The sequence below is a fragment of the Neomonachus schauinslandi genome, chromosome 13 (assembly GCF_002201575.2).
Source record: "Neomonachus schauinslandi chromosome 13, ASM220157v2, whole genome shotgun sequence".
Lineage (NCBI taxonomy): Eukaryota > Metazoa > Chordata > Mammalia > Carnivora > Phocidae > Neomonachus > Neomonachus schauinslandi.
Genome location: NC_058415.1, coordinates 6871517 through 6978656, shown reverse-complemented (window position 1 = coordinate 6978656; position 107140 = coordinate 6871517). Strand labels below are relative to the sequence as shown.

Below are 107140 nucleotides of genomic sequence, written 5' to 3'. Positions count from 1 at the left end.
GATAGATAGATAGATAGATAGATAGATAGATAGATAGATAGATAGATGGATAGATAGATAGAGGAAGGAAGGAAGGAAGGAAGACCCATCCTGGTCCTTCACCACAGATAGTTTGAAAAGCACTGACCTAGAACCTGCTTGAAAATCATCACCTTTAAAGTGATGGGACACCTAATAGAGGACCTGAAAAGCACAGTAATGTTATATGTAAAATTGAACTGTTCTCTTGGGAAAATCCATGTCCACACTAACAGTCTTCCTAATATTTTCTGTCCCACTGGAGATTTACAAAGGCAGAAGGAAGTAATAACATTTCTTAATTACCTATTGTGTGGAGCCCTATATGTACAGTTCTCAGGTTACCAAATATATGTCACCAAACACAGAAGACATCTTCCCTTAGGAACAATTTTACTCATGGTGGGGAAATCTTACTTAGTCTTTAAAGGTTGACTTAATCTAAGAAGTAGCTGAACTGTACAATATTCTATACTAATCTGATTTCTGGGTCTCTGAAACAGAAACTAAGGTGACAGAGTAAGGAGAGGAATGAGAGAAAAATGTTAAACTATGCTAAACTTTTCTTTGAGACGCTCTGGTCTTCCTTTCCTTCCCTTCTCCCTCTGCATGCCTTCCCAGGCAACCCTCTTTCCTTTTATGCTCCCCTAGTCTCCCAAAATAAACTACTCATCAAAACTATTTCATTCCCTCCCCTTCATTATAGGTAACCTCAGGTATTAAGGAAATAAACTGATTGGATTAATTTATACTCAGGTGTGGATGACTAATGACCTCTTAATCCTCCTGGAGGCATCTGTCTTTTTAACTTATTTTAACTCAGATAAATATACTTATTTTCCTTATTTTTAAATCAAATAAACTTCAGAGGGGAAGTGCAAGAAAATGAAAAGAAAATACTTGGGAAAATAGGTAAAATTACGCTAGGTCAAAGAGGCAAGATGACTTCGGTCTGAGTCACCTTCTCCCATAAACTTCCTGATTTTCACCCCTTTTTTGATTTTTTTTTTTTACATAAAAATTTTCAAGTTTTTTCATAGTGACCCTCAACACTAAGAACAGGGGTAGTCATTGGCAGAAAGGAATCATTTGTACATGAGGTATAAGTTAGGGAGAGTTTCCATGAATGAGAACTGAGGGAAGAAATATACAAATATTTGGAAGAGAAAATATTTGAAACATCATAGATATTGAAAGTGGAAAGACACCTTGCAGATGATCTAACCCAGTGTATTCCTAAGTGTGGGACATAAAATGTCTTTAGGTGGTAGGCTTGCAAATCATGAAAATGAAATGGAATCACATAGTAAAGAAATCACTGATTTTTCAATTATTTTTCAGGTCTTCTATTTTAACAAGGATAACAATTCAGCTGGGGTAGCCCTTAACAGTCCTCTCACTGTTGCTTATTTTAATAAGAAGAGGAGGCCTAGGGCTAAGAGTCTTCAATAGGCAATGGTATCTTTGTAGCATTCAATAAAATTGTTTTGTTTTCATTTTTTTTTATTTTTATCAAGATCTTGGAAAAGTGGTATTGATTTTCAATTTGTAATAATGATACTAAGTTTCTTTTAAAATACATTCATTTAGGAAAAATAAAATGAGCTCAAAGAAAATCTTAGGTAAATAGTGTAAGTGGTACATAAATATGGAAAAGAATTACGAAGGCGGTATATAGAACATTAAGCCAGGAAAACACTAATCTAACCTAATGAACTTCGTACTTGAATTTAAAACTGATGAGAGAGATATGCATACAAGTGGGGGGAGAAAACCCCACCAGAAATGGTGTTAAGGTAAAACACAAACCTGTCGCTTGTAGGTAGTTAATTCCTCTGAATACACCCATTTGCACAAACTGTAAAGGGATGTGGCCACAAGGTTAGAGCTTACAAGCTTCAGTGACACATGTCTTAGGAACCTCTGTGTATATCTGCACACTCAACCTACAGCATTACCAGAATCAGGATTTTTTCACCTCTTCCTCCTATGAGACAATCCTTGGGGATTTCCTACCATTTATAGATCTTTCAGCACATCTTTTTGTTTGTGACCAGAAAGAGGATAATCCTATAAAAATAATACATGAAATTTACATATAGCATTGTATATATTTTTAGTCTAAATAATGATAATAAACAACAATTCAGCATGATCTGGATTAATTCAGATGTCGTCAATAACTATGGGCATGCAGTATGCATTTCCTCTGAGTCAGTATGTGAGAATTTTAACCATTAAGGTGAAATAGCTTTGGTTGAGCTCAACAAATGTTTATTAAACACCAAAATATATTCCAGGAACTGTGCTATGTGTTGAGGAATCATGATCAAAAAGAGATTCCAGTCCCTGCCTTCAAGGCATCCACAGTTGTACAAATTAAATATGAGCCATACTATATTTATGAAATTTGTCATAGTTAATATAAACAGTTTTACCTGGAATTACTTTACTTAATGCAGAAACATTTTGATGTAAGACATTATTGCTATCTCCATTTTATAGACAAGGAAACTTATGCTTAGTCAAGTTGACTTGCCCAAGGTCATTATTAGCAATATTAGTAAGCAACAGAGAAAAGTCTTCAACCCGGGAATCCTGCCTCCAAATCAGTGCTTTTCCTGCAATACCAGCATTCAAAATTATTCCTCTTACATTTCTGCTTCTGGCTGTAATGAAGTAACATGTGGTCTTGCTGAGAACAACTTGAAAAGCCCGAAAAAATACAAAAATTAAATCTATTTGAAGGCATTTAGTCTATTTGACATCATTAGAAAATTGCCTTAGCAACCACGATTTTAGAGTACAAGATGACAGAGGTGAGGGAACCTCAAAAATGAGGCCTACCAAACAGAAAAACAATGCAGAAAATAAATGAACCCAAAAACTGGTTCTGGGGGAGTGGAGGATGTTAAAATTCACAAGCTCCAACTCAGACTGATCCAGAAAAATATGAAGAGAAGACAAATTACAAGTATCAGGAATGAAAGAGAGGACATCACTACAGGCCCCAAATATATTAAGGCTATAAGGGTATATTATGAACAACTTTATGCCAATTAATTTGACAACTGAGATGAGATGGACACATTCACTGAAAGACACAAATTATAAAATTGACACAAGAAGAAATAGAAAACTTGAACAACCCAGTATCAATCAAAGTAACTTAATTCACAGTTAACAACTTCCAAAAAGAAACTCCAGGCCCAGAACATTTCATTTGTGAATTCTATCCGACATCTAAGGAAGAAAATTACCAAACCTACACATACTTTTTCAGAAAATAGACAAGGGAGAAACACCAAATCATTTTATAAGGTCAGTATTATTCTGATTCCAAAACCAGACAAAGACATTAAAATTAAACAGAATTATAGAACATTATCTCTCACGACATAGATGTAAAACTTAACAAAATATTGGCAAGTTTAATCCAATAATATATATCTGGCATATTGGATAACATATATTCAATAAGCATAATGCATCATGATCAATGGGGTTTTTCCTGGGGATGCAGATTGGCATAGCATTCAAGTCCCAATCAGTAGAGAGAAATCACACAGTAACTAAAACAGAGAAAGTTTGATATGAAGAACTACTGATTCCACGGGTGCCTGGGTGGCTCAGTTGGTTAAGCGTCCAACTCTTGGTTATGACTCAGGTCATGATCCCAGGGTCCATGAGATTGAGCCCTGCATCTGCATGAGATCTCATGCACGTGCATGAGATCGAGCCCTCCACACTCAACATGGAGTCTGCTTGAGATTCTCTGACTCTCCCTCTCCCTCTGCCCCTCTCCCCGCTCATGCACACTCATGTATGCTCTCTCTCACTAAAATTGGAAATGTCTTTGTCTCACTTACAGTTTTATTTACTAAAATTAGTAAATAAATAAAATAAATAAAATCTTAAAAAAAAAAAGAACTACTGATTCCAACAGAGGAGTAAATCTAAAGACATAAAGACAATGCTACAGAATACACTAGCCCTGAGGAAAGTATCCAAGGATGAACAAACGTAGAAGAGGGCCCTCATCCCAAAGCTGGGATGCATACCTAGTTGGAATGATGTGGTTATAGTCCATTGGATGGTGAAAAGGTCCTCTGGCTTGCCCAAGTAATCACTTGTCCATAGTTACCAGACAAGAAAGAAACGCCCTTCCAAGGTTTGGGTGGGCCAAAGCTGGTGTGTGGGCATGAAGAAAAAGTCAGGCACCAGGAGCCCAGTCAGAAGCAGAGCAGCGCAAGGCCGGGGGCGTGAAGTGTCTGCACTGGGCCAGAGCAGGGACTGAGATAAGCACAAATGCATTCTTCAAAATTGTAAGTGAGAAAAAGACATTTCCAGACAAAGAAAAAGATAACTGATGGCCATAAGACCAACATTACAAGAACTACTAAAGGGAATTCTTCAGGAAAAAGAAAAATAATCCCAAACAGAAATACAGAATTTAGGAAGGAATTAAGAGCACCAGAAAAGGTAAATATATAAGTAAACCTAACTGAATGTTGACTGTATGAAGAAAACGCTAATATTACCACTACTAATTCTGTCTTGTAGAGTTTTATACTTGTGTAAAATTAAAATGCATGATGGGGGTGCCTGGGTGGCTCAGTCGTTAAGCGTCTGCCTTCGGCTCAGGTCATGATCCCAGGGTCCTGGGAGCGAGCCCTGCATAGGGCTCCCTGCTCAGCAGGAAGCCTGCTTTTCCCTCTCCCACTCCCCCTGCTTGTGTTCCCTCTCTTGCTGTGTCTCTCTCTGTCAAATAATAAAATCTTTTTTAAAAATAATAAAATAAATAAAATGCATGACGAAATAAACATCAAAGGTAGAGTTCATCTGTTCCAAGGTCCTGTCATCATGTGGAAGTACCAATTTATATTAGACACTAATAATTCAAGAATGAATGTAGTAATAATCTCCAGAAATAAAGAATGTATAACAAACAAGTTGATTGGAACGATGAAAAAAATATTTAAGTCAAAAAGAAGCAAGTAATAAAAGAAAAAAAGGAGCATAAAGCAGGTGCAACAAATACTAAGTTGATAGAATTCAAAATATATTAGTAACTGAATTAAGCACAAATGAATACTCAACGTAAGAACTAAGGTTTTCAGACTGAAAATAAAATCAAACCCAAATGTTTCCTACTTTCAAAAGACACACTTTAAATAATAAGGACATAGAAGTTTTAAAAATTAGGAAAATTATGTATCATGAAGACACTTAGAAAAGGAGACCAGGGCGCCTGGGTGGCTCAGTTGGTTAAGCGACTGCCTTCGGCTCAGGTCATGATCTTGGGGTCCTGGGATCGAGTTCCGCATCGGGCTCCCTGCTCGGCAGGGAGTCTGCTTCTCCCTCTGACCCTCCCCCTCTCATGCTCTCTCTCTCTGTCTCATTCTCTCTCTCAAATAAATAAAAATAAAATCTTTAAAAAAAAAAAAAAGAAAAGGAGACCAGTATTAGCAAGACTTTTACATATAAACCATTACTAAAGATTAAGCGTAATATTTCATAAAAGAAAAGTGTTCTCTTCACCTTTCTGTAATAGTCTGTAAGGCTGAGCATATTTAAGGACTCTCTAGCCTGGCATCCTCTAAAAATTTCTCAATCCCTGCATACTCCTTTTAACAATGCTAAACTTGTCAACTATCCAGAATTATTCCTAAATCTGTACAGCCAGTTTTTCTGTGAGCTGCTTTAAAATCATGTCTTACATAAAGTTGACTTCCAATAGATTGAACAAATCTGGATATACATAAGAAACTCACCAATATCAGATGACAGGTGGACACACCACTGTAGGCTGTGGAAAATAAGTTGTAGACTCAGGTCACTGAGCGACAGCACCACTACCCCCTCACCCAGCTTCCCAGGGATCAGCCCAGAGCCAAGCTCTATGGAGGATCATAGGAGCCCCTCCACAGTACTGATCTGCCCAGTGACCATGGATCTATCAGCTATCACAAACCCTGGGGAATACCTCAATATTCCACATGGAACCCAACTAGCAATGGGCAGTCTGGACTGGTGAGTGACATCAGTTATGGTGGAAGGGATTTGTACATAAAATGTGTTTCCTTACAAAAAAAAAGTATAGAAAATTATATATCATGAAAACAGTAATTAAAATAAAGGTGGCATAACTATACTAGTATTAGAAAAGAAGACGACTTTCAGATAGTAAGCATTACTAAGGGTTAAGAGTGATACTTCATAAAATTAAGTGTCAATACATCAAAAAATGATCTATTCTAAAGCTGTATGTATCTAATAATACAACTCTCACATAGAGAGAGCAAACACTGACAGCACTAAAGAATAGACAAATCTAATTACAATAGATTTTAACTTACATCTCTTTAACTACATAAAGAATAAGGAAGAGGGGCGCCTGGGTGGCTCAGTCGTTAAGCGTCTGCCTTCGGCTTGGGTCATGGTCCCAGGGTCCTGGGATCGAGCCCCGCATCGGGCTCCCTGCTCAGCGGGAAGCCTGCTTCTCCCTCTCCCACTCCCCCTGCTTGTGTTCCCTCTCTTGCTGTGTCTCTCTGTCAAATAAATAAATAAAATCTTTAAAAAAAAAAAGAATAAGGAAGAAAAAATCTGTAAATATATAGAAGATCTAGATAATCTGATTAAGAAACTCAGTATAATTAACATATATAAAACACAGAACCAAACAATGGCAGAATACTTATGATTTTCAAGGCATAAGGAACATTTACTAAAATTAAGTACACAGTAGGCCATAAAGTATGTATCAACAAATTTCAAATATTAAAATCATTCAGAATGCTTTATGAATTCAGTGGAATTGAGCTAGAAAATAACAAAACAGATTAGCTAGTGAATTCCTCCAAACTTTTAAAGGGGAAAAAAAAAAAGAACAAATATTACATAAATTCCTATAGAGAAAGAAAAAGAATGCATAATTTTTAGCTAAATCCTGAAGCCCACAAAACCTTTATACCCTAATCTAACAAGGGCTTTGTAAGAGAGTGAAGTATTATGCTAGTATATGGCTCATGGAACTAGAAGCAAAATTTATTTTTAAAATTAGCAGGGGTGCCTGGATGGCTCAGTGGGTTAAGCACTGACTCCTGGTTTAGGCTCAGGTCCTGATCTCAGGGCTGAGAAATGGAGCCCTTCATAGGCTCCACACTCATCGCAGAGACTGCTTGAGATTCTGTCCCCTCCTCCCTCTCCCTCCTCCTCTGTTTCTCCCCCTCTCCTGCTCTGCTCATGCTCTCTCTCTAAAATAAATAAATAAATAAAATCTTGAAAATATAAAATAAAATTAGCAAATTTAATCCAGAAAGAAAACATAAAAAGGATAATACATCATGATCAAGTTGGGCTTATTCCAGGAATGCAAATATTTAACATTCAATTATAATTACCATAATTCACCACGTTGACAGAAAAAGAGGGAAAAATCATATAATTATCTCTATAGACACAAAAAAAGCACAGTTGATATAATTCAACACCTGTTTATTAAGAAAACTCTTAGCTAACTAGAAGGAACTCTCATAACCTGATAAGGAATAGGGCACATTTTATTTAAGGTGAATTATTGAAAGCTTTCCTCCTAAGACTGGGAAGAAGACACGATGTCTATTATCACCACATCCATTCAATGTTCTAACCAGGACAAGAAAAGGAAGGGAACAGAAGGGATAAAAAGGGAAGGACTAAAATTGTCATTGTTTACAAATAACATATTTGTATATCTAAAAAATCAAAAATAATATATAGACACTTACTAGAATTGAAAAATGAATTTAGCAAGATTGCTGGAAAGAAAATTAATATAACAAAAATCAATTGTGGGGGCACCTGAGTGGCTCAGTCGGTTAAGCATCTGCCTTCGGCTCAGGTCATGACCCCAGGGTCCTAGGATTGAGTCCCGCATTGGGCTCCCTGCTGAGCAGGAAGCCTGCTTCTCCCTCTGCCGCTCCCCCTGCTTGTGCTCTCTCTTTCTCTCTCTCTCTCTCTCAAATAAATAAATTTAAAAATCTTTTAAAAATCAATTCCCGGGGGCACCTGGGTGGCTCAGTCGTTAAGCGTCTGCCTTCGGCTCAGGTCATGATCCCAGGGTCCTAGGATCGAGCCCCGCATCGGGCTCCCTGCTCGGCCGGAAGCCTGCTTCTCCCTCCTCCCCTCCCCCTGCTTGTGTTCCCTCTCTCGCTGTCTCTCTCTCCGTCAAATAAATAAACAAAATCTTTTAAAAAAATAAAAAATAAAAATAAAAATAAATTGTGTTTTCTAGATATCATTAATAAACAATTGGAAAATAAAAAATTTTAAAGATATCACTTACAATCATAAAAACCTAATGTTTTTGTGAAACATCTTGTGAAAGATGCACAAGACTGCTACACATAAAATTATAACCTTTTAAAAAAAGACTAAGGAAGACCTAAATAATGAAGGCATATACCAGGTTCATGTATTAAAAGACTCAAAATCCATAAACCTGGTATATCATGAAGATGTCAACTCTCCCCAAAACTGATCTACAAACAAGACCCCAGGAAATTTTTCATGTACATTCACAAACTATCTAAACTTTGAAAATCCAAAGGATCATGAATAGGCAAGATCATTCTGTTTTTTTTCCTTAACGAGAAAAAGAGGCTGTGTATCAAGTATCCAAGCTAATTATAAAGCTACAGTAATTTAGACGGAGTGGGGATTGGTGGAAAGATAGACAAATAGACAAATGGAACAAAATAGAGAATCCAGAAACAGATCCACACATACACACATACAAAAGGGACAGTGCTGTGAACTGGAGAAAGGATGATAGTCTCAATCAATTGTGCAGGATTTCCTGGATATCCATACAGAGAAAAGCGGATCTTGACCTCTACCTCACACCATTCAAAGTAATGCATTCCAGGAAGACTTTAGATCAAATGAGAGAAGTAAAACAACAAAGCTTTAAGAACAGAACATATAATATCTTCATGCTCTTGGGGTACACACGTATTTCCTCAACAAAATTGGTATTCACCAAACTTAACAGAAAATTTTGCTAAACCCGATTACGTTAAAATTTTAGAATTCAGGAAATCAGAAGAAATCATTAAGGGAGGGAAAAAAGCAAGCCACAGTGAGAAAAGATACTTGAAATACATCTATCCAGCAAAGGATTCATATCAAGCAAAGAATACAATGCATAACCTGATAGAAGAGTGAGCGAAGACTTGAACAGACACTTCATGAAAGAGGAGATATTCAAATTCCCATGAAATATATGGAAAGGTGCTCCTTCTTGTTAGCCATTGCAAAAATGGACAGTAAAGCCACAATCACATGCCCACCAGAATGGCCAAAACTAAAATTTTTAAAAATCTAACAATACCATCACAGATCACTGTCCCAGGGAAACATAATCCGGCACTTCCAAATTTGTACACAAAGAGGTTTACTGGGCAATGCTCTTGAAAACACCTATAAGGTGTGAAGGAAGTAGGACTGGGCAGAGGGAGAAATCCTGTAATACAGGCCTCAATTAGTCTTGCAAGAAACTCTCAAGTTGGGATGGCCCTTGGAAATTGTCTCCACTCCACCATCACCACCATTACTACCTCCTCTTCCACCAGCACCACCAAGCACTATCACCACCCCACAGACCATTATATGGTCTACTCCCAGCCGAAGGCACATGACTTTGGATGTGGAATCACTCTTTGCCTGAGGGAAATTCACAGAAGCAGCCTCAGTAGAGAGCTCTCAACCACCAACACTACCAGCAGTGAAGTGAATGAGCACTTTGGTCCCAAAGAAGAGTCCAGGTGCAATATTCCTTATATCAAGTATTGGTAAGGATGAGGAACAAATGAACTCTCACACAGGGCTGATGGGAGCATAGTTTGGTGCAGTCCCTTTGGAAACGATCTGGAAACATCTAATAAAGCTGAACAAATGCATACCCCATGAGGCAGCACTTCCATAATGAGCTATATGCCCAACACATACATATTGTACCAAAAGACAGGCACAAAAATGTTCACAGCAGCATTATTTATAATAGTCAAAAACCGGACATAACCCAATGTCTGTCAACAACATAATGGATAAATAATTGTGACACAGTCATGCAAAGAAACCGACTGCTGTAACGAGACAGCATGGATGAATTTCACAAACGTCATGTGGATTGAAAGAAGCCCGACCCAATAAAGCTTGAGGTGTGATTTTATAATTACAAAGTTCAAAGACAGGGAAAATGAATATATGTTAATAGTAGGTAGGATGATAGCTGTGTACTTAAAGAGTCATTCTCGTGATATGCCCAGAACAGAGGAAACTGGACCCAACTTAAGTGGATGTCTCCAATTCCAGGTCCTGAAAGCTACCAGTAATTTGTACGTGGCATTCCCCCAGCCGAGATAAAATATTTACATTCCATCTTCCCTAGGCTTCCCTTTATATTTAACCAGAGGAAAGAAGGAATAATAGAACAGAGGGAGGAAGAGAATGAGAGAGGGAGGGACATGTATATAACACTGTACGTTTTAGTCTTTCATATGTATTGTTTCTTTGTTTCTTCCAATAAAACTGCAGATATCAGTAACTTCATTTTACACCTTAAAAATATTTTTTAAGCTGTAAGAGAAACAAAAAAGAAATGCGAAATACAGACTTTGCCCATATGAATTTATAATTGCATATAATCATTAGTGGATTAGGAACTGGGAGGCTGACATACACATAAAACACCAAAACAATGATACCAGAAACTATGTGTATCTAAAATGAACACTGGAGTTCAGAGAAGAGAGGGAGATAAGACATAGTCAAAGGCAGCTTTTTGAAGGGGCTGAGCTTAAAAGATTTCATTAGATAGAGGGGGTGCAGACTGCTAGTTGCCTAGCCAATATTTTCCATTTCTTACTTAGTAAATTAAAAGAGAAAAAAAACTGATTTTATTGGAGGCAGCAATCTGCACAATTGTCCCCATTTTCCAGCTTTTCTCACAACTAGATATGACCAGGTAGCCAAGTGTGTACAGCAAATTGTAAGCAGAGGGCTAGATGGGGCCTTTCCGCACTTCCTTCCTCCTGCTGTCTGGCATATGGACATGATACCCAGCACTCCATCAGCCACTTCGTACCATGGGGCTAAGATAGCAGAGCAGAGAGGAAGGAGCATGGAACACCAACGACCATGGAGCTCCAACATAAGCACCAGGCTGCCTATCTTTGAACTTGTCTTCTGAGAGAAAAACAGATGATCTCTAGCTTAGGCATAGAGAACTTTCTATTCAGGTATTAAAATGAGGTGTGGATTTAATGGTGTGATGGTTCATACTGGCTCACAAGAGCCGATTGTTTAACTTTCAGGAATATCTGTGAGCTGGCTGTTAAACATTTCCATTTATTTTAAAGATTTATTTATTTTATTTTATTTATTTATTTACTTATTTGAGAGAGAGAGAGCATGAGGTGGGGGGGTGCAGAGGGAGAGGGAGAAGGAGAAGCGGACTCCCTGCTGAGCCCAAAGCCCAATGTGGGTCTCAATCCCAGGACCCTGGGATCATAACCTGACCTGAAGGCAGACGCTTAACCAACTGAGCCAGCCAGGTGCCCCTAAACACTTCCATTTTTTAAAAGTAAAATTAGGGGCACCTGGCTGGCTCAGTCAGAGCGTCCAACTCTTGGTTTTGGCTCAGGTCATGAGTCGTGAGATCCAGCCCCAACCAGGGCTCTGCACTCAGCATGGAGTCTGCTTAAGACTCTCTCTCTCCCTCTCCCTCTGCCCCTCCCCCCACTCGCGCTCTCTCCCTCTCGCTCTCTCTCTCAAAACTAAATAAAATGAAATTATACAGATGTAAAGCTAAAGAAATTATATCAAAAACAAAGGTAATAAATACTCAAAAACTCACTATTTCATAATTATTTTTATGGCCTTTTACTATTAACTATGCCCTTGAGGTTATTTACATCTGTTCCATCTGTATGGTAGAAGTATTTCATAATACTGTTACTATACATCTCTTCCTAACTCTACATTCCATGATTTCATGTTGGTAGCTGGAAATTGGCCAGGATGGAAGTCCTTCACCATGGAATTCAGCAAATGTTAAAAATCAATGCTTTGGGCGCCTGGGTGGCTCAGTTGGTTAAGCGACTGCCTTCGGCTCAGGTCATGATCCTGGAGTCCCGGGATCGAGTCCCGCGTCGGGCTCCCTGCTCAGCAGGGGGTCTGCTTCTCCCTCTGCCCTCTTCCCTCTCGTGCTGTCTCTCATTCTCTCTCTCTCTCAAATAAATAAATAAAAAATAAAAAATAAATCAATGCTGCTTCTTTTTTCTTTTTCTTTTGCTTTCTCTTTTCTTTTTTTTTCCTGAAGAGCTTGCTGGTAAACACTTGCCAGCATACTGCTGAGTGAGGTCAATGCTATCCCTTGTGATATTAATTGTAATAGCAAAATACTGGAACCAAACCAAATGTCTATCAGTAGGAAGCTTGTTAAAAAAAACTATGGGTCTATCCACACAATATAGTATTCTGTAGCAGTTCAAAGAAATGAGGAAGACTTCTTCGTACCCATAGCTACACAAAGGAATATTGAACAGAAAAAGGAATGAGCAAGAGCTCTGTATCAGAGTACTGAGTGAGCACCAGGATAAATGAAAAAAGTGAGGCATAGAACAGGGCTTGGAAAATGTTACCTTTGTGTTATAAAGGGCGGGAGAATAGAAATATAAATATTCTGTTTATGTTTTCTAAAAAGAACCAACTGAAGGACAAACCGCACAATAGATAGCTATGAAGTATTACATATGGTGAGAGGGAGAGGAAATGAAGAGTAGTGAGAATTCTCCGTGCTGTTTTAGTTTTGACTGAACTATGTAAATGTTTTACATGCTTTAAATCAAATTGATAGCATAACCACACAGGGAAAATAATTACTTCAAGTGACCACTGAACACAGTAATTTGACTGTATATGCCTTGAGGGATATATTCTGGGGCCAAAAGAACCACAAAGAAATCTTAAGCTGTATTCAGTGGTCTTACAATTAGACGTAATTTTTATATATGTATATATATAAATATATATATATATTTTAAGATTTTATTTATTTATCTCTTTGACAAACAAAGAGACAGCGAGAGAGAGAATACAAGCAGGGGGAGTGGGAGAGGGAGAAGCAGGCTTCCCGCTGAGCAGGGAGCCCAATGTGGGGTTTGATCCCAGGACCCTGGGATCATGACCTGAGCCGAAGGCAGACGCTTAACAACTGAGACACCCAGGCACCCCTATATATTTTTTTTTTGAGAGAGGTGGGCGGGGAGAGAGAATCTCAAGCAGGCTCCATGCTCAGCACAGAGCCCCATGTGGGGTTCCGTCTCACAACCCTGAGATCATGACTTGAGCTGAAATCAAGAGTTGGACGTTTAACCAACTGAGCCACCCAGGCACCCCTGTTGATATATTACTATTACGTGTATATTATAGAATTAGGAAATAAATACTTGAATTAAGGTCTTTAAGAACCAAGATTTTCAAAGTAAAGAAAAAAGTGATATGAGTAAAATCAAAGAAATTTAATCAAAACTCTGCAGTGTTAAATTTGAATGGACTCACACATATTGGGATGGCTACTATTAAAGAGAAAAGAACCAGTGTTGGTGAGGATGTGGAGAAACTGGAACCCTCATGCTTTGCTGGTGGGAATGTAAAATGGTGCAGCCACTGTGGAAAACAGTATGGCAGTTCCTCAAAGTATTACACATAGAGGGACGCCTGGGTGGCTCAGTCGGTTAAGCATCTGCCTTCAGCTCAGGTCACGTTCCCAGGGTCCTGGATCAAGCTCCAGGTAGGGCTCCCTACTCAGCAGGGAGCCTGCTTCTCCCTCTGCCTGCCACTCTTCCTGCTGTGCTTTCTCTCTGTCTCTCTGACAAATAAATAAATAAAATCTTTAAAAAATATTACACAGAGAATTACCACATAGAATTCCACTTCGGTATATACACAAAAGAATTGAAAGCAGGGACTCAAACAGATACTGATACATCCATTTTCACAGCCTCATTATTCACAACCCAGGTGTTCATCAGTGGATGAATGGATAAACAAATGGATATTATTCAGCTGTGAAAAAGAAGGAATTCTGACTCATGTCAACACAGATGACCCGTGAGGACGTTATGCTAAGTGAAACAAACCAGTCACAAAAGCACAAATATCCATAGATACAGAACATAGAAAGGGGGTTGCTGGGAGCTGGAGGTAAAAGGGAGTGGGAAGTTAGCATTTAATGGGTAGAGTTTCAGTTTAGGAAGATGAAAAAGCCCTGGGGATGGATGGTGGTAATGGTTGCAGAACATTGTAAATGCACTTAATGCCACAAAACTATACATTTAAAAATGGTTAAAACTGGTAAAATGTATTATGGATATTTTACCATAAGAAAATTTGAACAGGAAACATTAGTATGAACTCATTGTTTGTCCCTTTCTATGAACTATGTATTTCTGAGTGCTGTCCACTAAAATGCCTAGAAATATTGACAACCTGGTAGTGATGAGCATCCCCATCACCAAGACTATAGTTTCTAAATACTATTCTCCACAATAAGGAACCCAGAGCCTTTGGAGAAATGGCTGATTCCAGGGCAAGAAATGTATAAGAGGGTCCTGGGACATCTTGTTGACCCAGAAAATAAGAACACTATTTGAAGACAAACGGTTTGGCCAAAAGACATGGGAGCCAAAATGAAGGGACTCCCGTTAGCTAACGATGGGACAATTTGAGCAAGGGAAAGAATCATGATTGTAACTGATGTGCACATTGATTTATATGTTTTGGATGGATTTATGTGTTTCAAAATAACACTAATAAAAGTATTCATAATAACACTAGTAAACATAATAACACTAATACAGTGTCCATCAGTGTTCAACAGTAGTATTCATAATAATACTAATAAAAAAACAAGGAAACAAATCATCAGTCACCATTGGAGGTTGCTCATGCACCAATTCATGATTGAGAAAACCAATAAAGGGAAAAAGTTGATCGTGGATCCTGTCTTTTTTGTACAAATTCTATTTCAGGGTATCCAAATAGCTGATGAGGAAAAAATTCTTTTTATAGAAGAATCCCAGCAAATATATTCAGAGGAATGATAGAATTAGAACAAATTAAATAAAATGATCTTAAGCAACCATCACTAACAGATGCCAAAACCATATTCAAAAAGTTGATGGTGAATTTATCCCAGATGAATCAGGCTGACATCAGAATCCACTGTTCGTTCAATCTTGGCACTGCTAACTATCAAACCTCTAGATCTAACCACCAGCTTAGAGGAAACAGTGGGGGAGGGAAACAAATTAATTACCACCATGAAAAAGCAATCAGCCAAATCCAGTATGTGGGGAATCTTGTAGGACAAATGACCCAGTCCCTTCAAAAAACAAATGAGATTGGGGGGGGGGGTGTCTGTTGTAGAATAAAAGAGACTTTAAAACATAAACAACCCAATGTAATGTGTGGACTCGTTTGGATCCTAGTGTCCAGAACATTGTCCCTGGTTGCAACTTGCCTTGCGGGCCTTCATGGTTAAAACCTGCAGTTGAGAAGATATATTCTGCTTTTTCTCTTGGCTTCATTAGAGCTGAGGACATCTAGAATAGCCTCAGTCTGACTCAGCTACTGATAGTAATAAACAACTGAGTCTCTGCATCAGGCCAGTTCACACGGAACCCCCTCCCCCCAAAACTCTGAGAGTCGCCTTGTCCTGCAAAGCCCATCCCGTGGCTCTCCGTTCAGCATTCCTGCCACGAGGAGCCACGGGCGGCTGGGAAGTGAAATCTCAGATCCTCTCACTGCCTGACGACACTTCTGCCACATGTGTGTTGATGTGGTTGCACCTCAGGTTGGTAAGGGACAGCCTGGGAGGCAGCCCCCTAATGGGTGGTCAGAGACAGAGCTGTCACCCTCTTTTCTCTAACATATACCGCCTTCCTGGACAAAGCCTGGAGAGAGAAAACAGGACCAGCCTCTCTTTTACTCTCCCTTTGGTCTTCCCAACCCTTGACCAGAAAGTGCTAAGTCCTTCATCGGATTCCCTGTGTCTTCACCTCCTACTGCAAGAGTGATGCCTATAGGTAATGGGGTGGCTTTCCTCCACTACAGAGAATTCTATGAGATGGATTTTTCCTGCTGGGATTTTGATATTCTAATGAGGAGGTGAAGGAATATGAAACATTCTTTCTCAGGATAATAGCCTTTCCTGCTACATAATCTTACATTTCATGTAGAAGTGGAATGTTAGTACATTTTGTTCTTTAAATTCCTTCTGTAACAAACCCTAATCTTCCAAGCATATGAACACCTTGGCCTAACAGAGCAAAGAACACGAGCTCACACATTAATAACATTCAGATTACCGGGCGCCTGGGTGGCTCAGTCGGTTAAGCATCCGCCTTCAGTTCAGGTCATGAGCCCAACGTCCTGGGATAGAGCCCTGTATTGGGCTCCCTGCTCAGCGGGGGTCTGCTTCTCCCTCTGCTGTTCCCCCTTGCTTGTGCTCTTTCTCTGTGTCAAATAAATAAGTCTTTAAAAAAAAAAAGAAAGAAAGAAACATTCAGATTACCACCCTTACACACACACACACACACACACACACACACTTCATTGTAATTACAATATGCATATTTTAAGTTTTATATTTTCAGGTATACAAATAATAAATGACTACAGCCTCATAAAAAGAACAACTCACCCACTGTTTTATAACTTACTTTTGCCATTTCAAAACATAGTTGTGTGTCCTTACCATTTTCCCATGTAATTCAACATTCTGCTGAAATACGCTTTCCAATACCTGAACAGTGTTCATTGTCCAGTGTATCTTTACATACTTAACCAATCTTTAGCCAATCCACTTTATTAGACAGTGAAATTGTTTCCAACTGAACTGGAATGGACAGCCCTCCCCCCACCACCGGTTTTTTTGTTTGTTTGTTTGGAATAAAGTTGTAGAGGTAGAATGATTGAGCTAAAGAATACAAAAACTTTTGATGAAAGATGTTACAAATTGCCTAACTAGCCTCAGAGAAGTCATAGCATTTTTTAGGTCTACCAGGAGTTTGTGACGCTGCCCATTTCCACATACTTTCTCTAAGTTTACCAATTTATAATGTTAAAATTACACATTTTAAAATACTTTATCTTAAAATATCTTTGTTTAATTGGTAAACAAATACTGGTTTAAGTTTTCATTTCCTTGAGTACCTGTGAGATTGAAAATGTGTTCATGTTTCAAATACATATCGGCCATTTGTATTTATTACTTCACATGGTATCTTCAGATGAGGAAATGAGGTTCAGAGAGGTCAAATGAATCTCTCAAGGACAAGCTTCTATGAAGCAGATAACTATATATATAGTGTATATACATACACTATATATATATTCTAAGATGAAATAGAATTGTTCTTCAGTTTGTCAAAGCAAGCAATAAAGCCTGTGGGCAAAGTTCTGTTGAATTCAGAGTTCAAGGACATCTAAATAATATATAAGTCTCTTCTGGCCAAATCATCTTTATAAAATATTGCTTGGAAAATTATTGTGAAGATTTAATGAATTATAGTTCTTTTACCTTTTAAATTATAATTGCGAGATGAATTAAATAAGGAAGAGATTGCTAAAAAGAGTGAATATGCTGACAGCATCCTTCTTACCATCCATCGGTCATGGATGACTGCACAGCCGTAGATGCTGAAGGAGACTCTGGTACCCCATGACCTCCTTCTCCCCATTACCACAGCATGAGGACAAAGCAACCAACTGCATATGTTTTATGATGGTAGAATGCAACCAGCATACTATTTCTGGAGGTGATCAGAAGCTGATGCCTTACTTTTTGTCTCTGAATGCCTTTCATTTCTGTCCCAAGTAATATATAAGCCCACGCTGTCACCTGATGATGTAACCTTGTATGGCAAAGTCAAAGTCTCTTTTCTTTAATAACAAGAGTGTCCATGAGTCAATAATTGAGGACAAAGAAAAGAAAGAAACAATAACAGTAAAAGAAATACCAGAGTTGCTTAAATGTTAAAAAAAAAAAAAAAGCACACTGGCAAAATGTAATATATTAAGAAATGGCCGAAGATATCAGCAGGGTGAAGGAGTTTGAGGGGTCTGGAAAAAAGGAGATGTTAACACCTATTGGAGGGGGAAAACCCTAACAATTCTTTCTACTTGGCTTTAAGGTCTTACTCTGGGAGAGTGAAGTTTTTGTTCCAAGACCTAGTGGTCAAGTTCCCCTCGGGGAGAGCTTACAAGGGAAATGCCTCTTAACTTTCGTTCAATTTGAGATCATTTGCATCCATGACTATCATAGGCAATGAAAATTAAAAAAATAAAACTGAAATCCTAGGTCTCCCATCTCCCCCCGCAAAGTGATGCTTCCTGTACCCATAAGTAATGCTTATCTCAGGCAAAGAAATCATAGAATGTAGGCAGCTTCCACGTGAGCACAGCACTTCAAGACACCCTAATGTCCCCTGGATTCGGACAGATGGACTCCTGAAGATCTTACATAAAGTAACTCAAGTAATTTCCCCGTAACAATTCTGTATTTGTTCCTCATAGAAGAGGCGCTGGTTTCATGCACAGAGTTGGTGCATTCACCTTGAGCCAGACCACCTAGCTCACCTTGATGGTCCTCTTACCAACAGAGGGAACTGAAGGAAGTTACTTACCTTCTGTGTGCCCCAGATTCTTCAGCTGTAAGAGGAAGATGATGATGACACACAATATCTCATCTGATTCTTCCAACAGTCCCATGAGGTATAACAACAGTCCCTACCGCATTCAGTTGTTGGGAGGATCAAAGGAGGTAATGTGTGCAAAGTGGTTAGAAAGCTTCCTGGCACATGGCAGGTGCATTATGTCTGCTTATTAATTATTTTTTATTGCCAGCTAAAGTGGAACTGCCATGGAGCAATCGCATAAATGCAGTTTATAATTCCCTTGGCCCACCTGCTTTGAACTTTTGAGATTCTTGACTCATATAATTTAGGAGATTTTTATTATTTCAAAATTAGTGTATACATGCTGGCTTTATTCATCTTTTTATATTGCACCATTTTAAAATTGCATGATTTAAATAAGCTTAAAGCAAGTATGTACTCTATGAGCGTTAGGTGTGAAAATGCGGTAGATTTAGATAATGGCAACTTTAAAGGGTAATTACTCTTGATAAATATGCAAGGGTTCCTGTGGGTCTGACGTAGTTCAGGGGACATTCCTGACAGGCAGGCCACAGGAGAGAGGGAGTAAAAGATGCTTGCTCACGTTAATTCCAAGTAAAACTAGCCAGAGTGCTTGCTGTGTGCCAGGCACTGTCTTTTAAAAACACTGTATTCAATTCTTACAATACCCCCGTGAGATAAACAATATTAACGCCTCCATTTTACAGATGTGGAAACTGAGACACACACACACACAAAAAACTTAAGTAACTTGCCCAAAGTTACCCAGCCAGTAAGTGGTGGTACTGGGATTTAAACCTAAATATCCTACCCACAAAACCCAGGTGTAGTTGTTCTATTATACCCCAAAAAGTTGTGATGTACAAAGTTCTCCTTAGTTCTTCCACTTTTTTCTCTCTTTAGGGTCTGTTTCTCACTTAAATACAGCCCTACCCACAACTGTAATGGGCATGAGGATGCTTACGGGAAACACTTGGGAAAATACAGAAAGAAAGCAGAAAGATTCGAACATGCTATATCACCCAAAGACGACCGTGGTTAAAAATTTGGCGTATTTCCTTCCAGACTTTTTTTTCTAAGTATATGATTTTGTTTTCTATGTTTGCTTTACACAGTTGTGACCAAATTATATACACAATTTAATCTTCCTTTTTTCCCCTCATAATATTATAACATATGCTATCTCATGCAATTAAAAATTTTATAAACTTCCTTCCTAAAAGCTGCATAATGCACTACTGCGTGACAGTTTCATAATATATTTGCCTTCCTTTTATGTTGGACACCTGAGTATTTCCAGCTTTTTGTGTGTGTGTGTGGGATGGCTATCTCTATCTCCTCTTTCTCGGTAGTTTCCCTCCTGACATTTCCTCAGATCCTGCTCAGGTACAGAGTGACATTGATACCCCTCTATCCTTCCTTCTCTCAAAATTTAGTTTCTGGAAAGGAGCTGACAAGGTCATTCATACTAAAGTGTACGTGGTTCATAAAGCTGAATTATAATCTTTTCAAGAAGGTTTGCATCAATTTCAGCCAAAGGAATGAAGCTCTAATTGTGGGGTTTTAGTCATCAGATAATCCAGTTGGGGAGTTCCCCCACCCTCCCCATTCACGGAGTAGCCTCCACAATAGCAAAAAGAGGTGCAGAGCTTACTTAATGTTAGGAAAGCTGACATCAAGGCCGCCTAGAGCTGGGGAGGTGGTGATGTGGAAAGGAAAGGAAAGAGTTTGTCTAAGTGACGGTGAAATAACGGGGTAGAAGAATGGAAGAGAACTCGAAAGGTCACTTAGCCTCGCGGAATATATTTGGCACCACTTACCTAGTTTCTCCAACTCCTCTGTTTGCCTTTCCAGTGCATTTGGCCTTAAGGATGGGCCCGCCCACCATCACCCAACACTGCTCCGCCGGGCGCTCAGACCTCATTACTCTGCCAAGTCTCCCAGTTTGGTGCCTCACCTCCCGCTACTCCGAGAGAAGAGTTAATAATACGGGCGGGGCCGGGGGGGGGCGGGGATTAGAGGTGAGAGCTCACAAAGTCCTGTTCTGCTCCCCGCACCCCAGCACTCTCTCTTCCCTTCCCGCTAGGGGCTTCAAGTTTTCTAGACGGCTGGCAAAGCCGAAGCTACGGCGGGGAGCAAAGGGCACCCACGACAGAGCTGTTTCCCTCACCTCTCCCCACTGGCAAGGGCTTCGCGGTGCCCAGGGGCTGGCGTGGAGAAAGCGGAGGGGAGGGGGTGTGCAGGGAGAGGTCCAAACCATAGTGGCTCTGCCCACCTGGGCTAGCCGAGGAAAACCTAAATCCGAAAAGCTGGGCAGGCAAGACGGAGGGAAAAAAAAAAGCAGGGAGTCCAGGTGAAGGCTGGGCTGGCGCGGGGCTGCGGGCTCCCCGGCACCCCGCGCGCACCGCGCACGCCCCCACCCGCCCGCGCGGCCGTCCGCCCCTCCCTCCTTCCTTGCTGGTTGGCCCGGGCGCCGCAGAGCGGGGCGGCGGCAGGAGGAGCCGGGCGCGCCCAGCGCGCACTGCTGGCGAGGTGGCCCGGGCGGCAGGCGCGGCGCGCGGTCTCAGGTGGCGGCGGCGGCGGCTGTGACAGCGGCGGTGACAGCGACAGCGGCGGCCGCAGCCGCCGGCGCGCACCCTCTCCCCCGCGCGCCCGCCTCCCGCCCCCACTGCGCCGCGGAGCCTCCGCCGGTCCCCGCGCGCACGGCAGAGCTCCGCGCACAATAGCGGCGGCCGCGGCGGCGGCGGCTCCGGGCGCCCGCCATGGGGAAGCCGGCGAGGAAGGGATGCGACTGCAAGCGCTTCCTGAAGAACAACTGGCTGCTGCTGTCCACCGTGGCCGCGGTGGTGCTAGGTGAGCGGCGTGGCGGGTGGGCGAGGCGCGCGCCCTCACGCGCTCCCGGCGCCCAGGCCGCGTGCGGGGCTGGCGGGTGGAGGGTGGGCGAGGCGCCGCGGGTGCACCTCGGCGCCCCCGTCGGCCTCGGAGCCACGCGGGGGCTTCTCCGCGAGGGTGCCGGTGTCTGCGTGCGAAGAACAAAGCTCCTCGGGGACTCCCATTTGGGTGCTCCACGAGCTGCGGGCTCCTGCTTTACTCAAAATGATCAAAGGGGCTTGGAAGGGGAAAGGGAAGCTCTCGGTCCTTCCCGTTGGGAAGCAAACATGGTTTATTATTAGGTTTTCAATCCTATGTGCTCCCCCCATTTTTTCCGGAACCGTGCTGCCGGGACGGGGATCGAGTGCGGATTACGGTCCTCGGTCCTCGGTCCTTGGTCGGACTGGAAGAGGCACCTTAGCCTCAGGGATGGCCGGGCCCCCCAGGGAAGGGAGATAGAGGGTGTTGCCACTCACCCTGGGCCAAATTCTTGCCCAAACTCAGGGGTGTGCAGTTTTGGCCTGCAGGAGGTCACTGGGGGAAAGAGAGCTAAGAGAACTCACGTTTCTTCCTTTTCCACCCTGGTAATCTGCCAAAATAGCCTCCTTGAGCTTCGTTGCTCTCCACATTGTTTTTCTGAAAATAATTTTTAAGTCCTATTTGCGTGTTTTTAAACAAGGGTGTATTTAAATGATTCACTCCTGACAGATTACTGTTCTAAGCAGATGTCTGAGCCATTGCTCAGAGGTATGGAGTTGTTCCTATTTAGATTATGAATTTCTGCCAATTTGTCTGTCTTAAAAGTTAGGCTCTGGGATGCACCCCTTTGGGGTTGGAGTCTCTCTCCTTTCCTCTGTGAGCTCACACAGGTGGGGATACCCAGCAGGTGAGATTCCTTTCAAGTCCCCACCTTCGCTTTGGAAACGGGATCTGGGTTTGCTGAAAAGGGGATGGGGTGGCAGCCTCCGGACCTCATGCACCTTCTCCAGGGATGCTTCTGACTCTCAGAATATTTGGCATTGCCTACTCCCACGCTTGATGCCCTACCCCCCAAAAACCTATGGAAGTTAACGGAATCCTCAGAGTCAGATTTGCTTCTCCAGAACCTTGTGCAAAATAAAGTCAGGTTTCTAGTAAAGAAATAACATCTTGGAATTGCTTTTGCAGAGGCCGTTTGTGGGAGGAAAGAAGTAGAGAAGCAAGTCTTTCTTATCTGCTTAACTCCGTTTCCCCCAAGGGCCAAGTGGCTTAGGGGTCTTTAGGGAAGGTTTATCCTGCCCCCACTACATTTAAATAATACACCACAGAGAGAGTGATTTGATTTCCCTGCATCCAAACAGATGAGATGGCCTTGTTTGTTTTCCCTAGTGATAAGAGTCCAGAATTGTTAGACCCTTTTTAAGGATGGTTACTGGGTAACTCAGGGCCAGCATTTCCCTCCCAATTCCTGGTGAAAGTGAAATAATGCTGCATTTTTAGCTTTAGAGTTCTCCTATTAACCAAGTGTTGCATACCGCACTTCACTGTACCCATTCACTGGAGGCTGGTTTGGGAAGCATTTTGAGCAGTTGTTCCCTGGCCTTTGGAACCTGTTGAAAAATACAGCTTCAGGGTCAAGAGGAATTACATGCCCATTTTGCAGATCTGGCCTTTGGCAGCAGGGCAGTTTCCAACAGTTTTTAATCTGGGTGAAGCACAGGAGCTTGATTCAGACACTCTTCTCAAGAAAGAGAAACCACCATATAAAAATGTCAAGTGCCCCCACTGAAGTCTTTCTGGACATTTGCTCCTCCAGGAGCAACACAGGGCTATCCTGAGGGTTTCCGCTCCTGGTCCGAAAAGTGTCAAGCCTGAGCCATCCCCAGTGTGCTCATCACAGGCACAGGTGCACAGATATCTGGGGAGCATCCTGGCTTGTTTGAGAAAGAACAAGGGGTGCAGGGAGTGGGGGGAGGCAGGAGGCCAGGAGGGGACAGAGCAGTGGGAGAGTGTGGGCTCCTCTAAGGACTTTGACTTTTACTGGGAGATGGGAAACCACTGGAAGGTTCTGAGCAGAGCAGCGTGGTCTGGTTGTATTTTAATCAGCTCCCCTGGCCGCTGTTTTGACCACAGACTGGGGGAGGCAGGGGGTGGAAGCAGAGCCAGGTTGAGGAGGCTGTGGTGCGCTTAACCTGCGATGCATTTGACTTCTTAAACTGTAATCTCATTTCCATCGTGCCTAGTGAAATATCAGGAAATGCTTATGAAAAAAGGCGATGAAAATGTTGCGCAGCTATGTAGTAGGCGTTGCCTATATATGTATATATAAATGCCCACCTAGGGATGAGGGAACTGAGACTCCATGTCACGGTCACTCAGATGAAAACTGGTCCTCCTGTTCCTTTCCTTCCCCTCCTTTGGGCGGCTTCTCTCTGTCTTGCTCCCCAGCTCCCTGTCATACCTGGTCCTCGCCAACCCTCCTGGGAATCACAGTGCCATACTGGGGTGGCGTACTTTGGTCTGTATTGTTCTTTTCTCCCCTGAGACTGGAAAGGGGCAGAAACATGCCTCCAGGACTCTGCGAATCCCCGTGTGGGCCTTTGGAGGAATCCTGCTCCAGTGAGACTTGGCAGATTCATCGGCCAGGCTGGCCTCCACTCTGGGCTCAGACCCACTCTTATGCCTCTGTTCATGAGGCTGCCCAGCTCTTCCTTCCATCTTCAAAGTCTGCCTTTCCTACCTTCTAACAGAGGGGCTGGGCATGACTGCGGCGGAGGGTATGATTGAGGGACATGGAAAAACCAAATGAGCAAGGCTGCTGAAGAGGCAGAGGCAGCTCCCGGAGGGCCTGGAATGCCATGCTGATGAGTTCGGACAAGGTCTGAGGGTTAGGTTGGCAAGGACACTGTCAGAGCTGTGCTTGGAAAAGATTACTGAAGCAGGTGCATGTGGCAAATGGATCCTGGGAGGGTGGTCTTGCAGGTAGGCAGACAGGGAGAGCTAGGGGCCTCGGCTGCACAGCTGCAGGGGAAGTGGAAAAGAAGTGACAGTTAACTCGAGGGGCTCAGCAGGTTAAACTGATGGGGTATGGCCGGATTTGGTCCTCTAGGGGAAGGAAGTAGCCATCTCTAACAGGAGAGGGCGTCTAGAAGCGGCACAGACTTGGAAAAGAACTATTGTGCACTCCCACTCTGCAGAAGCAATATCTACTTGTATGCATTACTCTGCAGTTAGAATATATTCTCTTTTTTTTTTGCCTCCCCCACCAATCCATGAGCCTCCCTGAACCCACAGCATCTGTCACAATGCATGGTGGGCTCAATACATTTGTTGATTTGTTGGTGAGACATTTATGACCCAGAGAGTAAGACATTTTCCTTGTTTATTGAGTGAATAAATGAGCCCTAACCTTAGCTTGAACTCCATTTCCTCCATAAATTCTCTTCTGCCTACTTCAGCATTCTCTAATCTGCAACGGTAACCCAGATTAACACTTAGTCTACATATATATATCAAGCACGGTCATCTTTTCTTCCTTAGAACTAGATTACAGACCCCTTGAGGGCCAAAGCACCCTATTACTCCTGGCAGATCCTGGAAAATGAAATGAGACCTTAGAGTAATGAGACTGACTCTTCAGAGCTCTTTAAGAGAGTGTATCTGATATTTAAACTCTCTGGGCCTTTGTTTTCTTATCAGAAAGAAGAGGAATTTGGATGAGCTGGAAGAGAAAGGATTTCATTCACGTGCTACCTCCCCTTTATAGATAGTGGACTGTTTGGTGGAATATGTTTGTTGAGAAAGAATTGGAAACAGAAGTTCTGGAATTGATTACTGATGTCTGCCAAGGGCTTAGGAGCAGAGAGTATGGGCATGTGTCCTCCATACTTGTTGACCCTGGGTTAGAAAATCTCTGTGGTTCCTTCTAGCTTTAATCCTTTCGCTCAGTGATTGTATCATCATCGTTCCTCAGTTTATCGCTAGAAGCTCTTCCATAGGACAGTAAGCAAGTGATAAAGGTCATTATGGGAGGATGAAATGATCTTGATGTTGAGTCACTTGTAAACCCTCTGTGACTTGAGTTTAATAATGTAAATTGTAAAAATAAGTAAATAAATAAGTAATGTAATTTGTGTATGGAACTGTTACCAGGGCAGTGTTCCATGTCAACATTAGATTATTTAGGAATATGAGGTCTAATAAACTTATGTTGTTCCTGTATATGTATACATATGTTGCATGTATCTGCTTAATTAAGTACTTTAGAGAAGAGGTCCTTTAACTGGCTTGGCCCAAGTTCCACGTATTAAAGAATTAGGAAAAGAATTTTGGGCTTTGAATGTCCATGCCTGATGCTTTCATTTTTGAAACCAAATCAGAACCAAGCAGACTTGCGGACTCACTAAAGAGATTCTGATTTTTGGTTGCCTCTGCATGGTATATATACCTCAAGTCTATCAAACCAAAACCCCACACAAAGCTATATGAACAGGAAATTGTAAAATGAATCATTCAAAAATTATCACAAGTGTTGGACTCTGCCCCATACCTTATGTTGTATACACATTCTTAATGCCATCTGTTGGGAGGACTTTGAAGGTCAATCGCTAAAGTACAGAGAAGGGCAAAAGAAGGTATGTGGGGGTGTGTGTGTGTGTGTGTATGAGTCTGTGTCTGTCTTTCAGTTTAATAGTCAGAAAAGAGAAGATTAGGGGCACCTGGGTGGCGCAGTTAGTTAAGCATCTGACTCTCGATTTCAGCTCAGGTCATGATTTCAGGGTCCTGGGATCGAGCCCCACATAGGACCTGCGTTGGGCTTCACACTCAGCAGAGAGTCTGCTTGAGATTCTCTCTCTCCCTCTCCCTCTCCCCACTTGGTGCACGTACTGTCTCTCTCTCTCTCTCTCTCTCTCTCTCAAATAAATAAATCTTATAAAAAGAGAGGGACAAGATTGTTCATAGATAGTCAATATCTTGTTAGATGTCGCTTAATGTGAGACATTGGTTTTTTTAGTGCAAAGAAAAAAAAAACCCAAATCCTGTAGAATCAAAGTTATCCACCTGTCAAAAATTTGAGCAGCAAGCATAAGCAATAAAGGAAACCTCAAATGAAGACACTCGATGTAGAAAATTACCATGTGCCAGATCAGGATATGGTAGAGCTCACAAAGTAGCTCAGATGGCTAAAACCCTGGCTAGGTCAGACAAGGGGTACAAACCTGGGATGAGGAATTCGCTCTTGGAGAGCATATGCCTGCTCGTGTGAGCGCTTGCTTGTTAAGAGAGAAAGCTTTCCACATTAATTACTTGTGAGAAATTGTGATTACCTGACACAGAGCTGAGCCTCCAAGTAACTGTCCTGTGGGGAGTCAGCGACACCCTGGCCTGGTGACAGGGAAGCCCGGTTCACCGGAAGAGCTGCAGATCTCCCCCGAGTCGGTGCTGGAGACCCGGAGTCACGTATGCTGTGAGGACTGGAGCACTCTCGAAGAAAATGAATTCATTTTTGATGACATCAAACACCCCTGCAGCATTGTTTAAGGTAGCAAGTGTTTTCAGTGGCCTTTCCTATTTAGAATGTTAAACATGCATCTAATAGCAGAGAATATTGGAGACAGTGACTATTAAGCCAATAATTCACTTTGGAGCTATAGTTTGGCTCAGTGGATAGATTTAGAAGGAGCTAATTCATTATACTTGCTGAGGAAACAGCCCAAATTGCAACAAAGAGCGCTCTGTTGTAATTAGTACACTCCACAGTAACACCTCTGTTGATGGAAAGAAAGTGTTCCAGTGGCTCACTCGTTGCCAGAAATGTTACTACCCTGCGTTTGAAAAATATCTGCCAACTGCCTGCTGTTCCATTACCAGAGATAGAATATTTCCTTTCCAGCAAATACTCCTGCACTTTCCGGGATGGGAGGACCTTGTCCCAGCCCACAGACGCTTCACACTGTGTGTTCCGGGCTGTTCCTTTCCCGGCCCCGGTCGTGTGAGTTCTGGGCAGCAGCACCCCCTCAGCCAGGACAAGGAGGATGCTGTGCCTCGTTCTCCAGCACAAGACCCAGAGGCAGCACTGAGGAGATGAGACCCTCCCACCGGTTCCTCACGTGCAGCCTGAGGTCTTTGTTACCCAGGCCCTTCTTGGTCTCGTGGTCCCTAACTGTGTCCACAGATGGGACAACTATCACAGCATATTTTCATGTGTCCAGGAAGGGTCCTGACATGAGCATCATGTGACTCTGTGAGGTCTGCATGTTGATGCAAAGGGGTGGCCTTTGGGGCCGGAACTTCCATTCAGAAATGACCAGAGAGGGTCCACTCTGTGTGTTTATTCTTATAACTGCCCTGAGACAATTACTTGGGTTCAGTGCCCTTGGGTTTTTAAAGCTACATTTACTTACTCAACTAAGAAGGAAACCCTTCGGGAAGAGAGCTCAAGTGAGATTATATAATCAAATTATCTTTTTACCACTGTTCTGTTGCTCGAGAGTTATCTGGTTACTTATAATTCAGTAAAGAATTAAGTCTACAACAACAAAAAATGCATCGTCACCAGAAATACCTAACCACAGAAAGCCTAATCTCCAAGCCTCTTCCCACTTCTGGACGATAAACTGATTTTGCTCAGTTTCTGTGGGCATTTCATATACTTCATTGTCTTCTGATTCCATTAACCACTTTACAGGTCTCATACAAGATTCCCCAGATTATGGGACAGTGAGGAAGACACATTTTCTACTTTGAAAAGTTATTTCTCTTGTAGTTCACCAAGCCTAGGATTTGCTAACGTTTGTTGAGGGCTTACTGTGAGTTTTATGCACGTTTATTTCCCATTTGACCCTGAGTACAATGAGGTAGGAAGTTTGCCCTTCTGCGCAGATGAGGAGAAGGAAACATAAAAGGCTGAAGTCCCATGGCTGAGGTCCCAGTCAAAGCTGGGATTTGTACCCAGGACTGTCTGACCCCAAAACTGAGGTTCTTAACCATTAAGCAAGTCTCCTTCCTTCCTAACAGACCTTGATACACCTAAAGCATAGTTCAAATGATTCTTGTAGACTCAGTCTTGTACAGTGACTAAATAAAGCCTATTCTCCACCTTCTCACTCCATCCCTTGCCTGTCTCTTGGTGCCATTTTATCCTGTCCTTAACGTGGGGAGGTCCCCAGTGGTTAGCCTTCCCCCATGCTCCCCCTTGTAAGCCCTCTATTTGAATGGGTATTCTGGTCGAGCTTGTCTAGTGGTTGCTTTCCTGGAGTATGTTGTACTTTGCTGCCCTAATGCTTTTGCTCATTGTTTCACCCACTGTTATCCTACTCATCCTTGAAGATGGATCACCTAATTCCCACTCTTGCTGTATAGACTTCTCTGGCTGGTCAGATGAACTGCCTTCTCTGTGCTCTCGTCACCGTCCACTTACATCTGCACGTTACACTGCATTTGCACCACCTCCCCAAACTCTGCCCTGTGGCAGACATCACTAATCGATGACTGCAGTCTTAACCACGGAGCTCAGTTATGGCCTCAAAATCCCCAAAACTATCCTCCAGGCAACCACTGTCAATCAAAGGGAATTGGCGTGTAAGAGGAAAGGTGTTGTCTCTCTGATTGGAAAGATCTGTTCATTTAGCAATCAGTTAAGAGCTCGGCTCAAAAGGAGCAAATATTAATGTTCCTGGCAGAAGACGCAGGGTGAAAGTCCGTGTTTCTTCCCAGTGTGTTAGAGCTGGTGCACGGGTAGATACCACTAACAGTAGCCCAAGTGTGGTAAATGTTGCAAGAAAGCTACATCTTGCCTTGGGCCTTCAAAGAAGACAGTTGAGAAAGAGTTCCTGGAGAAGGCCAGGAATGGCCTTGAGCAGGTGTGGTAGGATTCCTGGGCTGGATGATTGGAAATATTACAAGAGCCCAGGTTGAGGTAACGATAGGAGGACAAAGGCCCATATTCTGTCTTACGTCCCGTTTTGGTATCATGTGCAGCTACTATGCAGTCTGTGCGTTGCCGTGTTTTCACAACTTCTCTGTCTCACCTCAGTTTCCTGAGGATAGAAAAAAATGCTGTCTGATTTGGGTCTGTCATACTCATGGCATCTAGCACTGCAGCTGCTTTGTAGAAGATGCCCCCAAAATCTTTTTTCACTGGTTACAAAACCTTCCTCGTTAAAGAAGAGGTAAACCATTGGTGAACCTCTCCCATTAGTCCCCGGGCTAACCACTTAGTTGTATCGTTTTGTTTTGTTTTTTTTTAAAGATTTTATTTATTTATTTGACAGAGAGATAGAGAGCACAAGTAGGCAGAGTGGCAGGCAGAGGGGGAGGAAGAAGCAGGCTCTCCGCTGAGCAGGGAGCCCCACGTGGGGCTTGATGCCGGGACCCCAGGATCGTGACCTGAGCAGCCGCTTAACTGACTGAGCCACCCAGGCGCCCCACGTTTTGTTTCTTTTTTTTCTTTTTAAGATTTTATTTATCTATTTGAGAGAGAGAGCACAGAGGGAGAGGGAAAAACACTCCCCACTGAGCAGGGAGCCTGATGTGGGACTCGATCCAGGACCCTGAGATCACGACCTGAGCCGAAGGCAGACGCTTAGCCCACTTAACACCCACGTTCTCCTGTTGTATGGGTTTTTGAGTGAAGACCCTGGGGAACTCTTATCAAACTGGAGTCATCCCAAATGTACTTTACGTCTACTTTGGGGATCCCACAAGAAGAGCAAGCCTGGCCAACAACAGTTCTGAAGCCATTTTAGTGTGAGCTCCACATGGCCTCAAAGCTCCCAGACTGGAGGGCATCTCCCCACTCCGAGGAAGGCGTGACCTTCTCAGGAAACCAGCACCAGAACCACGCTGATCTCCAGAGAATTCTATGGACTGATTAGAGAAGATCCATCTGGTCTCCTGAATTTGGGCCATGGCATAAAGCTGAATCAGCCTTGAATGATAGAGATTTTTTGAATGTGGTAATTAGCAATTCCTATGTCTGTTTGTGAATTTATTTCTAGGTTTCTGCCCCCCCCCCCCCCAACACACACACACATCTTTTTACATCGTTGTCCAAATTCTGCCCATTTCTTTCCCTGTCTGGAGATTATTTCTCTGATAAAGAATTAATTAGCCTGTCTGTGCTGCCTGTTCCAGGAGACCTTGAGCTTGAACTGCTTGGATAAACACTAGATTTGGTCATTAAAGAGTCTGAAGATGGGTTTTTACTTTTTTATTGGCAAAAGTTAATTGTCAACCAGGAGACGTAACAGGTCGGCTCCGTTTCTGCTTCCTCTTCATCGATTCCTTTCTTACATCTGGAGAATTTGCTGAGGTTGTGTCACCTGGAGGAGCTTCTGAGTTCCCTGGAGGGATGGAGATGGAGATGTTGCCAAATCAGAAGCCACAGACCCTGAGAAACAAAGTTTACATCTACTACTGCTTAAATGGGAACGATTGAATAAAGTTTGGTTGCTTTTTTAACCTCACAGGTAACCGTAGAACACAGGACTTACAGATTCTAAGATCTAGAACTCTAAATTTCCCTGGACTTTGGGGCTCATCCCAGAGCTTCCATAGGCTTTGTGAATCCTGCTCAGTGCTCTGGGCTCGGAAAGGGTTAGTGAATCACAGCAGGTGGGTTTGCAGCTGTGGCTTTTTACTTAGATTTTCTCTTTCTCCCCCTTTACAGCCTTCTGCCACTCCCCAGGCAACATCTGTTGTCCGTGTGGGCAACACCGAGAAGGGGAGCTGAAGAGCCTCGCAAACATTAAACATTCCAAGGTTCCAAAAGTAAACAAAACCCTTAAGTATTAATGTGAAAAGATTACACTCACCATGTTTGATTTTGGAGGGATCTCTGGTGGTCATCTTAAATGCATTTATGGTTATTTCTAGAACTTCTGTTTAATCCATTGTTCTCAAACAAGCTAATCCATGGACAGGGACTTTATAAACCTGGGAAGTGTCTTATAAACGTTTCTTATTGTTGGGGGAGGTGCAAATGGGGAAATTTGGATCCTGGGTACAATGGTATGCATTGTATACGTCATCTTTGTGTGTTTTTCTGGGGCCCTCCTCTCATCCTGTGTGAAAAGGCATCTGGGCTCCTTTTAGTGGCTCTCTGGTAAATTTAACATTCTAAACAGGACTGTTCTTTCACAAATAATAATCAAACAAGTTGGCTCTCTCTTTGCCTTTTTTCTTCCGGTGAGGATTAAGAGAAGTATCCAGGGTATTTACAGACAGATTCTTGACCCAACCTTTCAACCCTGGAGACCACTTTCATTTTAATTTTTAAAAATACCATAAAATTCTTCAAATACATCTTAACTCACTTGAAGATAAGAGTAAATATTTCTGTGGTCCTTGTGGGGGTGGGGAAGGTTAGTTCAGAGTTACAGCTCCGCAGAAGTTGAGGCAGGTACGTAAACAGTCGGTAGCCAGGTGGCGTAGTTGGGAATCATTAGAGACCCCCTTAGCCTTCTGGGTGCAAGGTTCCTCAGACTGGGAATTCCAGGCTTGGGACAGGTCTAGAAAATCGAATGTAGCTGGCTGCCTTCTTTCTGCCAGAGGCCCATCTCTTTCTCTGCTCTCAAATTGCTCCTGACTAAAACCAGCTTGGGGGGAGATGGTCGGATTTTGTTTACTCATAGGGAGAAGGCTTCCTGAGATTGTGTAATGAACCCAGAAGGAGTTTATGACAGTCGTTAAACTGGTTATGATAGGTAGTGTTTCCAGACATCTAGTGTTAAAGCTGAGGAAAAGGTGTGTCCTCCAACCAGAGGATCCCAGGGCCTCTCCAAACCGTACGCAAGTGTGGGTAAGGGGACTTACAGTTCCTTCAGTGACTTGGAGGCCAAATATTTGCCCAGGTACCAAGGAGGGGAGAGAATAGAGTGAAACCACAAGGTAGAGGAAGGTCTTTCAGAGGCATGCATAGAACAAGCTGAGAGGTGGCATCGTCCATGAGATTATCAGATACGGTAGGAAATGGGAGATTTTAGAACCCACAAGTCAAGTCATAGATACATATCTCAGAAATAGCCCAACCACACAAGTGTGGGACTGACACATCTTTGAGGGAGAGAGAGTCTGCTTGCTCCTGGATTGAAAGGTTCACTCACAACTGGCCTCTAAGCCAGTCAATGCTTCCTGTCGAGGTTAGAGTCCTATGGGGTAGTCCTACAACCGAGCTCATCCTCATGTGACCCCAAGGGGCTCTTTGGACTCCAGAGGCCCCAGAAGCCTGGGAGAAGTCCAGAGGCTTAAGAACCAGGCTCCCAACTTCTCATGGATACATTACCATAGCCATTGTCAAAGGGAGACAATCCCACGAGTCAGGAGACACTGGAGAGGCCGTATTTATGATGCCCCTCTGGGTTGGATGGTCCTGGAACAATGTTGTAGAATTCACGCCCACATTCCTGTGGCCCAGTTTTCACGCTCAGCCAGTGACATCCTCTCTCCGCGGTTTTCCTCTTGCCTTTTGTAATTAGGTGTGTTGAGTAAAGAGTAGAAAATGCAGTGACCTCCTGGGCCCACACAATGCATGGCAATTACGCATCCCGGGTTCAGTTCGGTGCAGCAGATAGCAATCAAGTAGCTGTGGAGGGTCAGGCTTGGTTCCCCGGGGCAGGGGGAGTGCAGACGTGAGCATGCAGCGGTTGTGCATCAGGAGCTCGAGATGAGGGGATGGGCCGAGACAGAGGTCTGAGAGGGGGTAACAGATGCACATGAAGCTCAGCAGGGCCAAAGAATAGACTCAGTCCGCCTGGGGAGAGAGCCCAGGAAATGCTTTTTGGAGGACGTGACATTTTAGCTAGGTTTTTAGGGGTGAGTAGGAGTTCACTAGGCAAAGAGAGTGACAAAAGGGTTTTTTGTTTTTTTTTTTAGAAGGGCATCTATACAAAAAAGGGCACAAAAGCAAGGAGCATCTTTAAGAAATAGCAAGGAGTTTGTTGAGACTGTATATGATGAGACAGGGTGGCGAGGACATGCAGTCCTGTATCAGTTAGGGACCTGTCCGAAAACACAGGGCCCACTCACTCAAAAGTGTTTAACCGGGGCGCCTGGGTGGCTCAGTTAAGCGTCTGCCTTCAGCTCAGGTCTTGATCCCCAGGTCCTGAGATGGAGCCCCTCATAGTGCTCCTTGCTCAGCGGGGAGCCTGCTTCTCCCTCTGCCTGCCGCTCCCCCTGCTTGGGCGTGCACGTGCTCTCTCTCTCTGACAAATAAGTAAATAAAATCTTTTTAAAAAAAATCTTAAAGAAAAAAGACACCCCGGGCTAATAACTGTGGCAGCTCTTAGCTCCCCTATACCTAGACGGGCAGGGGGAGAGGGCGGTGTCAGCATAGTCCAGGGAGGGTTGGGGCCCCGTGACGGGACCTGCGTGGCCACAGGAACACAGCTCCTCTGAGAACCATGGCAAGGCAGGGAGGGAGTACAGGTGATAAGTACCCCAAGCTCGCGCGCTCTCTCTGTTTCTCTCTCTCTCTCTCTCTCTTTGAGATCTACAGCTAGTGCCTCTCCTTCGCTAAACTCAACTGAAGCCAGAGGACAAGGAACCCTTGGTTACACACTTCGTAGAGATCAGCCTCCTGGGACATAGAGCAGGGCAAGAAAGGACAAGTTCAGTCTGAAAGGCAAGTAGAGAAGAACCAGCACAGAGCCATATGGCATTGAGTGCTAGGTGGTTTTCCGAGGACACTATTATACAGAACAAGTGTTGAAAAGATAACCAGGTCCGTGAATGATGCAGAGAAGTAGGTTGATGACGTCTGGCGATACGGTGCTGCTTATGGGCATTATAGGAAGGGAGCCTCTATAACTGTTACCAGCATGACCATTCGCCGGCCTTGCCTCGCCCCACAGACCCATCCCCTTGGCCTCCACATCAACCAGCCTTTTCTCCATGCAAAGAGGGCAAATGCGGTTGATGGTGGAAGCAGCCAGAATACCAGGGACCTTTTCTCCCCACCTATAATTTAGGACTCTTCAATTTGGAAGTGACAGAAAATCCAGGTCAAACAGGCTGAAGCCAGGGGGGCGGGGGTGAGGCGTAGAATTTATGGCCCAGATAATTTAAGAGCTCAGAAATAGTAATGGCTTCAGGTACAGCTGGATGCAGGGATTCAAACAACACCACCCCAGCCCCTTCTGTGTTTACGTACAGTTTCTGCACGCCTGGGTTGTTGTTTTCACCCTCGGGCAAGACTCCCATTGGTGGTGAGATAGCGGCCAGCACCGCTGCGGGTTTCTGTGTCCCTGTTGCACACCCAGCAGGAGAGAGAAAGTTTCTCATCCTGTAGTTCCAACAAGACTCGTGTGCCGGCCGGAGCCTCAGGCAGCCCTAACTGGGTCATGTGGGCCCATTCCTCAATCAGTCCTGGGACGAAGGGAATGTGGTTGTCTGGTTGCCGGGGCCGGAGTCACTCCCTCATCCCACACCATTTCCCCGGCTCTGAGCTGGGCAGAGGTGCCGCTGCCCTGGGCGGATGGGGAGCTGGGAGGTATGCTGGCAACAGCCGGGACAGTGGGTCTCTCTCAGGTGGCAGTTACAACAAATGCCCTGCCTTTTACCTTTTGTGTTCCTACACTCTTTCCTGAGTGCAATTAGTACCTGATCATAGGCCAAGTTTTATTGAATTCATAGTGTTACAGAAACGTTTGAAGGTGTTTAGATATTCACCATCTGCCTTGAAATGGATTAATTTTAGACAGAAACCACTTTAAGATCTGAGAGAGGGAAAGAACAATTAAGCAAGGATGACAATTGAATGTTTGCCTTAAACTCTTAAGAATTCTATTTTTGGGGCGCCTGGGTGGCTCAGTTGGTTGAGCGACTGCCTTCGGCTCAGGTCATGATCCTGGAGCCCCGGGATCGAGTCCCGCATCGGGCTCCCTGCTCGGCGGGGAGTCTGCTTCTCCCTCTGCCCCTCCCCCCTCTCATGTGCTCTCTCTCTCTCATTCTCTCTCTGTCAAATAATAAATAAAATCTTTATAAAAAAATAACAAATAAATAAAGTTTCATTGGGCGCCTGGGTGGCTCAGTCGGTTAAGCGACTGCCTTCGGCTCAGGTCATGATCCTGGAGTCCCTGGATCGAGTCCCACATCGGGCTCCCTGCTCAGCAGGGAGTCTGCTTTGCCCTCTGACCCTATCCCCTCTCATGTGTTCTCTCTCATTCTCTGTCTCTCAAATAAATAAATAAAATCTTAAAAAAAAAAAAGAATTCTATTTTTGAAGAGTTTACAGCTAATATCGTATTTAATGATGAAAGTCTGAGTGCTTTCCCCCTAACATCAGGAAGAAGGCAAGAAAGTTCATTCTTACCACTTGTATTCAGTATCTCACCGGGCGCTGAACCAGTCCCATGGAGCAAGAAAAAAAAATAAAAGGCACAGATTGAGAAGAAAGAAAACTGCCCCTAGTCACAGATGACATGATTTTCTACCTACGAAATCCCAAGGAATCTGCAAAATAACTCCTAAAACTGATAAGTGATTTAGCACATTTGCAAGATACAAAGTTAACACACAAAAATCGTTTTTTTCTGTGTACTAACAATGTATAGCTGGAAATAGAAATTTTAAAACTATTATTTATAATAGCTCCAAAATTACAAGATTAAGTGTGTATCTGACAAAATATATGTAGAATCTGTAGGCTGGAAATTATAAAACACTGACAAGAATTTATAGACCTAAGTAAATGGAGAGACACACCTGTTCATGGATTAGAAGGTTCATCACAATAATCATGTGTGTTCCCCCCAAGCTGATTTATAAATTTAATGTAATTTTTTTTGAGATTTTATTTATTTAGAGAGAGAGCGAGCCTGAGCAGGGGGGAGAGGGAGTGGGAGAAGCAGACTCCCCTGCTGAGCAGGGAGCCCGACTCGGGGCTCCATCCCAGGACCCCAGGATCATGACCCGAGCTGAAGGCAGATGCTTAACCGACTGAGCCACTCAGGCACTCCAGATTTAATGTAATTCTGATCAAAATCCCAGCAGTATTTTTGTAGATCCATCAGAGAAGATAATTCTAAGCTCTATGTGGAAAAGCTAAAGGAACTAGGAACTCCTAAAACAATTTTAAAAAGAAGAAGGAAATAAATAAAAAGAAGAAATAAAAAGAAGAAGGCAGTTGGAAAAATCACATTATCCTATTTTAAGACAGTGATCAAGGCCCTGTAGTATTGGTGAAGGGACAGACACATATCAATGAAACAGAATAGAGATCCTGGAAATAGACCCATGCAGAAATGCCCGATGGATTTTTGACAAGTGCAAATGCCATTTGAAGAAGAAATGATAGTCTTTTCAACAAGTGGAGCAACTGGGCAGCCATATGCCAAAATTAAAAATGAACATCCATCTAAACATCACATTTTTTGAAGGTTTATTTATTTATTAGAGAGAGAGAGTGCATGAGTGGTGGTGAGGGGAGCAGGGGGAGAAGGGGCAGAGGGAGAGGAAGAAGCAGAGTCCCCGCTGAGCAGGGAGCCCCACGTGGGGCTCCGTCCCAGGACCCTGAGATCAGGACCTGAGCCGCTCCACCAACTGAGCCACCCAGGTGCCCCTAAACATCACATTTTATACAAAGATTAACTCAGAGTCTATTATAGATTTAAAAGAAAAGGGGACAAATATAAAACTTTTAGAAAAAAAAGAAAAATCTCGGTGACCTAGAGTTAGATAAGACTTCTCAGATATCCAAAGCACAGGTCATAAAAGAAAAAAAAAATTGATAAGTTGGACTTTATAAAAAATAAAAGCTTTTGTTTTATGGAAGATAACCTTTAAGAAAATGAACACGTGTCAAATCATCAAGTTGTACATCTTAAGTTATATGCAATTTTTAATTGTCAGTTATACCTCAACAAAGCTGGAAAATAAGTATTGAACAGTCTACAGACTAGGAGGAAATGGTTGCACATCACCTATCCAACAGATTTGAACTTGCATCCAGGATATATAAAGAATTTTCAAAACTCAAAATAGTAAGAAAGCAACTCAACTTTAAAAATGGGCAAAAGAGCACTGGGTGGGGCGCCTGGGTGGCTCAGTCGGTTGAGCGACTGCCTTCGGCTCAGGTCATGATCCCGGGGTCCTGGGATCGAGTCCCGCGTCGGGCTCCCTGCTCTGCGGGTAGCCTGCTTCTCCCTCTCCCACTCCCCCTGCTTGTGTTCCCTCTCTCGCTGTGTCTCTCTCTGTCAAATAAATAAATAAAATCTTTAAAAAAAAAAAAAAAAGAGCACTGGGTGTTATACGCAAACAATGAATCATGGAACACTACATCAAAAACTAATGATGTACTACTGTATGGTGACTAACATAATAAAAAAAATAAAAAATAAAAATAAATGGGCAAAAGCTTTGAGCAGAACTTCACCAGAGAGGGTACATGGATGGCAAATAAACACACCAAGAGCTGTTCAGCACTATTAGCCTTTGGGGAAATGCAAATTAAAACCATGATGGGATGCCATTCCATACATATTACAACGGCTAAAATGCAAAATACAACATCCAGTGCTGCTGAGTGAACGAAGCCGCTGGTACTCATACATTGCTGGTGGGACTCGGAAAAACCATTTGGTGGTCTCTTAATAAAAGTTAAACATACTCTTACCATATGACCCAGCAATCCCTCTTCTGGGTAGAAACCTAGAAGAAAAACTTACATTCACGCAAAGACTGGTACATAAATGTTTATAGCAGCTCTAATCATAGTCACCCCAAACGGGAAACAACCCACATATTCTTTGGGGAGGGAATGGATAAACACACTAGTGTGATCTATTGGGCAAAAAAAAGGAACATACTATTGATATGCACAAAACTGGGATGAATCTCGAAGGCCTTATGCTCAGTGAAAGAAGCCAGTCTCAGAAGGCTACCTCAAGTATGATTCTATTTATATGACCCTCTCAAAAAGACAAAACCATAGTGTGTAGAACAAATTAGTGGCGGCCAGACATTGGGGGGGGCTGTCTTTAAAGGTATCACTTGAGGGAGTTCTTTGGGGTGATGGAACTGTTCTATGATCCACAGCCTAATCTTGATTATGGTTGTAAGAATTTTCGCACAGGGGCGTCTGGGTGGCTCAGTTGTTGAGCGTCTGCCTTCGGCTCAGATCATGATCCCGGGGTCCTGGGATCGAGCCCCGCATCGGGCTCCCTGCTCGGCAGGAAGCCTGCTTCTCCCTCTCCCACTCCCCCTGCTTGTGTTCCCTCTCTCGCTGTCTCTCTCTCTGTCAAATAAATAAATAAAATCTTTAAAAAAAAAAAAAAGAATTTTCGCACATGTTCAAAATCATAGGACTAAACACTAAAAAAGTGTTACCATATGATAAATACACTTAAGTACACACACAGACCTCAAGACTCAGGTTGGTGCAGACCAGTCCAGTGTTTGCAAAAGGAGGTCTGTGTTTAATGGTGAGGAATTTCTGCTTTCTGGTGTGTGATTCCTGTGAAGAGCAAAGCCTCCCGTGGCCTGATGCTGCCCTCGTTCCCACCAGGGCTATCTGATCTCATTGTTCTGAGTGCTATAGGGCATGGACAGAAAGGGAACTTCTTAACTCTATCTTCAGGGCAAGCCAGGGCCGGCTGCTCATTTGGCCCGGGGACACACATGTCACATGGATCGCAGAGGAGGTTGGGAAGGCTTGGCAAACACCCTTGAGCTATGTTTTGAAATTTCCAATGTGGGGGCGCCTGGGGGACTCAGTCAGTTAAGCGTCTGCCTTGGGCTCAGGTCATGATCCCAGGGTCGTGGGATGGAGCCCTGCGTCGGGCTCCCTGCTCAGCGGGGAGTCAGCTTCTCTCTCTCCCTCCACCCCTTCCCCAACTCATGCTCTCTCGCTCTCTTCTCTCAAATAAATAAATCTTTTAAAAAATAAATAAATGAAATTTCCAAAATGGCAAACAGGTGAAGTGAGAAAGCAGAGGCAGGAAGGAGACAAGCCTTGGAGACGGGGCCACAGGGCAGAACTGAAATGCTGGGGCTGGGGCTGGGCTCTCCCCCATTCACCGTGGGAGAGTGATCCTCTTCATGAAGAAGAGGGTAGAAGACAAACTCCTCGGGAAACACCAACACCAGTGTGAAAGGAGGTGTCCAGAGGTGGGGGAGATGGAGGCCCACTCATCCTGGCTGGATTCCTCCACACATCCATCTGGTTTTGCCCTAGGACGGTGTAGTCTGAGAATTCTTTCTTGGCACCCCAGCATCCTCTTGGCAGAGTTTCCTTCCCAGCCAGACTGGACCCTTGTTTGGCCACATCAAGCATCCCCTCCAGCCAGATTGCTGATTGTCACAATCCCCTATCCTCCCCCTTGAGGCCGGGCAGTCATGCAGGGAGCGTGGGGTTCTGATTGCTTCTGTCCTCTCTGTTTCCAGCGTGGCACAAGGAATCAGACCCTCCGCACCCCTCCCAGTCACGTGTCTTCCCTCAAGTAAAACAGTACTTGGCAAGTCATTAGGGAAGGTCCTTCCCTCCATCCACCTCAGAGTCTCCTTCTGAATTCCAGCCACGTCCCTGTAATTGGCCTTCAGCTCCAGACCCGTTTAGAGAACCACACTGGCCCAAGGGCCAGCCCGGCTCCTCTCCTGTGCATTGCCACCAGGAAAGAGGAAGTGACCTGCAGCTCCATGAAAGGACCAGGCTCCAGATCAGGTCTGTGTGACTTCAGAGCTGAGCGCTTCACCCCCCACATGCCTTCCGAAGATGCAGGCGTGACTCTTCCCTCAACGGCCCGAACATGTAGACCGTTGAATACAGTACACTCCAGCTGATTCCCCCCAGACGAGCCCGAGGCTGGTGGGTTGAGTTTGCGTGAGCAGGTTAAAATAAGAGGAGGCTAACAGCGGGGACATGGCAGAGTCAGGTGGCTTCCCTCGACCTCTTCTCCATGGGAAACAAATGAATTAACAATGTGATTCACACTCCCCCTCCACCCACGCTCTGAAGTGAACCACCCTTCCCATCTTGCCAAATCTTCCCCTGCCCAAACCGTGGATGTGGGATTCTCACTCTCCTCTTGTCTTTGCTGTCTTTTTCCCTGACCCCTTGGTTTTGGGGTGTTTCTCCCACTGTCCTTCCTCCTCAGAGGCAACCCCTGCCTGTTGAATTCCTGTTCTCAAAGATGCATCTGAACTTCTGCCTTTCTTAATCCAGCCTCATCCTTATCTCAGGGTAGCCTTACACTCCGACAGCTTTGGGGAGGCTCCCCTGCAGAGTAGCAAGGTCTCTTGTCTATGATCCCTGGGCACGTCGCACCTGCCTGCTGGGAGGTGCGTTCTCAGGGGCAGGGGCGGCACCCCCTTGTTGGCCTCACCCCGCTGCACTGCCCATGGTGCCCACAGATGTCACTCAGCACTTGCAGGACTCGCTCAGGGCTGCATGAGGTCCTGGTGATCATTTCCCAGTCGCCGTGGTATTTGCTGTCCTGTGAGCATGGTGGCTCTCCTCCATCGGATCTGTCCTGCTCCCAGACCATCTTCCGTGGGAACACTGGGAGGAGAGTCCTCATCAGTCTCAATGCACAACTTAATATCTAACTTATGGCATCTCAAGAAGACATTGGCTTGTGGAGGTATTTGGTGTGACCTCAAGGAGTTTAACAATTGTCTTTAAGCTTCACATTTAAAAATGAAGTGCTTTCACACCAAGACTCAGATTCTTAATTTCTCTTTTAAAAATGCCGGAGATGAGGCCACCATAGACCCTCATTTCCATGTGACAGCGCTTGGCTGGAGTTGTGGGGGCCACCACAGACCCCGGGGCGTGCTTCTCACTACCGCTCTGACCCCCTGGCCTTGGACGGTTGCAATCCTTGGTGTAAACTGAAAAATCATTAGCATCTATTTAAACGCCCTGTTTAAGAATGGTTCCTCGTTTTCAGTTTAGGACAGGTGACCAAGTTGCTGTTATTTCCCGAAGGGGTAGAAAGGTTCTTCTGTTTTATGTGTATTTTCAACGTCTGTGCCCTCCGTCTGCAGACATCTTTCAGTTGTCTGGAATCTGTGGCCCCAGCCCAGCTCCAGTGCCGACCGCTTGTCCATGCGGCCACTGCAGCTTCTTAGACATTTTGGAGGAGCTCTTAGCCCCGTTTTGTCTGTCCATCAGGGAGGAGGGACAGGTCAGATCACTGCTTCCGCAGTCACCTTTCCACAGTCGTCCCTCCCCTCCCCAAGGGGAAAGGTCGATGTGACAGGGAAGGCCCACCTTCCCTGAAGGGAGAAGAAAGAGGAAGAGAATTTTCTTCATTTTACACTTCATCGCATTGAATCCCTCCCCTAAGACCCTGAGTCAGGTATCATTCCTTCTAGACTGATGCTAGAACTAAGGCACCGAGAGGCTGTTGTTGACCCTCTGTCCCAAGGCAAGGACATAAATAGTGAGCAGAGCTTGGGCAACTTCGTGTCTAACTTACGGCGTGTCCCCCGTGTCCGTCTGCCTTAGGGTCTTCAACCCCGTCCCACCAGGTTTCTAAGACTGGTGTTTGTGGAAGTGTTTACTAGTTGGAAGACACTTAAGAGCGAAGCTAAAATCAACAAAACTTGAGCGTCTGCCAGCTCTAAATAGAAGCTTCTGTTCAGCTCTGCCCCGGGATTGGGTGGCTAGGCCTCCCCCCTCAATATCTCTGTACGTGGATGGTCTTCGAGGAAATAGGACCAAGTCAGATAAGATAAATGCATTGTAAAGTAAGAATACATGTCCTTGGTTTTAGATCAACGTGCTTCCTGCATACATTTTCTCACTTGGTTCTCACAACATTTTTCAGGTACCTTCTTTGAAGTTTTTAGGTGAAGCAACCCCCCCCAAAAAGGCACGACAGCTACATATGTGGTAGAAATGGCAAGTCCAGATTCCTGACTCTTCGTTCTGTTACGTGCTCCTGCTTGGTTTTTCCTTTATTTCTACAGGGTAGAAGTTAATTCTGAAAGCTCTGTTCTGGATACTTTTTGCTGTTGCTGTTATCACCTGTTGTTCATCCTTGCTCACACTTCCTGAGCCTTCTGCCAGGGGCGGGGCTGAGTTCTCCGCATTCCTTAGCCCTCCCCACCCTCACCACAGTGCTGGGAAATGCCAACTGTCCATTCTTCCTCTTCGATAAGGATACTGCATTGTCATAAGGGGTTTATGTAGGTGGCTTCCTCGGGTCCCACAGCTAGCAACTCTTAGAGCCAACTCAACTCCAGACCTGGTGACGTAGACACATTTCTGATGTGACCCGTAACTTCACCTAGACTGAAAAACGCATGAGGATCAGGCCCCTAAGTGTGTGGTCCACAGAGCTTAGCGAAGTGGTTGGATGCAGCCGGGTTGCAAGTCATTAATTAATGACAGCTGATTTTTTTTTTTTTTTTAGGCTGTTAGTTTGATTTTTCTTTTCCCAAAGGGATTTTCAGGTCATCCTGTTCTCAGAATAATCCTGGTTTTCTGTTGGTTGTTTTGATTGATTTTTCTACCCTGTAATTGAAAATTAAGCTCCCAAACATCTCCTTTGTGGGCTATGAACTACAATCTGTAATCACAACTTTTCTTTAAATTGATCATCTTCTTTTGAGCTGTTAATAAACATGTCTGGCTTCATTGGAGTTTTCAAATTGTTATTTCCAGATGGTGAGGCCTTCAGATTTGATAAGTTCATGCATATCCTACTAAGTGGAAGTTTGAACAAAATGCCACATTTTTGGCAGTCTTTGTGCTATTAATATGGTAATTAAAAGGAAAAAAGAAGTTTCCCTATATTTTTGTCTTCTGTCCCACCCCATGAAAAAGCCCATCAACTTGTCAACTGATCAAAATGGAAATGAATCACATTTAATATTATTACTTGCCTTTCTCTTTTTCCGTTTTTTTAATCAATTTAGCTTTCTGAATGTGTGTATATGTTTCTTTTTAATTGAGATGTAATCCACATAACCTGAAATTTAAAAACGATTCCATGGTTTTTAGTATATTTACTGTGTTGTGCAACCATCACCACAAACTAATTTCAGGGCATTTCCTTTTTTAATTTTTATTTATTTATTTTTAAAGATTTTATTTATTTGAGAGAGAGTGAGCGAGAGAGAGCACACGAGCAGGGGCAGAGGGAGAGGGAGAAGCAGGCTGGGATCATGACCTAAACCTAAGGCAGACGCTTAACTGACTGAGCCACCCAGGAGCCCCAGTTTCTGATCACACACCCCCAAAAGCAACCCCATACCTCTCCACCCCATCCTGTGGCAACCACTTATCTGCTTCCTGTCTCTATGGATTTGCCTATTCTGGACATTTCATATAAATGGGATCCTATAACTATAGGTACGTAACAGAACGAAGAGTCAGGAATCTGGACTTGCCGTTTCTACCACATAGTTATCAATGAGCATAAAATTTTCAAGACGTATCCACGCTCTGCCGCGTGTCCGTGCTTCGTTCCTTTCCATGGCTGAATAGTGTTCCATTATATGGATATACCAGTTTCTCTACCCAGTAATAAGTGGATAGACATTTATTATTTTTACTTTATGGCTATTATAAATAATGTTGCTATGAACATTTGGGTACAAGCTTTCATGTGAAGGCATGTTTTAAATTTCCTTGAGTATATGGTTCAGAGCAGGATTGTTGGGTCATAGGCTAACTGTGTTTAACTTCTTGAAGAACTATAGTTTTCCAAGGGATTATACTGTTTGAACATGCCCACCAACAACGTAGGAGTGTTACAGTGTTTCTCCACCTCTTCACCGACCTGTCATTTTTTATTTTGTTTGTTCTTTGAAGAGCCACCCTAATGAGTGTGAGTGGTATCTCATTGTGACTTAAACTTTACATTTGTGTGATGACTAATGATACTGAACTTCTTCCGTGTGATTATCAGCCATTTGTGTATCTTCTTTGGAGAAAGGTCTATTCAGATCCTTTGCCCGTTTGTTAATTGTTGAGTTGTAAGAGTTGTGTATATATTCTGGGTACTAGACCCTTATCAGATATATGATTTGTATATCTACCTTTCCTGAGTCGATTGCAAAGCAAAACTTTCATAAGATTTGTATTTTGCTGCTATATTGTGGCCTTTACCAGGCCCTACCTCATATTTAATTATTAGTGTCTGGAAAGTCACCAGAATTTACATTCAAAAGTGGGGTTTGGGGTTAAAGGGAAGCATTCTGTGGGCCCAGGGTTTTGATAGTGAGGCCATGTATGAGTCTCCCTGCCACCTTGAGAAAGTCATGGTCCCCATCTCCTTCAGTGGTAGAAGTCATGAAGCTTGAGGGTTTATGGCATTTTTATCCATGGTGGGATGGAAACTGTGTTTTTGCTTCAAAGTTAGATTTTTATCTTTTGCTCTTAGAGAAAAATTCTAGGGCAGATGAGCTGCCCCCGCCCTCAGTTACCCATCATTCCAGCGCATTTCTTCTGGTGAGGATGAGTTTGCATGTTCGAGGCGGCTTGGTTGGAAGCTTCCTGGTGGCTGGGGGAAGGCCCGTTCTTTCTCATCCGGGCTCCACTATGACTTGATCACTGCACACCTTATAGAAGCCGTTGCTCCCCAGAACTGAGGCAGAATGGGGAGGGGAGAAGTGCAGCTGAAAAAGGTGGCTCTAAGTGACAGACTACGAGTCAGTGAGGACAGTTGTGTATTCGGGAGTCTCTGCGAAGGGAGCAGCTCCACTTGCTTGCACGTTGACTGTCCCCATTCCTCACTGTGCTGGGACTTGGAGCTGGCCGCAGCTCTTTCTGCTGAGTCGAAGTGGGTTCACCATGACTGACAAGGTCTTGGGGTGCCCTTGCCAGGCTCATTTATCCCTTCACTACTCAAAACACGATTCCACTGACTGAATCTACCTTTTAACAAAATCCCCAGTGGGGCATCTGGGTGGCTCCATCAGTTAAGGAGTCCAGCTCTTGATCTCAGCTCAGGTCTTGATCTTAGGGTTGTGAGTTCAAGCCCCACATTGGGCTCCATGCTGGGTGTGGAGCCTACTTTAAAAAATAATAATAATAATAACAACAACCAAAAAAAAACAACAAAAAAACCCCCAAAATCCCCAGGTGATTGATATGCACATCAAAGTTTGGGAAGCCTGTGTTCACGTCAGTCTCCCTGTTGCTGCACGCCTCACATGGTCATTCAGTCTGTGTCTGAACAGTCTTCCTCTTTCTTCTCTTGGCTTCCATGGGCTTAGCCTGATGTGATGTTGGTGCCATCTGAGTCCTGGCTGCAGGACTCGGCATATTTTATTATGCCTGTGGTTACAGTGAGAAAATGGAGGCATAGACAGCAAGATAAATGTTTTGTTTTTTTTTAAAGATTTTATTTATTTATTTGAGAGAGAGAATGAGAGAGAGCATGAGAGGGAAGAGGGTCAGAGGGTCAGAGGGAGAAGCAGATTCCCCGCTGAGCAGGGAGCCCAATGTGGGACTCGATCCCGGGACTCCAGGATCATGACCTGAGCCGAAGGCAGTCGCTTAACCAACTGAGCCACCCAGGCGCCCAGCAAGATAAATGTTTTGCCCGAGAGTACACAGCTAATAAAATGGTGAGGCCAGTGTTTAAACACAGATCATCTGACTACAGAGCCTGTCTCCTAAAGAGTTGGTGCTGAATTCGTTTCTTCCCTCAAGATGTCCCACGTGATTTAATATGCCTCATTTCATCATGTAGATTAAAGGTCCCTTGATTATGCATTACTCTCATCTCTATTTCCCTATTGGGCAATGTGTTGCAGGAATTAGGTGGCCTGTAAATGATTGTTGGCTTAATTGATCCCACGAGGGTACATGGGACTACTTGGGACAGCAATGGATGTTTTAATATAGCAAGATCTTTCCTATGTGCTGTGGAACTCTCAACTTTAATCTTCATGGGCTCCCTTATCCATCTTAAAGAGGACATATTGGAAAGAAAAGAAATAAATAATTGGAGATGTTGTAACAGCTAGTGGTATGATGGTTGAGCTCATGTGGATTGGTCCCTACCATCTCAGACACAGAAATATAACACCCATCTCCAAATAGCCAAACCCAGACTCAAAAGAAATAAAGGAGAATCCTGGGGCATCTGGCTGGCTCAGTTGGTTACACATGCGACTCTTTTTTTTAAGATTTTATTTATTTGGGAGAGGGAGAAGCAGGCTTCCCGCAGAGCAGGGAGCCCGATGCGGGACTGGATCCCAGGACCCTGCGATCATGACCTGAGCCGAAGGCAGACGCTTAACAACTGAGCCACCCAGGCATCCCACACATGCAGTTCTTGATATTGGGGTTTTGAGTTCAAGCCCCATATTGGGTGTAGAGATTACTTAAAAATATATATATCTAAAAAAGAAGAGAGGGAGGGAGGGAGGGAAGGAAAGAAGGAAGGAAGGAAGATAGGAAGATAGGTCCTCATGTGCCAGAAATAAAAAAGGAACTCAAAACTGGAAGTGTTAAAAAAAAAAAGGTGATGCTAAGGTCTAGACCCAATTATAGGCCTTACAGAGGTTTTAATATCCATTTGGGGAAGAGATGTGAGTTTGGACTATGTGAGTGAAGGAGCTAGAATCAGACCTCTGCATAAAGCCTGGACTCTCAAAATTTGGCCCTATCCTTGAAAAGAATACCAGAAAAATTCTAACCCAATGACTCAGGAAAACCTCAAGAAAGCTTGCCATCTGCCCATCGCTACAAGTAACAGGGAAGAGGGCCACCTATGAAAAATTAAAAAGAGGACTTAACTGGGTATGTGATCTAAATTTACACCACCACAGAATGCTGGCCTCCACTATACAGAACAAGCTGAGGGTTGCTGGAGGGGAGGGGGTGGGGGGATGGGCTAGGCTGGGGATGGGCATTAGGAGGGCATCCGCTGTGATGAGCACTGGGTGTTGTATGTAAGTGATGAATCACTAAATTCTACTCCTGAAACCGCTACTACACTATATGTTAACTAACTTGAATTTAAATAAAAACTTGGGGGGTGGGTAGAATGCTGACTTCCTACACTGAAAAACTAATAGGAAGACAGTCCTGGTGACCTTGAAACTCCTAAATCCCAAAGAGAAATGGGTTTCCTACTCTGAGAAAGCCACCCCCGTCCCCAAAAGAGAAATCTACAGCCAAAAATTACAAAGCACACAAGGAAATGACACAAGTTAATATATACACTATAAGCAAGAGAATGTATATTCCAAAAACTGGAGATGATACAGCAATCTGAAAGAATACAAAGTATGTTTAAAATGATTAAAGAGAGAGGTGCCTGGGTGGTGCAGTCGGTTAAGCGTCGGACTCTTGGTTTCAGCGCAGGTCATGATCTCAGGGTCGTGAGACTGAGCCCCATGTCTGTGCTCAGTGGGGAGTCTGCTTGAGATTCTCTCCCTCTCCCCTGACCCCGCCCCCCCACACACGTGGGCACTCTGTCTCTAAAATAAATAAGTAAATCTTTAAGAAAAATAACTAAAGAGAAACAGATGAATAGAAACTAGGAAATAGAAGAAGGATACTCTGAAAAGGATTCAGTAACTTCCAGAGATGAATCTTAGAGATACTGGAATAAAAAACTCAGTGAATGAATGAAATACCCAATAGGTGCAACTGAAGGAAAGATGGATAAACTGAAGTGGGGACTAGAAAATCCATGAGAATGCATCACAGAGATAAAGAGAAGGAATATTAAAAGCCCCCAAATCCTCATGTATCTAGATACTTATAAGCATATTTTTAGAGAGTTTACAGTTTGAAGAAATCACAATAGCAATTGGAAGACATTTAGAACTAAACAACAATGAAAATACTATGTAATAACTTAGGGAACACAAACACATAATTTAGAAGGAAATGTATACCCTTACATGCCTATATTGAAACAAACAAGCTAATGTGCTAAGCCGTCAACTACAAAATTAGAGAAAGAAGAACAATCGATCATTCGATAAGAGCAGAATTTAGTAATACAGAAAACAAAACAAAATAAGGAGTGTGGTATGGAATACTGAACATACTTAGAGTGGATCTTCCTGTATTAATATGAATAAGTCTCAAACACATAGTGAAAAAAATCTCAAAGGGAAAAGGCAGGCAACAAAATACTGTATCCAGACTGATATTGTGGAAGTCAAGTTTTCAAACACATACAAACGACATGATACATTTTTCATGGCTTGAGACATATACGTTCTAGATCCTCATCAAAACAACTTTCTTCCTGAGCCAGACTGAATTCTTAATTGTAGGAGAGAGTGATTGTTAAGTGTCAACAGTCAACAATATAGACAAAGCAGTGCGGACCATATTTCTTGTTGACAGGGGACAAATCCATCCATGAAGGAAAATGTTTATTATTGCAGTAATAACAAAATTGTATTCTTTTTTCAACTCCTCCCCCTCAGATCCTCCAGCATTCAATACAAGACTTGGCATATAGTTGGATTTTAATAAATGTGCACTTGTTTTTGCTTTTTCTTGAATTTAGATACTACAAAGAATGCATTTAAGGTACTTTTCTTCCCTTGAGCCTGAAAATGCACAATAAACTCAAGCCTTTGTATCATATTTAAAGCGTGTCCCCTTTGATCATTAGGAAAAGTCCGTGACGTTCAACAAAATTGTCAAGAACTGAAATGTTTAACAGTGGGGTGGTGGTCAAGAAACTTGTCCATCCAAAGTAGTAGTATCCGGCACTTAAAAAAGATGAAGATGTGTAACATGAGGAAATGCTTATAATATAACGTTAAATGAGAAATACCAAAAACAAAACAAAACCCTTACAATATTCACAGATGAACTTTGGAAACATACTAAGTGAAAGAATCCAGACACACAAGGCACAGTATCAGTCAGGATTCTCCTGAGAAAGAGAATCTCCTGTGTAAATCTACATGAGATTTATTTTAAGGAATTGGCTCACACAGTTGTGGGTTCTGTTTAAGTCCAAAATCCATAGGGCAGGTGGACAACTCAGGCAGGGAGTTGGAGCTGCCGTCTTGAGGCAGAATTCCTTCTTCTGCATGCAACCTTGGTTTTTGCTCCTCAGACCTTCAACTGATGGGATGGGCCCACCGAGATTATCAAGGGTGGTCTTTAAAGTGAACTAATTGTAGATGTTAGTCACATTTACAGAATACCTTCACCCACACCTGGATCCGCGTTTTATTGAATAACTGGTACCATAGCCTAGGCAAGCTGACATGTAAGACCAACTAATCATGACAGGCTCGTGTTGTATGACTCTGTTTATATGAAATGTCCAGATTCAACAGATCAAAAGAAAGCAGATTAGTAGTTGCTGGGGGGCTGGGGCAAGGGAGGGTTGGGGAGTGGCTGCTAATGGGTGTGGGTTTCTTTATCGGTGATGAGAATATTCTGGAATTAGATAATGGTGATGGTTGCACAACATTGTGAATATACTAAAAACCCCTGAGTTGTACATTTTAAAAATGATAAATTTTATGTAAATTTTACTTCAGTGAAAAACTGCCCCCAAACCCTATAATTATACAGCCATTAAAAATGACAAGCGATAACTCTGGACTCTGGGAAACGAACTGAGGGTTGTGGAAAGGGAGGTGGGTGGGGGGATGGGGTAACTGGGTGATGGGCATTAAGGAGGGCACGTGATGTGATAAGCACTGGGTGTTATGCAACTAATGAATCATTGAACATTATATCAAAAACTAATGTCCTGTACGTTGGCTAATTGAATTTAAATTTAAAAAAATTACAAGAGATAATATATAAGAGAGAATCCATTTGAAGGGCTTAGCATAGACTCTGATCTAAAGTATGTACCTGGTAATTGTTAACCATTATGTTACTTTTTTTTCAATTTTTCATTTAAATCATGTTATGATTAACCACAATTGTATGTGAAAAAAATGAAAACAATTTCTCTTTGCATATATTTGAGTTGGTGAGGTTGGGATTGGATTTTTGAACTTGTTATTTCCAGTAGAACTCTGATAATATTGCTTGTGCCATAAATACATTTTTTAAGGGTTTAAAAATAAAGCTTTACAGAGGCATCTGTTTGGAGCCAAAATGCATGCAAAGAGCTCTCACTTGTGGAAGAAAACAAGAGAGGGGAACAGATCTATTTCAGTGGAAGGACAGGTTAGAGTCTATGCAGCGTATGCATGCAGTCATTTGTTAATAACTATTCATTCTACACTTTTTATTTTCTGGTTATCAATGTTCATCTTCGATGAGCTCCCAAAGGGCAAGAAGTCATATTGCTAATTCTCCTAATATGGTGCCCAGCAAGATGGCATGATTAGGTAACTAGTCCAGGGATAATTTTAAAATATTTCTTCCTTTGCCAGTAGTTCTTATTCAATCAAGCCAAAATCAGTCTGTGTACCAGAGAACCATTCTGGGGCTTTGATTAAAAAAAACCACAGAAGATTTTAATCTCTTTTCTGAAAATACCCTAAAAGGAACAATGCTGTTTTCATAAATCTGCTTTCTCAAATGCAGTTCAGCTACTATCCCCGGATTAATTTCTATAACTATAAAAAAAACACATGTACATAAGAACAAAGGCTGGATAGAACCTGAAGAGTGGGGGAGAGGGGGAGGATAGGTCAATATAAATTATTTTACGTGACTTTTTCTTTTATTTTGATTTCTAAAATTATTTCTTTTATTTTTAAGTAATTTCTACACCCATTGTGACTCCACTGACTGAGCCAGCCGGGCGCCCCTCCAGAATTATTTCTTGAACAATAATTTTTTATGAGTTTAGAGTGAAAAAATATCACCCCATTTCTTCCAAGATAGGGCTACTGGACTGGCAATTGTTTGAGACAACATGAACTTGAAGAAGAAATCTCCAGCTGAGGTCTTCATTGTTTTCCTTGAGGTCTTAATTGTTTTCCTCCTGAGTTTCTTCCTTCCCTATTTTATTTTATTTTTTTTGTTTTGTTTTATTTTTTTTTCTTTCCTTCCCTATTTTACTGATACACTTAGCATGAACAGTGGGGAAGGCCCAGCCAGCTCTCTAGGAGCCAGTGAACCCATTTTATTTTAGTTTAGTTTATTTTTAAGATTTTGTTTATTTATTTGACAGGGAGAGAGTGAGCACAAGCAAGGGGAATGGCAGAGGGAGAGGGAGAAGCAGGCCCCCCACTGAGCAGGGAGCCTGACATGGGGCTCGATCTCAGGACCCCGGGATCATGACCTGAGGGGAAGGCAGATGCTTAACTGACTGAGCCACCCACATGCCCCCTATGAGCCCATTTTAAAGCTGAGGACACCAACGCTCAGAGATTATCACAGCATCTTGGGCCTTAGAATGGACCTTGAGGGGCATCTCATCCAAGCCTTTTTGCCCCATACCTTCAATCCCATCACTCAGTGATGGAAGAGGTTAAAATTATGGCCCAAGTTACAAACCTTGTAAATGGCAGAGCCAGAACTTGAGCCAGTGGTGCTAACATGGAGCTCTTCCCAAGGTGCCTTCATACCTGCTTGGGATCTTCTTGCCTGAGTGAGAGAAAGCCGCCCAAGAATGAGTTCCTGGTAGTTTCTGCGGCTACAGAGGTCTGCACAGCAATTCTGCCTTTGGGCTTCCTTGTTGGCCCTGCCCAAGGCCTCCGGAGAGCTATACCATTCAGAGGCATCTGTTTGGAGGCATCTTTACCTTCCCTAGTTCTAGGAGTGGTCTTGCCAGGTGGGTCTGACCTGTGTACCTTCAGGCAGGTTCGTATTCCCAGCAGCCTTTGACTCTGGACGCCGCTCTATGTTCTTAAGTCTAGTCCAACGTTCTGGCCCTGGAAGAGGGTAGAGAGTCACTGTGCCCAGTGAAATCCTGACTTCATCTTGGGACCTGGAAAATCTTCCATTGATTTTTCTTATCAGGCATCCAATTTCTCCAAACTGCTTTGAGACCAAGATAAAACACATGCATTTACAAGGTGTAACTCCTGGCTGAAGTTCTTTACCAGCTACTTCTTAACACTTGAAGGTTCTGGGATGACATTTCTGGCCCAGGGTAAATCTTTCAGCTGTTTTTCCAGGTCTTGGTTGGTATTTATATTTTCAGAAAAAAAAGGAAGGGAGGGAGGGAGAAATTACAACTTGTGATATTCAACTTCAAGAACACGCTTGATGGAAAGTTTTCGTACTAAATAGAGTAACCTATTCGTGGTGCTTGTCCCTCTGATAGCTTTGAAGTGGCTCTTTGTGGTGACTCTTTTATGTCTCCCATAAAAACCCATTATCTGGATAAAGGCTGAAAAATAGCAAGTACGCTTCTTTCTAATTTCCTTGCATTTATTTGGGGTGGAGATGATTAGAGACACAGTTAATCGCTAGTAATATAAACCCTAAAATTGGAGCACCTGGGGTTCTTTTGCTACTCAACAGAGTGCTTTTGTGGTGGGTTTTTGAGCACAGACACATCTCTTTTCTTTTTACACAGAGCTTGCTTTGACATACAAGCCAAAAATTTACTTGAGGCAACCTAAAGAGTATGAGAGAGAATGTCTGTCTGTTTGGTTTTTTTAAACACTGAACACTACAGAGTATCCTTACAGCATAAAGTAGGTATGTTCCATATAGGACAGCTGAACACAGGCATTTATTAAGTAGGAAGTGAGCACAATGTGCTTTTTAAATTCACTGAAAATATTTTGAATCCTTGCCGTTCTGAACCGTTCAGGAATCTTTAACCCTAGGTTTTGAAATATGAATCAAGCAGGATTGATATTGAGCTTTTTTTTTTTTTTTTTTGGTCTTGGCTACAATTTGAGAAATGTTTTTGTATATGTTTGTTCCAAAAATAATTAAAAATGGCTGATCAGAAATACATATAGAAATGCATGCCCAAAATAAAGAGATCAGGACAACGGTGGAACAGGTAGGAAAATAAAATTAAACCAAGGATAAGGTCACTACACAGAGGTATCTTGTGGGGTTCCTTTATTTGGCCCTACTAACGGACATGGGAAGTATACCTGGATTTAAATGAAAAGTCTAGTATTGATTATAATTCACATCTCTCTTTGTTGCCCTAGAGTTCTTAACTGAGCCCCAGCAACTGTAAATTTTCACAGACTAATTATTTGAGTTTGTAAAGGAGCAGATTCAGTGAGGTCCTCCTTGAGTCTTTCTGCTGTTTAGCCATTTTATCTCCCATTAGCACATCATCCTCAGAGGTTGATGAAGGAAAAAGATGTGCAAGTCATCCCGGCCCATCTTGTGTCTTGGTTTAAAAAACGTGGGTGGTGGGGGGTGCCTGGGTGGCTCAGTTGGTTAAGTGACTGCCTTCGGCTCAGGTCATGGTCCTGGAGTCCTGGGATCGAGTCCCGCATCGGGCTCCCGGCTCAGCGGGAAGCCTGCTTCTCCCTCTCCCACTCCCCCTGCTTGTGTTACCTCTCTCGCTGTGTCTCTGTCAAATAAATCTTAAAAAAAAAAAAGAGAGATCTTGTTCAATGACCTCTCAACACTGCTCTGAATTAATTTCCCAAGTTTGATCCATTGAACAATAGGCCTTCTGCTCTGTGGGGGAAAAAAATGGTTTCTTGGGCAAATAAGTTTGAGAAATACCGTATAATAAGGAGATTCATACTGTGCGTTTAAATATTAATATCTCTGACAAGACCTGCAGAAAAGAGACCTGATTAACTTGAATTAACACAAATGTTTCCCGGGGCACCTGGGTGGCTCAGTCGTTAAGCGTCTGCCTTCTGCTCAGGTCATGATCCCAGGGTCCTGGAATCGAACCCCACGTTGGGCTCCCTGCTCCAAGGGGAGCCTGCTTCTCCCTCTCCCTCTCTAGCTCCCCCTGCTTGTGCTCTCCTGTCCGCTCTCTGTCAAATAAAATCTTAAAAAAAAAACAAAAAAAACCCCCACAAATGTTTCCCAAATGAACTTGGCTAGGAAACCCTTTTTTTAAGAAATGCTATGAACCGGGCGCCTGGATGGCTCAGTTGGTTAAGCGACTGCCTTCGGCTCAGGTCATGGTCCTGGAGTCCTGGGATCGAGTCCCGCATCAGGCTCCCGGCTCGGCGGGGAGCCTGCTTCTCCCTCTGACCCTCTCCCCTCTCATACTGTTTCTCTCTCTCTCTCTCTCAAATAAATAAATAAATAAAATCTTTAAAAAAAAAAAAACGTGGGGGGTGTGATGGGGTGCCTGGCTGGCTCATTTGGAAGAGCATGTGACTCTTGATCTTGGGGTTGTGAGTTTGAGCCCCTGGTAGGAGGGAAAGATTGCTTAAAAGAAATAAATAAATTTAAAAAACAAAAGAGAATTATATAAAAGGGGGTACCTGGTTGGCTCTATTGTTAAGCGTCTGCCTTCGGCTCAGGTCATGATCCCAGGGTCCTGGGATGGAGCCTCACATCCGGCTCCCCGCTCAGCGGGGAGCCTGCTTCTCCCTCTCCCACTCCCCCTGCTTGTGTTCCCTCTCTTGCTGTGTCTCTCTGTCAAATAAATAAATAAAATCTTTAAAAATATAAAAGGGGGTGTTGCAAAGGGGCAGTGTGTGGGGGTCAGAAGTAAGGCAGTTAGACGTTGGGACCATTCGGAAGAGGATAAGTAAGAAATCCTTAAAGTTTGTGGTTTGTAGTTACCAAAACCAGCACAAGAAAGAATTCATGTAGACGTCTTGTGAAGGCAAGCTTTCAGAGCTTGAACAACTCGGGTTTAACCTATGCAAGTCCCTGTACACACAGATTTTTTTCTCAATAAATGCAGTCCAGCACTGTAAATGTCTTTTCCTTATGACTTTCTTAATAACATTTTCTTTTCTCTAGCTGAGTTTATTGTAAGAATCCAGTTGACAGTACATATAACATACAAAATACACGTTAATTGACTGTTTATGTTCTGGGTAAGGCTCTCAGTTAACAACAGGCTGTTAGTAATTACGGTTTTTGTGGAGACAGAAGTTATACGTGGATTTTCAACTGTGTGGGGATTGGTGCCCTGAACGCCAGCATTGTTCAGGGCTCCACTGTGTAACATTTCTTGATTTTGAACATTTCCCTACACTCACAGAAATATAAGCTTCAATGTCCAAGGTACTCAGGTTCAGTAGCTTCATAAAAAGCCTCTTGATCAGACCAATTTGGACACATCATCATCTAGAAATAGCCAACACAGAATAGAGAGCATTAGACAGCACAGTTGTTCAACAACATGTAAATATATCAAACCAAGAGAACCTTATGTTGCTATTAAAATCACAAAAGTTACATAAACAGAGAGTGTCATAAAAACTATCATGAAAAGAGTATTTATGAGAAAATGAGAAAAATGAACACTGATATGTAAACTATAACATGTAAAACACCTGGCTGGCTGAGCTGGAAGAGCATGTGAGTCTTGATCTCAGGGTGGTGAGTTCGAGCCCAATGTTGGGTAGAAATTACTTAAAATAAAATAAAATAAAATAAAAATAAAATGTAAAATACCTAAGGTAGATAAAGACTAAGGGGAGTGTGTAAAAACAAAAGTAGTTATTTTGGGTTGACAAAGATGATGAATTTCTTTTCCTTCTCACAGTTTTTTTTTTTTTTTGATGTTTTGTCATAATAAATATAATTGGAGGAGAAAAATGAAAACAAAAATTTTCACGTGAAGAATATTTTTTTATAAACTCACTGAATAATGTGTACTTTGTGTTCATTAAAATGTGATTTGTTTTTTAAGTCTAAAATTTACAGAATCGTGGAAGACCATCTAAACTGTTTTGCTTGCCAATAAAATGTGGGGGGTGGAGTGGGGAGATATTTTTCCATAGAAATGTAGACAGAAGAACTCAGTGCTGGTTTTCTTTTCTTCTTTCCAATCTTTCTTAGGGATCACCATAGGAGTCTTGGTTCGAGAGTACAGCAAGCTCTCTAGTCTGGAGAAATTCTACTTTGCTTTTCCTGGGGAAATCCTAATGAGGATGCTGAAACTCATCATTTTGCCATTAATTATATCCAGCATGATTACAGGTACCTTGAGAAAACTGATGGTTCTCTGTGATTATTTAAGGAGCTGTCTTTTAAGCTGTTCTTTTCTAATTATGGAAAAAATTGAAATGCATTTGATGCATCACACACACACACACACACACTCCTTACTTGGAAAGTGTATATTTGCTTGAGTGGAAATATTTCATTATTCACAAAGTGGCATGGCTCTGCCTAAGGCCCTGTCCACCACTGCTTGAATCTTCATCTGGCCAGCCATGTGATATCTTGGGAGGAAGATGCCATTTTCAAACATATTATAAATAAAACTCTATCCAGGGCACAGGACGTAAAAAAAAAAAAAGTCCACATATTTGATCACTGAAATGTCAGCCAGTGTCCCCAGGGGAAATGTGGGTGTCAGTTTTGATGTTGTTTTGAGTAGCTCACTCATCTGTTTCCCAACTGCCGCCATGCTGCCCCCCCCCCCCCCCCCCCCGCCAATGAGGCTGTCCTCCAAGTCTCTCTGCCTTCTTCACTCCGCTTCCACGCCTCCACATACCTGCCCTGAAAACTCACAGCCACACGCTGTGGGGAACGTTTAAGGATGGGTTTGCACCACATTTTAAAAGCCTAGTATTTTAAAATCCGAACTTGTGACACAGTTGGATTTGGAAATGCTTTTTCCCTTCTTGGTCACTCTATTGCAGGATCTCTTTAAAGAGCAAGCTCGCCTCTGGGGGTAGAGATTAATTTGGCTTACAAAAATGTCATTTGGGTGTGGTAAGCTGCTCAGTGCATTCCATAGTTTCTTGTACTTACCTTAATTCTGGCATTAAGTAAAATGTGGACCGACAGTCACTAGTGTTGTCAACTTGAAAAAATCAAGGTTTTCTATAATCATACAAGTAGGATTCTTGACATGTCCTCTTCTAGAATGTTTTTCCCTGTTGCCACTACAAAGACCTGGGGCTGATCTATGTAGAGTACTGGGTGTTGGCTCAGGGGAGGGAGGGTGGGTATCAGGATCTGCTGCACTTAGCAGCCGCATTGCTGGAAGAACTCTAGATTTGGCTATTGAACTTTCCAAGTGCCAAACTCCAGTCAGGCTAGAATCCCCCGGGAGCCTTGTCCTTAAATGGTCTTGGTGTTCTTGGCTTATTACAAGCCTGAAAAGAGCATTTAATTATTTTTATGTATGTATTTAATTATGTTTTGGAAATGCCTGGCTTCTTTTAGGCCCTGCAACCTGGGGGCCAAATCAGTAGGCCAGTGGTTTATACCACATATGAGTTGTTTATCTGTTCAACTTTAAATTATCAGAAGCATTTAAAATTTGGAAGATTTCGTGTAACCGCCCAGGTTTCTGGGTTCCTCTGAAAAGAATTAAGATCGGGAAACACTGGACCGATGTCCCCCCACAGACCAACAGTGATCTGGAGCTGAGAGACGACTCTTCTGTTTAGTTGAAGCAAATACATTTGAGGATAACACGGCCCCTACCTCTCCCTATCATCTGATACCTCGTCCACTGCACTCATTTACATTACCTGCTGGCCCCATTGGTGTTGCCTTTATAACCCCTGAGCATTTTCTCCAAATCAAGATTCTAAACCTTTTCTTAGGCTCCTTTGAGAACATGATGAAAGCTTTGGACTCTCTCCCAAGAAAAATGTTCATGGTTGTACATACAATAATACTATATTTTGTATGCAACTGTATAAGGTACATAAATCACTTGATGATCAATACCATTTAAAACTTGGGTCTATGGAGGGGGGCACCTGGGTGGCTCAGACGGTTGAGCGTCCAACTCTTGATTTTGGCTCAGGTTATGATCTCGGTGTCGTGGGACTGAGCCCCACATCGGGCTCCGTGCTGCTGAACATGGAGCCTGCTTGGGATGCTCTCTCTGTCCCTCCCCTGCTCGCTCACACACTCTCTCTCTCTTAAAGATAGATAGGTAGATAGATAAAATAAATAAATAAAACTTGGGTCTATGGAGGAATGTATGGAAAGTTGATCCAAATTAGGCAGCGAATCCAAAACTCGTGCATTAAACTGGGTTTTAGAACAAAAGGTAAAAATACATGTATGAATATGCTCGTATAATATCAGATGTTGAAATATGTACCACTCTTGGCAGTCAATGACTGGTGGTATTTTTGCAGTCTGGCTGTTTTGTGTGCTAGCTCAGCCTTGCAGATAATCTAGGAGAATAATTTGCAACCCTCAGCACTCTGTTCACATAGCCCAGCTGCTTTCTAGAGCGGGAGCACAGATCTGGACATTTCTACATTCTACATTTTTCCTAAAGGAAAACCCCCAGGAGTGAAACAGGAGTAAGAGAGAGACCAGAACCGCTACCCAAAGGGACGTGAATAAAGCAGTCTGGGAACAGTGATGCCATGTTCGTGATTTAAATTGTCAGATTAAAAGGGGGAACATAATATTACTAGTGTTGGGAAGGGTGTGGGAAAACGGGCTCATTCATACATTTTTGATTATTGTATTAATTGGAACAAACTTTTAGGGGGTGCAGCTTGGAACATGTCCCGATCTCTCTCCACTTTGTAATTCTTCTCAGAATTTCTCGTAAATAATTAGAGATCTGTTCAAAGATTTAGGTACAAGAATGTTCGTGGTAGCATTTTTTTTTTATAATGGTGGTGAATTATAAGCAATCTAAATGTAAATTATACCCCTAAGTTATGATTTTCTGCAATTGTTAAAAACCTTGTTTTGGAAACATTTAATGGCATGTGGATATGTTCCTCACATGGCATAAAATAGGAAGATAAAAACAAATTGCACAACAGGATGTTGTATACAATCCGAAATTTATTAAAATTTATGTGCATTTTTAAATGTTGGTAAGCAAACCAGTTAATGATGGTTAGATCGAGGTGGTAAGAAAACATGACTCATTGCGCTTTCTTTACATTTTCAAGGCGAACACATGTTTGTTATTTTTGTTTGGTTTTGCATTTTCTTTCTCTCTTCCTCCCTCTCTCTCTCCCCCCCCCCCTTTCTCTCTTTCTTTTTTAAGGAAAAAAAGGCGGGGCGCCTGGGAGGCTCAGTCGGTTAAGCATCTGCTTTCGGCTCAGGTCATGGTCCCAGGGTCCTGGGATCAAGTCCCGCATCAGAATCCCTGTTCAGTGGGGAGCCTGCTTCTCCCTCTCCCTCTGCCTGTCTCCCCACTCATGCTCTCTCTTTCTCTCTCTCTCACTCGCTCCCTTTCTCTCTCAAATTAAGAAAAAAAGGAAGAAAGAAAAAAGAGAGAGTGGGATGGGTTCTACTGTGTGCTCCTCGGGCTCAGCCTCTGGCAGGTTCCCCGCTCCCCTCCTCCCCAGCCGTGCTCCCAGCCCCCCACAGCTCTGCACCACTTTTTCCCTGGTGCTCCATCCTCCCCCAAACCCTGCAGGGGTCCTCAGCGCCCCCGCCCAGCAGGGGAGAGCAGCAGGACAGCTGTAGAAATACACTAGAGCAGTTATCAGATTCCAAAAGCCTTCATAAATCCAGCAGATCAATAACACATCTTATACACTTATTAGGACAAAGGAAGATGGATGTTGGAAGCTGGGGAGAGTGAGATGAAAGCCCTCAGGATACACAAATTAGAGGTAGAAATAAAAATTGAGACCTACGACTAGTAACCTGTGCTTCTGCATAAAGGAAACTCTCTTGATGAATTAACAAGTAGGAAAAAAAAAACCCTCTGCCATCAAAGCCTGTGCTGACATAAAAATACTTACTTTATAGCCTTTTTTTTTTTTTTTTTTAAAACAGAAGGAGCCTTCTTCATGTGACGAGCAGGGTAAGATGTCACATCAGTCGGGGAAATTTGAATATAGGCTGGCTGTTAGATGGTATCAAGAAATTGTTGATAATTTTCTTAGCGGGGATAATGGCATTTAGTTATGTAAGAAAATGTCCTTTTTAATGCATATGGAATGATGTAGGGGTAAGATGACAGAATGTCTAGAATTTAGTTAAAACAGAAAAAAAAAGAAGGCGCAGTTAACAAAATCTCAGGGCGTTTTCAGACCCAGGCAGTGTAGGCACCAGCAGAATCCTTCCCATAGTTTACATCCCGAGGGACAGACTCGTGAGGCGCCGACTATCTGTTTGGGCCCCGTTAACATTTAGGTTTCTAAGCTGTATTTGTAACCAGACCACCAGGGGAGTAGCAGGGGAAGTGGCTTATGCACATGCCTGAGAACTGTGGCTCTGAAAAATCCTGGTCCAGGTTTCCCCAGCCAGTGAGTTTAAATTCAGAGCACGTTTTCCTTAATACACAAATGATGATGACTTGAGCCTCCTAGGACCAGCACGGAAAGGGAATGGCCCCTCAACGGCCGCTCCCCGAGGTTCTTTGAGCATCTTTCCAAGATGGCGCCCCAGCTGTGCTCAGGAAGAGGTCCCCAACTCTTCCACTCCAGCCTCTCTGCCCCCACCACCTGGGCCAGAAGTGCTCTGCCAGGCACAGCTGCACCCCTCCCCCGGCTGTCTCCTGTGCCTGCCGCCACCCTCTGACCCCGAGGAGCTCCCCCTTTGCTCCTCTATCCTAAGATAGGAATGAGAACGTAATTCTTCAAAGCATGGCTGAGCCCAGGCTGTGCCCTGGGACAAAGCTTTATGAAAGGTTGGGGAGTGAAAGTAGGGGAAGCACCCACAGTGACATCCACCTGCTCCCTGATGGGGGTCTTCTGAGAGTCCCGGGGCATCTTAAGAGGGCTGCCCCTTCGTTTAGCTGTCAGCCTATTCCTTCCTCCACATGAAGATGTTCCAGGCATTGCCACACCCCTGGCCCCACCACCTGACACTAGGTTTTGAAAAGGAAGAATTTCACTGTCACACAGGTCTTCCTGTCCTGGCCCAGAGGCGACCTCTTCCTGGGAGGACCAACATCAAGGAATATCCATTTTGGGGGAACCCTCCTCTGAGCTGCAAAGGGATGGTTTGCCTTGGGGGCCCCATCAGGAGACTCACACTAGAATGGGTACCACTGGTGCCTGCCAGGTTGGGGCCTAGGCACCTAACCTGCAGGACATGGGAGTCTGTCCAGGTTGGGCTATGCTGAGTCCATGCCACCTCCTGTGCTAGTTGCTCCTGGGAGCTAGGTGCTTATTCCTACCCCTTCCTGTGGCCCTCCGCTCTGGATTTCCTACACGTGTTGGCCCCTCAGGAAGCCACAGTGGTGTGCCCCGCAGTACATTCCAAATTCATTCCATTCCAAATTCATTCCATTCCAAGCCAAGGAAACGCCCTCCTTTCCCTCCGCCCCAAGCCACTGAGTCCCTGGATCCTAGTACTGATTTCATCTCCTGAACAAATCACGTACCAAACATAAGACTTTGGTAGAAAACACTTGCATTCTGTTTATTGATGACCTTCCTATTTTGACAAGAGCACTGGTTGGGTTGGATTTACATCTTCAAGGATAAATGTAAGACTCCACCCTTCAATGGTTTAAAAAAAACTTGTTTCAAACTTTAAATGGTTGTCACTTCGGCCTCTACATCAGGATTTTCAAATTTGGGGGGCTTGATCTCAACTCTAAGGCCAGAGGTTTTCCACTACATTTTAACCAAGAAAAAAAAATTAAGTCTTATAAAGGCTTAGACAGAAACAATATTTATGAAACAACAGCCAGATGTAGAATACCTACGTAAGTTGGTTTCCTAGCAAGCAGGGGTCTGCAAACTTTTTTTTGTAAAGGACCAGATAGTGAATGTTTTAAGCTTTTCAAGCCAGATGTGCCTTCCCAACTGGCTGTCACCAGAAAGCCGCCATGAGCAATATGTAAGTGATGGGCATAGCTGTGTGCCAATAAAGCATTTATTTGCAATAACAGGAGGCCAGCCAGCAGCTGGTCAAGATGAAGGACAAGACTAGATTCAAACTCTCAAGATACGGGTTCGTTAAGGTGGAATCATGTGGCAAAATAAATGAACACAACAAGCAACTATGACTCATATCAAGCAATGAGTGTAAATGTCCCTAAGAGGCACTGAGGAATGGAGAAGTCAGTCAAGGTTTTTGGAGATGCCTATTTTTTCAATTCAGGGTTTGCAAGTGATGACACACTTGGATCGTGTGGGCTGGGGAAGGCATTTTTTTTTTTAAGCTGTGTATTCATTTACTCATAAACAGCTGTGTACCTGGGTACTATCCGTCATCCTCCAGTGGAAAGAACTGTCCCGTGTGCCCCCCTGAAACAGGGTTCGGTGGAACTCAACATTTGTTAACCCCAACTGTATGACAGCAGATGAAGAGAAAATCACCTGTGGGAGGGTGGGGTGCCTGCCACTCACCTGTTCATGGACCCCAGGACTTGTGCTAGTCGGGTCCACGAGTTCCCTCATGGGTAAGAAAGTAGGAGGGAAGATACACGTATCATTTGGTTATACCTCTCCCTGTAGGGAGCTAAGAATATTCATATACAAAGTGATTTTTTGTGCATTTTTGATCAAGAAGTTAAAAATATACAATGCAGTGAAACTCAAGTACATATACAAAGTGATTTTTTGTGCATTTTTGATCAAGAAGTTAAAAATATACAATGCAGTGGAACTCAAGTACATATACAAAGTGATTTTTTGTGCATTTTTGATCAAGAAGTTAAAAATACACAGTGCAGTGAAACTCAAGTACATATACAAAGTGATTTTTTTGTGCATTTTTGATCAAGAAGTTAAAAATATACAATGCAGTGAAACTGGAGCTAAGAGTGTGCAATGTCAACTTCAGCTGGTGGGGGAGGGGTGGAGTATGCGTGCTTTTTTGGAAACATTGGTTTTTTGTGGTTTCATCTCTAGAAAACTGCCATTCCCAGGTGGCCTGTAAACCTAAAACTCCATGCTGGGGAAGGCAGGGTTGTAGCCAAAAACCATACAGACCAAGAAGGAACTTCTTGCCTCAATTGCAACATCTGTAACCACTGGACTTTGCCTTTTTTTGTGCTTTTTTTTAACTTTCCCAAGCCTCAATGGGGAACCGAGAAAATAAGATAAACTAAACAGCTTTGCACACATGAGTTAAACACTTTCCTAAGATCATCCGGAAGTTCATGTTGAGTTAGAACACAGCTATTGAAGCCAGAGGACTTATTCTATTAATTGGATGTCTACGGTGCCTTTTCTGCAAAGCAGAAAGGAGCACCTAATGTATAAAGAGTAGAGCTCCCACAGTGAACATGCCACTTGCCACAGTAATCAAATGAAAAGTGGCAAGAGATAAATATGCCCTGCTTCAGTCTCATTCTGAGATAGTGAAGCCCCAAGAATCAACCATGGATGAGCTTTAACTTGTGCTTATACTCAGGACACTGGCTCACAGCTCTGCTCGACTGTAAGTTAACCTGATTTTGTTTCTTTAAAAAAAGGAGTGATAAACCATGCAGGGACTCTAAGAAACCTCCTCTGTGTTGACTGCATGGACCTGGGATACCACTCATTCATTCATTCACTCACTCACTCATTCATTGCATCTTCAATGTCCCAGGCTCTGTGCTAGGCACACATGACATAAAGATAAGTCCTGGTCCAGCAAGAAAGATGCATTGTGATAAGTGTTTTGTGGGAATGAGGACGGTGGAGGGGACGCTGGGGTGGAGTTTTCAAGAAAAGATCAGAATCGGATGAAGAGGGCAGGGACTCCGGGCAGAAGAAAACAGCAGATAGCTCGGCACCTCTCGAGGAGGACAGTGGGACTTCGAGCAGAACGCTGGAGACACGGGGAAGAGGAGTGGGGATGGAAGGGTGAGCATGTGCCTTCATCAGGGGTCTGTCTAGGCATGGGGAAGCAAGTGACAGAGGTGACCGCTGCCTGCACCGTTCTCTGCAAAGGAACACGGCGAATGAGCTGCAGGTGGGGAAGTACTGTTTTGTTTTGTTTTATTAATTTTTAAATTTTAATTCAATTAACATATAAAGTATTACTGGTTTCAGAGGTACAGGTCTGTGATTCATCAGTCTTATATAACACCCAGTGCTCGTTACATCACATGCCCTCCCCAGTGCCCATCACCCAGTTACCCCATCCCCCCAGCCGCCTCCCCTCCAGCAACCCTCAGTTTGTTTCCTATGATTAAGAGTCTCTTCTGGTTTGTCTCCCTCTCTGGTTTTGTCTTGTTTTATTCTTTTCCTCTCTTCCCCTATGATCCTCTGTTTTGTTTCTTAAATTCCACATATCAGTGAGATCATAGGTGGGGAAGTATTGTTAAAGACAAAAAAAATTCAGTGACACTTGTTAAAGTTGGTAAGGCAGACTCTATCCCAGACCATCGTGATAGGTGTGGGGACCACTGCAGTGGGATTTCACAGTGGGGGGGGGCCGCGATGGGGCTCTACTCTGAATACAGCATCAGCAAGTGAGAATTGATCTCCAAGGAGCAGGGGAGGGGGATCAGTAGGTGGAAAATCACTAAGAGAAACCATCAGGGGAAAGGGGGATTCTGGCTAAACCAACCTAGTAGCATTCTTGCTGAAGGCAGGCCAGGGTGGCCAGATATCACCTGGGAGATGGTGGAGGATGGGGAGCCTAATTAGGTATGCAGAGTGATCAGATACTGGGTTCTGGTTAAACCAACTTAGCAAAGTTCTTAGGAAAACTAGATTTTGCATGAAAATACACAGATGGGTTTAGGAGGAGGTCCAGGAGGCTGACAAGGTGTGGTTAAACAAAAACCGTTGTTGGTATCAATCACAGAGGGACAGGAGAGTCTAGTGGTGAAGCATGCGGACCAAGGGGCCAGACTGCCCAGGTTTGAATCCCGGCTCTGCCATTTGCTAGCTGTGAAACCCTGACAAGTTACTTAACTTGTCCTCAGCTGTGAAATAGGGAAATAGTAATGCTGTGTTGTGGTATGCCTGATACTGTCAGAAGTTTCTAGAAAGTCCCTGCATTGGCATCAGAAGCTACAGAGCCAATATTCGAATTGAGCCATACAGGTGCAAGTACACTCAATGCATGCATTCTGGAAAGGAAAACGTTACAAAAGGACTTACTCTTTGTAAGACACTAGATTGTAAAATTCACCAGCATACAAGTGGCTTCTACCCAGAATCCTGAGCTACTCATTTTATAGGATAAGGAGAAGCAAAAAGAGAGAAAAGAGAGCTCAATAATAATTAGGTTGAGGTAAAGGGAAAAAAAGAGAAGTTTCACTGAGCTGTTGGCTGTCCTGATGTCAAAGCATTCGTATGGACTTTGAAGAGAACAGCTGAGTCCCTCAGATCGTCTGAGGTGTGTTTAATACTCCTACTGAATCATAAGCTTCCTATAAAAGCTCATGGGGTCTTCTGAAAAGTTGGTCCCAACTACAAATACCGCCGAGGTCCGTAGTATTAAAAAAAAAAAAAAAAAAGTCGCAAACAGCTCCCTGAATGGCTGAAGACCAGGAGACCAGCCGGCTCCTTCCTGACACACGTTTTGAACATCAAATGTAGAGGCTGCAAAGTGACCTTTAGTTGGTTCTGCCTAAGGACCGGTTTATTTTGTTAACTTCACAGAATAGTCTAAGGTGGTGATATAACCTATTTTCAGGGAGTTCTTTGTATTGATGCCTCTAAGAAAAGTAGATGTCATGGGCAAGCATGCACAGAAATATATTTTGCATGCTCCTGTCTGCCTCCTCTCTTCCCCTGTCACACCCAGGGGTATTAGGCAGCAGAGATGTCCCCGTGTTCTGGAATAGCAAGGTGAAGTCATAGCCAGCCTTGTTTTCCCTGGGGAATGAACTTGTTCATTTAACCCTCATAGCAACCCAAGGAAGTCGTAAGGTAGGGGGGACCCTATCCCATCATCAGAGATGAGGACAGTTCCAAGGACTGTTCAAGATCACACAGATCATAAGAGCAGCACCTGGGACTAGTGCAGAGTCTCGAGTTCCGTTCTGGAACATTCCACCGTCCAGGGACCAGAGACCAAGGGAGGGGGCTGCAGCAGGCAACCATATATAACTAAGTGACTCATTCAACCACCACCCGTTAATCAAGCTCTTCCTACGTGTTGGGCACTAGGTGTTCACTGGTGACCATGCAGGCATCTGGGTCTCCAGGGACTTCGTGCTGCTCACTACAGTCTAGCGCTAAAGACAGACGATAAATAATGAGCCCATTGATACAACTTGTGAAATGTGATATGAGCAGGGTGCCAGGTGAAGAAAACAGAGGAGCCTGGTTTAGCCTGGTGCCTCAGGAAAGGAGCCCCAGGAAAAGACGTGAATGTAGACAAGTGAAGAGTAGGGAGAAGGCCGTTCGTTGGACAGAGAAAGGAGTCCCTGCAAAGTGAGAGGGAGCTGGGTCTGTCCGGGTGAAGGCTGGGGGGATGCCCAAGCTGGAAGGTGGCGCAGGCTGGGTTGGGGCGGCAGGCAGGCCCCCTTCCCTCGGGGTCTCTTCAGCCGGAGTGAGGATTCTCTAGCTTATCATCCATGCCATTGAAGGTCATACCAGAGTGTGAAACGGCCTGACCGATGTTCTTAAAGGATCTCTTTTGGTGCCCATGTGATGAAGGAATACAGAAGGATTCTGGAGAAAGAGCGAGGGAATGAATGAGCTAATAGTTGCTGAGTGCCTTCCATTCGATTATTTCATTCAGTAATGATGGAGGCTATTTACCGGCACAGTTAAGTCCTAGGCACTGTATATACTAGGTGTGTTATAGATACTGTTTCTAATCTCTGCAGCAGCTGTGCAAGATGAGGTTACTCGCTTTGCTCCTCACAGTTATCCTGGAGGAGGTAGAGGCATTGAAAACCTGCATTTTTACAGATGGGGAAACTGAGTCTGGAGGCAAAGGCTGGGATTTGAGTCCATGCTTGTTTTCCTCCATGACGGTGATAGAGGGACTGGAGTCCTCTGGATGGGAGGGTTTGAACTCCTTGCAACAATGAGTTTCTTGGGTCTTGTGTCCATTCCCAATTGTGAAGCACCATCAAATACCAGACCAAAAAAAAAAACAAAAAACAAAACCTTCCAGTAATGGAGTTAATTTTGACACCTTAATGACAAGGTGGAGGGAGACCGTCACGAAAATTTTGTTCTCCAGTGGGTGGTAGCTTAATCAGAGAGCTCTCAGGGGAGTCTTTTGCCCTCAGGTGTTTATTTTTAAAACATGCTGTTGTTTATCCCATAGCAACTGCTTCCTTTGTAGTGTTTTTATAAAAAGTTCTAATAGGTTATCACTGCTCTGGCCAGGGGCCAGCACCCCAGCTCATCAGAGCTTCCTCCCAAGGTAAAAAAGCAAGTGTGCTGTCTTAAAATAAAGAGCTAGCAGGTGCCTCTGACTTCCAAGGACAACCTTGGATGGTATCCCTGTTTCTAGGCCACAGCCCAGCCTCAAAACTGTCCCTGGTTTTAGAGGATAATCCTGGGCTCACTGGAAACTGGACTTGTTAAGGAAATGAAAATTCAGTGACACTTGTTGAAGGTGGTAAGGCAGACTTTATTCTGGACCATCACAATAGGCGTGGGGATCGCTGTGGTGGGATTTCGCAGTTGGGGGAAAGAGATTGGGCTCAACTCTGAATACAGCATCGCATGTGGGAATTGATCTCCAAGGAGCAGGGTGGGGGTCAGTGGGTGGAGAAGCACTAAGAGCTGGGGGTCCTGGGGGATTCCGGCCACTCTGAGCTAACAGGGTTCTTTCTGGAGACAGGCCAGGGTGGCCAGACATCACCCCAGGGGATGGTGGAGGACAGAGAACCAGACCAGATATCGAGGGTGGGGGTTCTAGTCGAACTAACTTAGCAGAGTTCTTGCTAAACCTGGATTTTGCAGGAAGTAGACAGATGGGCCTAGGAGAAGGTTCAGGAGCCTATGGGCAAGCAAAGAATCTTTGTCAGAATCCTGCTCATCCTTTTCTGCCCAGTTCAGATGCTGTCTGCCACATCACCTCAGCCTGGCGACATCTCTGGCCCCTCCAAAAGCCCACAGGACCCACCCTCTGTGCCAGGGCTTTGCGAAGCATCCAGTTTTTTAGATGGATGGAGAGATCCAGGGTTTTTTTGTTTGTTTGTTTTTTCATTTCCAGTCTGTCACAGATCGGTAATCTTTGTAAACTAGGATAAAAATGAATTACAAGGTAAAGATATAAAAAAAGCAAAGACATACAAAGTGCTAGCCCTACTTTTTGTGTTTCTATTGAACAAACATAAAATCCTTGTCCAATTGCTATAAACTGTTTTAAACCCTGACCTCTGGTTTCTGGGCTTGTAATGTGCCCTGCCTTGTAATGTGTTAGTGTGCAGTCTCCTCTCATCTGTCCGTTCCCAGAGGGCAGGTGGCCGCTCCCAGAGGAAGTGGGTTCTGGGAATGGACTGCAAAGAGGGGTGACCAGGCTTCACCAGGCGTGAGGCATGGCCTGAAATCCAGGTGGCTGTGGACAGTAAAACCCCAGGATAAAGCACAGTGATGTCCCACCTGTTTGGCATAAAGGTGAGCGTGCTGTTCAGCCTTTCCCCCCAGTAAGTGATGGGGGTCATATTCTTAACCATTATGTCATGTTGGTTCTATCCATGCACTACCAAATTCTAGACCAGCGCTGCCTTATGGGACTTCGGTGGTGGTGGAAACAGTCTCTATTTGTGCTGATGTTGTAGCCACGAGCTACATGTGGCTGGGTGTGACTGAGGAAGTGATGGAGAGGTGCTTTCTCCAGGGTGGATTAAGGTACCACTCGCATGACACCCACTGAGCCAGACCACACGTTCTCAACAGGAGCGATACCACCTCCAAGGCAGCAGAGACTGATTCCGTAGGGTTAGGGGAACAAAGGTACTCTTTATGTAAAAAGCACATGTATACATCTAGTACATGCACAGATGTACAGTTTTCTGTAGTATTAAGATTTCATGGGGAAAAGTGTCTAAAAGGGTGGGAGAGGGGCAGGGAGAGCACACGGTGATGCGGGGGAGAAAGGTAGGTAGAGAAACACTAAGATACGGAATATGTTCTCACATGAAGGTCTAGCGTGTATGAAGAGTGTTTTTGTTGGTCACCCTGGGAACTGAACGAAACTGCCTTGCACAAGTGGTTTCTCAGGAACCTACCCGCCGAGTTCCTAATTGCTGACACATGAGTGGATCTTTGAAATGGGCTCATGTTATAAGGAGGGGACTACCTGTAAAAAAAAAAAAAAGAAAAAAAAAGAAAGCAGCTTTTTTCTGTCACAGGGAAAGCATCAAGTACAAAATTCATAAAGCACTTTATTTAATGCCCTGGGGACACAGAGAAGAATAAGCCTCAGGCCTTGTGGTCAGTGTCTTGATGGAAATGCATCCCAGGAAATGATGGTTCATCATCGGGTCCCCCCTGGCCCCGTGCTGGCAAGGTCAAGAGGTTGTACTGAATTCTGTAACAGAGTTAAGCTTGAGTTTGTTCGTTCAGCATTACTGAGCACCCACTAAATGCTGGACACTCTGGAAAGGTCTCGAGATTGTGCTGTCCAGCATGGCGGCCGTTACCCCACGCGCGAGATTCCTGACAATTAAGCAAGATGAAAATTCCCAGTCCCACTAGCCCATTTCCGGTGCTCGATAGCTACACGTAGCTTGTGGCTACGTCAGACGGTACAAATAGCATTTCCACCATCCCAGAAGTTGCACGAGGCAGCGCTGGTCTAGAATTTGGTAGCACATGGATAGAGCCAGCCGGACGTAGTGGTTAAGAATTTGGCCTTTGGGGTCGAATCTGGGTTTGGGATTCGGGGATGAACCTGAATATTGAGCATAAAAGAAGGCGATGCACTTAACCTGCACTCGTCACCCGCTACACGGTGTGTATGCCGTCATCATTTTTATTATAATTATCATCAGCATCGTTGCTGTGATTGGCAGGTGGGGTGAGTAGGACATCCAGACAGGCATTTTATCTTCAAATCAGGTTCAGGCATGTTCCTGTTACTTATGGAGGTTTTCAAAGATGAGGCTGTTTTCCTGCTTAGGTTCCCAATCTCTGTGGTGGTCCCCACCTCTATCCTCAGCACCACATTGTAAATCCAAGAGCCTGGACTTGGGGGCCAGCTCTGCCCCCGATCGGTGATGACTGGAGAGGTAGAAGGGGAACTCTAGAGGTAAAACGTAGAGAAGGACGATGGTTGGTTCGAATACGTTTCTGATCTATCCAGGAGAATTGTAGGACTGGAGTAGATTTGAGGAATAAAGCCCTTTCTGAAAGTTACTACAAGACAGGTGCTGTACTCCAGCAGAGAGGAGCTGGCTGGCTGCTCTGGGGGATGTATTTGCTTAAGATATTTCCACCAAGAATCTCATTATTATGAAGCCTTTTATTACCAGCTGGGTCCTGGAATAGATGCAGAGGCACCAGCCCCATGGCCAGATCATTAAGACAAATTAAGACATATTAACATATGCTGGAAACAATTACCTACATAGATGTAATTTGTTTCCCTGCTGGAGGAAAACTCCAAGAGGGCACAAAACACGTACCCGAGAACAGTTCTGCGGCTACCCTGTGAGCCTGTCACTTGTCAGCCCCTTAGGGGCTGGGAGCCGCTGAAATTAGACATCTACCCAAGGACAGTACGTCTGAAAATACATCCTCTCTTGGACCAGGATTATGTGTGCTGATACAGGTTACCTGGAGTTTTGTTGAATTGGTGATTTTCTTTTTCCTTTTAATCACCTTATTGATATAAATAATTATTTTGATTGTTTATGAAAATAATGCCCAGAGCTCTGAAATAGAATATTAGAGCACTATTTTATACTCATACAATATACTTAGCAAACTTACATATTTGCATTATTGTTTGCTCTTTTTTTTTAAGATTTTATTTATCTGAGAGAGAGGGGGAGAGAGTGAGCGGGAGGGCACAGGCGGGGGGCCGGGGGGCAGAGGGAGAAGCAGGCTCCCCGCTGAGCAAGGAGCCCGATGTGGGGCTCGATCCCAGGTCCCTGAGATCATGACCTGAGCCGAAGGCAGATGCTTAACCGACTGAGCCATCCAGGTGCCCGTTTGCTCTTTGTTTAAGAGACCAAAGTGAATTAGGAGATCATTCATTTCTGAGAGATGATTTGTCTTGTCATCATGATGACAGCTTCCCTTACAGATTTGTCCCATTCATTGAATATGTACAATTATGTGTGAGAAGTGTAGTCCTCCATTCACTTTAAAAAAAAATAGATGGGCCTTTTATAGTGTCAGGAGTGAATATACAAACTACCTGTGCGTGCTGCTAGCCTACAGGTTTATGGCCTTTCCTTGGGGCTGCCCTGCACTTCAGGCTTTGCTCACGGTTATGGGACAACTCACGCAGGCCAGAGATTCAAGCAGTGATTTTCTGTGATGATCGTTTGGCTCAACATGAGGTTCTCATTTTGGAAATCGGGCAGGATAGGGTCTGAAACCTTCACATAACAGCTTGCTGAAAGGTGGTTTGCTTGCTTCTCCACGTGCCATCTTCCAACATAGATGCTATCCAGATAGCTGCATCACTTGGCTCACTTTAGAGAAGCATCTTTACCGGAGGGCAAGGGTTTCTAGCAAGAAGGGATGTGTGTCTCCCAGCTCTACAACTCTTCTCGACACTCTAGACAACCCTTCCAGTTGCAGGCGACGTTCAGTCATTTTAGAGGCCACCAAAGACCATTTGAGCCTACAGCGAACAGTGTGGCCATAAATCTCTTAAACTGGAAAGTTACAAATTGGAAATCTCTATTTATATCCTACCTCTTGAAGATGGGTATTTTAAGTTGTCTCACCGAGCCAGCCACGATAAGGTTGTTAACGTAGAAGCGATTTGAAAATCATGAAAAGAAGAAAATGTGCTAGCCAGGATAAATAATGAAATTGCTGTGATTTATTATGAAAGTTGGCTCTGAGACTCTCCAAAACTCCGGCAATAAGTGGATGATTAAATACATTACGGTACGGTCGCATGACAAGATTATGTAGCTATTAAAATTACCCTCAGGGGGAATTTGTAACAAGAAAATTCTTATAATACAGTATGAATAAGAGAGGATTAAAAACTGTAGAATTAGCTATGTTTACCAAAAAAATCAAGAAAAAATATTGACAGGAAATTCACTACGGCTGATGAGATGGAGTGATTTTTATTTTCCTCCTTTCAGATTATTATCACGAACACATATTACTTTCATAATCACACACGAAAGTTTTCTTTTTGGTTGACTCTGAGCTTCCTGACAGAAAAAGGCAGAAGGGGAAACAGTCATGAGTTTTACAACGTTCATTATGTGAGGGAAGAACCATCTCTGTCCTTCCAAGATCAACTTTTTCTGGATCCTGAATTCCAGAAGGGGTTTATCCTAAAGGCTGTGGGGTGATGTGACGTACAAATCTTGACGAAGTTCTTGAAGCAGCTGCTGACCAGGCAGCTGACCAGGCAGCGGGGTGAGCGGGGGAGGCGAGCCTGCCCCTCGCCCGTCTTCCATCTCCATTCCCTGTCCGCAGTTTTGAAGAGCTTCTTTTGCCCATTGCATCTTAGCCAGACAAAATGTGTGAGATAGGCCTAGCAGGTGCGGAGGACAGCTCTCGGCACTTTCTTTCACACCTTGAGAATTGAATGACCTCCAGTCCTAGAAATGGCTTCTTTTAAAAACTAATGGGGGCGCCTGGGTGGCTCAGTCGTTAAGCGTCTGCCTTCAGCTCAGGTCATGATCCCAGGGTCCTGGGATCGAGCCCCGCGTCGGGCTCCCTGCTCTGCGGGAAGCCTGCTTCTCCCTCTCCTGCTTCTCCCTGTCCCACTCCCCCTGCTTGTGTTCCCTCTCTCACTGTGTCTCTCTCTGTCAAATAAATAAATAAAAATCTTTAAAAAAAAAACAAAAACAACTAATGTAACTTGACTTCTCCCCTCCCCCCACCTCCACCCCTCCCCCCACTGCAGGTGTAGCTGCGCTGGATTCCAGTGTATCCGGGAAAATTGGTCTGCGTGCCATCATATATTATTTCTGTACTACTGTCATCGCTGTAATTCTAGGTGAATTCTATTTCTGTTTCCTTATTCCTCTGTATAGTGGTGACTTTTCCTTTAAAAGTAGCTGGGCTTTTTTTAAGGCACTTTTTTTTTTTTTTAATTCAAAAAGTAGTTTTGTCAAACCACCGTGAAGCCTTTGGGCTTAAAGTCTACCCAGTACCTTTTCCAAGAAGAAAATACAATACTGACTGAAGTTCAGCCGTGATGCTGCTTATTCATGTCCCTAGTAAGAAACAGAAAGAGGGTGAGAGTTCTGTGCTTTACCAGGTTCACTGGGTAGAAGGAGGTGAAGCCAAGAGCTTATATAATCTGTAAAATGAGTATTTAGTCTATAATAGTGGAGTTGAGTGTAATTGTGAAATATTTCCAAAATGATGGCATTTGGGTGCATTTCAGATTTCACATGGTACTGAGAGCTCGCAGTGTCTTGCCAAGTATAAATTCCGCTTGAAAAACGGAGAAGGTTCTAATACGGGACTATCACTGATCTTGTACCTTTGGCATTCTTTTGTGAAGAAAATGCAGTCCGTCCTCTGTGACCTAACGTTTCAAGAAGGGTGCCCCGAGTGGGAAGAGAGGCTGGGATGTAGTCAGATGTTGCAGCCAGCGTGACCCCACTGCTGTTTTAATGGATTGTTAGGATGTGGTGAGGTTGGAGTGGTGTAAGGCAGGGCACCTAGGAGGGCCTGAACCCTGCCTTAAACCAAAGCCACCTCTCCTCATGAGGTTCCTGAGGGAGGGAGACATGAAGGGAAAAGCCGGTGTATGTCTCTCTCTAGCAACCCTGAGAGGGAAGAGGGAACCACACCCACCATGGTCCTTGCATCGCCCACTGACTCTTCTCACTGGCAAAGCTGACCTGCTCAGCATCCTGACGTCCTGCCCCTGTGGATTGGCATCCCCCCCACCCCCAGTCAGGCAGTCTCTGATGCCTTGATCTGTTCTCCAGCCTCCCACCTCTGCTTGGACACCTCAAAGGACAGGAACCCATTACCTCCAGGGGCCAAAGTGGCGCTCTCAGATCTGATACTCCCTGTTTACACAGTTCCTTTCGGCAAGAACTATCTCTCCCTGTAATGCCTATTTGTCCTCATTCCATCCCCTCAGAGTCACAGGGAATACTACTTTTCCTAACCCTGACCTTTTTTTGGATTAGACAACAGCTTTCTAGATTTTTTAAGGCTTGGGGTATGGAAGGAAGAGAAGGCTTGTTCTGTAGGAGCCTCAGGAAAATAACCAGCATCTGTGGGTAAAAGTTACATAAAGACATTGAATGGGTGCCCTGAGCTGGAAAAGGAATCACCCTCACCCCAACCCCTGCCTAGGCTGACCTCATAAGCTAAAGCAAAGAAAATAGATAATTCTCATCAGCAGGTGTTTCCAGAAGCAATTCTGGAATGCAACCTCTTCATTTAAAAAAAAAAAAGGAAAAGTTCCTTCTGCTTCATTTAAATGGAAAAGTCATTAAGGCCACCGCTGAGGTCCCAGCTGAGGCTCAGCATCTTGGCTGGACCTGAGAGTCCTCATTCCAGTATTGTCTGGTACCACCATGCCTACTGGTTCTAAGAAGGATGCCGGCAGGGGGTGCGTGGGGGGGGGGGGGGCTCAGGTGTTCCGGAAGGTTCTTAATGCTCTGTGGTACTCTCCTTGGCCATAGGCATCGTGCTGGTGGTGAGCATCAAGCCTGGTGTGTCCCAGAAAGTGGATGAGATTGACAGAACAGGCAGCAACCCAGAAGTCAGTACGGTGGACGCCATGTTAGATCTGATCAGGTGAGTGTCTTGCCAGCCGGGCAGCATCGTGGGCTCATGATGCTGCGATCACACGGGACCCGTGCTTGCTCCGAGGCTCTGCTCTCACTGGTTTGAAATTTCTGATAGTTTTTGAATCATTGCGCGTGTTCAGTGAGCCCTGTGCCCCGAAATTACATAGCCAGGCCTGCTTGCCAGAGTGTGGTTCCAAGAGGGGATGGGAGGAACAGGCTCTTCTGTCCGGATCCCTGTCCGGATTCAGGATGGACAGAGATGCAGAAAGTATATACTTGTTGCATTAAGATGCTGGACTGGGTGGGGGGGTCAGTTCTGAAGCACACTTAAAGAAATACACTTTTTAATTGTACAGGAGAAACCCTTTTATCAGAAGCAATCAGGGCTGGAAATTGGTCAGTTAATTTTAAGGGAGCCGTTAAAGCAGGGAATGGTAAAAAAAAAATGACACAGATATGCATGACATATTTTGTTGACACTTTAAATGGCATTTATTTGCCGATTTCTGACGTAGGGCCAAGGTCTTCCCTTGGAGTGTGTCAGTTGATTATAATTTGGTATCATTTCTCTTGCACCCACTGCCCTTACAAAGGCATCATGTACAGTTTCCAGGTTCAGTTTCCATGAAGGAGAGCAACAAAACCCTCAGAAACTGCAAAGAAAGCTGAGTGCCAGTTTTTCTTTCCATTTCAGTGGCCCTCCCAAACCTAATTGAACCACAGAAATTTTAGTCACTTGCTTTGGTTGAGTTTCCACGCGTTGAGTTTAGCGTTTACAAAAACCACACCTTCCGTTTCATAGTCCTGTTCCATCGATTCACATCATTTGTAATTCAGTAATTATGCTGATATTCGCAATTGGCATAAAGACCTTGGGAACAATTGCAGTGACTCTCGGTGAGCATACATTCTCATCGATGAACACAGAAGGGGAGAGGAGATTAAAGACGTCCCTTGACTGTGAGCATCCCCCTGCCCACGCTGTGTAGCACCAAGGACAACGAGCCTATTGGTTACTCAGTGAATCAGCTAAGTGATGGTTGTTTAAGAGCACTTTCTAGACTTGGTTGAAGCTCAGCATGGGGGGAAAATATCTTAATCCAAGGAAATATTTGCAAAGGAGAAGCCACAAGAGAAACCAGAGGACTGATTCTGTGTGCTACTCATGTTCACCAATGTATTGGGTATGACAGAAACCAAAAACAAAACACTTTTGCCTTAATGTGACACTGCTTTTCATGTCTCCAACAGGAATATGTTCCCTGAGAATCTTGTCCAAGCCTGTTTTCAGCAGGTAATCATAATGACTTTTGCCTCCAGGTTCCTCCCCTCTTCACTTTACCCATTCAGATTTTTATGTCCTGCTATGACCCAGGAACTGGAATGAGCCCATCCCAAATGGCAGGAAATGTACCTATGAATACGCACACGGAGCCATCGTAGGTGACTTCTCTGCTTCATACCTCTGGTCTTTCGGGCCCCGGAAACTCCCTGTTGGAACTGACCCAGGCTCCCTTTCACGGTTTTTGGAGAACCCCGTGGTATTTGCAAAGAATCTTAGATTGTGTGCAGATGCAGCACCCTGCAAAAACAACCCCATCTCCTCTCTCCTTTCTCCCTCATGTTGGGAGAGCAGTATCTAACCCACATGGGGGCTTCGTGTTCCTGGCGTTTGGTCTTTTCCTTAATCCTCGCGTGCGCATTGCCAGCATGCCCCCTGCCCCCCGGCCATGTAACAAAGCCCTGATTTTTTTCTCTAGGAGAGCTTCACGGTCTCTTCACTCCGTTTCCTTGCTGCTCTTCTCTCTATTTATGTGTGCACTTGAAGACAGCGGAGTCTATCCCAAACTGCTGAATTCATTTACATAAATTACACGAACAGAGCCCTCTGTGTATACCAACAGAAATGGCCATGAGCTTGCTCCCTGCCGACCTCCAGGAGGCACAGAACTACCTGTATTTCAAGGTTCAGCCTCAGTGGTCATTTGTAAGGTTCTCCAGGTTGGCAGAGCCTCGGAGAAGTGACGTTGATGCCTGGTGTAATGGTGTACGAGCCCTTTCTTCAACCTCTCTGCTGAAGCTCAGGGGAACCCAGCAGAGCTGAAGGAAGGAAATTCAACAGAAATCTCACTCACGGACTGGCCCTAAAGGGGCTGTTGATTTTGGAACAACCATATAGTTCTTGACATGTACTAAAGTCGTGGTGACTGCATTTATCAAAGCAATGAGGTGTTTTGCCCAGATTAAAAATAATAAATGAATAAACAAAGAGAAACAAAATGATTGGCAGGATCCCTGTAGCATCTGTTAAAGCTCTTCCAGATAAAACCTATACTTTCTTTCCCGTTATCGCTCTGCTAATTTGTCCCTTATTATGAAAGAGAACATTCTGACATCATTGAACGGTGGCTGTGGGAATCAGGGTTTGGATTTCACGGTCTCGCTTTTTGCTTCCAAAGCCTCGCGGGAGCCAAGAGAGGCGACAGAGGCAGAAGCCTTCCGTGGTACTCATTTAGCCAAAGTAACATATTCCTGTGGTTTAGGCTCAGATGCTTGAAAAACTCTTACTTTGTTTGTTTGTTTGGTCTTCTTTTTCCCTTTTTCCCTCCAACATGCAGTACAAAACCAAGCGTGAAGAAGTGAATACTCCCAGTGAGCCAGGGACGAACATGACAGATGCACCTGTCACAGCCATCATGACAACTGCCGTTTCCAAGGTACCTTGTCGCCCATGCCCCTTCCCCAGTAGGCAGGGGCTGAGTTGTGAGGAGCAAGCAGGAGATGGAAAGAGTCAGTCCTCACTACTTGTGAATTCGTCTACCCACCAAAATGTATTTGTAACCCCCAAAATCAACACGATGCTCCCACGTCATTTGCAGGCAGACAAGGAGTGGTGAGAAGTTTAAGTCACCCAACACACTCATTCCCAGCTGAGGATATACAAGCTGAGCTCTGCCTTTTTTTTAAGTAGGCTCCATGCCCAACGGGGGGCTTGAACTCATGACCCTGAGATCAGGAGTCTCATGCTCTACCAACTGAGCCAGCCAGGCGCCCCAGGCTCTGCCTTCTTGTTTCAGCTCTCTTGTAAACAATTGTTCTTTTTTCACATTTTTGTGCTTTTTCATGATGATTTCACTGTTTAAAACGCCCCCAAGCATAGTGCTGTAGCGCTGTGTGTGGTTCTCAGGGCAAGAAGGCTATGATGTGCCAGATAGAAAATACATGTGCCTTAGATCAGCCTCACTCAGGCCTGACAGTGTTGGCTGAGTTCAGTGTTCATAACTGCACAATATATATTAAACATGTATGTGTTCTTTAACAGAAACACACGTAAAGGAAGGTTATAGACCAATTATTGGATGAAAATGTTGTGAACATTGGTCCCCAGGCACCTGTCCTTGTTGTATGTCCCCTGGGAACGAGGATTCAGCATTTGCTAACTCAGTGTTGGTGGGTGACCACTTTGTAGAATGAGACCACCAAACACTACGAGAAGCAAGTGAACTGCACAGAGAAAAGAATGTGGCTTTTTGTCTCTGCTACCCCGTCACTCCTTTGAGTTGAGTTGGGCACCTCTAGGAACTGTGTTAGATTTGCAAGACCATGTAACTACGGAATACGGGGCCACATCCCTTATCTGAAACTCTCTGCCCAGATGTGATTCAGACTCCAGAGTTTCCTTTTTTTTTTTTTTTTTTTTTTAAGATTTTATTTATTTGACAGAGAGAGACACAGCGAGAGAGGGAACACAAGCAGGGGGAGCGGGAGAGGGAGAAGCAGGCTTCCCACTGAGCAGGGAGCCCGATGCGGGATTCGATCCCAGGACTCTGGGATCATGACGTGAGCCAAAGGCAGACACTTAACGACTGAGCCCCCCCAGGCGCCCCCAGAGTCCGGAGTTTCTCACTCTTGATGGGCCATGTGGTTGTAGGCACTGTAGGTCATGCAACGTGCTGAAACGGGAAATAGGATCAAGGACATCAGTAGTTCTGCAGCAGACTCTCGAATATCCTGCCAGATAAGAGAAATAAACCATAAGTAGCCTCAGCTCAGCTCAGGGTAGGTTCTGCCACCAAGAGTTGGCTGTCCTCCTGTCAGTAAAATCCCTGGGTTTTGAGAGCTGTTGGAGTTTCAGCATTAGAGCCGAGACCGTATGGGCCTAAGGTAGTACCTCTGTAGTCCTATGGTAGATTTCTGCTGAAGTTCTCTGGCACCCCACAGAAAGAGAAGATTTAAGGAACAAATGTTTGGGAGACTTAGGAATTCAAACTAGAGAGCCTGCGGTTGGCTCCTACTTCCTGCTGCAGAAGCCTTAAGTCCTCCTGCTGGCTCAGGGGCCCTCCACGTCTGGGCGCCTCCCTGGTTTCCCAGCTCCCCTCCCGGTGGCCCTCTCTATCCCATCCAGACCCACCTCCTCCGTTTCTCCTTATTCCCACCTTTGCATGTGATTCCACAAAGATTTTTGCTAGCGCCTCGCCATGAGCTAGGCCCTGCTGGGCATTGGGATGCCAACGGAGCAGGTAGGGGTGGCCTCTGCCCTCATGTGACGGGCATGGCAATAGGGAAGGACAGGATACTCGGGGGCGTTCAACAACAGAGGCTTAAATTAGTTTGGGGGCCATAAAGGAGGAGTAGGAGCTCTTCAGGCAGGGTAGGGCAGCCCAGTGCATGATGACTTTTGCCTCTGCTATGCCATTTTTCTGGAATCTGGTTCCATCTCCTGGCCGTCTGCCACTCAGGCTGAGCTCTCCCCAACCCCACGGCCTCCGTTCGGTCTCCGCCTGATGCCAGCAACCTGTGGCTTGGCCGTGCAGTTAGTTACGCATCGTCTTGCTGTCACTGGCTTGTTTTTCTTACGCTTAATCTTATCTATCTAGCTGTATTTTAAGACTTACCCTGTAGTCAATGTTGTTAGCACACTCGCGATGCTCGATAAATAAGTGTTTGAGCATACTCACATTATAAGTAAAAAAATGACGGGCACGCCAGGAGCTTCAACCATTTATAATACTTTGTAAAGCTGGCTTGTATGACTCCGGTTCCGTTATCTCCTATGATACCTACCAAAGCCCATGATCAGCTTACACCCAACTGGCATTTATCTATCCCTATGAAATCTCTCAGTAAATCTCGTGCTGCCCCACTCAGATGAAGTTTTTTTCAGCATCACTCATGCTGTTCTTACCCAGGATAAGGTGAAGAAATGGTTCACGGTAGCAGCTATTTGGTTAATATTTACATCTCTAAAGTCTTTTTGGTCATCCAAGGTTAGGCAGTAAGGAATGTTTCTGTGCTTCACTATCAGGATAAAACAGATAGATAACATAAAAATGTTCACTGTGGTAAATATTTTGCGCTTCCTGCATTATTTAATGCCTGTCTTTTTCACGCAGACTCCAAACGTAGCTAGTAGTTAAAATCACCCCAAAAAGTGCCTTGATTCTAAAGTTCTTATTAAAAATGTAAGACATCCCAGAATAAGAACTCTTCAAAAGAAATCTTCAAGTTTGGGTTTTTTGAGAAAGAGGAAAAAAAAAAAAAAATCACTTTAAACTTCCATGGCAGGGGGCAGGGACGGGGGGGGGGTGGGGGGGCGGAGTACAAATTTGATACATGTGTAGGTGGTTTGTTGTTGTTGTTTTTTTTCTCCCCAAGTACTGTTGACTCCGACTGGTAGATTTACTAGCTTATTTACTAGCTTATCTGCCTTCCAACAAAATTACAATCGTGCATCAATATATTCTCTTGGTTTTGATCCGCAGAACAAAACAAAGGAATACAAAATCGTAGGCATGTATTCGGACGGCATAAATGTCCTGGGCTTGATTGTCTTCTGCCTCGTCTTTGGACTTGTCATTGGGAAAATGGGAGAAAAAGGACAGATTCTGGTGGATTTCTTCAATGCTCTGAGTGATGCAACCATGAAAATTGTTCAGATCATTATGTGGTGAGCAGATGCCAGTGAATGCCATCTTGCTTCTCCTGACAATTGTCCCCTCAAAATTAGAATAAAGGGACCTGTTTCTCCACTGACCTCACCCTAGGAAGGATGAACACGGAATGTTGAGACACTAGAGTGTTCAGTAATTCTACATATTCCTTAGGAGTTAGTTCACAAACAAGAATCTGAGTATCAGCCATTGTCTGTTCTACCAAAGCCCTTAATCAGCTTGCACCCAACTGGCATTTATCTAAGAAATAACTCTTAAAATAGTGACTTGAAGGGGTTCCTGGCACATCAAAACTAAGTGCTTTCCTTGTTAGGCCCAGTGCAGAAGTGATATTCAAAGTACTTGCAACTGTATTTCGTTTCCATCCAAATGCAAGCTGCCGTTTGGATGAGAACACAGCGGCAGCACCACCTGAGTATCTGCCCTGTCCCTGGAGGTGCCAACAAGTCCGCCTTTTCGAGGTGATCTCTGCCCCCGCTTACCTCATATTGAGTTGACTCGACATTTTTTACTCCGAAGTGTAGACATTGACAGTGGTTTCGGCCACTTACTCCCGCTGAACCTCAGCTTCATCATGTGTAAAAAAAGGATAATAAAATCTACCCCTCGAGTTGGGAAAAGTGCATTAAGGGAAATGATGCATGTCAAATGCTTAACCCGATACAAGGCAGGCAATAAGAGCTCCACAAAAAGCTGTTATGACCACTTCCACGACTAAGTGTATTGCTCTGTGGCTGATATTACTACCTGGGAGACAAGACGACCCAGGCTAGAAGGAGCGGAGTGGCCGTATGGGGAGGGTCAGGCAAAAATGAGATCTGCACATGGGACCATCGGCAGGACGTACGTGCCTCGGCAGCATGGCATGGGATAGGCCCCTGCTGAACCACACGGTCTTGCCAAGCTCGCTCACGCAAGGTAGCTTAGGTGGGTAGAATTGAACGTGCGTGCACAGGCACTAAATCCTGGCTCCACCGTGGTCCACCAGGGCCTGAGGCTGAAACCTTCGCCTCATTGTGGACCAGGTGCTGCTCCCAGCTGAGCGCGTGTGCCACAAGCCGAAGTGCGCGCCCTGGCTTGTTTCCTCCCCAGCAGTCCCACCTCGAGGAGACCCCTGATGACGGAACTGTCTTTGCTGTGCTTACATCCTAGTTACATGCCACTCGGCATTCTGTTCCTGATTGCCGGGAAGATCATAGAAGTCGAAGACTGGGAAATATTCCGCAAGCTGGGCCTTTACATGGCCACCGTCCTGAGTGGGTATGGCAGACTCGAGAGAGGAAGCAGGAACTGCGTTTGAGCCACTGGATCGCTGCTGAGAAGCTGTGTTTCAGTTATAATTGGCTTCTCCCACGTGCCGAGGAAGATGGGGTTCAGAGATAAGAGAGCGGGTTGGGGGGGCTGCCCTTTAACAGCTGTACTGGGTGAGGATCACACTGTGCTAATTGCCAGATCTTGGCAGAACAGCCTGGACCATGGTTTATTGCTGCCTTTATTAGTTGTGTTAAGATCCTTTATTGAAACGAGCAAAACCCACTGGAAGCCTCTCTTGGCATTCACTTCTTCAAGGATGGAAACTCACCAAACTTGTAAGAATAGCCCACAAGGACCACAGCCCCAAGAAAGAAGTCAGGCAGGGCCTGAATGAAATGAGACTCAAGCAAGTAGGAGCGGGTGGCTGGTTGGTTCCAACCCCGTTGGTGGGGCTGGGCACTGCTACCAAGCCCAGCACCATCGAGTGTCAGAGAGGATGCTGGTAAAATCTTCAGGCTGGGACGAATTGGGTAAAGCAGGGAGGCAGCAGGGGACAGGTCATTTGCATATTTATTGCAGCCCAGTTATTGGTTCCTTGAGGGGAGTTAGGGTGAGATGAGTTAGCAATGGTGCCCCTGGATACCTAGCGGAGGCAGGATACGTCACATGTGCTAAGAAATATGGACCAAGGGAATGAATAAACATCATCAACACTCCCACAGGTCAGTGCCTCCAAACACCCACCTTGAGCAGTGAGCTCACCTGTTGGAACTTGAGTTCCGTGGGGAGTCCATCTGTGTTTACCTAAAGCATGGCCCTTCCAGCCAACGAGAAGAAGCCTGGGTGTCCACAATGGGAGGGCCAGCGTCCGATCCCAGGGCCCTAGCCGTATGGGAAGCAGGGCTGTCTACCCTTCTAGAGGCCATGGCCTGTGTCCAGGGAGTGATTTGGCTGAGGTTTATTATGCTGAGCCATTTTAAAACACATTTCTGCTGGTTTCTGTTCAATTGTCCTACCTGGGTTTCTAGCAGAAAACTAAATTTCTCCTAGTTCTTAGCCACATGCCTGCTATCTAGAAGACCCTCACGATGGACCTTCAGGATCTGTATTTTCAATGGCCATTTCTTATTTCAGCTTTAAATAACTGAACTGTAAACTCTTACATGGCACCTGCTGGATCGATCTCATTTTTTAAGCCCCCTGTTTTGCGTAACCTGTATATTCCTACGTGAAACAAGGAGTCGTTTCGGAAGGCAGGAATAACAAAGAGGGTCAATCCTGAAGTATGACTGTAGGAGAGCAGGGACTCGCTCCTTCCTGCAACCTGCCTGCCCTCTTGGAGGGTGGACACCATCCAGCAGAACAGCAGTGTGGTCCAGGGAACAGGGGCGCTGGGTGTAGGATGAGGGTTTCTGGTAGCACTGTGTGTGGAGCCACAGAGCTGCCAAGAAGGAAAGGTCCACTCGACCTAGGGAGGTGAGGGAAGGCTTCCTGGAGGAGGGGGACCTTTTGCTGAGTCTTAGAAGAGGGGTAAGAACTCAGCAGCAGAAGGAAGTGAAAGTACGTTAGCACTTACTGCAGGAATAGCACACACAGGGCTTGGCAGTGTGACATACGTGTTCTGTGAGCTCTGAAATGTGGCTTCAGCCACTGCCTGCATCACTTTGACAAGACACTTCGTTTGCTAAGTGAGTCTCCTCATCCTCATTGGTGGAATGGAGACATATATCCCTGCCCTGCTTCTCATTTTCTTTTGGGTCATTTTGGAAATCAAGTGATCTATCATGAATTTTTTAAAAAGCTGTTTGGAAAAAAGGATTAATATGAAGAGGTGTGCCCTCCATGCACCCACTCCTCTCTCTTGTTTTCAGACTCGCGATCCACTCCATCGTCATCCTCCCACTGATCTACTTCATAGTCGTACGGAAGAACCCTTTCCAGTTCGCCATGGGAATGGCTCAGGCTCTCCTGACGGCTCTCATGATCTCTTCCAGGTGAATAGAGGAGGGGTGTCCGGAGTAGTCTCTGGGCCACACCTTGTCAGCTCTCACCAGCCACACTTGAGAGCTGTCCCGGCCACATGTGAAGCTGACGACTTAGTAGCTGCCTTTATTTTTTTTTTTTTTAAAGATTTTTATTTATTTATTCATGAGAGACAGAGGCAGAGGGAGAAGCAGGCTCCCAAGGAGCAGAGAGCCCGATGCGGGACTCGATCCCAGGACCCTGGGATCATGACCTGAGCCGAAGGCAGACGCTTAACCATCTGAGCCACCCAGGCGCCCCAGTAGCTGCCTTTAACTCAAGGAATGACTTCTATATTCTCTGCCCATGTCCTTGAACATTTCTGCCCCCTGCCGGGCATTTCCTGCCCTCGTGGCACGGCCTGCAGCCCAAGAATGGGTTACACCGTAACTTGGAGCAGCAGCAGACCCAGCACATCCTCATTCCTGGACCTGCCGAAAGTGCCGGCATGCCTTGGGCTCTGGGCTTGGTTTTTGGCATAGAAGTGTCTCTTCAGACAGGGATTGAGCTCCAGCGTTAGACCATAGGTTCCTTTCTCTTTCTATCACACAGTTCAGCCACACTGCCGGTCACTTTCCGCTGTGCTGAAGAAAAGAACCAGGTGGACAAGAGGATCACCAGGTTCGTGCTGCCCGTGGGAGCTACGATCAACATGGACGGGACAGCTCTCTACGAGGCAGTGGCGGCCGTGTTCATTGCACAGTTGAACGGCCTGGACTTGGGCATCGGGCAGATCATCACGATCAGGTAGGGCACGAGGTTGCACTTGTGCTCATTTCTGTTACTGGAATTGTCTCAAGGAAAAATCGCCTGTGGGGGAAAGAAAATAAATCGCCTGTGAAGGGAGATCAGGAATGGTCCACTGGTGGATTGATTTTCTTGGTCTACAAAGCCCCTTCCCAAGATTACACACAACTTTATTACAGGAAGTGGAGTTGTGGTCTGTAGGATTTCTGCTTCAGGGTCTGGAGAGCCAAGGCATCACTGTTCTCAGTTCAGCATACCCACTGGGTGCTAGGCACACAGCGGATACCACGGATTCAAGGTAGAATAAGGGCCTGCTTTCAGGGGGTCCCCAGTATGTAGGGGGATCCGGATATCTAAATAAATGGTGGGGGGTGTGATAAGAGCTATCATGGAGGTTTGAGGGGGCACGGAGGGCACCAAAGAAGGAAGGGAAGGTGAGGAGAGGCTTCCTGGAGAAGGGGAAGGTTTAGTTAAGTTTCAGAAGAAGAATAAGAATTTAGTAAGAAAAGAAGGAACCTAAGAGCATCTGGGATAAAAGGACTAGCTTGTACAGGGGATCGTGATATAAGCACGGCCTCGTTACAGTGGACAGATTATTGGATGTGGCTGCATAGAGTACAATGTGGAGAACATAGAGAAACAAGAGGGCAAGGATCATCTCATGAAACCTTCATGGGATGTGCTCATGGAAGGGGCTCAGACAGTCTTTCATAACATGGAAGATTCAAATCAAAACAGATTTGAATTTTTAAAGGATAACTTGGCAATACGGTGGATGGACTGGATGGGAACAGGAACATAAGCTGGAAGACTAGTTAGGAGATTACTGCAGAAGTCCAAGTAAGGAATTAAAAGGCCTACATCTGGGGTGCCTGAGTGGCTCAGTCAGTTAAGCGTCTGCCTTTGGCTCAGGTCATGATCCCAGGGTCCTGGGATCAAGTCCCGCATCAGGCTCCCTGCTCAGCGGGGAGTCTGCTTCTCTCTCTGTTCCTCTGCCCCTCCACCCCACTGGTGCTTGCTCTCTCAAATAAATAAAATCTTTAAAAAAAAAAAAAAGCCTACCTCAAGGCACTGTCACTGAGGATGGAGAAGAGCTAACGAATTCAAGAGGCATCAGTTGGATTCAGAGTGAGGGATGGGAAGGGGGGCGGTTAGGATGACCTCCAGGATTGGCATATGGTTCTGGACTGGTGAATGGTGGTTACCAGAACGAGACTAGTGGAAGAGAAGCAAGCACAGGTGGGAAAATAAAGAGCTTATGCTTTTTGCCACGTTGAATTTGAAATGCTTTCAGGACATCAGGTGGGAACTCTGCAGTGAGAAATGTGCAGATATGGATGTCAGAGGCATCAGAGGGAGGGCGGTCATCAAGCACGTGATTACAAGTCAGTCATCCATGTTTGAGTCTTAGCTTCACCATGATTAACAGTGACCTTGGCCAAGGTACTTGAATTCTATAACCTTCTGTTTTCTCACCTGTAAAATATGGATAATAATAGTACCTACATTCTATGCAAGTAGTGATAGTTAAGTCCGTGCACGTAAAATGCTTCAAACAGTGTGTACATAGCACTCAGGGCATGCTGAGAATGTTGGGATGACGTTACATAGAGAGGGTTTGTGCCAAATAGAAGAGGACTAAGAACTGAGCCCTAGAAAATCCTAGTATTAGAGGCAGGCAGAGGAGGGGAGAACCAAGAGGAAGACCAAGAAGGAACAGAAAGGTAGGAGGAGAGCCATCACGTCATGGAAGCCCAGAGAAGAGAGATCTCCAAGGACGAAACACTCAACAGAGCCCGATACTGCAGAGAATTCTACTCAGATGAAGACTGAAATTGTCTACTCAAGTAGATGCTGAAAATGTCATTAATGAATTTTGCCAGCATTGTTGCTCTAAAACAGTCCTGTTCAAGATGGTAGCCACCAGTCACACACACAGGTTGGACAGAGCAGACACAGGAGGTTCCATCATTGTAGAATTAGGTTCTGTCATGGAAAATTCTACTGGACAGCGCTGCTTTGCAGGGATGGGTTGGGTTTAGAGCTAATCCAGAGACTTTCATTCAGTTTAGAGCGGAAGTTTACAACTAAACTGGGTCCCTAGGCCTACACAAGGCTGGATCTGGCCTTTCCGAGTTAACTCACTCTTGCATCCCTGGTCCTTGGGACAGGCATAAACTGCAGGCGTAAAGTAAGTTCTAACAGTGTTCTAATACAGTATATTTTTAAGTCTTCCCCAACCCTAAATCATGAAGTAAGTACTTAGTGCCGTTGGCTTGAAGCTAACTGAAGACAAATGCCAACTAGACCATTGGCACATCAGCTGGGAAACTGTCTCTGTACTGCGTGGTCTGTAAAGTGTCCGTGGCTTAAGAGCTGAAAGAGCTTGAGGAAAGTCCTGTAGTTTGAACAGCAGTGAGTGTGTTAAAATCGAAACCTTGCATTGTGCCTGAGAAAGCTCCACAACCACCTGGGGTCCAGTGCTTGTCACTTTGGTCCTTCCAAGTGCCCTTGGCCACCTCCCTCACCGTGGCCTGTGGGAGCCAGTCTGCCCTGGACTGATTTCCGAGAGGTGCCCGTTGGTTTGGGTATTTGCCACTTTGTGGTGAAGCCCCTCCCCCTCCCTCAGTCATGAGTTCCCTAGATCTTTCTAACCTTGTTTTTTTGTTAACCTGACTGCTAGACAAATAAACTTTGGGCAGAGAGGCTAAATAATTCACATCAAAACCTGTCCCACTTACCCCCCTCCCCCCTCCCCCCGCTCTGGTGTATTTTTTTTTTAAGATTTTATTTTTAATTAATCTCGACACCCGACATGGGACTCAAACTCATGACCCCGAAGATCAAGAGTCGCACGCTCTCCCGACGAGCCCGCCAGGCGCCGCTGTATCCTTAAATCAGACTTGCTGATAAATAACCACTGGCCCAGAGCCAACAACCACAACTGTGAGACCCAGAGTAATCACTGACCTAAAATTTAAAATCCTCTCTGGCTCTGCCCGGGACAGAATGAAGTAATAAACATGGTTTTTCCCTTCACAAGTTATAGTTGCGGCTCATGCGGCTGATGGTTAGAGACCCATAGTTCATCTCCTCCTGTGGCCCGTTTGGCCTGACATCAAAGAAACGTAGGCGCCATCCACCCAAGACAAACCCTTTTGTGGTTTTATCATAATATTCAGTAATCAAAGGTTATGACTGATTGAAAATAGGATAAATATGCTTAAAATGAAAGATGATGACTGGATTTGAGGCCTGGAGGAGGAAAGGAGCAAGTTGTGGGGTTTTGTAGCAATGAAGGGTGATCCCAGGGGCAGCGCGGGTGGGACCAGCGGCTGCTGACATAGCAGAAGTGGCCTCAGTGTGGAAGGATCTGATGCGGCCAGGTGCTATCCTGGATGGATGCCTTCCACATCCTACCTCAGTTCATCTTCATGACGCCCCGCAACATGGTCTCCCCATTCCACAGGCAAGAACGGAGATCCAGAGGGAACTTGCCTAAGGATGTGCTGCTACTGAAAACAGGTCTTTCTGACGCTCAAACCTCTGCAGGCTTCAGTTCACACCCCAGGCCCAGCCTGGATGGGACCTGAGCTAAGTGTCCTGTCCGAAAACTAGATCTCAACGCCAGGAAAGAACTTTCTACCGGTGATTATTGTGTGTTCGTCTGTGAAAACCCTCTAAAGACAAAGTCGAATATATTCAAGCCGAAGGAATAGGTTTTTATATTTTTCCCCGTTCTGAAGATTTATAGTTCCCAGTCTCAGACCAAAGCCAGTCAAATGGCTGAAGTTTAGGAAGCAAGGTCAAGGCTCCAGGGCAGAGTTTTCTTTGACAAAATGGGTTTTGAGTTTTGAGCCCAGCCACAGGCCAGAGGGACATGGTTAACCATGATGTGTTGGGACTTCCAAAAGGGATCCGTGGTCACGGGCACAAATCACTTCTGGCAGAGAAAACCCGCTGTTGCATTCAGTTTAAATTTTTTTTTCAACCAGCATTGAAATAAACTTAGGTTTTCCAAAGAGTACTTAAGTCAGAACAGATCTAAAGGATTCTGTAGGCCTGAAACGTTTCGAGGAATTGGGACAGCCCAGAAATCTTTAATTTACTGTAAATTGGTGGCCACAGCAGCTGAAGGAAAACACACTTGTCGAAGAATGCTGGCCTGTGTTTGACCGTACCCTCCAACACCATCTGCAGCACACGGAGAGGCAGATGAATGAGTCATGGAATCAGCTTTGTTCGAACTCTGAGGCTTTTGAGCCCACAAGAATATAGATTTGTGGACAGAATCAGGGATTCTTCCAGTTTAAATGGACAGTTTCTACATCTTCACCTTTCAACCCAGTGGCCTCTTTGGACTAAGGATGAGAATAGGTGTCCAAAATGTAGAGTGGGTGTCCTTTCAAGTTCATTCAAAATTCAGGGGCTTCTCAGGGCATGGTGAGCCCTTGTTTCCTCCAAAATGACCAGATCTATTTTTTTCCTTTTTTTAATTTACATTAATTAGCATATAATGTATTATTAGTTTCTGAGGCAGAGTTCAGGGATTCATCAGTTGCATACAACACCCAGCTCTCATCACATCACGTGCCGTCCTTAATGCCCATCATCCAGTTACCCCATCTCCCCCAACCCACCTCCCCTCCAGCAACCCTGTTTGTTTCCCTGGAGTTAAGAGTCTCTTATGGTTTGTTTCCCTCTCTGATTTTGTCCTATTTGATTTTTCCTCTCTTCTCCTATGATCATCTGTTTTGTTTCTTAAATTCCACACATAAGTGAGATCATATGATAATTGTCTTTCTCTGACTGCCTTATTTCGCTTAGCATAATACCCTCTAGTTCCATCCACATCGTTGCAAATGGTAAGATTTCCCTTTTTGATGGCTGCATAATATTCCATTGTATATATATACCACATCTTCTTTATCCATTCATCTGTCGATGGACATCTTGGCTCTTTCCACAGTTTGGCTATTGTGGACATTGCTGCTATAAACATTGGGGTGCACATACCCCTTCAAATCACTACATCTGTATCTTTGGGGTAAATACTTAGTAGTGCAGTTGCTGGGTCATAGGGTAGCTCTATTTTCAACTTTTTGAGGAGCCTCCATACTGTTTTCCAGAGTGGCTGCACCAGCTTGCATTCCCACCAACAGTATGAGAGGGTTCCCCTTTCTCTGCATCCTCGCCAACATCTGCAAAATTACCAGATTTAAATAAGGATGATATTTTCGATGAAAACCAGCACATTCCAAAGACAAGAATCCCTAGCGCCACATTTTATCTGCCCAGGAGGGATCTTTTTAATTACACAGTAATGAGGTTCATCTGACTGCCTCTCTCGGTTCCAGACCTCACTTCCATTTGCAGAAAGTGCATCCACTGGCAGAATGGAGCAGTCAGGAATAAACGCTTGTACCTCGGGCAGGAGGCATGGCTATCCCTCAGTTCAGTGCCGTGGAGGGCAGCTCCCAGAGGCCAGGAGTCTTGTGATGTCAGGAAAGTGCATAAAACCTGCTTGATCGCTGCCCCTTCCTTCGCCTTCACCTGAAATACACTTCCCATCTACATGTACACCCTCCCTCTGACGGGCCTTCAAGGCAACATCAACTCCGGGCACATATGAGAGGCCAATGAGTGATTGGCCGGGTGAGTAGGTGGACACAGGGAGAAGGGAATCAGGGAAAGAGGTCACTGGCACTGAAGATGACGGATGCCTGCAGGGGTCTCTAATGCCTTTTGCGCACACCCCGGCTGATGGACTCCTGCCTTCCTCTTGAATATCCCTCTTGCCCATTCTTTGCCCCTCAGGCAGTTCTTCCCTTCCTGGCGTTAGACAGATTTGCCGTATCTCCCCCCACTGGAGGGAGATCGACACCCCCACCCTGGTCCCCCACAGCTCTCCAGGGAGGCCGAGCTAATGCTCAGCAGAGGACAGATTTACCTGGCCCATCTGGGGACACAGCGGTAACAGCCTGCGGGACTAACGGTTTTGGGGAGACGGGGTCTAACTCCTGCACCACTGTGTTTTGGCTGCAGCATAACAGCCACGGCCGCCAGCATCGGAGCTGCCGGGGTGCCCCAGGCCGGCCTGGTGACCATGGTGATCGTGCTGAGTGCCGTGGGGCTGCCCGCGGAGGATGTGACCCTAATCATCGCCGTCGACTGGCTCCTGTGAGTTTGGGGTAGACGCAGTGCCTCGGCCGGCTGGGGAGGCGGACCCCCCGCCCTGCGGGATCTGCAGTCTGTCACCATCCTGTCCTCACTTGGCCTAATGAGCCATCTGTTGATGCTTTAATGTCCCTCTGACCAGGCCATCTGATAACGTGCTTAAAAATTAACTCCTCGTCAACTCTGGTGGTGACTTTAAAGGGCCACTGCTCTCCATTAGAGCATTCATACCTGCTAATGCTCAAGGATAGGAGGTGGGTGTGGGGGAGACACGCATAAAATACTAGGGTGAGGAAGCTGGACAAGGTCCCAGACTGTCCAGACCCCAGAGGCTCCCCTTGCCTCTCCGGGCCCTGGTTCAGCCTCACTGGTTTAGAACTGCCTGCTTCAAAGGCAGCCCATCTCCCCGAGACCTTCAGCATCGTCAGGGGCGGGGGCACGAGCAAAGGCTTTGGGGTGAGACGGGCTTGAGTGTGAATCCCTGTTCCGTGTCTCAGGGGCTCTTTGGCCTGGAGCAAGTTCCCTAGCTTCTCCGAGGCCCAGTTGCCTCATCTGTGAGATGGGAAAGATTCTGCGTATTTCATTAGGTGGGTGCAAGGACTGAGCTAATGTGAGCAGAGTGTCTAGAACAGTGTCTGGCGGCCAATATGTGCTCAATAAATGGCAGGTTTTATTGTTACGATTAGAACGGACAGTTCACGTCTCAATCGACAGTTCTCTCTCTCACACACACACACAGAGGGCTGAGGAACACAGTGGAACATCTGGGCAGGAATATGCCTTGTGTGACCCCCCGCAAGGTTCAAGTTAGAATGAACTTGGGGTCCCCGGCTTTATCCTTAATACCCACTCTGTGCACTGGTCTTCCCGCAGCTAGGTCTGGCTCTGTCCCCCGGCCATCGGGGGCACACATGGCTCCATGTGGAGCCTTTACTCAGAACCAGCCCGGGGTTCCCGGGGAGTACGGTGCTGGGTGGTTTGCAAGTAGTAGTTGACATGGTGAAGATACAGTCACCCCCCAGAAGGCAAAAGCTCCGGAAGGCAGGCCGTGTAAGGCCCCCCAGCAGCTGGCTGGTTCTGCAGGCCCCCAGCTGAGGTGGCCCCTTTCTTGCCAAGACACCCTATCACTGAGGCAAGTGCTTCGAGTTTTCTTTCTAGTGATGAGGGTGGGTTTGCACTCGTCTCCTTTCCCTGATTCTTCCTGGAACCGGTGACCTTCAGTTCCAAGATACCGAGAGAAGTCAAAGGTCCGGTCTGGTCCGTGGATTGAAAAGGCACTGGTTGGTTCATGCCAGGGTCTAGTTCAGTCCATGGCCTCGTTCTAGATCACAGCAGGGCATCCAGAATGGGGCTAGATAAACACTGTTGGCCTCTTCTGTGCTGCAGAGGTCGTTCTCACGAGAAAGTGTTCATGTGCACACTTGTTCCCGGCAGTGCCCCACGGTCCTCTCACCAGGATGCCTTCCTGCCGTAGCATCTCCTCCAAGCCGTCTGGAGCTCAGGCTGGCCCAGGGTGCCACAAGGAGGAAGCCGCTCCTCAGCTGGTCCGAGCTTTCTGGGCCTGTGCTCTGCGGTGTCCCTGCTGGCTTGCTTGTAGAGTGATGCAGTGTGGCAGAGAAATGACTGTACCAGGGACACTCAAACACACAGGGACACTCGGCTGCACCCACAGACACACACTCCCCCTCGGCATGTACACCACCCACAGGATCCCCTCTACTTAGCCGAGAGCGAGCCTGGAAATGCCCCAAGGCAGAGGGTAGGCGTTGAGAGGCTTGTTCAATTCTGACCCTTCCTCAGCTCCCCCAAAATAGCTGCAAAAGACTATTCACATTTGTTTGGGAGGGGAGGATGGAATTTTGGGAAACTGGTGCTGGATGTAGGAGGGTCATTGTGACTTCCTGGGAGCACACACCTGGGGAGCCCATTTGCTCATTCTCTACTTCTGTGAGCCCCCTTCTGCCCCAGGCCTGTGACGAGAGCAGCCTCTGATCCAGCCACGAGGACAGCACTTTCTCCGTTTGCTTAATTCATACCTGAATGCTTCAGATCCTTTTCTCTCTCCAGTGGCAACTGGAACTGAACTGCAGGCCTCCTGTCTCTCTGTTCCCCAGGGACCGGTTCAGGACCATGGTGAACGTCCTCGGTGACGCGTTTGGGACAGGCATTGTGGAGAAGCTGTCTAAGAAGGAGTTAGAGCAGATGGATGTTTCATCGGAAGTCAACATCGTGAACCCCTTTGCCTTGGAATCCACAATCCTGGATAACGAAGACTCAGATACCAAGAAGTCCTACATCAACGGAGGTTTCGCCATAGACAAGTCTGACACCATCTCGTTCACCCAGACCTCACAGTTCTAGGATCCCTGGCTTCACAGGACCAGGAATGATGAAGGACAGCTCCATGAGAGTCATCTCTTAGCAAATTCAAACATTAAATAAGAGAAGAACACTAATGGCCAACTGTACATTTGACTTGATATATAGACTTCCAGATTATTTTCTATATTTGGATTCACAGCTTTCACTCTCCGGGTTCTGGGATTTGGGGGTGGGGTAACATGAAAGAAAATAGATTAAAAGGAAAGCTGGATCCATGTCTGGATTGTAAAAATTCTATGAGAGACGAAGTTTGGAAGTAGATGTAGTAACTGTTGGATTAGGACATGGATATGAAAGAAAAATTGCTTTCTCATACACAGTCCAGTGTTTTAGGTTTTTTTAAAGAAATACTCTTATTGATTACAAATTTTTACTCAAGCTTTCTATTGGCATGGATTTCCTTTGACCTCTCACATTTTTCTAGATTATAATGCATATAAACACCTCTCCCCCATCAACATGCCAAACTGTCCATTTTTAACTCATCTCCAGCCAATTTCAAAGTAACTGCTTTGAAAGAAAACAGACCAGCACAGTTCTGCAATCAGAGTTTTAAGATGGGTGTGGGGTTTTGTGGGAAGGGTTCTTTTTTCAATGTACTGTATTGGGACACTGGTAACTAGTAACCCAGTGTTCAGTATAGAGCTAGATAGATAGATATATGTGTATATATTTATTATTTTCATATAAGTTGCCAGACAGAGATCAGAATTGAACTGTCAATGTGAAATAAAGAGCTCTCCTTGTACTTGAATAATAACTACGATCTCAATCCAGATCTGCTTTGGGGCTTATCCATACTCCTGCCTCATGAGCACAAGAATGAAAAATCATGTTGTCTGATTGTTCCACGTCTGCGTGTCAGCCTCAAAGCAGACATGTCTTATACTCCAAGGTGGCTTTGCCATTCATCTCCAACTCCCAGGCTCTACTGCTGGGAGGGAATCCATATCAGCTCTGTGTAAGATGGTATACAAAGGTGTCACGCACATAAGGCTGGATGTGTTTTTATCCAACTGGAAGGCTTCATTCTTCCAAGGTCAATTATACCCAGTTAAAAATGACAGGACTTCGCCCTTTTGTACCTCTCAGGGCCCAAACCACAGTGGCAAGCTACCAGCTAAGTTGTATTTGAACATGGGTTTGATGGATTGAACAAGTCACATTGGCCAGAAGAAGCACGGTCCCTACCCTGGATTCTTGCAGAGTTAAGTCCCACAATATGAGACATTGGTTATCAGTGGTTCAGGGAAAATCTTCCATTGTACGAAACTCGTCTCCTCCTCAAGGGGGGATTGTTCCAACTAGTAGTCTAGTCATCTCGGCCCTGCTCCTTACCATCCATTTCCTGTCATTCTTCTGCTAATTTATGAAGATAGTTTATTAAAAATCTGTGCTTCAGCTCTCTTGTAAATAACACTTAACATAAAAACTTGTATTTACACCGAGATCCAAAATAGTCCCGTTTCTGCAGTATTGAGTAGCCAATTTCAGCCTGTGCTTTAGTATTTAAGAAACCAGACACTGTGCCAAAGATCATGGGAAAGTAAATAAATGTTCACTATTGACCACCCATACCTGAAATCTAGAAGAGAATGGTACTGGATTGTCGTGCAAACGCCATAAATATGGACCAGTGATTGAATGTGAGTTTTAAAATGCAGATATCGATGGTGTGCATTGGAAGTCAATCTAAGTGTCAACGCAGTTGAATCCATCATTTGTCATGGGCTGAAATGTCTTACCCCCTTGGCCTTGGCTCAGATCTGAGGCACGAGAGTTGGCAGAGCTGTCCGTGAGCTGCAGGTCATCCTTCTTTTGGAGCGAGTTTGTAACCAGCATCTTAACACACTGTGCTGTTAACTCATAAAAGAGAAGTGTTCCATTTCAGTCTCAATAAATACTTCCGTCCTTCCTCCTTGCCAGCCTTGTTCTTCCTTTATCTATTCTTTCATCTCACTTATCAGAAGGGGTGTGGGAAGGTGGAGACATGGTCAGTTGACTCAGATGGGAAACGGATTATTGTTTTCAAAACTGTTTACACTCAAGGATAATAAAGCAGGGCTTGAGGAAAAGTAATCTGATTTTCCACGTGAATCCGTGGGGATGATAAGACTGAAATACAGTGCCCTAAATGATGAACAGTTCATCCATATTTTATCACTGAGAGGAAAGGGAAGGTATAATTTGGCTAGAAATTCCTATACTGGGAGGGAGTCCTAACTCCATATGATGGTGCCCTGGTTTCATGGGAGGACAAGTCCTGCCCTCCGAGATGTGCCTGCGAACGACCAGTCCTGTATTAAGGGATGCCACAGTCCTGCCCGGAACCTGAGTCATGATGGGGTCCTGCTGGTGGACTCACTTGTCTATGACGGACAACAAACAAGTGGACAACTCCCTACCCTACTGAGAGAGGACAGTGTCACGGAAATGCTTATCACTACCTGGCCAGACTAATTCAGGATAGCTACCTCTTCAGGTGGCACGGGATAAAACACCCAGCACCACAGCTACTCAGAGACTTGTTTGGAAGAGTTAATACCCCTGAGCAGGGCCCCCCTATGACTTTGATCTTGCCCAGAGTATACTCATGTACAGAGGAACAGTGATACCAGCTCTAATAAATGACTATTCCTCAACAAATCTTTGTGAGCCCACTGGGTACAAGGCCCTTTATTAAAAACACACCCCGTTGTTCGGAGAGCTTGAGAAAACTGTGCTTGGCTTGTAGTCAGGCAGTGAGCCAGCAACGTGTTGGCTTTGCAGGTGGTAAGAATCTTCCCTCCTGGAACAGAAAGAGGAAACGGTCCTGCAGAACCCTGGTAGAATGCCAAGACGACTCTATGCAACAGGATCGATACTCTGTATTCTCTAACTGCCCAGCAGGGCAGCAAAGATACCAGTGAGTGGGCACACAGCCCTGATACCTAATCAGCCCTGGGACTCTTGCCAATGATCTAAGCCTTGGTTCTTACCCTGCGAAATGAGGATAACAAATCTCGTCTCGTGAGACTAAGTATTCGATGAGAAAATGGATGTGATGCATTTAGCGCATAATATGTTCAGTAAATGCTAGTACCTCTTGCCCAAAAAACCACCATACACCCTCACCCCCCATTTGCATGGGTAATCCACAGACATGCAGCTTCACGAGTTCAGGTAAGTTTTAGGGCCCTTGCCACTGACATGGCTGAGGACTATAGCTCACACCGCTTGGCCTTATTACCTGGGTTATTAGAGCAAACAATAAATCCAACCTAGTGAGACTTAGTAAGCAACCCCCATTCAATAAAGGGGAAAGCCCTTTCTGAAAATGGGACATTTTCAACTAAACAGTCTAAGACCTAGAATGTTTCCTCCTGTAAAAGATCATGTGGGGATTAAGCAAAGGTAAGTGTTCACAATCCTTTTTCTTTTTTTTTAAAGATTTTTATTTATTTATTTGAGAGAGAGAGACTGAGAGAGAGAGCACATGAGAGGGGGGAGGGTCGGGAGGGTCAGAGGGAGAAGCAGACTCCCTGCCGAGCAGGGAGCCCGATGCGGGACTCGATCCCGGGACTCCAGGACCATGACCTGAGCCGAAGGCAGTCACTTAACCAACTGAGCCACCCAGGCGCCCTCACAATCCTTTTTCACACGGAGAGATTTGAGGTGCTTGGGCTGCATGCATGAGGCTGAGATGCCCATTCATGGAGCAGCTGAAATCACAGTAGGACATGAAGTTCACCTTTGTCATCTTGGTCCCTAAATCTCACATAACCATCCCCACCTGCTGGAAGCAGCAGACTTTGTTCTGGGCCCCACACGGGGCTTCGTAATACCCCCTATGCAGGGAAACGTGTCTCCCTCCCCTGCAATCTTAGACTTTTTAAGTGAAAGCCATATAATATAAACAACCAGAAGTAGGCCTTGTTAAATTAGCTTTGGGAACAACATATTGATCTGTATATATTGAATTAGGTGACTGCACCTCACACTATGAGGTTATTGACCATGGATGGGAGACCACTGGGGACATTTCTCAGTGGCCTAGGCTAAATAGGGCCACAAAACTCCTAAGCAAGCTGTAAGATCTAACCACACAATTGATGTCTCATTTCCTCCTCACTAGGAAAATCCAGTGCCGTTCATGATTTGGAGGAGGTCTCTCCGGGATTGCGGAGACGTTTCTGGTTTCATCTACAAATCTCCACTTTGTCTGCCAACTGTAAGGTATCACAAGGTTCAGTACAGTTATTGGTAAACCCCCAAAGCCTAGATAAAGTCAATAGCCCTTTTGTTGTTCTTGTTGGAGGAAAGGAGGAAAAAAAGCAGTAGCCTCATTTAGAGATGGTTCACTGATCTCTGGAGGGCCTCGCTCACCTGGAGCTGGGAAGCTTTGGCCTCAGGAAAGCAAAATCAGGATATTACCTAGAAAGAAGCAGCCCCACAAGAGTACCATTTATCAAAAGATGGAGGCAAAGAAATCCAGAAACTAATATACAGAATCAACCAAACTCCTGAGTGGTAGCATTTGGAACCCAACCCCAACCCCATTCCCACCCACCCCCATTTTCCCTCCCAGAAGATGCCTTTCCTGACCGACTGGAGGCTTCCGTAGCTGCCCTTCCTCCATGACTCAGGAAAGCTATTCACTAGGTTATGTGAGGACATCACATCCTCTTTCGTCACTTCAGGGCATTTGAGGGAATGCAAAGCAAGGTTGCATCAACTGGGCATTTCAGAGTAAAAGGTCTGGCTGCTAGGGGGAAGAAAATGAGGAGTTTGAAGATCCGCTAGTAGTCTGCTTTATCTTGTCTGGGCCCTGTAGGAAAATGTAGGTTTTCCAAGGTGAAGATAAGAGCAGTTGAAATTAATTGAGTGAGGGGCACCTGGGTGGCTCAGTTGTTAAGCGTCTGCCTTTGGCTCAGGTCATGATCCCGGGGTCCTGGGAGGGTCCTGGGATTGAGCCCCACATCGGGCTCCCTGCTCAGCAGGAAGCCTGCTTCTCCCTCTCCTTCTCCCCCTGCTTGTGTTCCCTCTCTCGCTGTCTCTCTCTCTGTCAAATAAATAAATAAAATCTTAAAAAAAAAAAAAAAAAAGAGGGAGCCTGGGTGGCTCAGTTGGTTAAACGACTGCCTTCGGCTCAGGTCATGATCCTGGAGTCCCTGGATCGAGTCCCGCATCGGGCTCCCTGCTCGGCAGGGAGCCTGCTTCTGCCTCTGACCCTCCCCCCTCCCTCTCATGTGCTCTCTCTCTGTCTCATTCTCTCTCTCAAATAAATAAATAAAATCTTAAAAAAAAAAAAAAAAGAAATGAATTGAGTGGTTGGTCCCAGGAGGGCAGTTGCAGGAGAAAAGGCACCACTCCATCACTGCAAGGGTGCTTCATCTTCTGGACATGCCTTCAGAAAGTGCTGAAGGCATGCACATTTTAAAGATGACTTTGATCTTCCTCTAAGCATTCAAATGTAATTTTCATTTAAGGAGTCCTTGTGTTTCCAAGGCCCTCTGCTTAACTTGGCAAGAATTAGAGGCCGGCAGAAAGATCTGTCTGAGCTGAGGACTTTGCTGGGAGTTTGAGAGGGGGAGAGGGGAGTTTTTCCAGAATCTGTGGATAACGAAATATCCTGGTCTTTAGGAAACTGCGTGGGCTCCACAAGGGTCAGAGAAGTGCTACTGTGTAACTCATACTTATGTTATTTATTAAAAACAAAACAACAACAAAAAAACACCAGCAGTTATCAAGGGGAACCCTGGCTGATCCTTCCCCAACACTTGGTTTTGTCTCCCCAGCACCCCAAACTGGCTTTAATGCCCAGGGCTGATACACTAAGCCTCTGTTTTCTAATTTAGCCAGAAAGGGTAAGACAGACAACAATGGGTCAACTTTCCATTAAGCACACACACACTCAAAGCTCTTTGTTGGGTCAGGCGGGGCCAGTTAGGAAAACATGCCCCCTGTAGTTGATGAGAAATTGGAAGAGCAAACAAGGCAGCCTCAGGTTGCAAGGCTACCAAGCCTGCCTTTCTGGCACAAAGGAAAAGTTCGCTCCAATACCTTCAGGCAGACAGCCACCTACCCCATTCTTGGGCAACATCACCTTTCTTAAAGATGACACTCTAGGGTGCCTGGGTGGCTCAGTTGGTTAAGCATCGGCCTTCAGCTCAGGTCATGATCTCCAGGTCCTGGGATCGAGCCCCACATCAGCCTTCCTGCTCAGCGGGGAATCTGCTTCTCCTTCTGCCCCTCCCCCTCCCCCTGTTCGTGTGTATGTGTGCTCTTTCTCTCGCTCGCTCTCTCAAGTAAATAAATAAAATCTTTAAAAAAATAGAAGCAGAGGTAACACTTTCAAATTCATTTTCCAAGGCCAGAATTACCCTGACATCAGAGGCAGACAAGGACATTACAAGGAAAGAAGACTATAGGCCAATATCCCTGATGAACATAGAGGCAAAAATCCTCAACAAAATATTAGCAAACCGAATTCAACAGCACATTTATTAAAAGGATCATACACCAAGATCAAGTGGGATTTATTCCTGAAATACAAGGATGAGTCAACATCCACAAATCAGTAAGTGTGATACACCACGGTAATGACAAGAAGCATAAAAATCACATGGCCATTTCAGTAGATGCAGAAAAAACATTCAACAAAGTTCAGCATCCTTTCATGATAAACTCTCATCATATAGAAGGAACATACCACAACATAGTAACAGCCGTATATGACAAGCCCACAGCTGACGTCATACTCAATGGTGAAAAGCTAAAAGCCTTTCCTCTAAGATCAGGAACAAGACAAGGATGTTCTCTCACCACTTTTATTCAACATAGTACAAGAAGTCCTAGTCAGAGCAATTAGGCAAGGAAAAGAAAAGAGGCATCCAAATCAGAAAGGAAGAAGTAAAATTGTCTATTTGCAGATGACATGATATTATATATAGAAATCCCAAAAGATACCACCAAAAAACTGTTAGAATAAACAAATTCAGTAAAGTGACAGGACATAAAATCAATACACAAAAATCAGTTGAGTTTCTACACACTAACAACAAATTATTAGAAAAAGAAATTAAGAAAACAATTCTATTTATACTAGCATCAAAAAGAATAAAATACTTAGGGGGGCGCCTGGGTGGCTCAGTTGGTTAAGCGACTGCTTTCGGCTCAGGTCATGATCCTGGAGTCCCTGGATCGAGTCCCGCATCGGGCTCTCTGCTCGGCAGGGAGCCTGCTTCTCCCTCTGACCCTCCCCCCTCTCATGTGCTCTCTCTCTCTCATTCTCTCTGTCTCAAATAAATAAATAAAATCTTTAAAAAAAAAAAAAAAGAATAAAATACTTAGGAACAAATTTAACCAAAAAGGTGTAAGATCTGTACTCTGAAAACTAAAACATTGATGAAAAAAATTAAAAGAGACACAAATAAATGGAAAGATATTCCAGGCTCATAGATTGGAAGAATTAAGATTTTAAAACATGCATATAACCCAAAGCTTTCTATAGATCCAACCCAATTCCCAAATTCCAATGGTATTTTTTTTAATTTTTTTTTTATTTTTAAAGATTTCATTTATTTATTTGAGAGAGAGAGAGAGCATGAGAGGGGGGAGGGTCGGGAGGGTCAGAGGGAGAGGAAGACTCCCCGCCGAGCAGGGAGCCCGATGCGGGACTCGATCCCGGTACTCCAGGATCACGACCTGAGCCGAAGGCAGTCGCTTAACCAACTGAGCCACCCCAGGCGCCCTCCAATGGTATTTTTTTAGAAATAGAAATAACAATCTTCGCTTTCTGTATGGAACCACAAAAGACCCCCAAACAGTCAAAGCAATCTTGAAAAAGAAAAACAAAGATGGAGTCATCACGCTTCCTGATTTCAAACAATATTACAAAGCTATAGTAATCAAAACAGTATGGTATTGGCAAAAACAGACACAGAGATCAATGAAACCAAATAGGGAGACCAGAAATAAACCCATGTATATATATTCAATTAACTTTTGACAAAGGAACAAAGAATTTACAGTGAGGAAAAAATAGTCTCCTCAATAAGTAGTGTTGGAAAAATGGGATGTCCACACACTAAAGAATGAAACTGGACCCCTATCTTACACCAACACACAAAAATCAACTCAAGATGGGTTAGAGACCTGAAGTAAGACCTGCAACTGTCAAACTTCTAGAAGTAAACATAGGGAAAAAGCTCCCGGACATCCATCCTCGCAATTATTTTTTTGGATTTGACACCAAAAGCAAAGGCTAAAGCAAAAATAAATAAGTGGGGGGGCACCTGGGTGGCACAGTCAGTTAAGCATCTGACTCTTGGTTTTGGCTTAGGTCAGATCTCAGGGTCCTGAGATCAAGCCCCATGTCAGACTGCACACTCCGTGGGGGGGGTCTGCTCGAGTTTCTCTCTCTCTTCCTCCGCCCCTCCCCACTGCCCTCTCTAAAATAAATAAATAAATCTTTTAAAAAAATAACAAGTGGGACTACGTCAAACTAAAAATCTTCACAGCAAAAGAAATCAACAAAATGAAAAGGCAACCTATGGAATGGGAGAAAATATTTACAAACCATCCATCTGTAATCATAATCACAATACACAGGAACTCATACAACTCAATAGCAGAAAGCAACCCAGTTTAAAAATGGGCAAAGGAGGGGCACCTGGGTGGCTCAGGTCACGATCCCGGGATCCTGGGATCGAGCCCCACATCGGGCTCCCTGCTCGGTGGGAAGCCTGCTTCTCTCTCTCCCTCTCCCACTTCCCCTGCTTGTGTTCCCTCTCTTCCTGTGTCTATGTCAAATAAATAAATAAAAATCTTTTTTAAAAAAATGGGCAAAGGATCTGAACAGACATTTTTCCAAAGAAGCTATCCAAATGGTCAGTAGATACATGAAAAGGTACTTGACATCACTAATCATCAGGGAAATGAAAATCAAAACCACACAGAGAAACCATCTTACAACTGTTAGTATGTCTATTATCAGAAAAGGTAAGAGAGAACAATTACGTGAGGATGTGGACAGAAGGAAACCTTCATGCACTGTTGGTGGGAATGCAAACTGGTGCAGCCACTGTGGAGAACAGCGTGGAGGTTCCGCAGGGATCCAGCAATCCCACTTCAGGGTACATATCCAAAGGAAATGAAATCACCACCTCAAAACGATACCTGCACTCCCGTGTTCACTGCAGCACTATGCACGATAGCCAAGATGTGAAAACAACCTAAATGTCCGTGGATGGATGAACAGGTAAAATGAAGGCGATATATACACACAGTGGAATAGTATTCAATCTTAAAAACAAAAAGAAGGAAATCCTGCCATTTGCAACAACACAGATGAACCTGGAGGGCATTATGCTGTGAAATAAGACAGAGAAAGAAAAATAAATGTACTGCATGGTATCACTTATATGTGGAATCTGAAAAACAGCAACAGTCCACTTCATAGAAACAGAGTAGCATGGTGGTTTGTCAGGGGCTGGGGGGTGGGGGAAACAGGGAAGGGTTGGTAAACGGGTACAAACTTGCATCTAATGTACAACGTGATGACTCCACTTGATAGCCCTGTACTGCCTAATTCACATTTACTAAGAGAGAACTTACGAATTCTCACCGAAAAAAAAAAAAGTGAATACGTGCGGTGATGGATGTGTTAACTCAGTGATGCAAATCCGTTCCTGATGTATACATCTATCAAATGATCACACTGTACACTTTAAATACATTACAATTTTGTCAATTATATCTCAATAAAGCTGAAAAAAATGCCTACAAAGTAAAAAGGGAGAGCATGAAAGCATCCACGTCACCTCTTGAAAAGTTATTCATTTTCTTTAAAGCACCTGTCATTTCATTCGTTGGGATCATTTTTACTCAAACTGCCCGCTCCTCGTTCTCCCATTCTAGCAAAGATCTGAGTGCATCTGTAGCATCTCCTACATGCCCTGCTCACCCCGCCTGACCTCCCTTAGAGTCGAGACAGTGTTATCAGACCCGTGCTTCAGATCGCTTTCGAATCTTTCATTCAAAACCTAATCCTGCCAAGGGTTCCTCTCTGTCCTGAAACCAGAGGTGGGAAGGCAGCCGAATAAAACCAGGCCCGCTATTTCTCCTTCCCTTTCTTGCTGACCTTCGGGGGCTGCACGGCAGTCCTCGGGCTTGGCCTCCTCTTCCTCCCACTCACCAGCACCTTAATCCCCCCTGCAGTCTGGCTTCACCCCCACAGCTCTCCTGAAACTCCAAGGTAAACCCAGCGGGCATTTTCTCAGTGGCCAACTTTTACTCTTTTGCATTATTTATCACTGTTCATTGGCTTGTTTTCCACTAAGCTCTCTTCCCTTGACTACTAAGATGTTACGAGCGCGCTCCGATGCTCTCCCATCATCTTCAATCACCTCTGCAACCTTCTCTGGCTTCTCCCTTCCTGTGGGCCTCACCTCTGCCCACTGCCAAATACACAGGGGCCCCTCAAACATCTGTGGTTTGAATGAACAAACTCCATTTCCTCCTGGTCTCTCTCTCTCTCTCCACGTTCTCCACCAGAAATTCATTCATTATTAGGACTTCAAGTACCACAGCTATGCAGATAATTACCAAAATGTGGATCCACAAAATCTATGGCCATTCTTGGCGGCCTCCCTGACCTCCGGCCAAATTTCAGATTCGCATCCCCAACTTCTCCTGGGCATTTTCCTTTGACCTCTCCAGCATCTTTTTTAAACTGAGGTTGTCCAAAAGCAACCTTGTAAATTTCTTTTGTAGTCTCTCTTTTCACAATTGGCGACCGTGTTTTCAAAATCCCCTTTATTTCCAAGGAAACCTGGCATCATAACAATGTCTTCCCTCTTTGACCTCAAAAGGTTTGAAGCTGCATGTTCATGCATGTATTTAAATCTCTCCACTTTGGCGAGAGCAGCAGGTGGGAGCCCCTGAGCGACAGTGCTGTCTCTATGTGAAGTGAGTGGCCCAAGACTTAGCGCCTGTTCCGACATGATAACGCGGCGTGGTGCATCCCTGCGTCTTCTCTTCCCGTGGACTTCTTGAGGAAGCAACACGTATCTTGATAAGCCTCTAAATTCTACTAACAACAATGAGACCTTCACAGGAAGAAGAATTCTTCACAACAATAAGAACCCCCGCCTATATCCAAGAGAAGGCCCCCACTGCCTCTGAGCACCTCACCCCTCAGTAATCCTGAATGTTCCCTGCTCTGGCCCTATTGTCAAAATTCACCATGAAAAAAAAAAAATCCCTCCCCGAAAGTTTTGACTCAGCTGCCTCTTTTATTCTCAGTCCTGAGTTCCTCTCACTCAGGTCACGTAGAACGCAAATCTGTAAAATAAAGGACACTGTGTCCTGATGTTGACAGAGTAATTATTCTCTCAATCAGTACTTCATTCCTGATGATTAAATAATTCACCTTCACTTTGCAACTCAGCCCCGGCCAGCTGACTTAAAGGCGCCAGTCTCCCCCTCCCTGCACCCCACGCACCATCAGAGCACCGTTAAAATAAGTTGCCTGAGGGGCGCCTGGGTGGCTCGATGGTTAAGCGTCTGCCTTCGGCTCAGGTCATGATCCTGGGGTCCTGGGATTGAGCCCTGCATCAGGCTCCCTGCTCTGTGGGGAGTCTGCTTCTCCCCCTGCTCATGTTTTCTCTCTCTCTCTCTCTCTGTCTCAAATGAATAAATGAAAAAATCTTAAAAAAAAAAAAAGTTGCCTGATCATTTCTTCCCGCCCCTGAGGTTTAATGGCCCCTTTCTTCTCTGTGACGCTCTGACCCAGTCCAGACTCGATTGTCCTCATTTCCAAACTTCTTGAAGGACTTTGTCCTAGCCTCCCTGCCACCGGCCTCTCCCAAACCACCCTGAATAAGGATCATCAGATGAATAGCCTGCCTTCCCATCCCAACCTCTAATGGCTTCTTACTGTCTACAGCACAAAGTCTAAAATCCCGGGCCTAATATTTAAGCCACTTCAGAAGATATCCCTAGAGGGTATTTCCTCCTTCTCCATACACAGACTTTCATTAGATTCCAGGTTCCTCACTTTTCCCAAACCTCTTCTCCACCTGGTATTCCTATTCATTAGTGTCAAAAATTCTTGGCCGTCAGCCCCAAGATCTCATCATTTCTAACCCATTATTTCTTACCTCGTGGAACCCAGAGAAGTAACGGTATCTTGGTCCATAATCAGATACTGCCTTATTAATTTGAGACTTGATTATAATAAAATTGAGTTCCACAAACTACTGATAATAATTCAGTATCATTATTTGATATTCTTTTTTTAAGATTTTATTTATTTAGAGAGAGCGAGCAAGGGGAGGGGCAGAGAGAGAGAATCCCAAGCAGACTCCACATTGAGCACACACCCCGACATGGGGCTCGATCTCACAACCCCAAGATCATCACCACCTGAGCGGAAACCAAGAGTCGGAATGCTTAACCGACTAAGCCACTCAGGTGCCCCTTGTTATTCGATATCCTTAAATACGAGTCAAAACACGTGGCTGTGAACAAGCTTCAGCTTCAGACCAGCTTTATGTTACCATAGAGGCTTTTGTTGTTTTAGATTTGAACTTGAATAATTTGAACACCTTGCGGGAGTTGGAGGGGGGTGGACTTAGACTCTCCCTTTCACCCAGTCCCCGTTACTCACGGCTTCTGGCAGTCACGCATCCTGCCTGGTCCTGAAGACATCGGAGTTTGCAACAGCTTCTAAGAGTCCCATCTCAGTGCCCTAGCGAGTCCAGGAACTCCAGGAAGGCACAGGCTGTATCTTCCACTCCTTACAGAGCTCATCTGCTACCCCCACCCCCCAGGGCACGATACAGTACTGAGCACATAGTAGGAGCTTAATAAATACAAATCGAGTGATTCCATACGAGACTGTGGAATCAATCTGGTGAACTGTCAGGGCTGGGAGACCTCAGGACTCAACACGGGATGGTATCCTTCACCCATGCTGAACTCCCCTTATGCAAGGACGCGTGAACTTTCACGATGGCACGTTTTCTCACCGTGAACCCAGCACTTCCAGCAATGACACATATTACACGGTCTGTCCCTGCAAGTCATCCCACTGAAACAGGTGTGATATTTATCTCAGTTCAAGATACCAATTTAAGTAAGTGTCAGTTCCCAGAGGACAAAGAAGAGGGATTTCTAATTGGGGGTGGGGAAGGGAGCTGGCTTCCTAAACACGCTATTTACAAACATAATATCCCAGTAACAGGAAATCAGGGCAGAAAGCATCTCTTGCCCAAACAAGAAGCCGGTAGCCTCCTTCCAGCTCCTGTCAGGAGACCTTAGTTGCCCTGTCACTATACTGGAATGTTCTGAGTTCATTTTTTGCAAACCCCTTAGGTTGAATTATCCAGTATGCACAAGCCTCGGGGATAATCAGGTGACA

The 107140-nt window shown here is 44.6% G+C and overlaps 1 protein-coding gene and 1 non-coding gene across 2 annotated transcripts; one reads left to right on the top strand and one right to left on the bottom strand.

Moving 5' to 3' along the window:
* Nucleotides 1-21526: 21526 nt before the first annotated feature.
* SLC1A1 (solute carrier family 1 member 1) lies at nucleotides 21527-95659 on the top strand. The gene is made up of 12 exons (XM_021694335.1): nucleotides 21527-21617; nucleotides 56374-56514; nucleotides 73348-73440; nucleotides 75095-75209; nucleotides 76454-76496; nucleotides 77821-77919; nucleotides 80965-81149; nucleotides 82306-82413; nucleotides 84279-84401; nucleotides 84982-85176; nucleotides 91222-91356; nucleotides 93468-95659. The coding sequence occupies exons 1-12, from the start codon at nucleotides 21527-21529 to the stop codon at nucleotides 93712-93714; spliced, it is 1575 nt and encodes a 524-aa protein (XP_021550010.1). The 3' UTR covers nucleotides 93715-95659.
* Nucleotides 78180-78252, bottom strand: TRNAR-CCU. The gene has a single exon. It is a non-coding gene; the product is annotated as a tRNA-Arg (tRNA).
* Nucleotides 95660-107140: the final 11481 nt, after the last annotated feature.

Coding starts and splice junctions, on each gene's coding strand:
- SLC1A1 (XM_021694335.1), top strand. CDS start 21,527: ATGGGGAAGCCGGCGAGGAAGGGATGCGACTGCAAGCGCTTCCTGAAG. Junction 82,414..84,278: donor ATGGCCACCGTCCTGAGTGG/GTATGGCAGACT, acceptor TCTTGTTTTCAG/ACTCGCGATCCACTCCATCG. Junction 91,357..93,467: donor ATCGCCGTCGACTGGCTCCT/GTGAGTTTGGGG, acceptor TCTGTTCCCCAG/GGACCGGTTCAGGACCATGG.